At 46.0% G+C, this 144,179-nt stretch overlaps 1 protein-coding gene across 1 annotated transcript; it reads right to left on the reverse strand.

Annotated features, from left to right (window-relative positions):
• Nucleotides 1-59,993: 59,993 nt before the first annotated feature.
• On the reverse strand, nucleotides 59,994-114,008 carry LOC146829633 (prostate stem cell antigen-like). Its single transcript, XM_085606706.1, has 3 exons — nucleotides 113,957-114,008; nucleotides 108,796-108,915; nucleotides 59,994-60,184 (listed from the first exon to the last, which is right to left on the reverse strand). Exons 1-3 carry the CDS (start codon nucleotides 114,006-114,008, stop codon nucleotides 59,994-59,996), a joined length of 363 nt encoding a protein of 120 aa, XP_085462832.1.
• Nucleotides 114,009-144,179: the final 30,171 nt, after the last annotated feature.

The raw sequence follows: 144,179 nt of genomic DNA on the forward strand, positions 1-144,179 counted from the left end.
AGAAAAGTGAACTTTTACTTTTCTTCTTTGCTAGAACCAACCATAGAAATGGGCTTCCAATGAGGATGTGAACTTGAAAACTTGCCACGAAGTACTGGACCACACCACATCCTGCATGTAGTTCCCCAATTCTGTGTATATACGCACACCTCCGTGTGTGAAAATCCTGTTGACAAACGTCAAAACTTTATCAATAACGGCCCAAACAGCGTCAAAATGAACCAGAAGGAGCGTGGTTGGCAAAAATGCGGAAGACCGCCAACCACAAGATGGCGGCACGTTACTTGACGTGCTGCCGGATGGCTCTCAGCACGTCAGTGCATTGTGTTCTTGGAAACAGCAAGGCAGCACGAAGACTAAAAGACGTCACCCGGAATCCATGGAGATGAAGGAAGATACAGAGGAGGTAAGGCTGCGCGCGGACAGGGCACAGCACGCGCAAAGATTTTCAAATCACTGTACAGCGGTTGAACTGACAAAAATTATCGCGCTGCACAGATGATTAAAAACAAATAAAAATAAGGCTCACCACTTGAGGTCACAAAACTCAACATCATATCCTGCCACCTAGCATGTCGGAAAGCACCTCCTTTCATAAGTACTTCCTAGCATCATGGAAGTTGATAGTTTTAATTCCAGGTAACACAATCACTGGGAAAACAGTTTCCACATGCAGCATCTTTGAATTCTATACTGCGGTTGGGTTCTGCAAAATGAAGCCATCAATGTGAGACGAAAGATGTGCCACTCACAGAAAACATCATAAGTCAATGGGCAAAGTTCACTTTCGGACTTGACCTCAGTCTGGAGCGTTATGTTGTGCAGACAAAAATCGCAGTGCCCCAAACTTCTTGTTCCACTTGCCAAACAACCAAATTCACACCTCTGTAGAAAGCATGAAGACTGCTTTAAAGTGCTGTAGTTACTAGTAATCCATTCCTAGATAATCTCATTGTGCGATGTGGCAGGAAAACACACAAGTAGCATTATAAAGACATAGTGGTCTTGGAGGCACTATAGATCGCTGCGAATGTCAATTAAGCACCAAAACTTCACCAAATGTGCAGCCACAACACGCTGTTTGATCAAACATCTTAATTACTATGAATCCAAATTTTTGCCTTTTTTCTTAATAACACTGCATACTCTGTAGAGCGATGTGGCTGGAACACCAACACCTGGTTGTAGAGAAGCTACCCATCCAACTCACCAAACCCATTTGTAGGTAACCGCGTGGCTGGACACCAGATGTGGCTGTAATGCAACTACTCCACCAACTCACTGTAATCCTTTAAATGACAAACGTTGTGGCTGGAACACCAGATGCGGCTGTAGCTTAGCTACTCCTCCAACTCACTATAATCCTTTATGTGGCAAACGTTGTGGCTGGAACACCAGATGCGGCTGTAGCTTAGCTACTCCTCCAACTCACTGTAATCCTTTAGATGGTTGAGATATCCCCAGGCTGTAGTGTCTTTAGTGATGACACTTCTCTGTGGGCTGTCCGTTGATGGACACTGGTGGGGCTGGCGCTGGCTTTCCTGGGAATTCTTTGTTTGTAGAAAGTAGTTACTTGTAAGATCTCTTAGTTTCTCCTTTAAGTTTCTTTGTAGTTGCTTTGTTTCTGTGCTGTACCAAGAGTCTCTAGGGTCCAAGTCCGCTCGTCGCCAAAATAAATGTTGTGATCTCTGTAGAAAGACACCTGGAGCCAGGAGGTATTCTTAAGCCATCTTTATTCAGTCTCCAGTTCAGGTTACATCTGTCTCTACTCCAGCCAGCCTAGTGTGGTACCAGCCCCACCAGGAGCAGCCTCCCTAGCTGCTCAGCCCATCTTCAACTGCCAACACTCATCCACTCAGACACCCAGGCATTCCATGCATCACAGGCACACCAACATTCTATGACCATCTCACGCTCTGGCTGAGCAGCTAGTGGCAGCAGTGCTGGACTACAATGTTAAACATTTAAGTAGGATATAACATTATCCCTTTTTCTTCAACAAAAACAAACATGCAAGTGATAAACATCAAAGAAGAACTATCCACAAGAAAAATGAATAGTGGTACAAGTCCCACGGATGCAAACATAAAATAAAACATCGCAGGAGAAAGAACCATTATACAAAGAACGAATAAGATAAATACATTTGAAAAACAATATCTCCCATCCCTTCGTTAAAGATAAAAACATTATGAAGCAAGAATAACATTACCCGAAATACATTTGAAGCATTTTGCATTAAACACTGTGACATAATGCACTACAACTCAAAGGGTAAAAGACCCCACTCAACCAATGCCCAAAGTACTAACCTAGAGTAGCACTAAAGATAGCATACTCTACTACAACAATCCCAAAAGAAAGGGAACCAAACATGTATATGGGTCGTCACCCATAGAAACTCCCATGAAGGGACATACATAAGTACTGCGCGCAACTAAAACTCAACCCTGTGTGCAACACTAACTCAACCCTGTGTGCAACAATAACTCAACCCTGTGTGAGGGTTAACCATAAAAAATGTACATTAGTACTGCGCGCAACTATCTATGGACAAAGCCATAACCCAACCCAGTGTGAGGGTTAACCTAGGTACTCCAAACCCCTTGAAGAGGTTACAAACGAGCTCTTAACCCCCTTGTGGAGGTTACGTACCCCATATGGGAGTAACACACATAACTGAGCAAAGGGCTGTTACCCACAACCTTCCCTTGTGTATGGGAACAATGTGATGACCACCCACAGGAACCCATCCTCAAACTGTAAACCTGTGGCATCACGACATCAAATGTGCTGCTGAGGAAACACATATTAACTTAAACACTATTGTGAACTAAATTTGATTTGAATACCACACTCTAGGCAAAACATCTAAACATGTCCCAAAAGACATAAGTATGCACACCTGAAACACGCTGGTGAGCGCCCACTCACCCGAGTGGCGCCTGAAAAATCAAACCCACAAACTGGATAAGGTATACATGAAACAAAAGATTCCACACTGAATATATCCAGACGACGGTATAATATCACATCCACACAAACGTTCATTGTAATCCACGGAACCAATAAGTCCACCAATAACAGTTATCTCAAAAAGAAACAGAAAAGTGAACTTTTACTTTTCTTCTTTGCTAGAACCAACCATAGAAATGGGCTTCCAATGAGGATGTGAACTTGAAAACTTGCCACGAAGTACTGGACCACACCACATCCTGCATGTAGTTCCCCAATTCTGTGTATATACGCACACCTCCGTGTGTGAAAATCCTGTTGACAAACGTCAAAACTTTATCAATAACGGCCCAAACAGCGTCAAAATGAACCAGAAGGAGCGTGGTTGGCAAAAATGCGGAAGACCGCCAACCACAAGATGGCGGCACGTTACTTGACGTGCTGCCGGATGGCTCTCAGCACGTCAGTGCATTGTGTTCTTGGAAACAGCAAGGCAGCACGAAGACTAAAAGACGTCACCCGGAATCCATGGAGATGAAGGAAGATACAGAGGAGGTAAGGCTGCGCGCGGACAGGGCACAGCACGCGCAAAGATTTTCAAATCACTGTACAGCGGTTGAACTGACAAAAATTATCGCGCTGCACAGATGATTAAAAACAAATAAAAATAAGGCTCACCACTTGAGGTCACAAAACTCAACATCATATCCTGCCACCTAGCATGTCGGAAAGCACCTCCTTTCATAAGTACTTCCTAGCATCATGGAAGTTGATAGTTTTAATTCCAGGTAACACAATCACTGGGAAAACAGTTTCCACATGCAGCATCTTTGAATTCTATACTGCGGTTGGGTTCTGCAAAATGAAGCCATCAATGTGAGACGAAAGATGTGCCACTCACAGAAAACATCATAAGTCAATGGGCAAAGTTCACTTTCGGACTTGACCTCAGTCTGGAGCGTTATGTTGTGCAGACAAAAATCGCAGTGCCCCAAACTTCTTGTTCCACTTGCCAAACAACCAAATTCACACCTCTGTAGAAAGCATGAAGACTGCTTTAAAGTGCTGTAGTTACTAGTAATCCATTCCTAGATAATCTCATTGTGCGATGTGGCAGGAAAACACACAAGTAGCATTATAAAGACATAGTGGTCTTGGAGGCACTATAGATCGCTGCGAATGTCAATTAAGCACCAAAACTTCACCAAATGTGCAGCCACAACACGCTGTTTGATCAAACATCTTAATTACTATGAATCCAAATTTTTGCCTTTTTTCTTAATAACACTGCATACTCTGTAGAGCGATGTGGCTGGAACACCAACACCTGGTTGTAGAGAAGCTACCCATCCAACTCACCAAACCCATTTGTAGGTAACCGCGTGGCTGGACACCAGATGTGGCTGTAATGCAACTACTCCACCAACTCACTGTAATCCTTTAAATGACAAACGTTGTGGCTGGAACACCAGATGCGGCTGTAGCTTAGCTACTCCTCCAACTCACTATAATCCTTTATGTGGCAAACGTTGTGGCTGGAACACCAGATGCGGCTGTAGCTTAGCTACTCCTCCAACTCACTGTAATCCTTTAGATGGTTGAGATATCCCCAGGCTGTAGTGTCTTTAGTGATGACACTTCTCTGTGGGCTGTCCGTTGATGGACACTGGTGGGGCTGGCGCTGGCTTTCCTGGGAATTCTTTGTTTGTAGAAAGTAGTTACTTGTAAGATCTCTTAGTTTCTCCTTTAAGTTTCTTTGTAGTTGCTTTGTTTCTGTGCTGTACCAAGAGTCTCTAGGGTCCAAGTCCGCTCGTCGCCAAAATAAATGTTGTGATCTCTGTAGAAAGACACCTGGAGCCAGGAGGTATTCTTAAGCCATCTTTATTCAGTCTCCAGTTCAGGTTACATCTGTCTCTACTCCAGCCAGCCTAGTGTGGTACCAGCCCCACCAGGAGCAGCCTCCCTAGCTGCTCAGCCCATCTTCAACTGCCAACACTCATCCACTCAGACACCCAGGCATTCCATGCATCACAGGCACACCAACATTCTATGACCATCTCACGCTCTGGCTGAGCAGCTAGTGGCAGCAGTGCTGGACTACAATGTTAAACATTTAAGTAGGATATAACATTATCCCTTTTTCTTCAACAAAAACAAACATGCAAGTGATAAACATCAAAGAAGAACTATCCACAAGAAAAATGAATAGTGGTACAAGTCCCACGGATGCAAACATAAAATAAAACATCGCAGGAGAAAGAACCATTATACAAAGAACGAATAAGATAAATACATTTGAAAAACAATATCTCCCATCCCTTCGTTAAAGATAAAAACATTATGAAGCAAGAATAACATTACCCGAAATACATTTGAAGCATTTTGCATTAAACACTGTGACATAATGCACTACAACTCAAAGGGTAAAAGACCCCACTCAACCAATGCCCAAAGTACTAACCTAGAGTAGCACTAAAGATAGCATACTCTACTACAACAATCCCAAAAGAAAGGGAACCAAACATGTATATGGGTCGTCACCCATAGAAACTCCCATGAAGGGACATACATAAGTACTGCGCGCAACTAAAACTCAACCCTGTGTGCAACACTAACTCAACCCTGTGTGCAACAATAACTCAACCCTGTGTGAGGGTTAACCATAAAAAATGTACATTAGTACTGCGCGCAACTATCTATGGACAAAGCCATAACCCAACCCAGTGTGAGGGTTAACCTAGGTACTCCAAACCCCTTGAAGAGGTTACAAACGAGCTCTTAACCCCCTTGTGGAGGTTACGTACCCCATATGGGAGTAACACACATAACTGAGCAAAGGGCTGTTACCCACAACCTTCCCTTGTGTATGGGAACAATGTGATGACCACCCACAGGAACCCATCCTCAAACTGTAAACCTGTGGCATCACGACATCAAATGTGCTGCTGAGGAAACACATATTAACTTAAACACTATTGTGAACTAAATTTGATTTGAATACTACACTCTAGGCAAAACATCTAAACATGTCCCAAAAGACATAAGTATGCACACCTGAAACACGCTGGTGAGCGCCCACTCACCCGAGTGGCGCCTGAAAAATCAAACCCACAAACTGGATAAGGTATACATGAAACAAAAGATTCCACACTGAATATATCCAGACGACGGTATAATATCACATCCACACAAACGTTCATTGTAATCCACGGAACCAATAAGTCCACCAATAACAGTTATCTCAAAAAGAAACAGAAAAGTGAACTTTTACTTTTCTTCTTTGCTAGAACCAACCATAGAAATGGGCTTCCAATGAGGATGTGAACTTGAAAACTTGCCACGAAGTACTGGACCACACCACATCCTGCATGTAGTTCCCCAATTCTGTGTATATACGCACACCTCCGTGTGTGAAAATCCTGTTGACAAACGTCAAAACTTTATCAATAACGGCCCAAACAGCGTCAAAATGAACCAGAAGGAGCGTGGTTGGCAAAAATGCGGAAGACCGCCAACCACAAGATGGCGGCACGTTACTTGACGTGCTGCCGGATGGCTCTCAGCACGTCAGTGCATTGTGTTCTTGGAAACAGCAAGGCAGCACGAAGACTAAAAGACGTCACCCGGAATCCATGGAGATGAAGGAAGATACAGAGGAGGTAAGGCTGCGCGCGGACAGGGCACAGCACGCGCAAAGATTTTCAAATCACTGTACAGCGGTTGAACTGACAAAAATTATCGCGCTGCACAGATGATTAAAAACAAATAAAAATAAGGCTCACCACTTGAGGTCACAAAACTCAACATCATATCCTGCCACCTAGCATGTCGGAAAGCACCTCCTTTCATAAGTACTTCCTAGCATCATGGAAGTTGATAGTTTTAATTCCAGGTAACACAATCACTGGGAAAACAGTTTCCACATGCAGCATCTTTGAATTCTATACTGCGGTTGGGTTCTGCAAAATGAAGCCATCAATGTGAGACGAAAGATGTGCCACTCACAGAAAACATCATAAGTCAATGGGCAAAGTTCACTTTCGGACTTGACCTCAGTCTGGAGCGTTATGTTGTGCAGACAAAAATCGCAGTGCCCCAAACTTCTTGTTCCACTTGCCAAACAACCAAATTCACACCTCTGTAGAAAGCATGAAGACTGCTTTAAAGTGCTGTAGTTACTAGTAATCCATTCCTAGATAATCTCATTGTGCGATGTGGCAGGAAAACACACAAGTAGCATTATAAAGACATAGTGGTCTTGGAGGCACTATAGATCGCTGCGAATGTCAATTAAGCACCAAAACTTCACCAAATGTGCAGCCACAACACGCTGTTTGATCAAACATCTTAATTACTATGAATCCAAATTTTTGCCTTTTTTCTTAATAACACTGCATACTCTGTAGAGCGATGTGGCTGGAACACCAACACCTGGTTGTAGAGAAGCTACCCATCCAACTCACCAAACCCATTTGTAGGTAACCGCGTGGCTGGACACCAGATGTGGCTGTAATGCAACTACTCCACCAACTCACTGTAATCCTTTAAATGACAAACGTTGTGGCTGGAACACCAGATGCGGCTGTAGCTTAGCTACTCCTCCAACTCACTATAATCCTTTATGTGGCAAACGTTGTGGCTGGAACACCAGATGCGGCTGTAGCTTAGCTACTCCTCCAACTCACTGTAATCCTTTAGATGGTTGAGATATCCCCAGGCTGTAGTGTCTTTAGTGATGACACTTCTCTGTGGGCTGTCCGTTGATGGACACTGGTGGGGCTGGCGCTGGCTTTCCTGGGAATTCTTTGTTTGTAGAAAGTAGTTACTTGTAAGATCTCTTAGTTTCTCCTTTAAGTTTCTTTGTAGTTGCTTTGTTTCTGTGCTGTACCAAGAGTCTCTAGGGTCCAAGTCCGCTCGTCGCCAAAATAAATGTTGTGATCTCTGTAGAAAGACACCTGGAGCCAGGAGGTATTCTTAAGCCATCTTTATTCAGTCTCCAGTTCAGGTTACATCTGTCTCTACTCCAGCCAGCCTAGTGTGGTACCAGCCCCACCAGGAGCAGCCTCCCTAGCTGCTCAGCCCATCTTCAACTGCCAACACTCATCCACTCAGACACCCAGGCATTCCATGCATCACAGGCACACCAACATTCTATGACCATCTCACGCTCTGGCTGAGCAGCTAGTGGCAGCAGTGCTGGACTACAATGTTAAACAATTAAGTAGGATATAACACACATCTTCTTCCGTGTAGTTCCTCTCTTGTAGGCGCTGCTGTGTACTTTCCGCGTCCGGGGTACATCTGCGCTGAGTCCTTTGGCTCTCTTGAGGGGTCACTCCACTTGATGCGGCGACAGCGCGGTCCTTGCTGGGGTGGACGTGGCTTGACCCTTTCTTCTTTCTTCCTCCTTGTCGCTGTGGGATGGAGCTGCATCCCTGTGGCACACTGTCTCTAATTCCTCGTGCTTCTGTCGCGTTCCTGTGCTTCTGGCGCATTCCTGCGCTTCTGGCGCATTCCTGTGCGCTCACCACCGTGTATCCGTCAGACTTTGCGGTATGTGCCTTGCTGCCTCTTCTCTAGCCTTTCCACTCTTTTCCTGCAGCTGGTGCAATGCTGCCCTCCGGCCACTAGATGGCAGTGCAGGGTATGCTTGTCTCACATTCAGCAGCAGCCTTCTTTTCTGCTAGACTGTCTTTCGTGTTGTTTTCCACTTTCCAGGCTTCACCGGTCCGGGAGCTGGAGCTGCAGCAGAAACAGAACACTGGGAGCCCGGTCGGGGCCAGACAGCAGGTAAGTCTTTAACTTTCCTTGGTGTATTGAGAGGCAGGGGGCACAGGCATTGTCAGGGAGCTGCGCCGAGGTCACAGGTCACAGCGTTCTCTGTGTGTGCGCGCGAGTTGGGTCAGAGGAATGCTCCATTGTTATGCCACCGGGGGTCCTGCGAGGTGGGGGTCATGCTCCAGATGGTCGGCGGCGGCCATTCTTTACTTTTGCAATCGCCCTCCCTGCCCGCGGCAGCTTCTTGCAGTCTTCGCGCGGCAGGGAGGGGTGTCGGTGTGTTCCCTTATGCGGGGTAGGCACCCGCTGGTCTACTTTGTACGGTGCTCCCTCAGATGCGGGGTAGGCTCCCGCGGGCTCCAGCTGACCGGGCTCACAGTCCGTAGTCGACTTCGGCCGCCTCCCTGCATTTTCGTGCCGGTTGAGTCTTCCCGCATCGGGGCACCTCGCGCTTCCCCGCGCTCATTTTAAAATCGCGCTTCGAGGCACCGCCAGCCAACCGCTGCCCGCACGTTGTTCCTCCCGCCCTCGGCAGCTCATTCATTACTCGCTGGCCAGGGCGGGGAAAGAGGTGATGCCGCTATGCTTGGCAGTGTGTTAGGGTCGCTGCTCCGTGCTGCGGGTGGGCTCCGCTTTTACTTTCAGTTCTCCCACCTCCGCGGCAGGTCCCTTAACTTCACGGACCGCGCGGGGGGCGATTTGCCGGTGTCGCTCACTTCGTCTCACCGGGGGCCGAACGGGGTGGGCTCCCGCTTTCGTTCCGCCCCTGCTGGGCTTCGCCCAGCGCGGTTCCTCACCTTTTGGCCGGCGGGCCTTTTCTTCCACGCGGGTGGGCACCTCGTGGATCGCTGCCACTTGTTGGGTCGCGGCCGATGCGGGTGGGCTCCGCACGGCTCGCACTTCTTCTCCTTCACCGGGCAGGTCGCGGCCGATGCGGGTGGGCTCCGCACGGTCCGCTCTATGTTCGGGGCGATCCCCCACCGGGGTCACGGCAGCCACGCGACGGGGTCGGGGTGGGCACCCGACTTCCTCGCTTTTCCTCCCGGGGCTCTGTACACGCCCGGCGGGCGGTCAGGCGCTGTTCTCGCCTGCTGGGGGGCCTCTCCGCAGGTATTTCCTTTCCCCCTTGCAGATCGCTGGGCTGCTGCACGCTAGGGCACAGCCCCCTCGTCGCCAGTGTGATGTTGGGCCCTAGGCCCTCATGCTATTGAGAATGACTGACACTGCACACGTAATTGGGTAGTGGGTTAATGGCCCCGAGCACGTGCGATCGGCCTTTTTATTAACAGCGTCACCTGACCCAGTGACGTCTGTGGTGGGTGGGTGTACAGTGTATTCCACACACATAGGAACACTAGAACGTGTCCCTGCTAGGACACTACAGGGGTCATTTACATATGTTAACACCTCGTCGGGTGGGTGGCTTGGAAACCTTTGTGCTGCTAATCCAGGGCTCTCTTCCCTCCTGTCCTGAGAACGCTGCAGGTTGTCCTTTCTAAACTTTGCAGACAGCTTTTTGCAGGGCCTTTCTTTTTACTGTGCTCAAAATGCAAAGTTTCCGTCTTTGTTTTAATGATGATGAGGGAACAGAAGTAATGTGACTAGCCCTCAATGCATTTTCATTTCATTTTGTTTGTTAGAAGTAAATCCAAAGGCCCATTTGTCCTTGTTTTTAGAGGGGTAACTACGATGGTGTCTTTAATTGTGCAGTATAGATTTAGGAGCAGCGAAAAAAATGTGTATGTATTTATCTTGTATTGTATCCGCCTCTTAAAAATACGACTTTGTTTGATATGCAGAGAGAGGCATGAAGGCTTTGACCTCTCTATAGCATTCCAGCGCCTGATGTGCCCATGACAGACTTCTTTTGCATTAAACTCCCCATACAACCAAATCTGAGGTACGTTAAAAAAGAACAGTTTCATTGCCGAAGAGGGACATGCTAGTATGACTGTCAAAATAATGAAATACCAGTTCACCTTGTGAGTCATAGCAGCATTTTAAAAGCTTTGAAAATGTGTAAGGTATTTTATGAGACCTATGTAAGCGTCTGCATCATGTGACAGCAGTGCATGATTGATGCACTCAATTGAAAGGAACCAAGCATATCGCAATATGTACAGGGGCGCAACACCCATTGGGCTGAAAGGGCTCCAGCCCCCGCCAGCTGCCGTAAGAGGGGCCAAATGGACTGCCGCAGACGGACCAAAGGTCACTCATCTTGTTTGAAGACGGAGAGCCATTTATAACTTTACTGGCCTCCGTCTAGTTAATTTTTTTTTTTTGTTCATTGCTTCACATGCTTTCACTTTCTTAATTATAAACAGCCAAGTGGGCTACATAATGTGTCCTGGCGTCTTGGTTTAAAATAGAAGAGACCACAAATTTAGAACAAAAAGCAGGAATAGCCATCCAGGGTCTGACCTGTGTTTCGTGCCTTGCATGCCCCCAGTAAAACAAAAGCAGAAAAGGGAAGTTACTAACAGTATGACATGGCATGAGATCACATGACATGGTAAAGCGAGCTATGATGATATTCTGGAAAGAGGTTTGCTTTCCAAAGACAAAGAACAGTGCTTGTCACGTTAGAATAAAATCTTAATAGCAGTCTGTATGTGTTTTTTAGTAAAGCAAGGAGAAGGACTATTTTGACCGAACTGTACAACATATATTTTACATTGTGGCATTGGGTTGTATATAATAGTCATAGTATGATGTTACATATTGGTTAGGAGTGCCCACAATCGCATTTCTTTTCAAAATGCAAGTAATGTGTGCATATAGGTGGCCCTTTTGCATATAGATGGCCTGTATCCTGAGTAAAAATTGGACGCGAGGGCATGCCTTGTGTACAAGAGCCCCACGAGAAACCAGTAGGAGGTTGATTTGAAGAAAATTTACCTCTTCTGTGGTTTTGCTCTCCCTGTAAGACATTTTATGCTCAGACTTGTGTCCTGTGGGCACAAATTAAAAACAAATTTGCACTCATGAAATGCCAAGAAATTTGGCAGAATTTGCTAAAACACAACATTTGTGAATTTCAGAAGATTTGGTCTATGTAACACAAAGTTTGGCAAGTTCTAATATGGATAAAGGGTCCACTAGTGACTTTTGCAGATATCTGTGTCTACCCTATACGGCACAATTATTAATATCAGCAGGGGATTCATAGCCTATCATGTTCTTGAATTTATGGAACAAGTATCAATGAACGGATGGCAGAAATCTGCTAAAGCAAGTGCTACATAAAGCACACATCACCATCATCGTGCAATAAAGAAACGTGTCTTTGAACATTGAAATTGTAACAGGAACAAAGTACAAGACATAACAACCACTGGCAAAGCAAATAGGTCTGGCGTTGGTCACCAGCCATTTGACTTTGTAAATGCATGTTTTGTTTTGTCACTTTTTTTGTGAAACATTTTGTTGGGGTAGGTGCTGGAGAATCATCAAATATATATATTAACAAAATTGGTTAACAGCTAATCTTTTTGGGTCTCAAAACCACAAATCGCCATAGCAATTCCTGGCACTGAATGGAACAACTGTGATAGAGCACAATGCCGATGCACACAGTAAAGTTAGCCAACGGCTAAAATGGGCTGACCTTTTGTTCATGCTCTATGCTATGGGTACTCACAAACATATTCCTGTGGGCCACAAAGTTTGGTCTTTGGTGTGACCAAGGGCTGCACTGATGTCAGCAGGGGGTGTAAACTCAGTATATTGGAAGCAAAGCATGTATATGTCGTGGCTAAACTCAACTGCGTAATGTGAAACCAGAACACATGGGGTGAATCCCGGCTTCTTCACATGACCAACTTGTGTGACCCTAGGCAAATGTTTAATTCAATTTACTTCAGTTTCTACATTATCACATATAAGAGGAAGTCCAAATACACAACTTCAGGATGCATACTGTTCAAAACCATTTCCTATGCTTGGATGTAATCACTAATGTCCTATTACTTACCGGTAATCTTCATTACTCCGGGTCCCGTTGTCCTCGTCCCCTTCATACTGACTAGTGAGATAACCTATCTACTTGACAGAAAAAAGAAAAGCAGGAATGCTGGTACATCCCCTCACCCGCCCCACTGGGAGTACATAAGGGTACCTTACCCAGCATTCCTCCTGAACCACCAAGCCCCAGATGAGGGCCGGAAAGCCCGGGAGGGAGGGATGGTATGAAGGGGACGAGGACAAAGGGACCCGGAGTAATGATGATTACCGGTAAGTAATAGGACATTACCCCCAGGTCCCTCCTGTCCTCGTCCCCTTCATCCGGACATGCACAGCCATCAGAGACAAGAGATGGCTCTCCACCCAGCAAAACAACGGGGAAATCACCGCGTTCAGGGACTGAGACCGGATACCCCCCTGATGATTCAAGTAGGCCACGGTCACAGTGTTGTCCGACTGAACCAACACATGGCGGTGTAACAGAAGGCTCCAAAACTCCATGACCGCCCGAGACACAGCAGACAACTCCAGCCAGTTCAAAGACCGCCGACAATCCAGTAGTGACCAACGACCCTGAAGGAACTCCGACCCCAAAGTCGCCCCCCAACCCAACTCACTGGCATCCGTCGTAAGGACCAATGGAGGAGGAGACTGCAGAGGCAAGCCCCTGGCCAGATTGTCCGACATAGTCCACCAGCGCAGAGCAGGAAGGATCGACAGAGACACCGGAACCAACAGAGACAAATCTAGAGACAAAGGATCCCACCGAGCCAACAGGTAAGACCAAAGAGGCCGAAGATGGAAACGCACCCACAGTGAACACTGTAGCCGCCATCAGACCCAGAAGGCGCAGCCAAAGACGGACCGGGAAGGACCGACCCACCAGAAACCGATGAGCCAGGGAACACAAGGTAACCGCACGAGCAACCGGCGGGAAGACCCAATTCAGATCCGTGCGGAAACGAGCCCCTATGAAAGTCAGGTCCTGAGATGGCAGAAGCTGAAACTTGGGGAGATTCAGCAAGAACCCATGGGCCTTCAAGGCCGAACACACCAACCCCTGATCCCTCAACAACTGAACCTCGGAGGGAGCATGAAGGAGCCAATCGTCCAGATATGGGTAAACCATCACCCCCTGAAGATGCAAGTAAGCCACCACTTTGGTAAACACCCTGGGGGCTAACCACAGGCCGAAAGGCAGGACCTGGAACAGATAATGGGCACCCTGAAGACAAAACCTCAGTAATGGACGAGAGAGGGGGTGGACCGGAACGTGATATTAGGCATCCTGAAGGTCCAGAGTGCACATGTAATGACCCCGGAGAACCAGGGGAATCACCCGCTGGAGAGTGTCTATCTTGAACGGAACCCACAGCCCATACTTGTTCAGGGCTTTCAGATCCAGGACAAGACAAAACCCCCCAGTCACCTTGGGGACCAGAAAAATGATGGAGTAAAACCCCTGACCCCTCTCCCCTGGAGGAACCACCTGAACCGCCCCCTTGTCCAGCAGAGACCTGACCCCTAGAGTCAGCTCCACCCTCTTGGACAGACAAGACGGCCAGGGAGTCGGACAGACTCAGAGTCCGGTGGAGGAGCCGAAAACTCCAAGAGGTACCCCAAACGGACAATGTCCAGCACCCACAAGTCTGAACAGGAGGACATCCAGGCAGGAAGAAAAAATCGGAGCCGACCTCCGACCAAGGATCCGGCGCCGGCGGCCCCCAGACAGTCAGGAACGGGGCTTCCCAGGAGGAGACTTCGCCGCCTTGTCACGACTTTTCCCAGACTGAAAACAACCCCTGCCTCTGGTAAACTGCCTGCGAGATGAAGGACGGAAGAACGGTTTAGGCTTAGAGAAAGCTGGCACCACAGAAGCCTGCTTGAAAGAGGAAGAATGCTTCTTTTCCTTAAACAGCCGATGTAACCTGCCCTCCAACTCCCCACCGAACGACATAGAACCCTGAAAGGGCAACTGCAGAGTAGCAGACTTCTGGGCCAAATCAGTCTTCCAGTCTTTGAGAACCAAGTTACGACGAGCAACCACACAAGCACCCCCAGAGAGGGCAGAGGCACGCACAACGTCGAAGGAAATGTCAGACAGAAATTCAACGTGCCGTTCCACACGAGCCAGAAGACCTGAACAGTCAGTGGCATCATCCATAGACCCATACAAAGACTTCAAGTCCGAAAGCAGAGACTGAGCCACATAAGTCCCGTAAATGTCAGCCCTGAGCGCTAGATGAGAACCAGAATAAACCTTCCACATGGAAGCGTCCACCCTCTTGTCCAATGGATCCCGCACAACCGCGTCCTCAACCAAAAGGCAATCTGGGAGCGCAGCGAGTTTATGGCGCGGACAACATTACCGTCTATGGTGTCAGCGTTTGATCTGTAAATATTAATCCCCAGGTATTTAAAAGTAATTGGCTCAACTCAGAAATGCAATTCACCAAATGGTAATGTAGGAGGCGTAACTACATTGTAGAAGGCGAAGGCTACCGACTTAGAAGCGTTAAGATCCAAGCCCGATATTGCCCCGAATCTAGAAAAATCTGCAGCTATTTGTTGTTTATCAGCCTCCAAGTTACGAAAATATAACAGCATATCATCCGCGTACAAAGATACCGAATGTAGCTCCCCGCGCAGCGGAATGCCATATGGGTCCATTATCTGACGCAGGTACTGCGCAAGCGGCTCCAGGGCCAACACAAAAAGCATGGGGGAAAAGGGGCAGCCCTGCCGAGTACCCCGGGATATTACTTAGGCGGAAGAGATTGTCCTACCTGTCTTAGCACGTGCCGTGGGACAAGTATACAGCAATTTAATCCATGCACAATAGGACGGGGGCAGGCCGAATTTAGTTAACACCGCTAGCATATATGGCCAGCTGAGGGTATCAAAAGCTTGGTGCACGTCCAAGGACAAGCAGCCAGCAAGAGGGAAAGTATCGGATACAGCATGCATCAAGGCATGAAGTCGGCGGATATTCAAAGAAGTACTGCGTTGGGGCACGAATCCACATTGGTCCGTATGGATCAAGCGGGGTAGAAGTGGGAGGAGTCGCGACGCCAAGACCTTACTGAGTATCTCATATTCTGTATTTAGAATAGAGAGTGGCCTATAAGACAGAAGATCAGTCGGTGCCTTGTCCGGTTTTAATAAGGACGTGACTATCGCTTCCCTGGTAGTAGGGGGCAGAACCCCAGCCTCCAAGGAAGCAGTATAGAGTTGCAACAACCTCGGGACCAATTTATCTGCAAAAGTGGAGTAGAATTTTACTGGAAGGCCATCGGAGCCTGGCGTCTTATAGCGGGCCAGCGCCTTTACCGCCACCCGGATTTCCACTGCAGTAATCTGAGCAGCCATCTCCTCGGCCACCGTATCGGAAACCATAGGGAGCTGAACCTCTGACAGGAAGGAAAGCGTGGGAGCCATTATGTCAATACTTGGGGCGGCATATAAACTAGCATAATAGTCTCGAAATGCAGCATTAATCTCGCCCTAGGATGAAACCAATACATTGTCCACCGTATTTACTGCCAGGATTGGAGTAGGGCTCAACGTCGGCTGTATCAGACGTGCCAACAGTGTGCCCGCCCTGTCTGCCTCAGAGTGTGTACGCTGTGTATAAGCCTCAAAGTCTAACAGGCGTAGGCGCTCCAATAGCTCTCCATACTTAATCCTGGCAGACTGTAAAGGCTCCGTGCCTCCCGCGCTCCCCTGGGCTGCCACTTCCAGTGCCTGCAATTTCCCCTCCAGGACTGTAAGCTCTCTAATCGTTTCCCTCCGTGACCCTGCCAGTGTCCCCATGGCAACCCACGTACCGTCACTTTGAAGCCCTCCCATTCGATAGCCCTGGACGAGGCAGAGCCCTCATTCTCCACAAAAAAGCTATCTATAGCTGTAAACAATGCCGCCCGATATACCTGATCTTCTAATTGTAAAGGTTGCATCCACCACGTTGGAATTGGGGCTGGGGAAGGGCCCCAAGACAAGCGCACTTCAATGGGATTATGAGCAGATATTGTCTTGCCCAGAAATTCACAGTACATAATAGCAGAGGAGAGCCCCGGGGAGCATAAAAAATTATCCAGGCGTGTGTGTAACTTATGGGGGTAAGAATAAAAGGAATATTCCCTCATGTCCGCATGCAGAGCCCTCCAGATGTCTCTAAAATCCCAGCCCTGAACCCAGCGAGTTAATGTTAACGCCTGCGCCCTCGCTGCCGTGTTAAGCAAGGGAGGATGGGAACGGTCGAGGCCAACATCAAATACTGCATTTAGGTCACCACCCAGTAGCCACGGGATATGTGACCAGTCAGCCAGTGCCCAGGATACCCGCGTGAAGAATGCCTCTTGGTCCATATTTGGCGCATAAAGGGCCCCCAGCACCACCTCTCTACCATCCAACGCTCCCAATAGAAGAACGAACCGGCCCTGATCATCTACTCTGCACTCGGTAAGGGAAAAGGGGATGCCCGCCTTAATCCAAATTGCGGCCCCCCTGGAAAAGGCCGAATAGGCCGTCGCAAAGAATTGCCCCCGCCATCTGCGTTGCAACTTCGCAGTTTCAGTGGGAATTAAATGTGTTTCCTGAAAACAAATTATGTGGGCATTACAGCGATGTAATTGCGCTGCTATTCTATGACGTTTAGCTATGGAACCCATACCTCTCACATTCCACGACACCAAGGTATAAGAATTGACTGCAGACGTCATCAATTAGAAGAAACCCCCCCCCCCACCCCGGATGCCAGCCCAGCCCACCCAATCCCACCCAAACCTCCCGGAACCTCAGACCATGCGGCATAACTACAACCAAATCAACAAAACCCTAATACTGGGTCCAACGTCCAAACATCGTTCGACCAAACCATGCAAACAAAATTAGAATACTTCACGTACTACCAGTACTATCGCCGTTGGGGTAAGGTCGCTAACACCAGTAACAGTCGCGTAAAAGCATTAAGGCACACATGAAAGCACCCAACACGTGGTCCGGGCCAGGGACCTACTTTTCTATTCCCACCTGTCACAACGGCGTCCATAGTCTATGTTTCCTTACCCACCAAGCAAAGGTGTATTCAACGAACTATACCTTCTTAGGCCAAGCAGGAAAGCAACCATAAGCTAAGCATATCCTTATAGGCCTAATAACGTGGATCTAAGAGTCTGCTGAGGCCAGCGGATCCCTGCTGAGCCGGGAGGTCGCCGATGGAAACAATGCAGGGCTACCATCAGACTCAGTGTCCGTGTTCACTCCTTCAGACGGACTCAAGCTAATCTCAGGGCAAGAGGTGCGCAAAGTGGAGGCCGCGTGTAGAGCCCCCTGCCTGCCCTCCAGTATCTGCGAACGACTCAAGGAGTTGGAGATCGAACTTTGCATGAGAAGACCCTTCTTACGCCTCCGAGGGGGGCATCGTGGCTTGGGCAGTGAGGAGTCCATGTGCCTCATGGGTTGCACAACGGGAAACATCTTGTCCAGCCACTCTCACGCAGTGTCAGGGGTATCGAAAGACAGGGAACGTTGCTCATAAAGGATTTTCAGCTTTGCAGGGAACAGTAAGGCAAAGGACAGGCCCGCAGCACGAGCTCGCGCCTTCACCTCCATGAAGGAAAATCTTCTGCGTTGAACGGCCAATGTGTAATCCGGAAATATAGAAACTTTAGCATTGTCGATCTTTAGCGGGCCATTATCCCTCGCCGCCTGGAGTAGATGATCCCAATCCCTGTAATTTAAAATCCTGGCCAGGATGGGACGTGGGTTGGCTCCTGGGATTGGATGACGTGTAGGGACCCGATGCGCCCTCTCCACTGTGAAATATACAGACAGTCCGGTGGGGGCACCAGCAGTCTTTAACCAATTCTCGATATATTCCGTGGGCCTTTATCCTTTCGTCCCTTCCGGCACACCCACGATTCGGAGGTTGTTCCGACGTGCCTGACCTCCTGCATCATCCGCCTGTGCCTGGAGGGACTCCATCTGCTGGCGCATGTGTCGGAGCTGCTCGTCATAGGCCTGCACCTGGGGCACCATGGTGTCTACCTTCTGTTCCGTCATTCGGACCCTCTCTGCCAGTTTTTTATGGTCATCTTTGAGCAAATTGAGATCCACCGAAATTATGCCTAATTGCGCTTCCATCACAGAACAGGAGTCGTGGATCTCCCGCAGAATCATATCCAGCTTGTCCCCAGACACGATGGTCTCCTCAGCTCCCTCCGTTTGTCGGGACATGGTAGAAGCGTGATTTGATGGCGGTGTGAAAGATCCTGCTCCTCCAGACCGCAGCAGCACCCTAGGCCTTCCTTTTCCCATATTCTATGGCGTAGGAGGGCCCTGGAAGGTACACTCAGCAGCGATTGTGTATCCGCAGTCACCACTCAGCCAGCAGTGTGATGCGACAGGCAACTGGCGTCGCCTTCCAAGCAACAGCCCGAGGCAGCAGGAAGGGAGCCACACAATTCACGCCCAGAGGCTACCCAGGCAACCCTTCTGGCCACGGCTGCTGTCCCCTCACAGGTCAGTGCGCCCCCTCGAGCAGCCCAGTCCTGGGTCAGAACTACGGGCATCGGTTAGGGCCGCATGCCGCTCCCGAGGCATCCAGTCTAAGCTGGCCTTGATACAGCAAAGTTCCTGTGATGAAAGGCCCCAACCCCTGGCATCATGGCAGGCCTAGCACACTCCTAATTACTTGACCTCACCAGGACTGCGAGCCACCGCCTCCGTCTGAGGGCCAACCCTGCTTCCAATGCAGTGATATGGACCTGCCAGGTAATGCAGAGCCACCTCCAGCTGGCCCCACAATGCGCACACCTGGGTCCACAAGGCTGTGCTCGGAGAGAAGGGAGGATTCCAGGCAGCAAGAATCTGATGCAGCCGGCTCCAAACAGGGTCTCACCAGCACTAGTAGTAAGCAGCACGGAGTCCCCTGCGGTAGATCGCGCACCCCCAATGGCCAGTCTGATGGAGGGGGGAGACTCACCGCGTGTCAATGACGCCTCCGGAGGTCCAAGTGTCCCCTCACTGCATCCAGGTCCACAAAGCAGAGCCAGTTCCCAGCGTCAGTATTTCCACCGATGGAAAGCAGCCGGCAGCCGTAAAGGAGGCCGCAGGTCCGACTGCGTGGCACCGGTGGACTCTTGGTTTAATCCGCTATCGGCAGCGAGGCACAGCAGACAGCCACAGGATGCCCCTGCCTCCATCAAATCCCCAAAACTGCAGGCTCAAAGCAGGGGCCTCGCGTACTTAAGCAGGCCGTCGTCAGGCTTCACAAGGCCGGGCAGGTCGCAACGCAGCTCGTTGCTCCAGAGGCCACTCCCACTCCGCAGGCCCGCTGCGAGGCCAGAGACCGCACCGGGCCGTACTCAGCGTGTGTGGCAACCTCAGCCCCCAGGATAACGGCAACGTGGCACCGGCATCATCCACCTCAGCACTCGAGGTTAGCAGTCCGTATGCCACTAAGTGGTTCAGGATAATAAACGGAGTTTGGCGCCCCTGGACCAGAGCTCGTCGCTTATGCGACCGCCATCTTGGGCTGCAGACCACGCCCCCGTCAATAAAACACACTTTTTGAATTTTGAAAAGACTATTGTATTTTTACACATTTGCTGTTAAAAATGAAGCTGTTCCTAAAGTTAACAGCATAGTTACTTCATTTCCCTAACTGCCATTATACTTTAAATAAGTGCTTGTTGTATATTTAAAAAAAGTTAGTTAGTGCTGAGTCGAGTAAACAGACGCTCAGTGCTGCTGCTTCCCACGGGGCCACATGTAAAGGTCAGGAGGGCTGCATGCTGCCGCCGGGCCGTACTTTGAGTATCACTGCTCTATGCTATTGTGAGCGGAAGAAATGAGAATGAAACAGACCAATGGATGAAGTGAAATGTCTGAAAGCCCCTATGAGTAAGTATTTTATGTATACATTTTAGTAACATCAAAAGGTGTTGGCTAACGCTGGACCTAAAAAAAAAAAGAAAATGTTTCATAAGAATTGAAATCTATCAGATAAAGCGCATACAAGAAATGTGCATGGTAAAGTCGTTGTTTCTGGTGTACTGCTGAACATTGAAAATTAGGGATTCGAAGAGCATTGCTATAAGGTATATTCAAATGATTAGCTTAGAAAATGGAGGTGATTAAAAGAAAAGAGGTACAGGGCACAGGGGAGAAAGAAAAAACAGGAAGAGAGATAGAGGAGGGTGAAAGAAGAAAGAGTTAAATATACATAGAAATGATATAAAGAGGTAGAGAAAGATGGAAAAGGAAGGAGGAAAGTGATGGGATGTGAAGAAATAAGGTGAGGGAGAGAAAGAAATAAGAGAAGAACGCATACAGAAAAGAGCACACAAGGAGCGATAACAGAATATGTTGGAGAGAGGCGCGAACAAGGGTAAGAACAGAAAGGCAAGAAACAAAATTGTAAGTGAAAGAAAGCGGGGCTACAGGAACAATGAAATAGAAATATGGAGGACATACATAAAGTGTAAAAGTGAAAAAAGGAGAGAGAAAAAGTCAGAAAAGGAAGGGGCACAGAAAAGAAAAAAATATTGAACTACCGGTAAGAATGTTGGGTAGAAAGAGAAGAAAGATGAATACAGCAGCCTAGAGGTTTAGGGGATTTATAAAGAGCATGGCTGCCCAAGGGCTTCCCAGCACTTCAGAGAGGAGGCAAGGAGGTATGGAGGAACCCTCATGGGAAGAGCCAGGTATTGAGTTTTGTCCTGAAACGACATTTGTCCTTTGAAAGTCTTAATTCAGTGGTCATTGAGTTCCGGAGTTTTGGGACCAAGTGAGAAAAAGATCTTCCTTCCAATCTAGATCTCTTTATCCTTAGTGTGTTCATGAGGAAGTCAGATGAGGAAGGACCTGAGGGATCTGTTGGGGACATATGGGGAGACGAGGGACTTTAACAGGGCTGGACCCGTGCCATGTATAACTTGATGGGCTAGGCAAAGGGCTTTAAATCTGACCCTGAATAGATAGCCAGTGGAGCTTTTTCAGCGAGGATCTCTGACTCCTGCTTAGGTATCTTTAGGAGCATCCTGGTTGCAGCGTTTTGGACAACTTGTAGCCTGTTGACTACGTATTTGGGTGCCCCTAGATACAGGGAGTTACTGTATTCCAATCGTGAGACCGCTAATGCCTGAATCATCGTTCTCCGGGCCTGTTCTGGGATGAGGTCTATAATCGTACGGATCATACGTAGAATACTGCAGCAGGTAGCAAAGAGCTTTTCTGCATGGGTTTCCTTAGAAAGATTATGGTCCAACCACATTCCCAAATTCTTAATGGAGGGCTTAGGAGCGGGGGGTGCACCCCAGTTTTCAGGCCAGATGATACAGTTCCAAGGCCCTGTGCAGATGCCCAGGAAAATCGGCTTTGTTTTCTCGTTGTTAAGCAATAGGCTACAGTTGGCCATCCACCTTGCTATCTTTTCCATGCATGGAACTAGCTGCAGATGATTGGATTTCGTCGCATAAGACACTGAGACTATTAATTGTGTGTGATCAGCATTGGACACAATTGACAGTCCGAACTGCTGTACAATTTGTGCTAGTGGGCTCGTATAAATGTTAAACAAAGTGAGGCTGAGCACCGAGCCCAGAGGAACTCCGTATGGAGCAGAGAACGTGTCTGAGAACGTCCAGAAGAGACTCCAGCGGATCCAAAACGCCTCAGCCAGACTCATCCTCGACATCCCACGATCCAGCCACATCTCCGGACATCTGAGAGGCCTTCACTGGCTCCCCGTCAACAAGAGAATCACATTCCGCCTCCTCACCCACGCACACAAAGCCCTACACGACCAAGGCCCGAGCTACCTCAACAGCCGAGTCAACTTCTACGCTCCCAAACGCCACCTCCGATCAGCTAACCACGCCCTCGCCGCTGTCCCCCGCATCCGAAGAGCGACTACAGGAGGAAGATCCTTCTCCTACCTGGCCGCCAAGACCTGGAACTCCCTCCCGTCCGACCTGCGCCTGACCCAAGACCACCTCTCCTTCAGGAAGAAGCTGAAGACCTGGCTGTTCGAGCAGTAGCGGCACCACCCCTCCCCAGCGCCTTGAGACCCTACGGGTATGTAGCGCGCTCTATAAGTGTCACTGATTGATTGATTGATTGAGAGGGTGGCGGATTCCATACACTGGAATGATCTTTTACTTAGAAAGGAGGCAAATCATTGGATGGCTTTGTCCTTAATCCCAATCTTCCTTAATCTGTGTATTAAGATACTCTATGATCAACTGTATCAAACGCCGCACTTAAGTCAAGGAGCAGAATGGCGGCAGATCCACTCTGGTCAGGTATCATTTTAAGTTTCTTGGTGATCAAGAGGAGAGCAGACTCCGTGCTGTGTTCAGGACGGAAACCCATCTGAGTCTGATGCAAGATGTTATTCTCCTCAAGAAATTGTGAAATTATACTGTTGACCTGTTTCTCTACTACTTTACTCAGAATGTGTAGCAGTGAGATGGGGCGGCAATTTCCAAGTACCCTGGCATCAAGATGAGGCTTCTTGAGCAGGGGCTTTACGATAGCGTGTTTCCACTTCTTGGGAACTCTCATGGTGCTCAGGGATAGCAAGACAAGGTCAGCCATCGTGAAGAGGAAGGGATCCCCGCCCTGAAGTAAAATGTTAGGGGGGGGTGGATCTAGGGGTGAACCTGATTGGATGTTCTTCGGGGTGACACCTGTCTGTTCTTTGCTTAGGACCGGAAAGGTGTCTAGTATTGGGGCTGTTGATGGGCCAGGTTGGTTTGGGCTGGAGTGCTGGCCTGTCCTGCCAGAATTGACCTGCTCCACTTCAGAGCCAACCATGGGGCTCATGTGCAATGAGTTATATATGTTTTCCACTTTGTTTTTGAAGAAAGTGGCTAACTCTTTGACAAAAAGGCTGTCCCATCCTCACCAGCTGGACAGACTATATCTCATTGACATTCTCTATTTCTCCTCTTTCTCCAGCACTCTCCCCTCTTAATTCTCTTTACTCTTGTGTCTCTGTTCTGAGTCTCGTTTCTTCTTCGTACCGCCTTTCTCTCAATATTGCTTGCCTTCTCTATCAAGTCTGTCTGCCTAAAACTGTTTATGAATCACTATTTTCCTTAATTTTTGCCCTCCCCTTTCTTTAGCTTCTGTTTTTACTACTGCTTCTCCCTTACTCCACCCCTTCTTTCCTCTTCACTTTCGGTCTCTCTTCCTCACTCACCACGATTGAGCATGGCACCCTCACACATCAATCCTCCAAGGACTTTGTTTTTGAAGAAAGTGGCTAACTCTTTGAGTTAGCCACTTTCTTCAAAAACAAAGTCCTTGGAGGATTGATGTGTGAGGGTGCCATGCTCAATCGTGGTGAGTGAGGAAGAGAGACCGAAAGTGAAGAGGAAAGAAGGGGTGGAGTAAGGGAGAAGCAGTAGTAAAAACAGAAGCTAAAGAAAGGGGAGGGCAAAAATTAAGGAAAATAGTGATTCATAAACAGTTTTAGGCAGACAGACTTGATAGAGAAGGCAAGCAATATTGAGAGAAAGGCGGTACGAAGAAGAAACGAGACTCAGAACAGAGACACAAGAGTAAAGAGAATTAAGAGGGGAGAGTGCTGGAGAAAGAGGAGAAATAGAGAATGTCAATGAGATATAGTCTGTCCAGCTGGTGAGGATGGGACAGCCTTTTTGCCAAGAGGAACTCGCTACATATCTGGATTTATAATGGGTCAATAATTATCGCATGCAAAAAGTAAGCATCTTAAACCTATATCAGTTTTATACTAGAGAAGTATGCCAAAAGTACTGTGACATCAAGCATTTTGTACCAACTATGAAACAGTTTGCTTGAGGTAGATCCTCTACTCGCTTGTGGGTGTTCTTTAAAATCTTACTCTATGATTGTTAGATTAGTATTGTTGGCCATATTTGCTTTAAAGGGACAATCTCGTAATCCAGCTTGGGTAATTTCTTTGGGTGGTAAACATTACCTCACTTGTAAATTGTAGAGTTTATGATTCTTTTTTGAAATCACATATCACTCACACAACATACCAGAGTCACACAGTTGGCTAAGCGTTGCCACCTCAGCACAACATCCACATTGTTACCTGTAAACCTTACCTTACAGCAAATTGACACATTAGACACTTTCCCTGATCTCATCACATAGAACAAGACACCAAAGCCTAAGTGTTGGCAACTCAGCATCACATTCTGTCATCAACACTCATTAGAATCATTCTCAATAAGACTATATATATAATATTATAGAGAGGAGTAGCATAGTGTGGAATAGCATAGAGTGGAGTGGTGCAGACTAGAGTGGTGCAGAGTTGAGTGGTGTAGAAGTGAATAGCATAAAGTGTTCTAAAGTGGAGTGGCATTGAGTGGAGTGGGGTAGACTGGCGTGTCAGAGAGTTAAGTAGAGTAGAATGGAGTGGCGTAGAGTCAAGTGGTGTAGAGTGCAAAAGCGTAGTGTGAAGTGGTGTGGTCTATAATAGAGTGGCGTACAGTAGAGTGCCATACTGTAGAGTAGTGTAGAGTGGAGTCTCCTATAGTGGTGTGGTGTAGAGTGAAGTGGAATACAGTGAAGAGGCGTAAAATAGAGAGGTGTACACTGGAATTGAATGGAGTGAACTGGAGTAGACAGGAGTGGTGTAGACTGGAATAGCATATAATGCAATGGCTTATAGGGGAGTGGCATAGAGTGGAGTGCTGGAGACTGGTATAGTGTAGCATGGAGTGACGAAGAATGGAGTGGCTTGGAGTGGAGTTACATGGAATGGAATAACAGTGTGGAATGGTGCAGGGTCGAGTGGTGTGCAGTTGAGTTACATAGAGTGGAGTATTGTTGAGTGAAACAGAGTAGAGAGGAGTGGCACAGTCGAGTGGCATAGAGTCGGATGGGGTAGAGTAGAGTGGCACAGAGTGAAATGACAGACTGGAGTGGCGTAGAGAGGAGTGACATGGAGGCAAATAGCATAGAGCGGAATGGCATAGAGAGGAGTGGCATAGAGTGTAGTTGAGGCTAGTTTAAACAGACGTAGGATGAAAGTGTCTGAATGGATGCACATTCAATTTGGCAGAATATAGAGTGAGGGGTGGAAAGGGTAATTTTGCAAGTAGCTCTAAATTACTTAAGTGGGTTACAGTTATAAGTAAAAAAACAAAAGGTTATGTGTTGGGCCACATATACTGCTGTAACTTTATGGTATACCCCCACTATATGCTAATCACAATGCCAAATGCCACTGGCAAGTGATATGGCAGTTCAGCACAACAGACCCTGGAAAGCAAAAGGGAGTGGACCGAGCTATGCACATTGACAACAGAGAACAGAGAGGAAAGATGCAACAGCCCACACCCACCCTAAACTCTAAATATTCCATTGCCACCCAAAAACCCATACCCACCCTAAACCCTAAGAAATCTCTTACCATATAAAAACCCAGACCCACTCTAAACCTTAAAAAATCCAATACCACCCAAAAACACATATATACCCTAAACCCTAAAAATCCCTAGCCACCCAAAAACTAACACAAATGCTTAACCGTAACAAATTCCTCACCACCCAAATACCCATATCCACCCTAAATTAAAAAAATTCCATTCCCACCCAAAAAACCCATTCCCACCCACCCAAAATACCATCCCACCCTAAACCCCCAAAAAGCCTTTGCCACCCATAAACACATACAAATGCTAAACCCTAAAAAAAATTACCACCCAAATACCAATACCCACCCCAAACCCGAAAGGTTCTCCTTGCCACCCAAAACACATACCCACCATAAACCTAAAAAATCCCCTTCCACCCATAAACACCCTAAAACCTAAAAAGCCCATATCACCTAAAAACCCAACCCAACCTAAAAGCTAAACAAATCCCTTGCCACCCAAAGACCTATACACGCCGTAAACCCTACAAAATCCCTTGCCACCAAACATCCTACACCCACCCTAAACGCTAAAAATTCCCTTGCCACCCATAAACCCATATACTCCCTAAACCCTAAAACATCCCTTACCACTCAAAAACATACACCCACCCTAACCCCTAAAAATCCACTTACCACCCAAAAACCTATACCCACACTCAACCCTAAAAAAAATCCTTGCCACGCAAAAACCCATGCGCCCATAAACCTTAAAAAATCCCCTGCCACCAAAAACATATACAATCACTAAACCCTAAAAGATTCATCACCACCCCAAAACCCATAGCCACCCTAAACACTAAAGGTTCCCTTGCCACCCCAAACCATTGCCTACCCTAAACCCTAAAAACTACCTTTGCACCCAAATACCCATACCCACTCTAAATCTAAAAAAAACAGCCATCCAAAAACCCATACCCAGCGAAATCCCTAAGAGTTCCTTTGCCACCAAAAACCCCATACCCACCCTGAACCCTAAAAAATCCCTTACCACTCAAAAACCCATACCCACCAAAACCCCAAAAATTCTCTTGGCACCCAAAAACCCACACAAATGCTAAACCCTAAAAAATCCCTTGCCACCCAAAAACCCATACAAATGCTAAACCCTAATAAAATCATTATCGTCCAAAAAGCCATACCCAACCTAAACCCTAAAGGTTCCCTTACCACCCAAAACCCATACCCACTCTAAACCCTAAAAATTCCTTATCACACAAAAACCCATACCCACCCTAAACCATAAAATTTCCCTTGCCCCACAAAAACCTACACCCACCCAAAATCTTAAAAATCCCCTTGCAACCCAAAAATCCATACCCACCGTAAATCCTACAAAATCCCTTGCCACCAAACATACCACACCCAAATTAAATGATAAAAATGCCCTTGCCACCCATAAAACCCATACCCACCCTAAAAAATCCCTAACCACTCAAAAACCTACACCCACCCTAAACACTAAAAATTCACTTGACACCTAAAAATCATACCCACCCAAAACCCTAAAAAAAGCTCTTACCACCCAAGAACCTATACCCACCACCCTAAACACTCAAAATCCCTTTCCACCAAAATACCCATACCCACCTTAAATCTAAAAAATTATGTTGCCAGCCAAAAACCCATACCCACCCAAAAAACCCCAAAATAACTTACCATCCAAAAATCCATACCCATCCTGAACCCTAAGAAATCCCATATAACCTAAAAACCCATACCACCCTAAAACCTAAAAAATCCCCTATCACACAAACTCATACCCACCCTAAACCCTAAAAATTCCGATGCCACCAAAAACCCATACCCACCCTTATCCCTAAAAAAGCCCTTATCACCTAAAAAAACATACCCACCCTAAACCCTAGAAGTTCCCTTGCCACTCAAAAATCCATACCCACCCTAAACCCTAAGAAAAACCTCACAACCCAAGAACCCATAACCATCGTAAACCCTAAAAATCCCTTCTCACTGAAAAACCCATACCCAACCTAAACCATAACATTCTCCTTGCCCCACAAAAACCCACACTCACTTTAAACCATAAAAATTATTTTGCCACCCAAAAACCCATACCCGCCCTAAAGCCTAAAAATCCCCTTGCCAACCAAAAACCTATACCCACCCTAAACCCTAAAAAAGCCCTTATCACCTAAAACCCTACACTCACCCTAAACCCTAAAAAATCCTAACCACCCAAAAATACATACCCACCCTAAGATCTAAGACAAACCTCACAACCAAAAACCCATAACCAACCTAAACCATAAAAATTTCCCTTGCCCCAAAAAACCCACACACACCCTAAAACGTAAAAATTCTCTTGCAGTCCAATAACCCATGCACACTGTAAACCATGCAAAACTTCTTCCCGCCAAAAATCCCACACCCATCCTAAACCACAAAAATACGCTTGCCACCCAAAGAACCCATACCCATCCTAAACCCTAAAAAAACCCTTACCACTCAAGAACCCACAGAAACACTAAACCCTAAAAGATTAATTACCACCCAAAAACCCATACCCACCCTAAGCCCTAAAGGTTCCCTTGCCACCCAAAACCTATGCCCACCTTAAACTTTAAGAAATCCCTTACCACCCAAATAACCTTACACACCCTAAACCCTAAAAAATCCCTTACTACCCTAAAACCTAAAATCACCCTAAACCCTAAAAATTCCCTTGCCACCTAAAAACCCATACCCACCCAAATCCCTGAAAATTCCCTTGCCACCCAAAAACCCATACCCACCCACACTACACACACAAAAATGCCTTATGACTCAAAAACATACCCACCCGAAACCCTATAAAATTCACTTGCCATACACATGCTAAACCCTAATAAAAGCATTATCACCCCAAAACCCATACCCACCTTAAATGCTAAAGGCTCCCTTGCCACCCAAAACCCATTCCCACCCTAAAACCTATAACGTTCCCTACCACCCAAAAACCCATACCCACCCTAAACTCTAAAAATTCACTTGCCACCCAAAAACCCATATCCACCCTAATACATAACTTACCACCCAAAAACCCATACCCACCCTAAACCATGAAATTGCCCTTGCCCTACAAAAACCCACACCCATCCAAAACCTTAAATACTCTTGCCACCCAAAACCCTTACCCACCGTAAATTCTACAAAATCCCTTGCCACCAAAAATCCCATACCCATCTTAAAAGAGAAAAATTCCCTTGCCGCCCATAAACCCCACACCCAACATAAACCCTAAAAAATCTGTTACCCCTCAAAGACCTACACCCATCCTAAACCCTAAAAATTCAACTGCCACCCAAAAACTAATACCCACCTTAAACCCTAAAAGATCCCTAACCATTCAAAAACCCGTACTCACCCTAAACCCTAAAAAATCCCATGCCACTCTAAAACCAATACCCACCCTAGACAATTCCTTGCCACCCAAAAACCCATACAAACTCTAAGCCCTAAAAGATTAATTACCACCCAAAAAAAATACCTACCCTAAACCCTAAAGGTTCCCTTGCCTCCCATAACCCATACCCACCCTAAAACCTAAGGCAAACCTTACAGCCCAAAAGCCCATAACCACCTTAAACCCTAATAATTTCTTATCACCGAAACACCCATACCCACCCTAAACCATAAAATTTCCCTTGTCCCAAAACACCCACACCCACCCTAAAACTTAAAAATTCTCTTGCCACCCAATAACCCATACACACTGTAAACCATACAAAATTCCTTCCCGCCAAAAATCCCACACCCATTCTAAGCAATAAAAATACCCTCGCCACCCAAAAAACCCATACCCATCCTAAACTCTAAAAAAATCCCTTACCACTCAAAAACCCACACAAACACTAAAACCTAAAAGATTAATTACCACCCAAAAACCCATTCCCACCGTAAACCCTAAAGATTCCCTTGCCACCCAAACCCTATGCCCACCCTAAACCCTAAAACATTCCCTTACCACCCAAATACCCATACACACCCTAAACCCTAAAAAAATCCCTTACCACTCAAAAAACCATACCCCAAACCCTAAATATTCTCTTGCCAACCAAAAACCCAAACAAATGCTAAACCCTAAAAAATCCCTTGCCACCCAAAAACCCATACAAATGCTAAACCTTGATAAAATCATTATCGCCCAAAAACCCATACCCAACCTAAACCCTAAAGGTTACATTGCCACCTAAAATCCCATACCCACCCTAAACCATAACATTTCCCTTGCCCCACAAAAGCGCACACCCACCCAAAACCGTAAAAATTCCCTTGTCACCCCAAAACCCACACCCACCATAATTCTTACAAAATCCCTGGCCACCAAAAATCCCACACCCATCTTAAATGATAAAAATTCCCTTGCCACTCAAAAAAAGCCAATACCCACCAGTAACAAAAAAAACCCTTAACACACAAAATCATCCCCATCCTAAATCCTAAAAAAGCTCTTACCACCCAAAAGCCTATACACACCCTAAACCCTAAAAAGAAATCCCTTTCCACCCAAATATCCCTACCCACCCTAAATCTAAAAAGTTCAGTTGTCACCCAAAAACCCATACCCACCCTTAACCCTGAAAAATACCTTGCCACCCAAAAATCCATACTCACCCTGAACCCTAAAAATTCCTTTGCCACCCAAAAACCCATACTCACCCTAAACCCTAAAAATTCCCTTGCCACCCAAAAACCCATACTCACCCTAAAACCTAAAAAATCACTTATCACCTAAAAACATATACTCACCCTAAACCCTCAAATACCTTACCACCCAAAAACCCATACCCACGCTAAACCCTAAAAAGCTCCTATCGCCTAAACCATATATTCAAACTAAACCCTAAAAAACTACCTTACCATTAAAAATCAATCCCCACCCTAAACCCTAGAAATTCCCTTGCCACCCAAAAACCTATAACCGCCCTAAATCCTAAAAATTCCCTTGCCACCTAAAAACCCATACCCACCCTAAACCCTGGAATTTCCCTTGGCAGCCAAAAAACCCATACGCGCCCTAAACCCTAAAAATGCTCTTGCCACCTAAAAAACCCATACCCACCCTAAACCCTAAAAAATCCCTTACAACTCAAAAACCTATACCCACCCTAAACCCTAAAAAATCAATTGCCACCGAAAAACCTATACCCTCCCTAAACCCTAAAAAATCCCTTACCATTCCAAAACCCATACTATGTCTATAATCACACACTTTCTCTGTGGGGACCTTGGCATCTATAAAATCACACACTATCTCTGTGGGGACCTGGGCATGTCTATAATCACACACTATCTCTGTGGGGACCTCACCATCTCTATAATCACACACTATCTCTGTGGGGACCTGGGCATGTCTATAATGACACCAGGGTCCTAGGACCATAACACTTCTACAGACCTCTTTTTTTTTCCAATTTTTAATAACCCAGACAGACCCAAGAATAAAGGGACACCAGGGGTCTGCCTGAGGTTTCTTAATCTTTAAACCCCCGACCTTCATTTATCCAAAGAGCTCCCAACACTGTGGTCGAGCCCACCCCGACTTGTAGGAGTCGGGGTGACCCGATGATTAAGCATGACACCACTAGGGTGTGTGAGGGTAATTAAATAAATGTTAAGGTTCCCCTCCCCACATTTATGGTTGAGTTAGGTACAATCTTCACTATAGAGGCCCCCTATTTCCTCTTCCTTCCACTATTTTTGCCTAGTTATCTTCCTTGTTTCCCGCGTGTAGTTATTTAACTAACACCACTAACCACTAGTTGGTCTAATGGAGTATTTTTTGTGATTAAAACATGTCTATAATCACACACATTCTCTTTGGCGACCGTGGTAATACTATAGTCACACACTATCTCTGTGGGGACCTGGGCATGTCTATAATCACACACATTTTCTTTGGTGAGCGTGGTAATACTATAGTCACACACCATCTCTGTGGGGACTTGAGCATTTCTGTAATTACACACAAGCTCTGTTTTGGCTTGAGCATCATCAGCTCAGAAAAGTAGTAAAGTTAGACTTTTGGTCTAAGTTTACATTTGTGAAACTGAAAAGTAGAAAAGTTAAATTTTGTCTCTAAGTTTACCTTTGTGAATCGGGCCCTATTTTAATGAGGACTTAAACACAATCATGTTCATGCACTATCTTTGTGGGTACTTAAACAATGCTATGATAAAACACTATCTTTGTGGGGGCTTGAAAAAAATTATAATAAAACACTATCTTTGCGGGGACTTGAACATCACTATAAAAACATACCATCTCTGTGGGGACTTGAACATTCCTGTAACTAAACGCATCCTCTGTTTCGACTTGAAGCACCAGGGGATGCCATGAGGCACAGGGTCAAGACTGGTTTGCATATAGCTGTGTCTGAACTAGGGTTGCGAAGTGAGCTAAAGAACGATGATAGATTCAACCCAGATCTGTGACTGGGGGTGAGTGTCTGAAAAGTTTCAGGGCTCCGTCCATTATCTCCTTGTGTTTGCTCTGTTTGCCCTAAGTTGGCAGGGTATGCCCAGACGTGGGTCGCTTGCTCACTTTGCCACTGGATTCAAGCTAGCTTGGCTGATGAGGGGATGTTACCCCGAAACCGGTCCCAGGATGCTTGTTTCCGGTCCAGGGAAGACCTGGCTTGGCAGTTCGGGCTGGACAGTTACCATGCGGCACAGGGTCAAGACTGATTTGCATATAGCTGGTTCTGAACTGGGGTGGTGAAGTGAGCTAAAGAACAACGATAGATTCAACCCAGATCTGTGACTGGGGGTGAGTGACTGAAAAGTTTATGCACTCCATCCATCATCTCCTTGTGTTTGCGTCAACTTGAACATCATCAGCTTTACATTCTCTGTATGGGGCTTTGTGAATGCTGAAAAGTAGTAAAGTTAAACTTTTTGTCTAAGTTTAACTACGTAAATTGGGCCCTATTTTAATGAGGACTTAAAAACAATCACCTTCATGCACTATCTCTGTGGGGACTTAAACATTGCTATAATAACACACTTTCTTTGTGGGGACTTGAACTACACTGTAATAACACACTCTCTTTGTGGGGACTTGAACTACACTGTAATAACACACTATCTTTGTGGGGACTTGTACATCACTATGATAACACACCATCCCTGTGGGAACTTGAACATCTCTATGATAACACACTATCTTTGTGGGGACTTAAACATCGCTATAATAAGATGCCATATCTGTGGGGACTTGAGCATTCCTATAACTACACACAGACTCTGTGTGGACTTGAACATCATGAGCTTCACGGTCTTTATAATGGGATTTAAGCTTTGAATGTACACACTATTTCTATGGAGACTTAAACACAATGATCTTCAGCCACTATCTCTGTGGGGACTTAAACATCTATTTTAGCATAAATGTAAGCAGATAATGAAGCTCCGGGTTCCACTTGACCATATTACTTGGTTCCATATGTTAATTTATTTGTGTTAGCTCACAAATCTCCTAAGATTTTAAGCACTAATAAATAGGTCACATACATCTTCAAGTGTCTTTCATTAAGCATGATAAGATATTTTCTGACACATTAACATAACATATATAAATAGATTATAATGTTGTTTGTGTAGTTTGTTGATAAAATAAACATTTAGCCATGGGCCTTCGACTGTATTCAATCACAAATTGTGTTACGGACTAGGTCCCCACAAGGATGGTAGCACGTGTTCAAGTCCCCACAAGGATGGTGCTGTGCGCATGATTAAATAACAATAAATTTGCACATTTGAAGCAGGATCCCGATTCATGAATTTTTTCTTAACATTTTTCTGTTATTAGTGTGTTTTCAAAACATTGGGAAAGGTTAGTCCCCACAAGGCAGGTATTCACACATAGTCCCCACAAGGATGTGTGTGTGCGGCTGTATGGATGGGAAGTGGAAGTATGACTGGGTGTGTTATGGAGTAAATGATCACTGTATTCTGTATTTCGGCACCATAGGGACCACTCCATGATGTTGGATTGTACAAGGCAGATTGCACTATGGCTGCACCATGATGATGGGAAGTATTCTTGTCAAGATTGACACTTCCTGACCTGGGAAAACAGAAACAAGTTAAATTGGATCAAGAGAGAACATAAGAGAAAGGTATTGCTGACATGCAATTGGAACCATGTGCATAGAAGCCTTTGTGGGGTAAGCACAGCGCTTTAAAGTTTACGGGGCCGATTCACAGAACAAACTTAAGACAAAATCCTAAACTTAGTACCATTTTGGTATTCACAGAATGCACTTACTACTTTTGGTATTCACAGAATTAACTTACTACTTTTGCGATTCACAGAATAAACTTACTACTTTTGCGATTCACAGAATGGATTTACGACTACTAAACTTCCGCACTCGGGCCGGAAATTCCGGCCCGGAGGCGGAGCTTCCGGCCCGGAGGCAGGGTTTTCGGGCCGGAGGCGGAGCTTCCGGACCACAGGTGGATATTTTGGCCATGGCTAAATCTCCGCAACTGGCCGGAATCCCCACCTTCGGGCCGGAAGCTCCGCCTCCGGCCCGGAAGCCCCACCTCCGGGCCGGAAGCTCCGCCTCCGGGACGGAATTTCCGGCCCGAGTGCGGACGTAAGTTTAGTAGTCATAAATCCATTCTGTGAATAGCAAAAGTAGTAAGTTTATTCTGTGAATCGAAAAAGTAGTAAGTTCGTTCTGTGAATACCAGAAGTAGCAAGTGCATTCTGTGAATACCAAAATGGTACTAAGTTTAGGATTTTGTCTTAAGTTTGTTTTGTGAATTGGGCCCTACGACTTGAGCAACCAGAAGCCAATGAAGCTTGTGGTTGTGTTAGGAATCATGGTGCACTTTACAAATATTGAATATTTTTAAACTGCCGGGTTCTGAGGTAGTTGCAGTTTGCTGATGACATTGGGATTACAGACTCAATCAGCAGATGTTCTGTTAATTACCTCTTGATAAGTTTCATACCCAAGACAGGCGCCCCTAGAATGAAACATAAAAACGCTTCCCTATAGTGTCTGCTGTAAACTCAACCTAGCAGTGACAATGTGGCAGACACTGTTCTTTTTTGTGAAGGAGATGGCCCTCGTTTAAATACAGGAAGATATGGTCCATCTGGACCAGTCTGGATTTATGCCGCATAGGGCCCGAGACTTAATTTGAGGAGACTGTATGGGGTGTCACATTTGACCAAAATGGAATAACCAAAAGACACAGTGCTTCTCTTCCTGGATGAGCAAATGGCATTCAATAGTATCGAATGGCAATACACGTTTGAAACGTTAAACAGTCTAGGCTTTGGGCCTAAGTTCTGTTTATCAGTAAAGCTGCTATACCAAGACCCAAGGGCAAGAGTGAAAGTAATGGGGTGGTATCACGCTCGTTACCGTTGAGTAAAGGCACAAGGCAGGGCTGCCCGCTCTCGCCCATCATATTCGCATTGGCAGTGAAGCCACTGGCGACCTGGGTCCGCAACAATCCTTTAATAACTGGCATGGAGACAGGGGGCACATGGGAAGATAGAATATCCCTGTATGCAGATGATGTGCTCCTCTATCTGGCGAAGCCCTTTGGATCAGTACATCAGGTGCTGCACATCTTCCAATTGTTTGGCAGTTACTCAGGATATAAGATAAACTGAAACAAGTCCCTGATTTTTCCATTAAAGGGAGAGATCTCACAGAGACTGATTGAAACAACACCACTAGAAGTCAATTATGAGTTCACATATCTAGGCTTAAAAATATCTGTGAAAGAAGATTTCCTTTTGAGAAATCTATAGCCTCAAATACATCGATTGAAGAAAGATGTTGAACACTGGAGGAAACTGCCGATATCATTGATGGGCAGGGCCATGATATTTAAGATGATGTCATTACCCAGACTGCTGTACATCATGCAAAATACCTCATTGTGGAAATTTAGCGTGCAAACTGAACATTATCTGCGCCATCTTGCCTCTCCCCAGCACCACGCACCACGAATGCACGGCCGCCATTTTAGGCACCCCACTCTCTCCCCGCTCATTTTCGATCACCAGCGCTTTCCCCTAGCGCTGCGAGCATCCCCCGCGCGCCGGCCACCCCCGCTCTCTCATACAGGCCATAAACCCTCTCCTTCTGCGCGACCCTGCTACGGAACCACATCCGACCGACATCCCATACATGGTCATGCCTCTCCTTTGATAACCCCCTTCCTCTGCGCCCCATTGTCCGAACTGGTCCCAGGCCATCACCTAGCCCTGCGGATGCAGTTTATTGCCCCTACTGTAAGGGAAACACCCCGCATCAAAGGGATTACAGTAGATCAAAGCCCCTACCCCCTGAGACCCGGCCGGTTGCACACACCCCCGGGAATTAGCGGAATTCCCTGCTGCGCGATAGCCATCTCCCACTGCCGGTAGGGTGGGAACTTCTACTGTATCTATGTGTGGGATCGTATCTGAACCAGGGCTTCAGGGGATATTCCCCCATACTTCAAGGGAATCTCAAGAATGTACTATGTGTAATAAAGCAATAAACCGGTGTATAAGAGACCAGGTCTCAGAGATGCGGTTAGAGCACCTCGTGACGATACCTTGCTGTCTGATCTGATGTGTTCTGCTCCGACGGAATAAAACTTTGTTTCCTGCCTTCCAGTCTCCGGCGCCTGCCTCTTTCATTGGTAAATTATCGAGTGGTATGAGAGGCGATTACCGCCGGGCAAATACTTGAAAGGTTATCGACTGAAACTGCCGCTACCATTTAACAATTGGCGTCCCAAACGTGGGGCCCATCAGCGACACGTGGATCCAGTGGGAGAGGTCCCGACGACAGAGTGAACGACTGCAACGATCGGGAGAGCTCCTGCCCAATAGACCCTCGTCTGGCAGCCGATCATCCGAACTTCACTGGTTCCGAGCAGACGTCTCTCGAGTGATCTACGGTCCTGACTGGGAACCATCAGGAGTGCCGCGACAAATACGGAGAGTAGAGGACGATCGGGCGCTGGAGGCGGAAGACGAGAAACTGTCCACGCGGTCCGGGTAAGGTCGTGATACACGACAAAATGCGAAATAATTGATTGATTGTTTAAAGCTTTGGAAATACTAGTATTGCTCATTGATTGTGCTCATTGATTGTTCTCTTTGAGATATTCGCTGTCTACAAACGGGGAGGAGTAGAAATACTCTCTCTCTCTCTCCCTTTGCAGATAGTGAAGGGTAGGTAACGCAGACTTTTGTCCCCGTTGAAACCCGTCGTGCCTATCTTTATCTCCCCATTGATTGATTGTCCGAACATTGATTGTTTTGGAGAATAGTGCTTTTTGAGATATTCTCTGTTTGCAAATAACGTAGAATAGGAATATTCTGTCTAGTCTTTGCAAATAGTGAAGGGTAGGTAATGCTGACTTTTGTCCCCGTTGAAACCCGTCATGCCTATCTTTATCTCCCATTGATTGATTGATTGATTGTCCGAACACTAGTTGTTCGATATTGGTTCTTTGGAGGTATTCTCTGCTTACAAATAACGAAGAATAGAGATATTCTGTCTAGTCTTTGCAAGTAGTGAAAAGATAGGTAGTGCTGACTTTTGTCCCCGTTGAAACCCGTCATGCCTATCTTCTCCCCACTGATTGGTAGTTGGTTCTGCCCGGACCGCTTATTAGAGGTGAACCATCCGGCTCCACTGGAGGGCACCCCTAATAAGGACATGTTCACAAAATATGGACTAGTCGCCGTAGCTTATACCAAGCTATGGCATAAATATACAAAGAAGGACCCCGAGAGTCAGTGGCCACTGATGGGATCCTTCGACGACCATAAGATAGAAGCGCTAGAAATAGCTCTGCGTAGCAATAAGACGACGCCTACTATGCTTGACAGTATCGGCATGTGGCACAAAGAAGCAACGCAACAGAAAAAGAGGGAAGAAGTAAAAGCAGAAAAGGAATTACGAAAGGCAGCTCACCTTGCCGCTAGAAAGTTAGAAGAAAACATAAGGGAGAGAAGGGAAACTAAACTAAGACAGGAGCCCGAAACCTCAGGCCAGTACGCTGTTAGGACCCCTTCTTTGCTCTACCCTGAGTTGTCCTCCAAGCAGCGAACGAATGATGAATTACTGTTAGGTCCCCCGATCATTTACATGCCCCCTCCATATGCACCCTCCCAGTCAGTAGTGCAACATCTACAACCCCCGAACACGAGCGAAAGCAGTACAGGGGCCTCGGTCCTCACGGCCTCCGCGCCGGCCGAGCCTCCTGTGCTGGACACAACGTCGGCTATAACGTTAGACGACCCAGAGATGAGAAAGAAAGAGTCCACCAGAATGAATCGGCTAGCGAAGGATGTACGAACAGGAATCGACAAGATAGTAAAGGCACTGGTAGGATCCTTTTTGACCTTACAAAAACTAAAATAACGCTGGGAGTTAGCCCTTTGTGGGACATATGAAACCAAGGGAAGGAGTCAAGCTCACGGTCGAGACGACCACGAGGTAGCCCGACTCCATTACTCTCGCTACCTAAACATGTCTGCCCTACTGCCCACCCCGCCCAATAAGCATGACAAAATCCAGCACAAACGGAAGCCTGCTGACACCCACCATCGACGTCACCAAACTAGGGCTAGATCGCGCACAATTGGGCTATGTTATTTTTCCGATTGCACAGTAACCTCCTTGTGCTCGTCATCAGATTGCAAATATGTACAAACACTCCAACGAAGTAGTATAGTTATAACATTTTAATAACTTATAGGATATAACAAACACACCAACAGGGTAAACAGGTTAAAACACGTTTTAAAACAACTATTTACATGACAGTCTGCTGCAACCTCCATCCCAAAGCCTTAACGTCCACGTGACACCGTCCTCGCCTCTCCTTCCTCGAAATTGCAACATTGGCCTGTTTTGGGCGGTTCTTTTAGTCGGCTTTGGGCTATAAAAGCCATGCAAAAATCCATTGACCTCAGTGGCGGACGACTGTGCGAATAGGCCGGAGGCTATACGAAGCGCCGAAGTTCTGGCAACCCCAAGGCGGAGCCCGCCACGCTGTGCTGGCCTTTCCGCTTTCTCTTCTTTCTTTAATGAGGGCTGATGCCCTGGCGGGGGGAGGCGACGCAGACGGGCCTCCCCCACCTCCCCAGGTGGAGGCTCGCCAGGCACCCCAACCATCTTTTTCATCGGCCTGCTGAATTTCACCCTGGCACGCTGTGCGGATCTTCCCATTCTCTTCTTCCTCCAATAACGGAGGGGTGCCCTGGCGGGGGGAAGCGACGCGGACGGACCTCCCCCACCTCCCCAGGTGGAGGCTCGCCAGCAGATGAGGGCACCCCAACCGTCTTTGACTCACCGGCCAGCTAAGCTGCACCCCAACCGTCTTTGACTCACCGGCCAGCTAAGCTGCACCCAACCGTCTTTGACTCGCCGGCCAGCTAAGCTGCACCCAACCATCTTTTTCATCGGTCTGCTGGATCGCACCCTGCCACGTCGAGTGGATCCTCCCATTCTTTTCTTCTTCCTTCAATAACGGAGGGGTGCTCTGGCTGGGGGAAGGGACGCGGACGGGCTTCCCCCGCCTCCCCAGGTGGAGGCTCGCCAGCAGACGAGGGCACCCCAACCGCATCTTTCACACGTCAGCCAGCTGAGTTGCGCCCTGCCACTTCATTCGCCGTTCGGCTGAGCCGGCGCCCCTGCACGCGGCCGCCAGGCAACCACCCAAGCACCGGGTTCACCAGGACTGCCGCTAGCACCCGACGTGAGGAGTGGGCCCCCGCAGCAAGGTAATCGGGGACCCACCCCGGTGGTGATACCATCCAAACTGCTGTCGTCGCTGCTACTGGAATCACCCCGGTAGCAGTACCATCCGAACTGCCGCTGTTACTGCTGCTGGCTCCTCTCCGGTGACTGTACCGAAGAGCTGCTGCTACTGCTGCCCTTGAACTCCGGCGGTCGACTCCTCCGGATCCAGGCCTAAAGCCCACCGTGAGACAATTCTGGACTCGAAAGCTTGTCTGCTTGGGCATGGGCCCCACCCTTGACAAGATGCTCCCCTCAGCCTTGCAGAATCGGCTGGAGTCATTTGACACTCGACTCCCGCGGACTTCCGGTAAGGACAAACCGCCGCCATTGCTCTTTGCCCCGGACGGCAGCCACCTTGCCTCCGCTTAGTGCAGTGAGAAAGACTGGTTCGAAGCGTTGGCGGAAGAACCCGCCTCCTGCCCCGCCCCAAGAACGAACCATGGCATTTCTACGGGGTCGCAGTGACGCCATGCTGACGCAAAATTGACGCTAACGAAAGTTCTCGAACTACTGAAAGGGATTCTGGTCCAACAGCAAATTCATGGAAAGACACAGGGGCCGATTCACAGAACTAACTTAAGACAAAATCCTAAACTTAGAACTTTTGGTATTCACAGAAGTTAGGATTTTGTCTTAAGTTTGACTTAAGACAAACTTAAGACAGACTTAAGACAGACTTAAGACAGACTTAAGACAAACTTAAGACAAACTTAAGACAAACTTAAGACAGACTTAAGACAGACTTAAGACAAACTTTAGACAAAATCCTAACTTAAGTCTGTCTTAAGTCTGTCTTAAGTCTGTCTTAAGTTTGTCTTAAGTCAGTCTTAAAACAGTCTTAAGTCTGTCTTAAGTCTGTCTTAAGTTTGTCTTAAGTTTCTCTTAAGTTTGTATTAAGACAAACTTAAGACAAAATCCTAACTTCTGTGAATACCAAAAGTAGTAAGTTTAGAATTTTGTCTTAAGTTAGTTCTGTGAATCGGGCCCTTAGACTGTACTCTGGCCCGACTTCGCCCCAAGATGGCGCCGATGTAGGAGAGGCCTACACACCCTTGTGGCGTCCCAGTCACGTGACATTTGTGTTAAACAGATATATATATATATATATATGCGATGCTTCCACACATGATGGTCGGGGAGGGGCGGCAAGGGAACCGATTTTATGCCGTAGTAGCGTTGCTCATGACACTCGACGCCTCCCCACCACGTGGCCGGCCTGAACGGTTGTAGGTCTGTATCTTGTATGCTGACATTGTTTTAAATAAAGGGTCTCTTGAAAGAATTACGGAATCAGTGCCATGACTAATCACATAGGTTGATAGAGATCTCTTCATTTGAATAAATGATTGTTACCCCCAAGCAATAGAAAACAGATAATGCAGTCCCCATTTGCCTGAATCTTTTTGATTAACGGAATTTGTACCCATCACACCTATCTTTTCCAAGAGTTGTTAAACCATGGTCAACCATAGCTCAGGGTATATGCCGAACGCAAGGTATGGTATCTTGCACCCTAATACACGACCGATTGAGAAATGCATATATGACAAGGGAACCCGAATTTAGGAAATGAAATAAATTAGAGCATCTTTGTCTCGGACAAAGAGAATAATAGGTCTGTGGTATCACCCATTCCTGCGACTAGCCTGGTACGTGGTAAGTAGAACTTTTTTGTGTCTGCGCGCGCTGGGGTACTTTGAATACTGCACATCCCCTCCCCTCTTTTTTCCCCTCTATAGGTCACAACGAAGTTCCGACTGAAGAGTGGAATGGACATGGACCGCACCGAGTTCAATATCAGGGAAAAACATAGACAAACGTTGTGAGATAGTGCGTAAAATTACAGACCACCATTAGGAACATGAAAAAGTGTATGATATGATTGTGCGTGTGTACTACGATTATACGGCATGAATGTGTATGCGTTTTATATTTGGGTCACTTGAAGAGAGCGTCACTGTATGATTGAAGCACTCGTCCACCGATCAAAGGGAGGAGAATAAAGGGTCCGACACCCCCTAGGATAAACTACAAAATACTGAAAGTACGCAGCATAGAAAAAGAGGACAGGAAAGGAGAGGTCCCGATGCTCAACGTAGCCCTGAGTCTCCATCTTAAGTTTCTGCACTTGATGCATGTACTGTCACACCCTATCCGGCATTTGTGTGTACGTGATCACCGAATTTATGTCTTTTCCCCGCTTGTGTTTTCTTACATGGAACAGACCCATGCTACTCCATGTTGTGTGTGCACCAAGTGGCCTATTTTCTTAACCATGTCTCTCTCGTTTTGTGTCGTATGTATGCCAAATAGCCTACTTGATGCACATCTCTCTCTCTCTCTCTCCCTCTCTCTCTCTCTCTCTCTCTCTCTCTCTCTCTCTCCCTCTCTCCCTCTCTCTCTCTCTCTCTCTCTCTCTCTCTCCCACTCCCTCCCTCACTAAAAAGCCTTCTTACCCTCTTTTCTGTTTGAATAAATTAACAACACATACCTTTTCGGTAAGTGTATAATTGGCCTGAACACGGTGGTGTTCGAACAAATTGACAGAAACAAAACGACCATACTTTACCACGTTACTACCTCTCCTTTTTGCAAATGTTGAGCCTAATCGGCTGAGAAAGAAAGGACAGGTAAGACGACTGATGTCCCCCAATCTGACCCTCAACACGGGGACTATATGTCAGTGGTTTTTGTTTTTTAAGGGACACCATCTCCACCGCCCAGAATTACCCCCGCCCAATTACCCCGAAATAGAACGTCTAAAGCACCCCGCCCTCCCAAGATAACCCCAGCCCTATATTAGCCGCCTCACTAATAATACATCGCCTAAACTGTTAAAGGGTTGCCTATTGTCGCCAGCAAAAATAATGCTTAGCCTATGTCCCTCCCCGAAATGGATACTCGTGAACCCGTGACAGTAGCACCTCGCACTTTCTTTTCATAAACTTAGCAGTCCTCGGAAGGATATATATATTAACAAAACTTGTGTTGAGACGAACGAGCCTCTGCCGGAGAAGCTGGTTCGAATTTTTAATAGACTAGAAGGTTGACAGATGTCAGGCTTCCTGCAACCAGTATCGGGCGCAGGAATCGGCACCTAGGGGGCCAGACGATGGACAGAGACACCCACAGAAACTTGCACCACAGCAATGATTAATAGATTAGTAACGCACACACTAACATCAGAGTTAAAAGACACCAATCATGCAGCAACCGATAAAAACATGTCCGCAACTACTCAGTGGTTGGGAGAGAGGATGAAGTATGTAAATGTCTTCCCTGCCAACTCTCTAAGACTTTTGTTTCTTGTACCCATTTAAAGATAACGTGCTGCCATCGGAAGGGAGGGGTCGGACGTGACGCACAGCCTGGCTGCAGACCTTGGAACATCTATGACATCGACCAAGGGGGAGGCTACGAAGCAAAAAGGGCGTGGGACGAGACACCATTTTCAGGATGATAAGCGCGAGGGGCTACATCGAGACCCCCTGTTCACCGACCAGCGTGCCTGAAGTCTCAACCCGTCGGGCCCGATTGGTGGGCCCAGTGCTGGAAGATTCTGCTCCCCTTGGTCCACATTTTTGATCTGATCCCACTCCACCCCCTCTTCCCTCGGCGTCCCGAAGCACGTCACACCCTTCTCTCTCTCACCATCTTTTATATGGATTATGAATCTGACCTACCCACAGAAGAACAAAAGGCAGGTACCCTGTCTCAAAGTACCTATGGTGAACTGTGTTAATGAACAGGGCTGTGATCGGAGAACAATGAATGATCACACCCTGCAACGTGAGAAATTGGATTTGAGCTGGACCTTAGCTCCACCGCCGGTGCTCAACAGTGCCAACGAAAGAAGAACAACAATGAGAGCTTACCAGTGATAGCTCTTCATAAAAAGGACACTGGAAAGAAGAACCCATGTCAAAGTCGAAAATCCTCTCCCAACCACCTTTTTATACTAACTATCTTCTTATCAAGTTTTTATGGTGTTGCATCAATCACTTCCGACTGTACACTGAGAAGTTAAGGAAATGTAACTTTGTATAGTAACATCCATACAACACCAGCCATGTACACGACTACACTGTAACTCTGTATGTATTACCTCCCCGCCTACTTTATCACCTGTAAATAACTATAAGCAAATATGTCAGATTACTCCTGCATGCCCTAAAAAGTCTGTATATTTAAGGAATGTACGAAAGACATTAACGATATTATAGCTGAAGGTTAACGAAGAATAAATGACGGCCAGGCAAGCTGGCGAGACATGTTAAAAGGGAGGACTGTGGAAATTTAGCGTGCAAACTGAACATTATCTGCGCCATCTTGCCTCTCCCCGGCACCACGCACCGCGAATGCATGGCCGCCATTTTAGGCACCCCACTCTCTCCCCGCTCATTTTCGATCACCAGCGCTTTCCCCTAGCGCTGCGAGCATCCCCCGCGCGCCGGCCACCCCCGCTCTCTCATACAGGCCATAAACCCTCTCCTTCTGCGCGACCCTGCTACGGAACCACATCCGACCGACATCCCATACATGGTCATGCCTCTCCTTTGATAACCCCCTTCCTCTGCGCCCCATTGTCCGAACTGGTCCCAGGCCATCACCTAGCCCTGCGGATGCAGTTTATTGCCCCTACTGTAAGGGAAACACCCCGCATCAAAGGGATTACAGTAGATTAAAGCCCCTACCTCCTGAGACCCGGCCGGTTGCACACACCCCCGGGAATTAGCGGAATTCCCTGCTGCGCGATAGCCATCTCCCACTGCGGGTAGGGTGGGAACTTCTACTGTATCTATGTGTGGGATCGGATCTGAACCAGGGCTTCAGGGGATATTCCCCCATACTTCAAGGGAATCTCAAGAATGTACTATGTGTAATAAAGCAATAAACCGGTGTATAAGAGACCAGGTCTCAGAGATGCGGTTAGAGCACCTCGTGACGATACCTTGCTGTCTGATCTGATGTGTTCTGCTCCGACGGAATAAAACTTTGTTTCCTGCCTTCCAGTCTCCGGCGCCTGCCTCTTTCATTGGTAAATTATCGAGTGGTATGAGAGGCGATTACCGCCGGGCAAATACTTGAAAGGTTATCGACTGAAACTGCCGCTACCATTTAACATCATGCAAAATACTCCAAACAAAATACCCAAAAAACGGGTTCCAAGAAATCACAGTGAAGTGCGGAGACTCCTATCCTACAAAGAAGGGTGTATGAAGGGGGACTAGCAGTTCCAGATGTCCAAAAGTACTACTGGGCCTCGAAGCTAATTGTGGTAAATGGCTGGGCCTATTCGGATCGGAGCGATCTGGTGTTCAAGAGTGACCATTGGGCTAGGGGGATAAGGGGCTATCCGGCATCACTGTATGGCAGAAGTAAGGAAAGACTGCCCCCACCGCATACACAGACATTGGTGCGAGCCTGGAGAGAGGTGACCAAATATTTAGGATGGGAGGAGGCGTTGACTGAGAAGACTCCCTTATGGGACAGTAATCAGTTGAGAGAGTTAGATGTGGGACTCCTGGAAGACGAGGACTGGGAGGAGGCAGTGCATAGTCCTCGTGAAGTGTTGGTAAGGGCCAGGTTCCATCTAATTCAGTTGCGTATCCTCCACAGGTCATATGCCTCCAGGACACAGCTTCACCGGTGGGGTTGGGGTACATCTTAATACTGTGCAAGGGGATGTGGTGAGGTGGGCTCCTTCTTTCACATTTTGTGGGATTGCAGGTACATTCACCACTACTGAAAGAAAGAAACGAGAATAATGGCGGAAGTCTCGGAGGAGGAGATCCCATCAGAACCACGTAGGTTAATACTATGTGTAACTATGTGTAATGGGTGCAATAAAGTGGCCCAAGTATGTAATTATCTGGCTGAAAATTGCAGCTATAGTGGCAAAACAGAATATTGCCAAGAGGTGGGGGGCATCAAGACCACTGGATCTTAGGGACTGGGAAGAAGATTTAGGCTGGTGCTCAGGGGCCGAAAAGTGAACTTATGCAGCTATAGGGTGCCAATAAAAATGGTACAAAATATGGGGGCGGTTGAATACACACAGAGGAATTTAAAATAATATGTACATTTCAAGAGACTGATAAGGCGGGCAGAGAATGTATATGAAGATAAGGAGTGCTGTCTCCCAGGGGTGCGGCAACAACAGCTGATGTTGGGTTATGCTGCATCTCTGAGGTGAAAAGAAATTGTTCACATTTACTGTATTAATTGTGTGAGAAATTGTACTGACCGTAATTAATTAAAAAAGATGAAAAAAAATTCAGGAGGATAGTTCTTCATTCATTGTTTGCGTGTGTGGTTGTTTCTCCATGTTGCGCCTCCATGAATGTTGTGAGGGAGCACCCACAGCAACACCCATGAAATGCCCCTTTCACACAGAGTAATGCCATATTTACAGGGCCATGAAAAGCCACACAGGGTTGCGTTATGTGGCCTTGTAAATATGGGCAGGTACACTGTGCCTCGGATGCATCAGATAAAGTGATGCAGCAACGGGTCAATGGGCTTGTAAAAACGCCCCCTAGAGAGGGGGTTTTGTCTGGTTACTAAAAAGGAACCAAATGTGTATTATTAATAAGTACTTCTTAGGCAGATTGATGTGGTTTCTTTTGAAGATTTCACCAACAGCAGTTTTCACATCTAACATGTCAAAAGAGGCTCTTATGAGCTTCCTTTGACATGTTTGGTAGACAATATATATGTTTTATTTATATAATAATTTTTCTAAGAGGTAATTAAAGTCTAGTTTATATTTTTATCAATATGTTTTGTGATTGACCTGAATTTGTACCTTCTTCACTGCTGTTGCTCCTGTTGCTCCTGTTCTATCCCAGTGCTACAGCACAGTTATTTGTTCAGGTGTAGTAGGGTGAACCTACAATGCAAATGCATCAACATCGTTGCTCGTGTGGCGAGTAGACTGTTATATGATGAGTGTGATCCAGCACTTACATCAGTCCTAAATCAAAGTTCAATTCACACCTATCTGAGAATACCTCAATTCTATTGTTTCTGTATGGTTTTCATAATGTAGGGATCCTTCATCATAGCTATTCCATCGCTCCCCTCAGTACTGCATGTTTTTCTGGATGGTAGGGGAAGTATAGCTGGATGATTTAAGGAGTGAATGATCATTGATTTTGGGATTTGAGTGCCTTAAGGACCACTCCATGATGTTGGAGCCCAAGAGGCTGCCTAGCGCAAATGCAGACACCCTTGCGCCATGGTGCATGGGTCCCTGCCTGACAGGCTAGATTGTTTTTGTGCAGGAAGCGGCACCTTTCAGCACAAAAATAATCCTGTGAGGCATTTTCCTTTTTCTATGTGTGTTGCTGGATACAGCACAAATAACAAGACAAAATAACGAGTAGAAATAAAGATATGTTTCCCTGTTACACCTCTGTTAGGGAGGCGTAGCATTTTGACACATTCCCAGGTTCACAATTCTTTGTAAATCTGGGAATGCACGAAATTCCATGGGTGGATGCATGGGAATGGCATGCTCCACCTTCCTGATGCAAGGTAACTCAAGGAACCAATTTGCCCTACCTTGCCTTACTCTGGATCTACTAAGCCAGACAAGGTGACTTTGCGTGACTTATAAAATCTTACTTAAGCTTGTGCCTTGTGTCACCTTGCATGACACAAGAGCAGTGCAAGGGCTTAGTATATATATCCCTAAGTTTCAAGGGCAATTCTTTTTTTTAAAAGTCTCAACGGGCACCTCAAAAGCAAGCTAGTTAAACAGGTGGACTGTGTCTATACCATGGATAGATAATGGTTTTGGTGACTCTGATATCAGTCAGTGCAGCAGTGTGGTTATAATTATGCAGGTGAGTGTTTGGTGTACCTTCCTCTCACACTAGCACTTCTGGGAGCAGTGGGTGGGGCTCCTGGGTTCATTTGAGAAGTGCCAATGTAGTGGGTATTTTTGCTCTTCACTTGCAGGCCCAGAGGAGTCTCCTGCAAACACTTCCTGAGACCTAATAGTTTCTAATACAAACTGATGTGAAGACCACAATAAGAGGCACTCTTGCCTACACCCCCTGGGATCCCAAGCAACATCCTGCAACGCCATCCCCAACCTCATCTCCCTTCTATCAATAAACACTCACCACTACGCGTCCTACTCAGTGACCTCAACTTCCACATCGACGACCCCAATGACTCCAACTCCATTGCACATCTGGAAAACCTGAACAACATCGGCCTCACCCAACTGGCACTGAACCCACGCATAAACCTACCTTATTTTATTTTCACCTCCAGCGACACAATTAAATTCAGCCATACTGCAGAACTCATTGTGACTGACCACACCATCATACCATCATAACCTTCACCACCAATGATGTCCAGCACACCATCATCAGGCATCAGATCTCCTCCCACTGCAACAGGAGCATGGTCACTGAAATTCAGTGGGCACATGCCCTCACTGCCTCCCAACTTGAGCCCTCAACAGACCTCAACCAGGCTTTCCAGAACTTCGCCGCCTAGATCACCGACAGCGCCAACAGAGTTGCCCCACTGAAACCTGCAAAATCCAACAAGAGCCACAAACATACCAGCTGGTACAACCCAGAACTCAGGACAACCAAGCTCAAATGCCACCAACTGGAGAACTACGGCATGCCAGCAAGAACCTCACCAACAGAGTAGCTCACAAAACAGCCCTCAGCAATTATCACCGGCACATCAAAGAAGCCAAGAAAGCAGCCATGACCACCCACATCAACTCCGTGGCCAGCCACAAAAAGAAACTCTCCAAAATAGTAAAATAATTCCACAACCCAACAGCCATAGGGAACATCATCCACCCCTCCCACAGAGCTCTGCAATACCCTTGCAGACTACTACCACAGCAAGATCACCAACATCTACGACAATTTCAACTTCCATCCCACCACCCTCATCCCTGATTACCTCAATCAACCAAGGAACACCAGCCAAACTCTTACACCTGGTCACCGCTCACTGCCCTCACCACCTCAGCTATCTTGTCTTCCATCCACTCCGGGGCACCCACTGACCCCTGCCCCACCACCCCTACAACCTCACAGCAAACCCTATCAGCACACAATTCACTAACATCCTCAACACCTCCCTCTCCACATCAACCTTCTTGGGAAGATGGAAACACGCTGACGTCAGACTCCTCCTAAAGAAACCTTACGGTTGAAAATTATAATTGAAATGAAGACAAAATGAGGTACGTGCAGAATCTTCTTTATTCAGCAATCCACTCTCCGATTCAACTGCCAGTAACATTCTATGGCAGGTTTCCAATGGAATCTACAACTGGGCTATGCTACAGGGGAAACCGGGACAAACAAATAGAAACAAATATGAGAAAATAATGAAAAGCAAGGATAAGTTACAACACTTTCACTGACCCCAACAATATCAAAACAATATCAAAACTTATAGTCCAATCTTGAAAACTGAATTATATGACAATCTTACTGGTGTACAGGGAGAGTGAAAGAAAAGGCTATAGGATATCATTTTCAACCAGAATGTGTTTTTCAAGTGTTGTAAATGAACTGTACAGATGTTAAAAAATATATCAGCATTTAGGAAAGCACAAATGAAGCACATTTTTTCTAATTCTGTAGATTAAAATAGAATCAATACACATCAAGACAATTTACTTGGTGATACAAAAATTATAAATATTCCCTGAAACCTGATTTCCACAAACATTGTTGTTAGACCAGTCAGCCTTCGGGTGGTGTTCCACCAAACTGTGCGGTCACCCCTCCTATTTTGGCTGAACTTACTTTTTATTGCCTTAAAACTCAGTACACTCTACCACTGCTAAAAAGTAGTAAAGTGATTGTATTCTCTATTTTAAACATGGTAAAAGCATCTTTACATTCAACTGGCACATTTAATGTACTGTAAGTCCTTAATATCCTTAGTAAAGTGGTACTACATTTACCCACCGCCTGGAAATTAAAAATGCTATTAGTTGGCCTGAAGCACATATGGTGCCACCTAGATAAATACCTCTTAAAACATGTCAAAAGGCCTTCCATTTACACTGTGGGTACAGTTTTAAACTTACATTTTGGCCTGGCAAAGTAATCCTTTTGCCAGGCCCAAACCTTCCTTTGTAATGCATGTAAGTCACCCCTTAACAGACCAAAGGGCAGGGTGCAATGTATTTAAAAAGATGGACATATACTTTCAAGTTTTCCATGGTTTGGTAGTGAAAAACTCTTAAATTAGTTTTTCACTAATGCAAGGGCTGCCTCTACCATGGGATAAAATTGGGTTCCCTCAATTGGGAGCAGGAAGGAAGGTCAAGGTTGGTTGCTAAAGATTTGCAATTTAAGACCCTCTTTAACGGTTAATGCCGATTTCAAGTCACAATTCTGAAAATGCCACTTCTAGAAAGTGGACTTTTTTGTGTCCTAAAATTTAGGGCCACATGCATCATTCAAAATACTGCCCGCAATGGGACAGATTAGCAGAATCTGCCCCTCTGTGACCGGTAGTTTTGCATTTGGGATGCATCATCCCAAATGCAAAGATAGCAATTTAAGTAATCGCTAAATTTGTGATCATTTAAATTGAGATTGCATTTAGGGAATCGCAAATTCCAATTCCCTAAATGCAATGCATTAACCCCAAAACTGTTGCAATTTTGCAATTAAGAAATGCTAATTACAATCAATTCAAATTTGATGGTAATTTGCGAGAACATTGAAAAATGCACAAAAGTACCCTTGGTGCATGTGTGTGTGCAACATGTGGTAGCATGGCAATTTCAGGGGTGCATCAGGGTGTCCTTTTGGCAGCATTGTACCTATTTGGTACTCACAAATTGCGCATTGAATTCCCATTCATTCCAATGGGCCTCTTAGAAAAGCTTATGTTGGAAATAGAGTGAGATATAGCAGGACTCTACTGTAGAAGATTTATCTGTGTATGTAAGAAACTTCTGTTAGATAATTTTTATCAAATTTCGGAGGTATAGTTTCAGAGTGACCAACATTTTAGAAGGGTAATGGTTTGCAGTTTGGACGGGCTGAAACAGGATCATGCGAATGATGGAACAGGTCAATAATAGGAAGACGCTTGGCTCAGAAGGATGGAGGGACTGTCAGATGGTATGACCTCAGGAGTGAAGTGAGGTTAGACATGCGTATGGTCAATAATCCCAATGGAGGGGCTCAGTTAAAATTAGAAGGAGGGATTTATTGGCTGAGTTTACTTTATGTGAAGTGATTTAGCCATATTAAGCAACATTTTCATGCTTTTACTGCTAACTTCAATGCATCTTTTCTATATATAACCGGGGCTATGATTTTTCGTGCCGCATCAACCAAAAATATTTACATTTGATGAGTGTTTTGAAACAAATGCATAACCTCCTCATAGAATATGGCCATCTGTAAGGAAATGGCTTTGTGCAGGTCCAACCCTGCTTCTTGTTCCAACATTTTGACTACAAGGTGGTCATTTATCGAATCTGAAATGCATTAACAACTGCTGTCCAGGCCTCAGAGCTAGTGCTCTGACCCTTAAGCGGAATGTGGTTTATTGACTTTACCCACTCGGTATAATTTAATTTACTTATAAGTCCCCAGTAAATGGTACCAGGTGTAACTAGGGCCTTATGCTAAGTGTCCCTTGTGGACTGAAGTACTGATAGTGCCACCACAAGTGAGACAATGCAAAGTATGTCTTTCAGCCGCCATTACAGACTACTGGAGTGTATGTTAAACTGCTAACTCAACTTTGCCATTTCACCGAATGGAAAAGTCCAGACCTTCCTTTTTAGGTCTCGCCTGACCCAGCGCATGCGCTGGTCTAGCGAGACTTTTTGAGAGGGCTCCAAAAAGTGCTACCAGGCCAGCCTAGGGCTACAGTGCATGTGCGCGGGCGCGCGCGCCCCGCTTTACCGCAATTACTTTCACTTTCGCGCCGCTTTGATGTTTGCGATCGCGATCACTTTTGAGGCCGCTTTATTCATTCTTTCTTCACCAACTGCACATGGTCTGTGTAGTAGGATTTCAGTTAGGAAAAGCATTAGTTGTCTCTAAATACTCAGAAACCTAGCGGAGGAAGAAACACCATTAAACGTGTATGGCTAAAATTTGTTCAGAAAATGTTTATCTTACTACTCACACAAGCTGTAGTAAAATTAACTATATACTCTGTCTGAGTTCATGGGTTTGCGGTTATTTTGTTGCTGCATTGCCTCTCCACAGAATGCGTCATCTTGCTCGACTGGGCAAATGGTGACATGTTCTGCACAAAAACTGATTGTAACCCTTCAGAAACGGGTTTTCGTCAGAAAACATTACCCAGTGTCATTCCACAGGCCATACGTTTTTTGTGTGGGTTTATTATTAAATCATCAAGCTAAGAGGTGAAGCCGCGCCCGCCTCTCACAATTTCCTGGTGATAAAATTAACCAGTCGAGCATTTTAGTAGCAACAAGTGTGGCCAGTGGTTTGAGTGATATCATATCCTGGAGTGTACCAATCGACCTCAAACGGTGAGGTGCAAGAGCAGTATGAGGTGGTGAGTCACAGCAGCATTTAATCAAAGAATAAAGGCTAACGAAGTTCATTTCGTTTCTCTGTTTCATTTGTTCATGGCCTCTGCAAAAGTAGTAATATAAATAATATAAAAGCAGTTTCCATAAAAGCAATGAAAAAACATTATTAAAAAATGCACATTAATATTCTCAATGAATACTACCAAAAATGTTAAAATATAATAACAAATTCATGGTAACTGCGACTTCAGAAACAGAAAAGTAATTGCTTCCCAGTTCGTTGTAACACTATAATTTAAAAACACTGGGCGTAAAAAAAAAAAAGTCATTTGAAAGCTTCACAGGCGACCAAAGTGTGCTTCCAGTTCTGGATGCCATTATTATGTATATTTATTCTCTCTAGCTGTATGCAAGAAGACACACCCTTATCATACCCCTTTAGCTCTATACTTCATGTATGTGTATGTTGAAAAGTCCTGATGGACGTCTATAGAACCCCTTCGTACACCACAAGGTAGTCTGACTTGTCCAGTCAAAAGCAGTGGTAAAATCCCCAAAAGCTGTGTAAACCAGCTGCTCCACCAAAATCTAGAGCACTTATCAAGCTCTGAGTGTACTATTGCAACATTATCGAAGACTGAGTTGGCAACACATATATGTATAGCACGTACGTTAGGCTGCTAGTTCTTTTAAACTGAGAGGTTATAATGGTAAATATTTGTTTATTGATGGTATCCACTAATTGAGTTCAGATAATTTTCAGTATTAACATTTTAGCGTATATAGTTAAACTCATCTCAAATTAATCTGTGATGTCTTAAGTCCTGGATCGCCTTGTCACTTTTATTAATACTGAAGAAAGATTCCAATTGCCTGAATTTGAAGAATGATAGTTGACATCCTCAACCGTTCCATATCCTAGCTCAAAGATCGTGGCATCCAGATATTTAGGTCTCGCTGAGTCAGCGAGCATGCGTTGCTCGGAGAGACATTTTGTATGTGAGTTTTCAAAGTGCTGCTGGCTGGCCTAGTGCTTGCGTTCACGCGAGCGTGCACGCGCGCATCCGCCAGCTTTCAGCCCGCACTGCATCGCACACCACTCGCCAGCCTACTTTGGCCATCGCGCGCGCACCACTCGCGTGTCGCGCGCACCACTCGCGCCCTTGTTTTAAACATCTTTTTACTTTGAACACAGCCATACAAACATGGTGCAGTGGATACCGCACAATGACACATTGGCAATCAAGAGCTGGTGACCTTACTCAAGCGGTGAAGCAAGTCCAGAGCCCAGACGATCACATGTGCTGGAGTTCCTGGTTCTGGGCTGAGACAGGAAAAACAGGAAATCTCTTTCACTGGGAGCAGCTCTTGTAGCACCTATCACGGACATGGCAGTCGCATTAGTAAAGGATTTCGTCTGAAGCAAGGTTCCTATATCTGCACTAGGATCCACCTCATTAATTAGAACTGTGAGGGGGAGAGCGACGAGGAGTTAATGGGTGGTTTAATAGCTCACTTTTTTCTCTGAACATCATTTTCCTCTCTCAGAAACACCTGACGAAGTCAAGGCAGGGCTAATGCGATGAGTAAAGACCGGGGAATGAAACCCAGTGCTTAACAGTGGTCCCCACTCCTAATCTCGTGACGACTTGTTGAATAAGTCCTTCAGGGGCTCTAATTAACTCATCTCCTTTCTCTCTATACTCCCCTCCTCGATTGACTTCGCCTCCAACACCTTTTCCTCAGGCGCTGGGAGCAGCTCACACAATGAATGACTGACATGTTAATGAGCTCTCCCACCTCCGCCATAACCTCACGGGCGGCGCTGATTTGCAGCCGCTGCTGTCTAATGAAAAGAGAAATATTCTCCGCGTTTGTTGGCCCGCAGGGCTTCTGATTCCTCGCTGAATAAGATTCCCACCGCAGGAACGTGTTCCATGGGTTCACTCTGCGCGGGAGCCGCCTGCGAACCCACCAAAGATGGACACAGTTAGAATTCAGCAGCCGCATACACGTATTGATCGGTAGATTACTGCAGCGCAACGCGACTGAGGTCAGCACCTTGATGGAAGATTGCAAGAAAGAACGTTGCGGCAAGCATGAAAAGTGAATACAAGGACCCCAAAGATGACTTCTGCAGTTATAATATTTATTAAGTTATTGACGCAACCAACAGTACTCTAAGATCTTCTTATATGCTCGTTTTGAGGCGGAAAATGCCACAACAGGCTGTGTTAAGCTGCAAACACTAATTGCAATTGACTAAAAGAAATGTAACCCAGAAGTTACAGTCTCTCCCGAGATTACTGCACAATACAGCGTTACTGTGCCCTGCAGGTTTCCCCGATGCCAGAGGTGCGTCTCAAGAGCTGCTAATCAATAACCCAGTGACCTAGGCGCACTTCAGTGAAGTGTGTACCACCAATGTCCACATTCTGAAGTAGTTCCAACAGAGAAAGAGGCCTCCAAGAATCCAGCGGAGCAGCATCACAAAGATATGTGGAAGAACAAGCCAAACCAGATACTAGGCATGTGCATGCAAACAATTTTATTGCCTACCCTATCCCATAAGGACTTTGTAAAATTAACTAGGGCCCACAATTAATTGATGCATTGCCAGGCCTCCAATGGTCATGTAAATGCTGGGTGCGTTCTCTGTTCCTTTTTTAGGTCCATACATATAGGTCTCGCCTATCTGGGATCTATGGACATTGTCAATGTTATTTTCTTTAACCATGTTGTATAGAAGCACGCCTGTTCCGCAGCATGGCTGAAAGTGGAATTAAACAAGCATTGGCATAGCCAATAGGTCTCGCATTTGGGACCTTATAAGTGTTTAGCCATGCAACAGTTGCTGTTGTTGCACCAAGGATATTCTGCTGCATAACTAAATACTTCTAAGGTCTCAAAAGCGAGACCTATTGGCTATGCCAATGCTTGTTAATATTTTTGTCACCTCTAAGTCAAGCCGATCGAGCCCTACAGGCAGGGTACATTATATTAAAAAGAAAGGTGCATTTTATTAACTTTACATGTGCTCTCAGTAAAATCCATGCATTGAAGTGTTTACTGTGGTGGGCTAGCAGTTCCATTGGTGAGTACGGATTTACATTCTGGCAGCTCAGCCCTGCTGCGGCGCAGCAATGTGTATTTCCAAATGTTTCTGCTAAAAGGATAATCCAAAGTATTAAAAGAATCATTGTCTTAAACCTGACATGTTGCTCAAGTCTAATTTAAGTTAACTATTTTACAAAAGCAACTTTAAATGTTGCCACCTTGTTTCTCTTATTTTTTAGTACTATTCATGGGTGCACACAGTTGCTGTCCTAGGCAGGCTTCTTGTGAATGAAACTCAGGAAGGGGAACAAAGGACCTGCTGAGGTGGGATGTGTGACCTCCTCCTGGCAGGATGGATAGAGTGGGTGGGAGCTCAAAAGGTGAGCTTCAAAGGAGAAGCCGCCTTTCAAAGGCAAATGGTATTCACACTAAGGAAGGACTGCTCTTTTGTGTATTCAGACAGGCTGGCATTCTGGACAGAGAGAGAAACGTCATTGTCAAACCGGTTTCTCATGAGGAGTCTAGCCCCCAGGTCGCCACACCTGTGGTTGGGCTAGGGAGCTCCACACACTGAGAGAAGAGTTCTGCCATGTTGAGAGGGGGCAGAATAGTGCAAGATACAAATATTAAAGGCTGAAGTAGCACAACCACACCATATCCTCAAACTACCTCACTGCAGTGATAAGGATTAGTTGTAGTTTCTAGCACAGACATGAAAAAAACATGAAGAATGCATAAAGGACTGTGCACCCAAAGCAAACATGAATGGCAATCCCAGATATGGAGTTCAAGTTGAGATAAAGGAGCTCCTTCTCCGCATGGAGAGGTAAACGTTAGGACTAAAGGCAAGGTTTGAGAAAAATGTAGATTGGAACCAAACAATATGAAAAGGAGGGCATTGGATTAGTGACACTTTAAGAGATTTGTAGGAGTGGAGGGCATTAGCAGAACCTAAATGTTAGAAATGAGGGGACTCTGGTTGGCGCAGGCAAGTACCAGCGACAAGCAGGGACCCTTTACTTCTAGTCAGGGCGAAGGATGACTCCTTAGAATAACCCCTGCTCACCCTCTAGGTGCGTGGTGCGAGCAGTCAAGGCTAAACCTCAGGGCGTACACGGTTAAGCATTTGCAATTATACCCACAGTAAACCCCTTGCATGCACCACAAACGGACACCAATCAGGTTGTATACAAAAATAAGGCTTTTATATATTTTCAGCAGAATTAGTACAAGGCCCAGTAACGGTGAAAACGGTGGGGCCACAATCTCTATGAATACGGAAGTTCTCTTTATACGGAAAGTTCTTATGCGGGCAACAAGGTGAACTGCGGGCCTCCACGCACTTCGCGCTGAAGCGGCAACCGGGAGGCACGCGTCAGACGACAGGGAAAACAGAACGTTGTGGACCCTGGATCCGATGCGAGCTCGCGGTCGAGTTCGTAAGTACAGTACCTTGTCTCTTTTCGTGAAGGCGGGTGCGGGACTTCAGCGGCTCTATTTGGAAGGGCGAGGCGGCGTCCGGGGCTCCCACACTTCACGAGGGGGGTCTGGTCCTTCAGGCTCACGGCAAGAGCGGGGTGTTACAGGTGGCAAGTGAACAAAGCAGGGCAGCCGGGCACGCTGTCTACGTCCGGGCCGTCCGAGGCTTGAAGATGCTCACAACGCCGATTCCGGCGGGAGGGGTGAAGGTGCGCAGCGAGCCTCCGGCGAGCGAGGTGACGGGGGCAGCCCAGCACGGCGTCGAGAGAGCGGCTCAGATCGAGCGAGGCTCTTCCCAAGGCAGGGGTGGCTAAGCAGTCCGGTCACGGCTCAAGGAGGGGCTGGGGGGCACGAGAGTCACGGCTCCGGTGAGGGAAGGAACACCACAGTCCAGCGGTGGGCGAGTGAAGGTCAGGTTGAGCCCAATGGTCCTGGGGCTCAGGTCAGGGGGCAAGCTCGCTTCCAAGCCCTTGGACATCGTTTTGAAAAGCACAAGTTTCTTGATAATAAAAATAAAGCAAAGTCTCTAGCAAAAGGTTCCTCTTCTGTCCTTTGGCAGCAAGGTCACCACTGCAGGCCAGTCCCCCAGGATAGGGACAGTCTTTCTCCTTACAGCTTTCCCGGCGCCTCCTCCTCAGGCAGAGATTCTTCTTGGGTCAAAAGCGGATCTAGTTTCTTAGGAGCAGGGCTCCTACATTTATACCACAAATCTTTTATTCTCCCAGGCCAGGGGGGCCCTTGCCTAGTTCAGTCCAGTTCTGGAGCACTTTGTTGACGCGATGCAGTCTTCTTCTTTCAGAGTGCAGGGCAGAGTCATCAGACGCTCCACAGAGGGCGGAGCCGGCATTGTGGTGGCAGAGCACAGTCCTATACAGAGTCCAGGTGTACTCCTGCCACCCATCTACCTGTCAATCTTTCTATTCACCACCAGGCTACCTAGCCCTGCCCATCTGGGTTTCCCCAGCCCTGTCACTCACACCAGCCAGACAGCAGATACACATCACGCAGAGGCGGGCTGAAATGGTTAGACAAGCAAAGGCCAACTTTCTAAAAGTGGCATTTGCAAACGCAGAATATTAAAATAAACCTTACTACAAGATGTACGTTATTATTCTGAGTTCAGGCATACTAAACTCGAGTTTCTACCATGTTCCCAGGGCATGTTAGGATCATAGGATGGAACAATCTTACCAGCCCATTCTGGCCTATGAGAACAGGGTAGCCTTACAATAGTGAAAAACGAAAATGGCTGTAATTCACTATTAGGACATGCCACACACATCAGGGCTTGTCCTACCTTATGCTTACAACGCACCTTGCCCTTGGGCCTACCATAGGGGTGACTAACATGAAGTTAAGGGAAGGTTTAGGGACTGGCAAGTGTGTGCACTTGCCCAGTCAGCATGTCAGTACCAGACTGCACGCAGGTTCTGCAATGGCAGACCTAGACATATTTTACCAGGCCGCGTCTGTGGGTGGCACAAGCAGTGCTGCAAGCCCACCATCGATATTTGTGTTTTCACGCCCTGGCACTCCTGAGGCACTTTACTGGGGTCTGATAGTAAACCAAATAAGCCAATTATGGAATCCAACCAAAATATACATTTTACAATGGGGAGAGCATAGGCACTTTAGCACTGATCAGCAGTGGTAAAGTGCCCAGAGTCACAAAACAGCCAACAACAGGTCAGACAAAATGCAGGAGGCAGGCAAAAAGTTTAGGGATGACCCTGCAAAAAGGGCCAAGTCCAACACTAAACAACTGAGAAATGTTGTCTCTTTACAAGGTTTCAATAAGAAAGAAGCTAACCTGAGCTCAGAGATGGACGGTTAGTGTCTTTTTAAGAGGGTTGTAGGTGAAAGAGAGCTGAGCAGAGTTAAGAGTTAAAGGATTAGTGTCACCTTAAGAATTTCATCAAAGGAGGACAGCTGAACAGAGTGCTTAGTTTGAAGGTTATTGTCCCAGTGACTGATGCTTAGGAGCCAGTGTTCAGAGTAGAACTGAGAGATAGAGGGTTAGTGCCACTTTAAGAGAGGTGGAGGAGGAGGAGACCTCAGCAAAACTCAGACATAGGGTAATGCAGAACAGAGCTTTGAAATTGCTTACTGTGTCCTCCACAGGTTTGCAAGAGCATTAGACCAGAGTCGAGAGATACTTGATAAGTATCACCTTAAGATATTTCAAAGTGCAGGAGAGCTAAGCTGAGCTCTCAGATAAAAAATTCCCTCCCTGGATTTAGTTTAGGTTTTTTCCTATATATTTGTGTATGCCAAAGCCGAGATTGGCGGGACCCGAATAGGTTATCTGAGGGGCAGGACTTTTGGAGTACGTTTGACTATAAGGCTACCCCTTTCCCGCTATCCATGAGATACGTTTTTTTCGTACATCTCAGATGCAGAGATAAGCATACCCTCCATTTTTTCACGAGGGAACAGCAAATATATAGGAATAATCCTTAACTAAAATCCAGGGAGGGAATTTTTTGTTTTGACCTGAAGAAAGCCCAGGGCCTAGCTGGCTGCTAACAAGGGCTGAAACACGTTGGCACATTCTTAGGGTCATAGGATCATTACCTCCAAAAAGACCCGCATTTTTATATATTTTTAATATCCGCTATGTCCCAAGGAATAAAGGGATACCTGGGGAACACAGTAGGATTTTTATCTTTAGACCCTCTGGCCTACATCTCCTAAGCGTTCCCTGAAACAAGGTCAAGCCCAACCTGACCTCTAGGAGGCCGGGTGAACCCGATGATGAAGCATGACACCAATAGGGTGTGTGAGGGTTAATTAACAAAAAGGAGTTGCCTCCTTTTTGCATTCAGCGGAGTACACCGCGTAATTATTATTTTGAGCCAGATGGTTTTGATACCTTACAGTAGTTGTAAAAAGGTTCAGCCACCTACTACTGGAGGGCTCCGCATAGCTGAAAGCTCCTAGGGGTTCTGCAGTTACCCCATGGTTTAGGTGCCCCACCTGGAGCCCATGTGAGGCTGGGAAAGGTAAACAGTTCCAAGATCCTCACCTCAAAGCACAGATCGGACCATGAGGGCGCTGATTCCAGCTGCCAGGGAAAGCAGCGTGTAACTGATCTTCGCACTGTTTGCTCTATTGCACAGTTCACTGGAGCAGCAGGTAGTAGTCGTTGTCACACCTAGAAGACTTTCCGAGTTTGGCGTACAGGATGACTCACAAGTCTTGGTGATGGATGCCATTCCTGTGAAGAAGTACAAGGATTATTGAAAAGGTACTCAAAGACCCCACATTGTCTCAGGCTGACAGAGTGGATGAATAGAGAAACATAGAAAGACTCTGACAACCCATAGAAGACAGTCAATGCCATATCTTAACCCCTGGTTATCAGACTGACTCTGCTTGGTCCCCAGTGTCACCTTTATTTCTACATTATCTGGTGGCTGTTTCCATTTTCCAAATGAGCCCTGTTTTAAAACTATTGTCCCTTTTCTCTTACACAAATTCATACATACACTGCACTCTGTACAATCACAAAAATATGATTTCACACCTGATCCCTCAGCTGGCTGATATCACAGGCTGTAACTATGAGCATGAACCATGATCTAATTGTGCACTCTCTAATCCTGATTGTGTTCTATTACCTGGGCTATCACGTCTGAGTCCGCCATCACTGTGTTCTAATCTGGAGAGTTTCCCATGACCCGGGCCATTCGCCCAGGCTCTGGCCTCTAACCTAGGGAGTGTTTCGTGACCTGTGTCATTTAACCTGGGGGCATTCTACCACCAGACCTATGCAGCCTGCTAAAAGGGTGGCTTCAACACAGGGTGCATTCTATAGGCTGAGCACCCAATTTACAAGCAGCTGCAATGGTTTCCTGTGGGACTAGAGGTCTTCAATCACCTGAGCCACCAGCCAGCTGATACTGTGACCCCCAACTCTTTTCTCAGCTGACTCCCACAATTGCTTATACAGAGGCCTCTAACACAGGAAGTGTTCTGTCACTAGAAAGCCAAGCTGGCTGTCACCGTGACTTCTAACTTATACAGTTTGGGAATTTACCTGTGTCTACATGTTCCAAGGTATACATAATTGTTTATTTGACCCTTTCCTACACAGGAAGTGACTCGAACCAATCACAATTTTGAAACCTTGTCTCTTCTACACCCCAAAGTTCTCTATATCTTTCTGTAGATGAAATAGTCAGAATTTGGCAAACATTTCAAATAAGGCCTTCACTATTGGACACATTACCCTAGATGAGACATCAAGAACACAATATTTGAAAAGAGTTACCACAAACTGAACACAGTATCTGAGATGCCATCTTTTAGAGCTTTACACTCTTCATCATGCCCTGGACTAACATACTAGAAATGGGCAAATTGTTTGAGCTGTGGTCTCCAGATTTGTCTCACGATGAGACCTCAAGAGCCAGTCTCATATCAACAGATCAATCTCCGTCTCATGCTCATCTCTTCTATTGATATCAAACCTTCTAAGAATCTCCCCCTGATCACAAGGCCTGGACACAACCTCCTCGGACTCTGCCCAGGAGCATATTTAAAACCTGGAGCACTTGTAAGACTTAAAAAGAGGTCTGCAACATTCAAGTGAATACATATATAGTATGCACCACCATATAGTAGAATTACATTTAAACACTTAAATGCACTTTGAAAAAGTATATTTCAGAGGCAGATATAGATATTCATAATTGCACATCAAAGTGAACCAAAGCCAAACTTCAATAATACAAACATTTAGGAATCTGCCACAGGTTAAAGAGAAATGATTGGGTTCAAAAAGCGAAAGCAAAAGGAGAAACATTCAAATATGATTTTTAATATTTTCAGTTACTGTAGCCAATGTTAGCTTGTCACATACACTCCTAATCAATTAAAGTTAGTTAGGGCCAACTTTAGAAACAAATGATGGGTCCTTTTTTGTTGGGGGAGGTGGGCAATGGGAGTTTTCAGGGGGCTATGGTGAAACATAATGGGACCCACTTTAATCTGTGTGCTATTTCATGCCCTTGTATTCAATGGTCATTATATTCTATAATTGTGTTTCCGATGAGGCAACACATTTTGACTCATTATGGTTTGGAGGTCTCCTCCAGGCTGTGATATGGTTTGTTTCTTTTAATAAATACTCTGCTTGTAGGAGATTTTTTCTATAGGAATGTAAAAGAGCATGTTTTTATGAGTTCCAAGTCTAAAGAAGTAAGTAGCAAGGCTGAGCTACCTGAATTCTGCACTATGCCATGCAGTTGAAAAGAACACTTGTCTAAGAGCACACCATCATAATCTTCAGCTACCACTTGACACACATACACACAGCTCAGACCCTTCTTAGACTGAACATTCAACCATTAAAGCTTTGTGAACACACTACTATGGTGCACCACCTCCTCTCAACAAATACTAACTCAGACCCTTCTTCAACTGAGCATTTCCTCACTCATTGTAAGAGGTCATATTACTGTGGGTCTCAAATGTCTTTCAATAAACCTCAATATCGCTTAGATTCTTCTTATACTGAGTGCTCTTCCACTCAAATTCAGTGAGTAAACACTCACTCACCTCGAAACATAGACAGAGCTCACACCCTTCTTAGACTGAGCAACCCTGAGCACCCCCTCACTCTAAGTCCAAGCTCAATTCACTGTGATCCTCAGTTACTTCTCATCACATGTAGAAATAGCTCAGACCCTTCTCAAACTGAACACTTGTCATTCACAGAATCAAAGGTATTGCCTATATTTCGCATCTAAAGGGAAACACCTTTCACCCTATAATACATAACCTTTCCACTGACGCTGCACATCCTGTGAGTCCTGTAAAAATTATTTCTCAAGGAGTGGCCCAAATTAAATAACCTCATTGACTGCAGATAAAAAGAGGTGTAGGATATGAGCTATTATTCTCTGGCTGAAACACATTTGTAGTGAGTACTGACACTGGAAAAATATTAGTCAGGAATGTGGAATTCCTATATCCCGATGCACAGAACATGTTTGAGGTCAGGTGCAACAATTCTTCATATTTACCTTGTCCAAAAGACAAGCAGTCTCAAGTCCCTGCTGCACAAACTGTTTGTCTGCCAATTACAATACAGATCTATGAAAGAGGACTTTGGAAACTTCTCAGAGCCCTTCTATAGTAACTACATCTGCATCTAATCCAAATCCCAGATATTGCAACAGGTGAGGTTTAGTCACTTTGCTTTTCTTACCTAATTTGAAAATCAATATTGATACATTGGCAGAAATGAACAATATTATTTTGATTTCTGATATTGAGAAATCATTTTTATAGATGCAGTAGTGGATTTTCAAACAATTCTGCATGTAGTCCGCAAACCCAAGATGATATCATCAAATGTTTTGACAATGTAGTCTTGGTCAAGTATGAATTTACATTGAAAAGAATGAAAATATAAGAGGCGATTGGCACCCACACATCCTGATAAAACATTTTGGCCCTCAGGTACACCCAAACTGATGTCTATTGTTGATGTCTACTTAGATTTTGGTTGGATTGCAATCTGGTAATGGATCTTTTTTAGATCTCTCCACCAAGTCTACTTTTGGCTCTTCCTAAATTCACAAACAATTCACCACAGCAATCAAACAAATATCCCTTATTGATTCCTAGAGTATTTGCGACCCCTGTTTACAAGAATATACTTTTTTTTACCTGTACATTTTTCTCAGTCTAGGATTGATCACCTTTTTGTCTCCTAACCCTTATCTCAGCACATCTTACGAGCTAAGATAGGTAATATTTTAATTTCTGATCATGTACCGGTAATTCTAGATCTAGACCTCCTTCCCCTTCCCCCCAAAGTTAGACATTGGTGCTTAAATGTTTCTCTTTTATTGGATACCTCTTTCACACCATGCTTTGATGCTTTTATAACAGACTTTTTTGCTCTGAATGAATCACCTTATCATTTCCAATTATTTGGGATACGTTCAAAACTGCTTCTAGAGAGGTTATCACTACCTATGTTTCCACTAAAACACTAGGTTTAATTAAACATAGTAAATCTTTAGAACAATCCTACTTTGTATCCAAACATAAGACTTTTTTAGATAATTTAATTTAGGCTAAATTTGATTTCAATAAACTTCCTATGGAAGAGGCTAACTCTTATCTCTTTGAATCCTGTTCCAGATACTATAGTGGCCAATATAAAGCAGGGAAACTCTTAGCAAATGATCTTAAAATTAAAAAGGCAAACTAAAATAGAAACTATTTTAAGAGATGATTCCATGCCTCTTTTTAGAGACAACAATATCCTTAATGAATTTACTAAATTCTATCAAAATCTATATACGTCAGAGTTAGATCCTCTGTAATCTGATAGCAATTCATATCTTTCTTCTATCCATAAGGAATTTGATTTAAACACTGATTTTACTTCCCATGATTATGATATCATTACTTATGATATTCGTACTGCCATTAACTCTATTAAAAAAGGTAAAGCTCCTGGGCCTAATGGTATTCCTATTGAATTCTACCTCCATTTCTCTAAACAATGAATCCCTAAGTTGCATTGGTTATTTACTTTCGATACTTCCTCCAATTCTGAAACCAGGACATTTCAAGAAGTCTTAATATGCCTTATACCAAAAGATAATAAAGATCATATGTTATGCAAAAATTATGGACTTATTGCCTTACTTAATTCTGATGATAAGATTTTTGCCAAGATTCTGGCATTACGCCTTGATCCTCTCCTCCCTAATAAACAAGCTGGTGTTGTTAGAGGTAGACAGCTCTCTGATAATACCAAGCTTTTCTTAAATGTTCTGAGTAAATCTAAAGCTTATAAACATTTTTTGGCAGCCATTTTCTTTTTGATCGAATACACTGGACATTTTTGTTCTCTACACTTTCATGGTTTGGTTTTGGGGAAAAGTTCATTACCTTAATCTCTCTTTTATATTCTTCCCTTTCCGCATCTATATTTGTCAATGGCCTAATCTCCTCTCCTTTTATTTCACACAGAGGTGTACGACAATGTTGTCTCCTATTGCCTCTACTTTTTATTTTAGCAATCAAATTTTTTCTATCTACAATATGACAAAATAGTGCCATACACGGATTCAAATATGGAGATAAACAAATTAAATGTTCAGTCTACGCTGATGATATTCTTTTAGATATGGCCTCTTCAGATTCTTCTTTACAACACCTTTTAAATGCATACTTTTACTTCACTTTCAGGTTATAAACTTAATTCTGACAAATTTGAAATCCTTCCACTTAACAAATGGTATATCAAACACAATTTCCTCTCTTCCGGTTTCTTTGGAGCCCAACACAAATTAAATATTTGGGCCTCTGGTTCACTACTTCTATAAAAGACACCATGTCACTCAACATTACTATGTTACTGTCTTCTTTATCTAACCTTACTTCACAATGGAATCCAATATTTCTCTCCTAGTGGGGTAGGTTAGATTCGATTAAGATGATGTTAGTCCCCATCATTCTTTTCTATCTTTTGACAATTCCAGCAAACTTTCCCAAATCTACTTTAAAAAATGTATTCTATTCTCACTGCATGCTTAGGGAATAATAAAAAGCATTGTATATCTTTGTCCAAATTGCAAATGCAAAAGAACCAAGGGGAAGTTAATTTTCCTCATTTTCAGTCTTGTCAAAATATAACGTCCATTTTATATTCCTTCTCTTTCACCTCTGGATCAATTCTTTGATCCTCGATATGGTGTAATACATTAATTAAAATTAATTAAAAAACTATCTTTTGGAAAGCCTGGAGAGATAAAGGTATATTATGGACTCATCAATTGATACATAACCACTCACCTATTTCTTTTTCGCAAGCTCAATCCATCTTTCACTTCCCTTTTTCATATCATGACAAATTTCAGTCACTGATAGCTTCTATTTCTACCACAAACCTTTCACTTTATCCGTTACCAATTTCCCCTCTTTCTATTTCACCTATATAAACATTACTGCTAACTGCCTTTACTGCTTCTCATATATATACTCACCTTACCTCACCCAAATCAACTTTAGAATTACAATGGGAAGCACCTCCTTACTAATTCCTTTGTGAAACAAATAATGGCTTAAAATTTGCAAGACATCACATGCTGCCAACACAACTCAAACGCTCCTCTTTATTTATATCCGCCTTCTAATCACACCTGTTTCTCTATACAAATTTGATAACGCCACTTCATTGTCTTGTTGGTCCTGTTCTGCATCAATTTCTGATATTAAAAATATTTTATCTGCATGTCCCATAACCTACCAATTTTTGTTACATGTATGGAAACAAATAACTCTATTTTTCATACACATACACCATTCTCCTTTACTAATTTATTTTTAGGTAATCTTTCTGATGATTGGTATTGTTGTACTTTTAATATAAAAATTGTAGACTTAATAATTGCTGGTGCACTTCAAGAGATTACTAAAAATTGGAAGACTGATCAGCAGATCTCCTTTCAAGTATGGTGGTATTGTGTTTGTAATAATCATAGACTAGATAGAGCTTATACTGTCGTTATGTATCTTACTATTAAACAAAGATCTCTCTGGTCTCCAGTAACCATTAACCATTTTCCTAGATTCCTCAGTTTCAAGGATTTCATACATCCACCCTTAACTGATGATAATACGTAATATGTTTTGCTTTTTTGTTTCACTGATAATTTGTACTCTATGATTTTTGTAATTCCACTACTGTTTATTATTACGCTAATTTCATTACATGAGAAGTGCTTTTATTTTTTACTCTTTCTATTTACTTTTCCATCCTCTTCTTATCCTGTTTTCCACATATAATTGAAAAAATGTTTCTGTTCAATCTTATTATTGGTTAAATGTCTTAAATACATTGTTATTGTATTTAATTGTGAACTGCTATCTGTTATTTTCCTTTTTCCTACTTAATGAAATGTACTTTTAAAACTTAGAAAAAGAACAGGACCATATTGCCTTTGATCCCCAGACCATTTAATATCTCCCCGAGCTTTGACCTCACCACACTGTCGGAGGCGCAGGACAGGTCCGTGAAGGTCATGCACATGGAGCCCTGCTTAGCAATGGTATACTTACTTATCAGCAAGTGCAGGCTTAAGCATTGCTCCATTGTGCACAGTCCTTCACAAAATCTATACTGTGCCTCCGACAGAATGCCAGTTGCCCCTACCCAGTCCAAAAGGCAACCCTGAACCACTGATTGTCACTAGTGGTTTTTACTATTAACCACAATAGTAAAATTTCACTGTATTAGAATTGCACTGATTTTAGATTACTTCTAAAATCCATTACTCTGGTTATGTGTATCTGATCAAGTTTGTTTCGATTTGGTGTCTAAATTAAGAAATACATTTATTTTATTTTTATAAATTGGTGTCAGATTTCTTTTGAGTTGCATCAGTTATGTCCATGTTGGTACTCTGAAATACTTAGCACTTGTTCCGCTAGTAAATCCTGACTGCTGTTTGCCATGCTACCAGGACTGAGCTAAGAGTTTATTATTGTGAACTAAAGGACCCTTTTGGGGGTTTGTGATAGTATTACACTCTGAAGCCGAACCAGTATCATCACATAACCACCTCCCTAAAATATTTGATCATGTAACTCAATGCCCTGCTTCCATTCAATATGGGTGGGTAACAGTGGCTGCTCCCCCTAGTGGGCATAAGAGCGCCGCCCGTCTTTATTTTGCTGTCTCGCTGCCTTAAATTAAATACTGGAAAACGTAATGGTGATAAAAGACACGCACACTTGCATATGCACTTGGGGCCACAGTAACTCTTAGCACATACACGCACGCACACACAAATTAACTAACTCTCCCACACACGCAACACTTACTATATGTCACACTCACCAACTCGAGGCATGGCACGCATGCGCACTTTGCACAGCCTTTCTTCTCAGGCTGCCATCGACAAACTGCCGGGCTGACAATCTCACATCCCTAAAATCTGTGAGGTCATCAGGCCGGCATGGCAATAGGCTTCTGGGTTGGGCTCCACCTCTTGAGGCCGTTTTCATTAAGTTAGCCTCGGGCACTTCAGGCTAAAGCCCTGTAACGCCAAAGGCCTCCCGTCAGTCAAAGTTTGGAAACATGCCACTCCTCCTTTCCTTAACTCGTCACAGGGTGGGGTGTGTTCAGGGAGCCTCACTAACTCACCCCACTCTGTGACGAGTAGGGGAAAGGTAGAGTTAGAGGATGCAGGACGGACGCAGGGCACTGTATTCTGCGCAGTGTAACAGCTTTCCACACTGCTGTTCAAAGTGCGCAGCCAAGGAATCCAGCTGGTCAAACTCTGCAAGAGAGTTCACGCTGCAGGGCCTAAGAAAGATGTTAGTTTACACCAGTGGCGGTCCGTCCATTGGGGGCGTTGGGGCGTTGCCCTCCCCGCCCGCGCCTCGCGCCCGCAGCTTCCTCGGTGACGACGGTGAGGGAGAACTGTCAGTCAGTATGACGTTGGACCGCCCACCCCCTTCAGAGTCTGAAGGGGGTGGGCAGTCTGGTGTCATGTTGACTGACAGGCAGCCAGCAGCACACAAGTGCGCATGAGTGGGGACAGAGGGCGATTTTTGCACCGTGCCCAGTCATGTGCACTAGTGTTTCCCGAGTCTGGCGCATGCCCATTAGGAGAGCGAGGTTGAGCCAAGGCTCAAACCTCGGTCTCGTAATGGGTAGGCGGGCGGAGCGTAAGCCTGCTCTAAGCCAATCCTGGTGCTGCTCCAGCACCAGGATTGGCTGAGAGGGGTCAGATGGGCTGCGCCTGTTCCAGTGAGTGTGAGTGAGTGTGTAGGCGGCGGCACCAGAAGAGACGGAGCTGAGGCGAGGCAGCGCGGACCCGGACCTGCTCAGGACAGGTAGGATTTTATTTTTTTTTAAAACACCCCCACGCGACACCCCCCCCCCACACGACACGAGCCGCGACTGTGTGCCTTACTATATTACGGCCGGTGAATGTAGCCACTTCGCTTTGGTATATACATCTCCGTTTTTTTACTTCCGTGTGTGGCGTCGTCGGATGCAATTTTGCACAGTATGGGTTTGGATGAAATGCATTGTGACGTGATAAAATAGCGTTCGGCCGCTAATCTGCTGCGATGCAGCAGTTCCTTCTTCGCATGATTATTCGGCTGATGGCTCTTGCCATCAGGAGACCGGTGGTTTGGTTGTTGAGAAATGTTGACCTTTTAATTCAATCCTGCAAGGACTGACCCATAACCGCATGCTAGATGGGGTGTTTTTCATCTCATTTAAACTCAGAGTTGCCTTTTACATTTATCCAGGGCAAGATACTTTGACGTGTGAACGAGGCGTGCGTTCTTGATATAAGCTCTAAATTGCACCGAGTGTATCCAATTTGAGGTATTGGTATAGAACTAGGGGGATAGAGTGAAGAGCGGTTGGCTGATGAAAGGCTTGATTTAGAATTTCTACGAACCTGCCGGTTAAATGTCAGTGGGCTGATTGATTGAAATCTAATTTATTCAAAAATCGCTGCAGTCGTAAAATCTCATAATTCCAGTGGCCCTAGCTGGCTGGCAGGGTATGAATGTAGACTGCGTGTCACAAAGCTCTTACATCAACACCGCCAAACTCTCCCTCTCAACTCTACTTCAGGAGCAGAAAACTTGATAGCCATCTGGCAATTCGAAAAGCTCTGGAAATCTGTCTATACCTGAACTGCTAGCTGTGACAATTTAGTAAGGCGAGTGTGTCGGGTGGCATCCTAGCTCTCACACTGAAGCACTGTATATTATGGCTCTCATTTGTGGTCCTGTGTCCTGTGCTCATACTACAGCAGCATGGTATGTCCTAGCTCTCAAACTGCAGCACTGTATATCGTGGCTCTTATATTGTAGTCCTGTGCCATATCCTCAATCTCTGGTGGCATGTGCTAGCTGAGCTCTCATACTGCAGCTCTGTATATTATGGCTCTAATATTGTGTTTCTATGTCTTGCACTCATACTATGGTGGCACGATTTGTCCGACCTGTCATACTGCAGCACTGTATATTATGGCTCTCATATTGTAGCCCTGTGTCATGTACACATATTACAGCGGCATGGTATGTCCGAGCTCTCACACTGAAGCACTGTATATCGTGGCTCTTATATCATAGTTCTGTGCCTTATGCTCAATCTCTTGTGGCACAGTATGTCCTAGCTGAGCTCTCATAATGCTGCTCTGTATATTACGGCTCTTATATGTTAGTCCTGTGTCTTGTGGCCATACTGCGGTGGCATGGTATGTCCGAGCTCTCATACTGCAGAACTGTATATTATGGCTTTCATATTGTGGTCCTGTGTCTTGTACTGATACTATTGTGGCACGATATGTCCTGGCTCTCATGCTGCAGGACTTAATGTTATGGTTCCCATATTGTGGTCCTGTGTCTTGTGCTCATACTACAGCGGTATGGTATGCCCTAGCTCTCATACTGCAGCACTGTATATCATGGCTCTTAGAGGGGGCAACATTGCCAAATATAGTCACATAAAGTGAAGAATTAAAAAATGGGACATTTCTGCTCATTTTGAAACAGGTGGTACTGGAATTCCCATTTCAAATACATATACATCTATGTGTTTGTGATTTTGGTTTTTTTAATTTGAAAATAGTTTGGAACTGGGCGTCTTTCTTGTTTCCAGCGAACGGCTTTCTCCCCTGGAACTTGTGTGTAAATCTTTGTCATTGAAATTGCATTTTAATATAGTTGTTACTACCACCGACAAAGCGGTTTCCTTCACAAAGGCAAGCCTTTCTTTTTATCGCAGATTAGGCGTCTCTTGTTTCAAAAATATACAAACGCGTTTTTATGGGAACATCATCGGAGTAAACAACTTTTAGTCTCTTTCATTTTAAGAGTTGTTTTTTATTCCGTTAAAGGCCAGATTTCATATTTTGTGAATTTCGGTTAAAATAAATCATTAATGGTTTATTTTATGCAGACAAGAAGGAAAGTGATCTGAAACGGGAATTACGTTACACAAGGGGGAAGTTGGGAGGAGTTTGTACCATTCGGCGACTCTAGAGACTCTAGATGGAATCATGATTCAGATTTAGGGACACAGACGCTCGTTGATCAAGAGCACGTTAGCAGTCACGCCAGCGATTTTGCTTTCAATATTCACATGAGGCAAGGTTGGATCAGGGTGTCAGCATATTTCCTCGCAGTCGCAGCATAAAGAGTTGATTTTTTGTGTGTTTTATGCTGAATATTTGTAGAAGTCGTGGAGTAAGTAGAATATTTGTAGAAGACGTGGGCTACTTCAGGACACCATTTGGTTGCGACTTGCGATGCATTACTGTGTTTGTTCAATATGTGTTGGGTTATGCAACACCATCAGGGTACAGTGTTAGTGCGGGGGAAGGAGGTTATGTTTGTCTGTAAGCTGTGAGACAGTTGGCGGAATTCTCAAAACATGGTGGATGTATGCACAAAAAACATTGGCAGATTCAGGATATTTTGAGACCCTAAAATGTCTTAAAAAAGAGTATGTTCAAATAACTTAACAAGGCTCAGGATTGTAATACTAAGTGACTGACTGTTCGTGATGTGAGCCTACTCCTGGCAGTAGTAACTACCTCCAGCGCGCCCTTGCGCCTGCAGCGTGCTCTTGCACAGGAATGTTGTGTGTTGGCAAACTCCCTCAGTGCTGTTATTACGTAGCACATTAATAGTCAGTCAGTCAAAAAGCTTTATTTCGATAAAAATTATCATAAAAGCGTATACAAGAAAAGCATGACAAAAATAAGAGTTCATTTATGGAACAAATTTTACAGCAAATTCCTGATGATGGCTTAATGACCATTTTAAATAACATGTTAAAAATACTAATTTAAAACTGTGGTTTAAAACTGTGATTTAAAAAGACATATAAAAAGGACAATTCATTATATCAACTAGTGCAGTTATTAAATTTGTTTCTGATAATCCAGGACCAGCCCAGAAATTTTGCCACAGCACAGACTAGGACCAAGCTTGTGTCAGAGCGCAAAATACGTAAGGCAACTCCATAGTTCGAAATGCCTAGAAGACGACAGGCAGGGGCTAGCCATCGTTTTCTTGGATTACTATACACTGGGCATTCGAACATAATGTGCGCTATACTTTCGACCTTTTCAGGGCATATCGGGCAAGTGGCAGGGGTCTGGTAGGGAGGCTTCCATTTGCTAGTAAATTCGCGAGTAGGGAGGGTCTCAAGTCTGAATTGGAAGTACAATGCTCTGTCCCTAGGTTTTGTTATAAACTCAAGGAAGGGCTCAAAGTTAACTGTCTGCTTAAAGGTATAATAAGTTTCAGTTAGTCTTCCAAGATTTGGGCTGCTAAGATCTCGATTGTCGATCCAAGCCCAATAGGCTTTTTTGATGTCAACCTTGCTCACAGGGGCTCCATGTTCCCAAAGGTCGTTGAAGCCAAGCTGGGTAAGAGATTTTTTGATATTACGTAGCCAGCTTATTTTTTGGGAGCCAGATATGTTCATTATTTCTCTCAAGCCCTCAGTATATTTTTTCAACTCCGGGGTACGCCATAAGCGAGCCCAAAATAGGAGGGGGCGTAACCTAGCAATGTCCTTAAATGAACGCCTACCCAGATCACTGAAAAAAGGTTTCAAAGGGGTACCCCTAGGCATTGATACTAGTTCTCTTAGGAATTTGTTCTCGGACAATGTAAGTTCATCTGTGTTTTCGAACCCCCACAGTTCGGCTCCATACATTGCCGAACCTAATGCTTTGGCCTGATAGATCATTAATGCAGGAGTTATTGGCTTACTCCTCGAGGAGCGGTGTTCTTTGGCAATTACCCCCGCAGCCCGCTTATGATTGAGCAGCATTTTGTGGATGTGGGGCTTCCAGCTCATATTGTCAGAGATCCTAATACCTAGGTAGTCGAATAATTTGACGTATTCTAGGGGGACTCCATCAGAAAAAATAGATACACTAGATGATTTACGAGATTTAAAAGAGAGGAGCTTAGTTTTGGAAATGTTAATGACCAAACCTCTCATTGAACAAAACAAGTAAAATCTGTCTAAAAGCTTCTGTAACCCTGCTGGTGTCTTAGACAATAGCAGGGTATCGTCAGCAAATAAAAGAGTGGGGACTTTTTCCCCCGCCAAAACAGGAGCGTCCGCCGGGACTTCTAGCAAAAATTTCACCACTCCGTTCACGAAAAGGGAGAAAAGAGTGGGCGCTAGTACACAGCCCTGGCGGACTCCTCTACTGACTGGGATCTTACCGGTGCGCTGTGCTTGACTGCCCCATCTCACCCTGGCAAAATTCCCCTCATGGAGGCGTACCAGGAGGTCGAGGATATAGGGCGGAAGACCCAAATCATAAAGGACAGACCATAGACGGTCACGGGGGACCAGGTCGAAGGCCGACTTCAGATCGATAAAGGCTAGGTGGAGATTGCCCTTACCAATCTGCACAGTTTTCCAGTATAGCAATAGGAGCCTGAAGACCTGGTCAATCGTGCCCGTGAATGGCCTGAACCCAGCCTGGTAGTGTGATAAGATGTCATTGTCAGTGACCCATAATAGAATTCGCTCCAGCAGGACCCTGCCAACCACCTTCTGACTAACGTCAATGAGGCTTATTGGCCGGTAGTTAGCAGGGTCCTCCCTGGAACCCTTCTTAAATATGGGTATGACCTCTGCCCCCCTCCAAGACTCGGGGATGGGTAATCCCTTAAGAAGGGCATTCAATAAGATTGTAAAATAGACAGCCCAAGACTTGGGGTCAGAGCGGAACAAGTCTCCAGGTAGGCCATCTGGGCCTGCAGCTTTAGCTGGGACTAATCTGTTAATAGCAGACACGACTTTTGTTTCAGTAAAGGGATCGATGTCGGACGGGGTTAGGTCTGTGGGAATAATAACAGAAGAAGCGCCTGTACTTTGTGCACTGTCATCCGAATAGAGTGTCGAAAAATGGGTAAACCACTCATCATTGGTACATTAATATAAAAGAGCATCACTGCTGCAGGTTTCTTAGTGGGAAAACACAGACTGTATCGGGCAAACTGTACGTAAATATATATTTTTAGATGAGAATCTAAGCCAAAAATACCATGTACGTTGAAGCTGGCAGATTACTGGATCACAGACCCGGTACGATGGACCAAAAGCATGGACCCGGGGTATTGGAGCTTTTGGCGGTAAAAACGGTGTACTATATTTGAATTTATTTAGTTTAGACTGCAACAACTTGTACTGAAACTCTTCCGACCTCCCTCTTCCTAATGTTAGCACCAGAAGCACATTCTTATTATCCTGCCATGTATGCGCTAGTCTACACAGCCCTGCGAGAGACTCTATTTCAAAAGTGCAGTTTTCATAAGGCATATATGGAATGAAGGGATCTCTGATACAAACAGAGCACTTGCCCCTTTTCTGCTGTTAGCAAAATGATTGTAAGGATGTTTACAATGATTGACCCGCTGTCAAATCCAAGGTCACAGCTTTTGACCTGTAGGTTGGGCACAGATTCCTGGCATGATGTGAGTACATTAACTCTCCATCAGCACAAAACATTTTTGCTCCCTCTGTCTCTTTGTCATGTTCTTTATTATGTTGCGTCTCAAGATGTGCCTGTGTATGTCTGTATGTGTGTGTTATGGTATGTATGTCTGTATGTGCGACTGTGTGTGTGTATTTGTGCTTTATTGTACGTGATTCTTTTTTTTGTTTTTACAATGTGCTTAATGCATGTGTGGCTGGTCTATGAATGTTCCTAATTTTGTCTGAAAATGTAATGAAGAAACAGGATGGGGAACTCATTTTCTGGGGATGACTCTCTTTGTTAAGTGGGGAAACTGAGATTATAATGTTAATGCATTTCAGTTTCAGCAGGACTTCACCTAAGAACATACCCTCTGCAGTGGGCTCTATGTGTGTTTGCAGCTCTAGTCTCTGTGCTTCTCAAATTTGCTTGAAAATGCACCCTTTACCCACTTTTTTTTCAAAATTTTCTCGGGGGGAAAAACCCCCCTGAATCCCCTCTAAGGTGGTCGAGCTCGCTCGCTGCGCACGCTCGCCACGGTGCACTCCGACAGAAAGTTTACGCCCACCACTTTCAAATGTCACCATCCGCCACTGGTTTACACACTCCGTCTCGTGGCTCTGGATTGCAGGCTGCTTGAGGTGAGTGAATAATCAAATTATCATCACTGCCATTTTCTGTCACCTTATGTGAAAGCAGGAAGATCAGCAGCAGTACACTGGCCCAATTTGAAATGGTTCGTTCAGGAATCTGGCATTGTGAGCATCTGTGCCATAACTCCCTTCATCATCATCGCAAGGTTCTTTCCTGCACTGTAAGCCCATTCTTGACCTCCATCCCAATAAATGCCTTAAGCATTCCCTCCTTTTGGCCTCTAGGATCCTGCCCAATTCGTTCCTTTCTTGCCAGCTCTGGACACATCCTCTCATCACTTCTCTCTGCAGCACACCCTTCTGTCATTCTAAATCCCTCAAGTCTCCGTCCTGGGTGATGTAGCACCTCATTTCACCTGCCATTTAAAGCACTTTGTTCTGTGGTGTATGTAATGTTTTGCAGTGCCTCCCTCGTTCCAGACTTCTGCTGCTTTTCTGTATTCTATGCTCCTGCGTTGCTCCAGTCCTTCCAGTTACCTGCAGTTGTCCCTCCCTTCAGGCTTTCATTTCTCTTTCTTTTTCTGGGTTCAAACAGTCCTTTCTTTCTTCGAGTCTCTTGCAGCACGTCTCCCCAGGCTCCTGTAGCACTTACCTTCCTCTAGAACTCCTTTCCTCCAGGTTGCTGCAGTACTCCCGATCCAGGTTGCTGCACCTTTTTTCTTACCCCAGGCTCCTGCACTACTCTCGCACTTGGCTCCTGAGCTGCTTCCTTCTTGCCTGAGTCCTCCAGCATGGCTCTCTAACAAACTTCCTGCAGCACTTCGCTCCTTCAGGTTCTTGCAGCACTTGCCTCTTGCCTGGTTATCGCAACCCTTCCCTTCTTCCAGAATCCTGTGATGCTGCTCTTCCTGCAATAATCCCCCACTTCTAGGTTTCTGCATCTATTCCCTCCTTCCAGGCTCCTATGCTACTTCCTTCGTTCCAGGTTCTTGCAAGGTGCTACTTCATCCAACCTGCTAAAGCGTCCATTATCACTAAGTTCCTACAATGCTTCCATCTCTTTCATTCCTGCAGCACTTTGGATATTGTGTAACAGATTTCTTTCAAGCTCTTAAGTCAGTGTCCTACCAGATTTCTCTTTTGGCACATCCTCCTTACGGCCTTATTTAGGCACCTGTTTCAAGTACAGATGTCTTCCATGCACAGACAGTGTTGAGTGCGCCCTCCTTATCCTTCAGAAGCATAGATACAATAGTGTAGTGGCACTGGGGTCCAACGACGCACTGAATTACTGTTATCTCTGCATTTATCTATTCGTTCAGCTTAGTGTGGACCCGTTTTGCTTGCCTCAGTTAGCACCCTTCCTTGAATCCCCCCCCCCCCCATAATGCCCCACCCTCCCAAAACCACTCAGGACAATTGAGCTAGCTCATGGCAAAGCCATGTTTCCATTTTAAGCCCTACCAATTTCAAACTTCACCAGCTGCCACTGGAGGGTAAAGCGTTTATCAAACCTTCAGGTTTCCCATGTTCCTGCTCCTGATAGTACAGCAACCCACTGAGATGTTTCATCAACCCACAACATGGCTAGATCAATATTACTAGGTAAAAGCAGTTTCTTTCATATTGTGTTAACTTGTAAAGATTCCCATACTTTCTAAATAATGTTAGACAAGAATCCATGAGAAATTGCATGCATTTATTTTAGCATTCCTGTGATAAGCAAAGTAATTTGAATTTGAATGCCCATGTTAACCACTGCTGTGCAGTCCTTGCCACGTCTCACATATATAGCCTTATTTTCAACACAACGTCAGGTAGTTTACACTTCTTGTATGTTTTCTCAAGGTCAATGGCCTTTTTCTCACAAGAACAATGTTCACCTGCAACAAGATCCTTGTCCCCGTTTCTGTCATGTGTGTTCCATTGTTGACAAGGTGGAAAAGACTATACAATTCCATGTGGTGAGAGGGAATTACCATTAGATTCTCAGTGTGGCAAGGGAAACTTTTACCACACAAAATATCACACATTATGAATTATGGCTTTTGTCAGTTGTGTCTCAATGTCAGGAATCCCCAGGTTGTACCCTGTGTGATGTCACCACCTGCAGGGATCATGTATTAATCACATTACAGTTGTCCCCTATCAGTGTAATGACACCTTTTTTGCCAAAGCTTGTTGAACAACTGTGCACTATGCGGCTGCCCGAGGCCACCGCAGGGGGCCACTCAGGAGGGTGGCCCTCTAGTGGCATCGGGCTTTCCCCCACCTTTCCCCCCCTCCTCGGGGGGGGTTGGCTTCGGGAGGAGTCCCCACCAGGGTTGCGGGTGTGCCGCGTCATGTTCGGTGCACCGGGCACGGTGAGGGGTACATAAGTCCTCCTCGCCATGTTTTCTGCCTCTTGTGGACCGGATGCGCAGCAAACACCACAATACTGGACACGCAGTCGGAGGGGTTGTCTGGTTGTCACTGCTGGTCGTGCCCACGGCAGCGCTTGATAAAAGTTGCACGGTGAGTGCATTCTATGGCCCCCCCAGCCCGATCTTCCCATGCGGGGTTGGATCCAGGGCAGGGCGGCCCAGCCAAGGCAGCAGGCCATCTGGCAAGGGGGGGGAGTTGTTGAGGCGGCTCTGGGCAAGGGCGTGGGGGTCTCCGCATGGCATGCCGTCTGTTGCCCGTGCGGCGGGTCTCTGCTGCCGTTGTGCCCTTGGGCGGTGCCTCGGTGTGTGTGATGCGGGGTCAGTGCCATCAGCTGCCACCTCCCCCTAGGGTCCCAGCACGCTGGCTATGGCCTGCGTGGGACCCAATTCGGCCAGTTCTACCCCGGGCGTGCCCGTGAGCATGAGAGTCGCGGGGGCAGGGTAGGGGGTGGGTTTATGCAGCACGGCCTCGCGTTGTGCGGCCTCTGCGGACCAGGGAGTTTGTTTAGCGCTTGCCCCACAGCAATGTTGCCCGGCTGGGCACGGCTCCTCCCGGCACCTGCAAGGCCTCAGTGGCCATCCACCACAGGGCAGCAGACAGGCAGTGGGCCCGACGGGGATGTCGCACAGCCCCGCTTCCTTTTCTGCCCCCGCTGGGTGCGCTACCATGTCCCGGGGCGGGTGTCTACACTGCTGGATAGGGGTGGCAGAACAGGCAAAGCGACAGACTGGGGGATTTGCGTACCGGGCAGAGTCTATCTGCGGCCGTATACTTCGTGCCGGCTGTGTCCCGGATATGCAGGCAATTGGCGGTCCACCCCCTCCCCCCCACTCCTGAGACCCGGGTCTTTCGCGCAGAGCGTTCGTTTGGAAGGCGTTAGCTTTGCTGGTGGTAGGTGTCCGTGTGCAGGGACGGTGCCACTCGGGCATACCAACCTAGGGGTAAGTGAAGTGTGTCCCTGTTGGCGTGCGTGGACAAGAAGCGGTGCATGTGTGGTCACGGTACAGCATGTTATGTTATGTTAAATTAAATTTATTAAGCGCACGTACGCCCGTAGGCTTCATGGCGCTGTGGAAGACTAGCAAAACATAACATGTGACAGAAAGAAAGAAAATTTAACTAAGGATAAGCTTGCTTAAAGAGCCAAGTCTTAAAAGCCTGTCTAAAGGCTAACAGATCTTCGTGGAGTCTTAGTGGCAGTGGCAAGGAGTTCCACAGGGAGGAAGCCAGGAAGTGGAAAGATCCTCCTCCCTGGCGTTGTTTCCTGATCCGGGGCACGACTAACAAATTCTTTTGGCCAGAACGGAGAGCACGGGAGGGAGTGTAACTGACCAGCAGGCAGCTAATGAATCCAGGGCCCTTACCTTGTAGAGCCCTGAAGATAATGCATCCCGCTTTAAATGCTGCTCTCTGCGCTACAGGCAGCCAGTGGAGACTGGCCAGTCCAGGTCTAATAGACTGCCACTTAGGAATTTTACAGATCAACCTGGCCGCTTGGTTCTGAACCAGTTGGAGTCTCTTGAGCTGCCCCGCCGGTAGGCCCAGATATAAACTATTGGAATAATCCAAACGGGACAGCACAAGAGCAATGATGACCTGAATCAGAGCAGGGTGGGTTAAAAGGTGGGCGATCTTCTTAATCTTGCAAAGTTGAAAAAAACTTGCAGATACCACAGTCCCTACCTGGCTTTTGAGCGAAAGATCTTCATTAAAAGTGATACCTAAGCTCTTAACTGTTTGGGATTTAGCTGGAGGATCTCCCATTTCTGGAGGCCAGAAGTGTGGTCCCCAATGCAGTTCACTCTTCCCGGGCAAAATCAGTTCAGTTTTGCCTGGGTTGAGTTTCAGATGATTTAGACCCATCCATCTCTGAATGTGAACCATGACCTCCCGAAATTCGGTGGCAGCGCCAGGGGAGTCCAGACAGAAGATCAGTTGCAGATCATCTGCATAGTTAAAAATTAAGGCGCTAAACTTTTTTAATGAAAATAACAAGGGTCGTAAGTACAAATTAAACAAAAGTGGGGACAGGGACGAGCCTTGGGGGACTCCACATTCATTTTTGATTTTGGGCGCTGTAAAAGTTCCCAATCTCACTGCCTGGGTACGCTCCGAGATAAATGACTTCAGCCATCTAAGTGCCGAGCCTCTCAGGCCAGCCTGTTCGACACGGTCGACCAAGATGGTGTGGTCGACCGTGTCGAATGCGGCCGATAGGTCGAGAAGTACCAATGCTTGGTGAATGTCCCTATCTGCATTGCTTCTTAGTACATTCTGGACCGCCAGTGTCACCATCTCGGTTGAATGCCCTGGTCGAAACCCAGCTTGGTTATGCTCCAGATATCCAGTGATTTCAACGAAGCTAGAAAGACAGCTAGCAACGTGTGCCTCCAGGATTTTTGATAGGAATGGCAGCAGGGATATCGGGCGGTAATTAGATGGATCATGAGGATCAAGACTGGGTTTTTTGATCAGGGGAATCAATAGAGCATGCTTAAATCCTGCCGGTACCTTTCCCTGGTTAAGTGAGTCGTTAAGCAGAGAGAGGATCCCGTGAGGGATAGAGTGCCCAATCTCTGTAAAAATGTGGGGTGGGCAGATGTCATCGGGTGATCCAGACTTAACCCGTGCCAGGAGAGTTGAAAAAGTTTTAGCATCTATAGCAGGAAGGGTGTCTAATGTAGTGGGGTTATTAAAAATATCATCTAAAGGAGACGATTTAGGAGAGCTAGCAATGTTGCGTTTTATATTTACAATTTTCTCTCTGAAAAAATCATTCAGAGAGTCACACAACTTCTGGGTAGGGGCTATTGATGGGGCTGTCCTATCATCGTCACAGAGCTCGTTGACTATGTTAAAAATATCTTTAGTTTTATTTGAAGAATTTAAAATTTTTTGAGAAAAATAGTCAGATTTATGTTGGAGCAAGATTTTTTGGAACTCCTTTCTTGCGGTACAGTACACTGTCCTGGCTTGAGGGGAGTAGCTTTGTCTCCATTTCCGTTCCTTCTGTCGAACTCCCAGTTTAAGATCTTTCAGTTCTTGGGAGAACCATTTGTGTGCTTCATTTCCTCTAACATTAGGGACCCGTACTAAGGGGGCTGAGAGGTCAGCTGCGTTAAGTAACCAGTTAGACAGCGCTCTCTCGCTAGTATCCAGATCATCGTACGGTGGTGGTACGGTTTTGTTTAAAATGTCAATAAATCCCGGAAGGTCCATAGATTTCCATTTGCGGAATTCTTTGCTCTTGCATGGCTTGGGTTTGACATTTCCGCCTACTTCTAGTGTGAAATAGATGATGAAATGATCCGACCAGATACATGGGCTGATGACTGAATTGGATAAAGATAGATTATGCGTCCATATCTGGTCCAAGCTGTGACCTTTCTGGTGAGTGGGTACATGGATGTGCTGATTTAGATTCAGGTCTGTTAGCAAATCTATCAATTCAGCAGCTTGAGTATCTGTGCCTATGCTATCAAGCCAGTAATTTAGGTCCCCAATAAGGATGATTTTAGAGTAGCTGACTACATATGAAGCCAGCTGCTCTGCCAGAATGGATGGATATTTGGCCATGCATGGGTGGCTACTGTCCGCGGTGGTCTGGAAGTCGGCGGCAGTCGCTTTCATGTCCCGCATCCCGCACCCGCAGGGCCTCATTGGCCATCCAGCCCAGGCCAGCGGGCGGGCAGTGGGCCCGAATGAGAGGTAGCATAGTCCCGCATCTTCGGTGGGTTACGTGTTCAATCTTCGGTGTTTCTGTTGCTACAATTATTGGACTAAGCAACGGTAACTTACTCGACTAAGGCTGGATTTGTTTCGCTTTGATTCACCGGACCCTGGCGTAGCCTGGAGGAATCCACCCCTCTGATTGCTCATAGGTTCAGGGTTCGGACCTCGAGCAACAATCCCCAGTGTTTCTGTTTCTACAAGTATTAGAGTAAACAACGGTAACTTACTCGAATAAGGCTGGATTTGTTTCTGCTTCGATTGGGGTTTTTAGTATGATGCCTTCTCCCTGGGGGCACCCCCGGCCGCGGCTGCGCTGGGCCCTGGTGAGATCCCGCGAGCGGGGTTCAGGGAGGGGCGGGGGTGCAGGGCACAGGTTCTCCAGCCTGGCTTGGGGCCAGGGGTGAGGTCGGCCCAGAGGGGGGGTGTAGAGTCCCGCGGCTGTTGTGTTTGTGGCCGGCCGGTTGGGTGGGCCTTGCGGACATCCACCGTCGGGGGTGTTTGGTCACTCTGAGTGCAGGGTTTTGTCGAGGGTTTGCTGTCCGGGGAACACCACCTGTCGCAGTGTGCTGGGTCCCGGTGGGAGCCCGCAAGTGTTTCCTGAGGGGCGGTGCTTCATCCATGACACTGTTCTCGCTAAGGCCTGGAGCTAGGTGTGGGGTTGCTCCCCCGGCAGGAGCGCGACGATCAGGCAGGGTCTCCGTACATTGTAAGGTAACAGTGGCTTGGTGGCAGAGAGGTGGCATTGACTCTAACTGCACATATAATGTAAGGTGAGTAATGCATTATAGGAAAGGGGCAAACCTGTCAACTAAGTAGTTCCCCCTGGGGGTTTCTGCCCATTTTCTCCTACCTCCCAGTGATAGGCATGGCAAAGGCACCAATTAAGTTCATACACCAATGCGTGTGAGTATTTGGGACATGCTGAGAGCTTGTAAAGTGGGAATTACATGGGCCCTTGCAGATGATGTTGCCTTAATGACTCGAATGCGACAGCACAGATGGGGTGCCGAGGTATATAATGTTGATTTGTTTGTCTATGCAGGCAAGGGACAGGTGGCAATTCCCCCCCTTCCTGAAAGATTCGCTAGGACACGCACCATCAAGGAAAGGGTAAAAGCCGCGATGGGCAAGGCAACGCGAAGGGCGTTTAGACGCCACTCAGTGCTGCACACGCTGTGTGTGTCTCCTCAACAGGTCAAGTGTTTAGCCCGAGCCGATGTGGGGTCTTACTGGCGCCTCCAGGCAGTAGAGGTGACATTTTAGGTGGGGTAGTGACACTGGTTCGGTGAGAAGGTGGATAGGGTTTGGTATGACAACACCTGGCCAGTTGTCATCAAATCGGTCACACTTGGAGGACACACGTCAGAATGTGGAATATGTTTAACTTTCTGTCTCACGCCCTGCTGTTCTGTTTTTCAGCCACGACTCGCGCTCTCGAATGCTCGTCGATGTGTAAGGTGCAGCACAGGCCCATTCGCAAGAGAGCATTCTGAGGTAACACACGTGGGTGAGCACGTCCGAGGGTGCAAGGGGGGGTGGGATGCAAGAGTCTCACCAGTGACGGGGGGAGGGTGACAGGACGGGCTGGCAGGGAATGTATGCCGTGCCAGCGCCCGGTAGTTGGTGGGTGTCGAATGGATAATAATTTTCTTCCTCCTCCGCACACAGGGTTCATCAAGATCCTCCCCACCCCCCCCAACAACCCCAGTTTTGTCAGGATAAGAGCGTAGCAACTAACAGTGGAAGTAAGTACGGGGACCGAGCGCTCGGGGGCCGGGACAGGAATGTTGAATCGACACCACCAGCTAGGTCTATGGCTTACAGTTCTATTTCTTTTCCAGGTGAGCTGTTTCCGAACTGACCAGCATGAATAGCCAGGGATCCGCCCCGCTTTTCTCGCAGATGTCCCAGGTGGAGGATTCCCAGCCAGGAACCTCCCAAGATGCGCAGTTGACAGCCGTTATGGAGATGGTCAGGGCTAAAGGAGTAGCTTGGGCCACCGAGCTGTTGATGGCGCCATGTCTGTCCCACACACGGGGCAGGAGCCCGCCAAGGAGACCGGCCCACCAGATCGAAAAGGGTTCGCAGGCCCACAGTAAAGGACTTCCCAGCAGACCCGCTGCCAGCTAAGAGCCGGACCACTGGCAATGTGCGGACTGCGGCCATGCCGGTGGCTGATGCCCCACTGCCCCCCCCAGTCGGACTGGTTGTACCCCTGGTCATCGCAATGCCGTCGCCGAGCTTAGCCACATGTGACGACCTGGGTAAGCTCACAGACACATTATCGAACTTCATGACGGAGGTCAGAGCTGGCCTCCTGGCTGCTAGCAACCACAGTGTGGTCACCAACATGAACAGTGGTGTGGGGGTAGCTAGTACAGCACCACCCGCGTAGGTACAGGGTGGCCCATCGATCACACACATTTGGGGGGAGGCGGGGTGCAGTTAACGAGCAGAGTTGCCACGGGCCAGCCTGCAGCAAGGGGTTACAGGGCCTGAGTCAGAGCCCGGGGCAGTTGAGTACACACAGCACCCCTACGGGGGCCGAAGCAGTAGGGGGGCCACACTCGATTTAGGCAGCCAGCAACGGGCAGAGCCTGCCCCTCCGTCCACAGCAATATGCCCCCCCTGTGGTAACTGCCTCCGCCGCGACCCCGCCACCCGCATCCTCAGCAGCAGGTACTCCCACCACCCCCGCTGCGATCTCCACCGCGCTTCCTGCGCCAGTGCCACTAGTCACATTGGCCCCCCTGATGTCAGGCCGGTGCTCCTTAGTGTGGGAGGTGCCACTTGAGGCTAAAGAAGGAATATGGAGGAGGGAGTTCATCAATATTTTTACCCTGCTGATGCATGGGGCCGAGGGAGTGGACACCAGGAGCATGGGTGGCAAGGAAGAGGACAAGAAGGTTCGCTTCCAGGCATGGCCGGAGAAAATAATTAAGAGATGGGGGCAGGCCTTTGCAATCCTGGCAGCGGTAGTGATGGAGCGATACCCCGAACAAGGGCCTGGTTTGTTTCAATATGCCGGCATCATCACTGACGAGGTGGAAACTAACGGCGGGATGGGCTAGTACAAGTACGACTGTGAGTTTAGGAAAAAGATGGCCATATGCCCGGAACTGGGGTGGGACCAGTTGGAGGTGCGTCTTTGGGTACAGCACATGGGCAAGGGCAGGGTTGAGGCCGGCGAGAAGTCAAGCACTAACGTGAAGAAGGGGGAGACGAGCAAGGGTCAGAGGCAGGACAGGAAGGGTCAGTTTAGGCAGCTCTTTTGGGGAGGCCGTGGTGGGGGGTAGAAGCAGGGAACCAGAAGACTCTTTAGTGGGACGTTCAGGCTGTTTAACGCGGGGGCATGCTCCTGGGGCAAGGCCTGTAGATTCTCCCACACCTGCAGCAAGTGTGGCTCCACACACTCAGCCACCTCTTGCAACAAGCGTAAGCACGCTTCAGTGCCGGCCCGACATGACAAGTAGGCCTCCAGCCCGGCCTTCCTTGGCCAGGTCCTTGCCCCCCCTCCTCCCTGGACAGCCCTGCATGTCCTCCCTTGGGTGCCCATACTGGGGAGCGCCGGGACATAGGTCCATCCCCCATGGTCATTTCAAACTTGCTACCTCTATTAAGGGATTATCCTAATGCTAAGGATAGAATGTTACTAGCCCACGGGTTTTTGAAAGGCTTCAGAATTCCTTATCAGGGGCCCCTGGTTTGCTGGGATTCTGAGAACCTTAGGTACTCCAGGGATCATCCCGAAGTCGTAGGGGCAAAGATTAAGAAGGAAGCGCCCCTGGGAGGGTGGCGGGCTCATTTAAGCAACCTCCTCTCCCGAACTTTGTGGTCTCTCCCTTGAGAGTTTGTTCCTAAGAAGGAGCCAGGGGCATTCAGATTGATCCAACTCCTGTCGTACCCGGATGGGGAGTCAGTGAACCACTGGCTGGAGGAGGGTTCTTGCTCGGTCCTTTACAGTTCTCTCGACATGGTGGTGGACATGGTCAGGAGGGTGGGCAGGGGAGCATGGTTGGCCAAGGCTGACATCGAGCCAGCATTCCACCTACTACCAGTCCACCCAGAGAGTCAGCAACTTCTTGGGTTCAAGTGGCAAGGGGAATTCTTCTATGACAAGTGCATGCCCATGGAGTGTGCTGTGTCTTGTGCCTACTTTGAGGCCTTCAGCTCATTCCTGCAGTGGGCACTCTCAGGGAGATTTAACGTGGAAGGGGTGACCCACTATCTTGACGATTTTTTTTTCATCGGGGCGTTGGTATGCAGGAGTGCAGCAGGGGGCTACAATGCTTTCAGGACATGGCCCGACACCTTGTGGTGCCGTTAGCACCTGGTAAGAAGGAAGGCCCTGCGCAGGTTCTCACTTTTTTGGGCATCGAGATGGACACGGTGATGAGCGTGTCTAGACTCCCTGATGAGAAGGTGCAGGCTTTGCGACAGGACATCCAGTCGCTGCTGGGGAAAGACAAGGCTCCTTTGGGTATCATCCAAAGCCTCTAGGGCAAGCTCAACTTTGCAGCCAGAGTCATCCCGGTGGGGAGAGTGTTCGCTGGAAGATTAGCCAGGGCCACAGCAAAAGTGTGTAAGAAACACCACCTGGTTAAGTTGGCAGTAGGCTTGAAGAAGGGCCTGGCCATGTGGGGGGAGTTCCTGTCTCACTTCAATGGGACTGTTATCTGGAGGGCTCCCTGGGCGGACAGTCCCAAGCTCAGCCTTTTCATGGATGCATCAGGGAGGGAGGGCTTTGGGGCAATCCTGGGCGAGGAGTGGTGTGCACAGGAATGGCCCAACGCCTGGCGCAAGTGTCGCATCACTGCCAAGATCACAGTTTTGGAGCTGTTCCCCATCATCATTGCACTCCACCTGTGGCCAGAGATCCTGTCAGACAGAAAGGTCCTATTCTGGTCGGACAACATGACTGTGGTGCAAGCCATCAATGGGCAGACAGCCAAGTGCCCGCTGGTGCTCTGCTTGCACAGGGAACTAGCCAGAGGGAGCCTGCGCTGCAACTTGGAGTGTAGGGCTAGACATATCGAGGGGGTCAAGAACGTGGCAGCTGACGCTCTCTCTCGTTTTCAGTGGCTCCGTTTCCGGGAGTCCTGGCCGCAGGCGAGAGCGGAGATGACCACCTTCTCGGCAACCCTCAGGAGGATTTTGGAGTGGAACAACAGTTGAGAACACTGGGGGAACGGTCTTTGGCCCCAGGTACTAGGAAACGATACCTGGCCCATCTGACCTCCTTCAACAAAGTGGCGGATGGCTTTGGACTGTCCGGGCAACCCATGGAGGGCAAGGTACAGGCGTATGTGGTATGGGCCAGAAAACAGGGGAAGAGCAACTCATGGGTTTGTGGTCATTTGGCGGCTGTCAGCCATGATGTTAAATTGAGGGGAGGCCAGGACCCAACTAAGAGAGGAGCCCAGGGTTCCAGACAGCAGGTCCCCTATCAACTTTCCCATCCTGCAGGCCATGTTAGACGTCCTAGGAGGAGTTACCCACACACCCTATGAGGCTTCCCTCTTTGCCGCTGCTTTCTGCTTGGCGTTTTTTGGAGCGTTCCGCATTAGTGAGTTAGTGGCTTGGTCCAAAACAGGCAGGTCAGGGGACGCATTGGGCATATTGGACATTGGGTTGGAGGGTAAGTTGACCATCCACCTCAGGAGGTCGAAAACAGACCAGAAAGGGAAGGCGGTGGAGGTGGAGTTAATGCCGTTGGGAGACCCCAGATACTGCCTGGTTTCCAAGGTCAGGGATTATGTATCACTTTGCCCAGTGGCACCTGGTTATTTATTGATACATGCCGACCTAGTGCCTCTAACCAAATACCAGGTGTAGCGGGTAATGGGGGCTTGCTTGTCCAGGGCCTCCTCCAGGCAGATAGAAAATATTCCAGACGCTCTTTCAGGATTGGGGCAGCCACCACTGCATTTACATCAGGCATGGAACCTGAATGTGTGAAAAAAGTGGGACGCTGGGAGTCCCAGTGTTACAAACGCTATCTCCGCCCTTGAAGGCGCCTGTGTAGTGGAAAATAGTGTTGTAGTGTTGCAGTGTTGTGTGCCACATGGTTTGAAGTGTTTTGTAGTGTATACGTGCAATGGCACAATGTCTGTGAATAATAAAAATACTGAGTTGAAATGTGTCCTTTGTTTTATCAGGGTCACGAGTATGGGTCATTGGGCACTCTGCCATCTCCCGGTTGGCCCGTTGGGCATCGATCAGGAACTGGATGCGTGGATTCTCGCAGACAAAGTTTGAGTGGTTGGGTTTTCCTGGAATGAGATGGAGCAGCCTCATGAACAGACTGGAGCACTCGCTAGCGGCGCTGGGTGCCCCGCCCAATTTTTTGGTGATCCATCTGGGGGGCAATGACCTTACTACCTCGGGGAGGACTTTGCTCCTGCATGCCATGAAAACTGACTTGGGGAACTTAGCAAGCGCTTGGGTCAGTGAGAGCTCTGCTGGTTAGAGATTGTGCCACGGAGAGTATGGAAGGGGGCAAAGTCTTGCGAGGCGGTGGAGCGGTCCAGGAGACGGGTGAACAGCTCCATGCGCAAGTTCACTCAGCAGAGGGGCCTGGGATTCATTAGACACAAAATGATCCCAGAGAGGGTCAAGGGATACTTTGAGGTAGACGGGGTTCACCTCACACCAGTAGGGATGGACTTGTTCTTGTTAGACTTGCAGGAGGCGTTAGCACAAAAGGGTTGCAGGTAAAGAAAAGAGCGGTTGGTGTGGGGCCCTAGCGGCGACAGTTGGCCTCCTCCAGGGCTGTGGAGGAGTTACAGGTCGATCTGGAAGCAAATGGGTACAGAAGGGTACCTCTGCGCGGCACATAGGGGTGCCAGAGACGAACCCCAGGAGCCTCATGGGAGGTTCATGGAATCTATGTCGGCGCCCCGTTAGTCCTTCGGGCGGTTGTGGGCCTGAGCAACCGGGGGCTTGCCTAGCTAAGCTCTGCCCTGAAATGGGCGTGAGTATAAGGGACCTAGGGTCAGGGGATACGGGAAGGGGATCGCCAGTAGGTGCAGTACAAAGGTGGTTTGCTACGGTGCCTCTAGGCTCATCAGGCGGGCAGGTGGCGAGAAGGCTGCCTGCCCTTGGATCGCCCGTAAGCTAACCCACCAGATTACATAATGTGGTATGTAATAAACTTGCAGCAGTTTTTCCCAAGTATAAACTTGTGTGGTGTGTATTTATTTGCGGGCATTCATGCTAAGTGGGAGGGGACCTTTTGCCATGATGGTGCTATTGCCAGTGTCTATTGGTTTATAGTCCATTGTTTTTGCCAATGCTTAGTGTCATATGTCTCCTCGCGCTATGTGCTGTCAGCGCGTCGGACTAGCTATTTGTTGTCATGGTGATGCTCTCCCATGTTGCCTCAGGAACTGTGCGCCCCCACGCGCTTTCAGAGGTCCCATGAGTATGCAACGGTCATCTGTGATTGGCTATATAAAGCCACGCCCCAGCCAACACCTTGCTTGGCTTTGTAATTTCCGGGTCCGGAAAGGAGACTTCGCTTCATCTCCTGATTGGCCAATGCTCTTGCTGCTGATTGGCTCTTCTTGGCGCGCCTGAGGTATACATTGCAAGGAAGCAGGAAGAGTTTTGCTGGTGATGCCAATGCACCCTCACGCCTCAATGCATGTCGGACATCACAGGGTTGACGGAGCTGAGCCTCTTCCACTAAGTGCATGTGCTTGTGACAGTCCTTGCGTGGCTTGTGGGGCATCGCATTACGCACCAGAGCAGCAGTCATTTTCAGAGACTTACACTGATTGTGTTTTCTGTGGCAATTGATGTTTGACTCTGGAGTATCACTGTTTTACTCTGTTATGAACGCTGAGACAAACATTGGGCGCATCATGACCTAGCGTAGATGCATATATCATAGTGATTTGTGCTGCTCTGTATTCTCTCCGGACACAAAGAACTGTTACAAGTGCAACACAACTTTTTGAGCACCCTCACAATCGCTTGCATGTAGAGGATTTCTCATTTTCTACACATTTGCTGAAGTTTGATTACATGAGAACAATGATCTCAGTCTATCTACAGAAGAGAGTTGCTTTTCGCAGATTGATCGACAGTAAAATGTGATTAATGTGTGTATGTCATCCAATAATGTTGCACCCAGCCCTCGAGACTGCGCACAAACTAATTGTGTGTTTTGTGTTAACTTCCATAAAATCCAGACTGACAGACCACTGACCCACTGCATCCCAGAGAATTGGGAGCCCGGCTGCACCAGGCGGCAAGGAGTAGCAAGGTGTAGCAGTTTCTTTCAGGACTCCTCCCAAGACTCCTGTACCACCCAGTAGTGACAAGAGGTGTTGCTGGAAGTCGGGGAGCATTCATCACCCCAGCAGACATCTTGCTTTCAGGTGAGTGGCCGCAACACTCAACATGTTTTGGTTTGCTAGACCCTATTTTATTACTGGATTTTAAACTCTGCACACTGTGGCAGTGCTGTCCAATGCCCAGTGTATGTGCTTTTTTACTCCAGTATTGGAACTTTCATAGATTCCCATAGCTTGTATCATTCCCCATCGTCAGAATGGGAGTCTCAGTATCCAAAATAACATAGCAGTAGGTACAAAAGAGAAAGAAAAAAGGCCTAGGCCTCATTCCCTTTTGTAGCATATCTACCTCTTTTGTAAAAGAGACCAAAATAAACCAATCAGATTAGCCTCACCCCACAGAACCTTCCTGAGAGAACCTCAGAGCCTCAGATTTTCTACCGCACGTTGTGCTTAGGGAGTCTCCTTTGAGCTCTGCTCACTTCAACTTTGTTGACTGCTTTTTTCAAAAATATTTTGCTTCCAACTTGTTGCTGTTTTCCTCTGGGATGTCTGACTAGGAGAAGAAAGCCCTTTTCAAGCCTTGTTCCACATGTGGCAAAAAACGGCTTTACGTGGAGGACAGGCATAAGGATTGTATTTATTGCCTGTACCCGGAACATAAGGCTGCGGAATGCAAGATCTGCCGCACCTCTTCTACAAGGACCCTCCGAGACCGTGAGGGTCGCCTTCTTACGTGGCTCCAGAAGCTTAAGTCACGGAAGGGTGCTGCATCCAGTGACAGTGAGGACTCTTCATCTGGCACCTCCTCTCGCAGGTCAGTGAAAAGGGGTAGGGGTTCCCCTTCGCCATCCTCTGACCGCCCTGCTAAGGCCTCAAAAAAGACCCCCTGTGAGTCTGAGAGCCGGAGTCTGAGTAAATCTCCTCACCATGGTGCAAAGGAGAGGGAAGGACTTTCTACTGCCCCAGCAGTGGTGGTATCCACTGTGGCGTTCAAGAAACCCTCTTCGCTGTCTTCAGAGAGGTCAGAGAAGGAATCTAGATCATCGACGACGCAGTTGAAGACTCCGTTGACGAAGACTTCTAAATCTCAGCTTAAAAGAGTCCAGCCGTCGACGGGCTCGTCGACTATGCTTTCTATTCCAGCATCGACGATGCCAGTGTCTACAAGAGTGTCGACAACGGTGGTGGCGATGACGGTGTCGTCCACGAGGGCTATGACGACGTCGACGATGACAACGACGACGGCGGGATTGTCGACGGTCTCGTCGACGGCAGTGTCGACGACGCCCATATCTTCGTCGGCGATCCAGTCGTCGACGGTGCAGTTTCCAACGACGACCTCGTCGACGATGGAATCATTATCTCCGACGGTACCGACGACGGCCTCGTCAACGGAGAAAATTACAATTTCCTTGAGGCGATTGACACCAGATATGACATCTCCAAGGAGGGTGACCCCCTTGCCTCCCGCATTGTTATTGGAAGAAAAAGATTCTGATGGGGATGATCAGGATTCTAGTGGTTATGCCCACAGTCCTTCTCAACTGCTGGTGAAATGTCAGGACACTGATTCGGAGGGCGACTACATGCCTGGGTACTCCTATCCACCATCCTATGGGCGTCAGGACAGCGCCGGCCAGGGTATGGTTGAGGTTCCTTCCTCACTCCTGGTGGATCTCCAGGGCATGTTACATGATTATCGGAGAAGATTTTCTCACGCTCCTCCTCCTCCATCTTCGACTTCGTCTGCAGTGCATGCGGTGCCTACTCCATCGGCTCCTACAGACTTTTCTCCGGGACAACCGCCTCAGGTGGTTTCTCACCTGCAAGTTTCCAGCCCAGGGTTGCCTCCAGTGATTCAGGTTTTTCCGGATGATTCCTCTGATGAGGATCCAGGTGTTGGCAACACGACTAATCAGTGTGTTGAGTGGGAGGACTATGTCATTCCGGATCCGGCTTCACCGGCTCCTGATCCGGTGGATTCTCCCCCGGCAGATATTGGGGGTTTCCACAAGCTGATGGAAATAGCCTCCAGTCGCTTCCAGCTTCCTATGCCGTCGGCCCCAGCGGAATGCTTCCTGTATGATTTTAAGGAGCCCTACAGGAAAGTTGTTCGTTCGATTCCCATTGTTGGCCATCTTTGGGACGAGGGTTTGAAGGCTATGAGGAACCCGGCTACGGTGATTCCGGTTTTGCCGTGCCTGGAGAAGAAATACAAGGCGCCTGAGGACAGTCCAGCGTCCTTGATTGGTCAGCCGAAGCCGGATTCAGTAATATCCCAGGCGGCGCAGCGCAAGTCGCGTAACCCTTCGGTGCCACTCACCACCCCTCCGGATAAAGAAGGCAGGCGCCTTGATAATGCGGGGAAACGTTTCTCCTCTATGGCCACTCTTTTGGTAAGGGCAGCTAATGCATTGGCGATCCTTGGCTGGTACGATCGCCAAATGTGGTACGACCTTTCACCTTACTTGGACCAACTGCCATCGGAGGCCAAGACGGAGGCCAGGAAGATTCTTCAGGAGGGGGAGGCTACGTCGGCGGAAGTGATTGACTGCCCCATGGACATCACCACTACCGCTTTCCGTGCACTGGCAGGTGCGGCGGCTCTTTGTCGGCAGGGCTGACTCCGGGCGACTTGGTTCCGACCGGAGGTTCAGAACAAGATCTTGGACCTCCCGTTTGATGAGGAGGCATTGTTTGGGAAACATGTCGATGATGTCCTCCAGGACATTAAAAAAGATACAGAAACGGCGAGGTCTCTCTGCACTCTCCAATATCGTAAAGTGCCTTTCCGTGGGGCCAGAGGGAAGAGTACCACGTCCTACAGAGGCTCGTACCAACAACAGAGGTACTCTTCTTAAGGTTCGACACCTCAGTCGTATCGCCCGCAGTACCAACAACGACAAGGCCAGTCCTCGTCTTTCTCTCGCTCCACCACTAGAGGGAAACAGGCTCGCCAGTGTCGTGACTCCTCCAAGAGACAATAGCGGCGTTCTGGCTCTGCCTACTGTACCCTCCTCTCCGTTGACACCTGTGGGAGGCAGGGTATCCCATCACCTCCACAACTGGGCCCAGATAACATCGAACCGTTGGGTCCTCAACATCATTCGAGATGGTCATACGCTGGAGTTTCTTCATATGCCACCTTCCATGCCCCCTGTCGCCATGCCTTCAAAACATCTGCGTCTCTTAAGGCTCGAAGTACATCAGATGCTCCTCAAGACAGCAGTGGAACCGGTTCCCCTGTCTCAGAGGGGGGACGGTTTCTACTCCAGGTTCTTCCTGGTCAAGAAGACGCCGGAGAAATGGCGACCCATTTTAGATCTCAGGGATCTCAACACCTATCTCATCTTTCAATCCTTTCGGATGGTGTTTCTCCAGGATATCTTACGTCTCCTCAACCCGGGAGATTTCATGGCCACTCTCGATCTCGAGGATGCGTATTTTCACATCCCTATTCATCCGGCTCACAGGAGGTTTCTACGCTTCACAGTAGCCAAGAGCCACTTCCAATTCAGGGTTTTACCCTTTGGAATTCGTTCTGCCCCGAGGATCTTTACCAAGGTGCTGGCACCGGTAGCAGCTTTCGTCAGGAAGCAGCATTATCAAATCTTCCCCTACCTGGACGACTGGTTGCTGAAGGCTCCGTCCAGGCTCATAGCGGAGGACACTGTCGGGGCATGTACAGCTCTGTTCACAAATCTGGGTCTGACTCTCAACAGAGAGAAGTCGTCGCTCTGCCCATCCAAGAGAGCAAGGTTCCTAGGGGCTATCTTGGACACGTCTCTCAACAAGGCTTCCCCAACTGTCGAGAGGCAAGACAAGCTGAAATCTTTGGCACATCTATTGAGAAGAAGAAGGTGTCTTTCAGTACGCCGTTACAAATCCCTGCTAGGCGTGATCTCTTCATGCATCCCTCTGATACCCCATTGCAGATTACGGATGCGATCTCTTCAAGAACAACTAGACATGCAGTGGCAACAAGTTCACGGCTCTTTCGACGACAAGGTGGAGATTACGGCGGCAATGAGGGACGCCGCCTTGTGGTGGACACAGGAGGAGAATTTGTCCCGCGGTCTATCCTTCGCAAGCAATCCGGCTCCTCATGTTGTCACAACAGATGCCTCCCTGGAAGGATGGGGTGCGGTGCTTCAGGACTTGCAGGTCAGCGGGCATTGGTTACCCAAGCACCGCCTCCTTCATAACAACCTCCTGGAACTCAGAGCGATCTGCCTGGCTCTTCAAGCATTTCTGCCGCGGTTGCAGGGTTCCGCGGTTCTCGTCCGCACGGACAACACCACGGCCATGCATTACATCAACAAAGAAGGGGGCACCAGGTCTCTTCCGTTGTCACAGGAGGCCCAGAGGATTTGGGAATAGGCGATCCTTCACGGCATATCTCTCACAGCGGAACACCTTCCAGGGGTCCTCAACGAAAAGGCGGACAGGCTCAGCAGGCTTTCTTCCATCAGCCACGAGTGGGAACTGAACCAGATGGTCTTGAAGGACGTTTTTCGCCACCCCGGAAAACCGGAAATGCCGGTCTTACGCAAGCAAAGTTCACCATCGCGGATCACTGGGGAATGCGCTTTCGATAGCTTGGTCAAGCGCATTTGTGTACGCTTTTCCCCCCATTCCGCTAATACCGAGGATACTCACGAAGATCAAGGCGGAACCTTGCAGAATGATCTTAATAGCCCCGGCATGGCCGAGGCAGTTTTGGTTCACGGAGCTTCACCTTCTTTCTCTGGTTCCTTCTCGTCCCATGCGAACGATTCTGGATCTTCTCACAATGTCCCAGGGCCAGATCTGGCATCCGGATCCTCGTTCCTTGCACCTCTCGGCATGGCTCCTGAGCAGCGAGAGTTCCTAGATCTTCCTCTCTCGCATGAAATAAGGGATGTTCTCTCTCAGGCTAGAGCCCCTTCCACTAACAAGACTTACCATCTCAAATGGAAGCGCTTTTGCATCTGGTGCCATCCGCAAGGTGTGGATCCCTTTTTGTCTCAGCCTCATCAGGTTCTTCCTTATTACCTGTCCTTGGCTAAGGCAGGTTTGGCTCATTCCTCAATCAAGGTGCACCTGGCTGCAGTTTCTCGCTTCAGACGTGCTGCCTCTGGACCGTCTCTTTGGTCCTCTAGAATTGTCAAGCAATTTCTCAAGGGACTGTTTAAAGTTTATCCTCCCGTGAGGCCTCCACCTCCCACATGGCATTTGAACTTGGTTCTCACCCAGCTGATGAAGCCTCCTTTTGAACCGGTTCATCGAGCGGATCTGAAGTTCCTCTCATGGAAACTGGCACTCCTACTTAATCTCACGTCGGCACGGCGTATTGGGGAATTGCAAGCTCTGACAATTCAGTCACATTTCCTCCAATTCAAAAGGAATACTGTCATTCTACGGACTAATCCAAAGTTCATCCCAAAGGTGCCTTCGGACTTTCATTTAAATGAGCCGGTGATTCTCAAGGCTTTCTTTTCTCAACCGTCTACACCGGTGGAAAGGGCACTTCATTCGCTGGATGTGCAGCGGTGCTTGAAGTTTTATCTGGACCGTACTAAGACCTTTAGAAAATCTTCGCAACTGTTGGTTGCATTCAGTGCTCCCCGCAAAGGGTTACCCCTGTCCAAGCAGGGTATTGCTAGATGGATCTCCAGTGCTATTCAGTGCTGTCATGCTGCAGCGGACAAGCCTCTAGGTGGCAGAATTAGAGCACACTCGACGAGGTCCATGGCTTCTTCTACGGCTCTCTTTGCGGGGGTCCAGATTAAAGACATCTGCAGAGCTGCGACTTGGAGCAGCGTGCACACCTTTACAAGACATTACTGTCTGGAGACCTTGGCGCAGGAAGACTCGGCTGTGGGCCAGGCAGTCCTGAGGAACCTCTTCCATTGAGTGGTGAGCTTTCCTTTCTTCCCTCCTTCCTTTGTATGGTTCTTGCACATTTTGCTATGTACTGTTCTTCTGTGATTGCATAGTACTTTAATGTTGCAAAAAAAAAAAAAACACAAGGTAAAGTACGGTGATGTATAATAATACACAATGAGATGTCTCCGAGAGGCAAAATGTGTTTCTTACTGCTAGCTACTCTGATACAAGCTATGGGAATCTATGAAAGTTCCAATACTGGAGTAAGAAACAAGTTACTTACCAGTAACTTTGGTTCTCCAGTATTGGTAACTTTCATAGATTCCCATGCGCCCACCCTCCTCCCCTGGGAAAGCTCAGCCCTCGCAAGGTTTGGTTGTACTGTTACACAACGGCTACGAAAATCTGAGGCTATGAGGTTCTCTCAGGAAGGTTCTGTGGGGTGAGGCTAATCTGATTGGTTGTTGCTTTATTTTGGTCTCTTTTACAAAAAGATGTAGATATGCTACAAAAGGGAATGAGGCCTCGGCCTTTTTTCTTTCTCTTTTGTACCTACTGCTATGTTATTTTGGATACCGAGACTCCCATTCCGACGACGGGGAATGATACAAGCTATGGGAATCTATGAAAGTTACCAATACTGGAGAACCAAAGTTACAGGTAAGTAACTTGTTTCTTCCCTTAAAATATGGAGAGGTTGCCTAATCCTTGAATAGTTTATTTAACTTTTCTGTGTGCCTTCAGACACAAGGTAGGGTGCAAAGTATTTAAAAGTGAGATATGTAGAAAATTAATGGTACATGTCACTACAGAAATAAGGCCCCAAAAGCTATTTTCGCTCTGGCAGGTCTAGCTGTTCTATGTAGATTTATGTATATATTAAAATACTAATTCTGTATCTCAGGAATGGGACCAGCTAGAAAATATTTACAGAACTATTTTTAATAGTTATTGAAAATCCTATTCAATGGTGAAGTTGGATTTCTAATAAAGATTAAAAAAGTTACTTTTAAAAAGTCACTTCTTCCTCCTTAATGAACGAGTGGCTAGTTAGTTCTTCGGCCTCTCCTGACCCTGTGTTCTACTTTGAATAAGAGAGAATTTTTTTAAATGCCTCTCAGGAGCAAACAATAGTCTGACATGAATGGGCAGATACTGATCTGACTGCCACAGAATATTCAGGGTGGGGTCAGTGTGCATCTTGTGACACCACATTGTCAGACCCTGCTCCGCAGGTATGTTGAGGTACATGTAACACAGCAGGGAACATGAAAGGTAGAGTATAGAATGCCAAGATAATTGTTTTGTTAACCTTCTTTGTTTATTTAAGGGTCCTCATGTTTACCTACCAGACTTCTGTCTTGGACTTTGTTGTGGGATTATCATGGTACAATCTCCCACACCCCCAGCCATCAAACTCAAATAGAGTGTGGCCGAAGATTTTTTCCATCATGAAAATGCTCTGGAACATGGCATTTTGGGCCTGATGGCAATAAGGGAAACGGGAACTATGAAAAGTTGGGCAGTTTTGTCCCTTAGAACTTTCACCCATTGGTTAGGGAGTGCCCATGAGTCATCTTCCTCCAACTAGCTGGTGACAAACATAAATGTGGCACTCCAAGGCACCTGGACAGAACACTTACTGGACCTGTCGAAGATCAGAAGAAGACTGCACATGTTGTCTGTGACCTGAGAGGAGCCTTTGATCCGGACCTGCTCCCTTTTGTACCCTGGACAAAGCAGTTTACTACTAGCACCAGTTGACTGACCACCTGTGTGGCTACAGGGAGACCGTTTTGTTTCATGAAAGTAACTAGATGGCAAGTGGCAACTGACCCTGGACTGGGTCCTGCTGTTGACCTCTGCCTAACGCTCTGTGTGTCTCTATTTGCCTCCCATGTGGTCCTGTAGGCTTTAGAAGTGTACACTGTGGTTGTTTAGACAGCAGAATAAAGTTGGGAAACTTGTTAAAACATTTTCTTCAGACCAGTGGGACTTTGAAACTTTTTCAAACTTTCTTGCTTCCAGATTTTCACTGGGACCAATCAACTCGGTATATCCAACACAGTCTCCATTGTGGTTGGCCTGAAATTGCACCTTGTTCTTGGGCTCCCATGATTAGAGAGTATCATTGGCGCTTTACTTTGTCTCGCTGAAACTGCCACTTACAATTCTCATCTACTGTTGCCTCTATAGAATTTTTGTGATTTTGGTGTCATTCTCTTTATTAAATATTACCTAATATTTCTAATTCAGTTTGAGGTTTTTTTTTGTTATGCATTTTGAAATTATTACTGTTTGGGTATTGCCTAAATACACCTTGCCCTACGTGATCTCTGTCGGCTCCATGCCATAGTTACTAGGGTGTTGAGCTCAGATTAATTTATTGATTTGAGGGTTCACCCTGACCAAGGTTGTGACTATTTCTCAATAGTTGCCCACCCCAAATACTAATTCAATTTCTTATACACATGTCTATATTTTTGACGAATAAGTAAGCTCAGACTTCATGTGAGTGGGTTCTTCTTTGACACCCACTTGCTAACAGTTATTGTTGAGGGTTTATGTAGGGCTTCAACATGCAGCAATGACCCCGCACGGAGTGTTAATTCATTATTTATTTTTTAAAAGCCAAGTTTGCTCCATTTCTATTTTTGGATGTTTCATCATTGAGCAATGTTTAATCCCACCAGTAAGCATTCTTTGGCACTTCCTCAGCTCCTGCCACATTTGGTAAATGCTTAAATTTATCAGCAGGTGACCCTTTATGAAATGAATGGCACAGTTTTATATTTCCATGTTATGCCTCCAAGATCTTCTCAGATGGGTCATGTGTCCTAGGCTGGGATGCTGATGGGCCCGGGTTTTTCACTCACTGCCCAGCTGTGTTCATTGTGACCTCCACTTGTGGAAGTAGTCGCACACGTCAAACACACATACTCACAAGTAATGTGGTCCTATTTGACGTTTAGCACCCCACAGCCTGTCCATTCAGGTGGGTACGAAATGTTGCTTGTTTGAAATTCTCTGACTTACACCCCCACTCACATTATTAAAAAAGGTACGCCCTTGCATACAATATTACTTTTTGCATCAACACCATATTGAGTATTTCCGAATTCACTGGAATCTGTATACAGATGCAAGGCTTGGTTTTGTGGGAAATTGAAGTACCGGGTTTTTAGAACCCAGCGGTGCAGGGGAACACACCCGAAGACTTCGAGTTCTTCCTGTTTCAGACCCACAGAAACACAGAGTCTTCTATGTGAAGTCAAAGATCGTATTTATTGGCTGCAGACCAATCACAGGTATCGGAGAAGTACAACACGATGTATGTTCTCAGGAGACTGCTCCCGAACCAAAAAACAGTCTTTTCTTATATACAGAATATTACGCTTCTGGGCAACACCGCCCCTATTTTACAAGTGGTCATTCACATATTTTCGCTTCAAAGAAAAAGCAGAGCCATAATGACAATCCCACATTTCAGTTCGTTAAGCACACAATCATTTTAACCAGCAAGGCTCAGAACCCTCATCAGATAACAGCGGACCCCAATAAAACGGGCACCTCCCGCTCGTAAAACAAGCCATAAAGTAGGAAACAGAGTCAGGTGTGAAATAGCTTAGTCAGAGATCGTGTGGGAACAAGGACTTTATGATGGGTCGAGCCCTGATGCTAATCACATTAGGCCGCGAGAAAAGGAACTGGCCGGCCAGGATTGACCTCGGGCAGCGGAGTCAGTTTACACAGGTCACAGAGAAGTCACAGAAGGTGTACGTGTCCTTTAGGCCTAGGCATGGCCTTAGTGTGCAGCCTATGTGAGGGCAACCACAAAATGGCTACTGTTCTAAAATGGAACCCAAGGGTTCAATATGTAGTATCGTATACACGGTGAATTCATCAGTGAAACATGACGAAAACACTCATACATACCACATTAGTCATTTGCGGTTCGCTGATACTAAAATCGGCATGGTAGGGCCATGCTTCCAACATGGTTCCGAAATTTACAGTACCACAGACCCTCCTTTTGCCCTTACATAGGCAACAACTATACTCATACTAATCGGAGTCCAGGTCTATATTTATAAAGTCATGGAGATGTTGCTGCAGCATCATCCTATTGCTTAGCTCGTCCCTTGATACAGGTTTCCTTACACATGATGTAACACAGAGGCTACACATTACAGGAGCACACTGTATACATAGACAGAACAGGAAAAGAATGGCTAAGATCCTCCCAGTGACTATTAGAATCTTCCATCCCCAAGCTGATATCAGTTCCCAGAACCACCCCATCATCGACCAATCTCCTTTATCCACGTGAATGGATTCGGAAATCTTATGCAGTTTGGAGATGGCTTGATAGACTGTCGGAGCGTTATCTGGTATGAAAATACAGCAGCTTGATTGGATAACTTTACATACCCCACCACGGTCTGCTAGTATGACATCTAGAACCATACGGTTCTGCAACGTCATGAGGCGATCCGCTTCGAGCTCAGCTGTCAAGTTACCAAGGGCACCGGCCGTTACATTAACAGTGGATTCAACTACACGAGTCAGTTGTCTCAGGTTCCTACTATTGACCATTGGTCCCCAAAACGGCAGGAAACCCAGAAAGAAGTCTCCCGCTTCCTGACCGGCAGTATCCTCCTGACTAACAACGCCTCTCACAACTCTGGTCTTGTGATAATCAGAGGCAGCAGTAAATGTCGGCGGTAGCAAATTCGCAACATAACACGTGCCCGAGAAATCAGGGGGCAACCATGTATATGCTCGGTCATTACAAACAAAGTATGTACCCTTGGCAGCCAAAAACGCAGGGGAAAACTGTGATGGAAAAAATGTACGTTTCAGTACAGTCACTCTTCCCTAGTTGAGCTCTTGGATTTTGTCCATTGCCTTGTAAACAAAAACGACCTATGTGAGGTACGACCCAAATTGGAGATGAACTTTTACGCTGTTTCTCGCCCAGACTAATGCTATACCCAGTCGCGCTCCAACCCACATAAGCTCGCAACTCATCCTTGGGAATAGATGAATATGCATTGATATCTCTACTCATATCTGCAACTGCTCTCATCAAGGCTTTATTGTTTGAGCTAGGTCTACTGGAACGCGGTGGTCGTGGGGAATAGGTCTCAGGAGCAAAAAGAAACATAGTTTGGAATGCCCATGATGACCCATTATAGCTAAACGGCAGCACTAGATACGGGATACCCTTATCAATGGTATGCGGCATCAAACCGCACACCCAGCAATTTGTTGTATTCATAACTAGCTGGTGCTGGTGCAGGAGTTGAACAAATGAACTGTTTACAAACTCAGAACGTCTAGCTTGTTCGTGTTCAGGCAGAGGGTGAAAAGAGTGCGGGAAAACAGTAGGAGGAGGTGTGGGCTGTACAGTGGGTGCAAATGACACTTGGAAAGACAATAATACACAACCTACAGAAAACATCATTATGCTAAATAGTGCAAACAGACATAATATTACAAAACGTTTGCTATTCATTATTTTACATATTCTGCTCTTGAAATTTATTTCCTCGGCGGGCCTCTCCATCTTGAAAAACTCCATCCTCTAATCGTGCTGCTCGCGGCGGATGAGTATCTTCTGCTAAGGAGTACACCTGTCAGTCCAGGGAACGCCCTAGACCAACCAGAACCGTTGACCTAACGTCTTCGGCCTGTACCCCAAAGTCTTGGCACCGCGACCCTACAGCTAAACCCGGATGGTGGTTCGAAAAACAAAAATCAAAAAGTTCTTCAGATGAGAGAGCTGTAATATCAAAAAAAGTAAGGGAAGGGAATTTTTTATTTGTCCATAGGCCTTGACCTCAAATTATAGCGGTTTCTCCCAGGTACTGTCTGGTCTTGAAACAAAAGTTCAGGCTCTGTGGTGTCCAATCGAATTGACGGTGGCACAGCTTCCTGCAAAATATCGTCGTTTTCTCGTTCTGAAGTTGTGCCTTTTACGTGTGCATCGCTAAATGGCACAAAACGAGGCACAGTGTCAGTTTCAGAATCAGCGATACCCTCCTGGACCCACCGGTCATACGGTAGGGGCAAAGAAATCCTCTTGCAGTGTATGCTGTGGATCCAATTCTTTTTCCCTTTCACTCGAACAGCTGATCTTGTCGAGAGAAGGACGAGATGTGGGCCGGTCCAACGGGGCACATCATTTTTCGTGCGTTGAAAATTCTTTACCAGCACCCATGATCCAGGATTGAGTATCCTGGAGCTTCAGAGACCTGAGGCAGAGTATCGTGAACCTGTTGGTGTAAGACACGCAATTTAGCCGTCAATTCATACAGATAGTCAAGCAGTACTGGATGTTCGATTTCGCAGAATTTTGTCGGTCTTGGCACACCCCATACATTGGCCGGGCGGCCAAATACAATCTCGTAGGGACTAAGTCCCACTCGTGAATGCGCAGTAATTCTAGTTGATAGGAGTGCTAAGGGCAGAGCGTCAGGCCATTTAAGACCAGAACTCGCCTGAATCTTAGCCAACTTAAGTTTCAAAGTGCCATTGTAGCATTCTACTAGTCCGGCTGATTGGGGGTGATTTGCAGCGTGGATTTTCTGCTTAATCCCTAGTCCTTCACATACATTCTTCATCACTCGACCTACAAATTCACTCCCATTATCCCTCCACACCATTCTTGGCATTCCAAACCTAGGAAAAGATTCTTTGACAAGGGCTTTAGCTGTGGATAAGGCAGTATTGTCTTTTAGGGGATACGCTTCTATCTACCTTGAAAAAGCGCAAACAACAACAAGTACATATTTCAAATTGTTGCACCTTTCCATGTGGATGAAATCCAGCTGCAAAACCTCAAACGGATACGTTGGAGGCGCAAAATGACCAGCTGGAGCTGGGGTTCCTATACCAGGATTGTATTTCAGACATACCATGCAATTTTTGACCACATTCTCCGCACACTTGGGAATTCCAGCATTCTGCCATACTGGAGCCAACAACTTACAAATTCCTTTCACACTGATATGCGCCATCGTAACCACTGGAAGCACATATGCATCAGGTAACAACCATCGCCTGTGTTCTGACGAATCAACCCAACAACCATTTTCATCCAATTTACCCTTACTTTCTCTCCACATACTCAATTCTTTCTCTGTGGCTTCAGCTTGAAGGGACTTCACACTCTCTATCGTGTCTTCACACATTCCAACATCACCAACCCATCTTGCAGGGCCTGCAACATACATTCGAGTTGTAACATCTTTTGCTGTTTCTTTCGCGATTTCGTCAGCAAATGTATTACCACGACCAACATCATCGGTGACCTTCTTGTGTGCACTGCATTTCATAATCGCAACTTGTAACGGCAAGGTCAGTGACTCAAGGAGATCATTCACCAACTGACCATTCTGAATTTTAGCTCCATGCGTAGTCAGGAACCCACGTTCTTTCCACAAGCGCCCAAAACTATGGGCCACGCCAAAGGCATACTGACTGTCGGTATATATGTTCACTTTCATTCCTTTAGACAACACGCATGCTCTTGTAAGGGCAATTAATTCTGCTGCTTGAGCCGAATTATGTAGTATCCGCGCAGTTTCAACAATTGTGTGCAAAGTCGTGATAGCATATGCAGCAGTCGTATCACCATTCGGAAGCTTGAAGCACGAACCATCCACCCATAAGGTACCATCACACTCAGTCAGGGGAGTATCTTTAAGATCCACTCTCCCTTTTGTCTCTTCTTCTGTTCTGAACAGACAATCATGCTGCTCAATCTCATCTGGGTATGCTGGAGTCGGCAATAATGTAGCTGGATTCAAGGTGTTGCACCTCTTTATGTGTACATGGTTTGCTAACAGTGTCAATTCATACCCTGACAATCGAGCACTAGTTAAGTGCTGTGTCTTGGTCCTGTTTAACAATGTGTCCACAGCATGTAGAACCATTACAATCAATGCGTTATTCATCACTAATCCAGCAGACTGTCGAATAGACACATCTGCTGCGGATGTAGCTCTCAAACAACTTGGCAATGCCCTCGCTACCGGATCCAAAGTTGACGAAAAATACGCTCATGGACGCGGTCTGTCTCCAAAAGACTGTGTTAACACTGATAATGCGCAACCTTCCTTTTCATGGACATACAATGTAAAAGGCTTGCTGTAGTCGGGGGTACCCAACACAGGAGCTGAACATAATGCCTTGCGCAATTCCAAAAAACTTTTCTGACACTCTTCCGACCATGGGACAGGATTCGGTGTATCTTTACATGTTAATGCTATCAAAGGTTTTGCCAGCAAAGAAAAACTCGGGATCCAGTGCCTACAGTATGAAGTAATGCCCAAGAAAGCACGCACTTCTCTCTGTGTTCTTGGCACGCTCAATTGCGCAATGGCCTGAATTCTTTCTGGGGTCAGTTTCCTTCCCTCCTTCGATAAGAGATGACCTAAGTAGGTCACTTCTTGTCGACAATATTGCAATTTTGAGAGAGACACTTTGTGATGAAAGGCGGACAAATGACGCAACAATGACAATGTAGCTTCTTTACAAATCTCCTCAGTATCCGCGGCGATTAGTAAATCGTCAACATACTGAATAAGGGTAGCACCACTAGGTAAAACAATTGCGTCAAGCTGCGCTTTCAAAGCCTGACTGTATATTGATGGACTTTCACAGTAGCCCTGTGAAGCACGTTTAAAACGGAAGCTTCGGCCTCCTAAAGTAAAACCAAAAATATCCCTGCTCTCCTCGGCAATCGGGATGCTAAAGAAGGCATTCTTTAAATCGATCACTGAGAACCAAGCAGCGGAAGCTGGAATCATAGTTAACAAGGCAGTTATATCAGGGACAACTGGAAACTGTGGCACAACTATCTTATTGACTTCTCTAAGATCAATCACAAACCTGTAAACAGGTAGCTGAGAAGGGTCAGTACGTTTTAAAACAGGCAAAACAGGACTATTGCAAACGTTCCCTCTTGTCTCTTCAATTACATCCTTTTCAATCAAGTCATAGATGATCGCTAACAACGCTTTCTCACCTTCCTTAGAGATCTTGTACTGGGGAATGCGTGGCAATTTGACATTGGCTTTCAAAGTGACCACATACGGCGGTATTTCCAAGAGACCCACATCATTGGGACCAGTGGCCCAAAGGACATCCGGAAGGGATGATAATTCAGCTGGCAATTTATTCTTCGACAAATACATTGGGGAAATCACTTCCCTACCCAATGTAAGTTGTACTCCTGAGGGAGAACAATATAATGTCACATGTAATCTCTTTAACAAATCCAATCCTAACAGGTTATCACCACAACCTGTCGTTAGGATGAGGGGTGCTTTTAGCTCACAAGGTCCAACGGAAAGGGGCATAGGACTAGAGATAGGATTCCTAACCGGGGCGCCAGAAAAACCTACTGAAACATTAACTTCGCCAGACAAAGGCGTGCCAGGGAGTTTTGAATGCATAATTGAACTCTTTGCAGCACCAGTATCCAGCAGAAAAGGCTCTGACACACCCGCTGTAGTCACCTTAACATACGGTCCACTCTGATCCACTGGCACTGAAACAACTCCCTCTCTCTGTCTATGGCTGTCCTAGTAAGCATTACCTTCCACATTTTCATCTTCTGCATAATAGTCATTATTATAGTACTGAGCTGTATTACCAGTTGCATTGGCTTGCTGATCAAAGCTATTCATCATATTTTGAGGCGGAAGAGGACGCGCGTTCTGGGGAACATTTCCACGCCCTCTACCTCTAGGAGCTTGCTGACCACCTCTACCTCTTGCGCCATAAGCATTATTAGTACGTTGCAACAATCTAGGACAACTATACTTAAAATGACCTTCTTCTTTACAATACGAACATTGATTGGGACCTACAGGAACACGTGGTTGGGAATACTCGAACCTTTGCATGTTTCTCTGGAACTGTTGAGGTTGCTGATAGTTACTCTGACTACCGCGTGGTTGGTAGGCCTGCTGTAACAGAACCTTCGTCTTTAATTCTTTTGTTTTCTTGTCTGCTCTATCCTTCTCATCTTTATCCCTATTTTCGTAATACTGTGCAGTAGCCAGTATTTGCGCTGAAGAGGAAACAGCCCAAGAACTCTCGGATTCTTTCAATTTCTTACACAACTCGGGAATCAAATTATGCACAAATTTATCAACAAATAACCGTTGGCCACATTCAGTACTCATGTCTTGACCACTGTGGTCAATAAATGTTTCTTCAAACCTGGTGAAGAAATCGGACACTGTTTCATCTTTCTTCTGTTTGAATGCGGGTAATTTATCCCAATTCACACGCATCACGGGCATTAAAGTTTTCATGTAGGCAATAATTCTACCAGGGAGTTCTGCTACTAAGGGCTCAGGTTTCGCACCACCCACTTGTCTAGTGTCTGTAGCAATGATATTAGCCCATGTGCCACCTAGTTCTGCAGCGTGATCTATATTACGAATCGATCCTCATAAAGGCTGTGGAACAACATTCCCGAACAACATATCTATGTCAGCTAGATTCATAACACACGATTCTGCAGTCTGTGACAACTCCTTATAATATCCTGCAGGGTTTTTACGGGGGTCAGGCAATGTCTGCTTAAGCGCTAAAACTTCAGATCGCTTCCATGGAACATGTACCCAAACACGCTGAAAATGTGGCAGAACAGGTGGATTAGCAGCAGCATCACCAGGTCTCCAAACTGAAGGAACCTCACGCATCGGATATTGGCGCGCTTTTACCTTTTTACCCACAGGGAACTCTTGGTCGAACAACGACTGATGACAATCATCATTCCTGAAGGACAATAAAGTCGCAACTGCTTTATCTACATCGGGGCCCACAATTGTGCCTTTTTCAAAATCGAACCGCACATGACACAACTCCTGCGGACTTGAATCTAAACCATGATCTTCCAATTCCTCACAGAGAAATTCACACATTTTCTCAAAAACGTATCTCTGCTTTGGTGCTTCCCATTGATGACAAACATTTACAACAGACCCTACATCATATCTTGAAGGATAAACAATCCATTTATGTGCCATGCGGTCCAATACTTCTTTCTCTCCAGAACCAGGCAGCTGACTACGCAACTGCTTACGTTGTGAACCAGGGGTCGTGCTAGATGACCCGAAGAGAGGTGATATTAGACTAGTGACTGCACTAGCTATTCGTTGTCGTGTAGAAGGAGAAGTTGAGGCAAGAACAGGGGGAAAGTCAGAGGGAAGAAAAACGGGTGCTGATACAGGTACCGGGGTCGTATCAGGAAGAGCGCCAAGAGAGGCAGCTGATGTACTAGGTAAAGTCGCAGGAAGCGCAGAAAGGACGGGTAACGAAATCGGCGGCCCTTGAGAGGGCTGCACCATAGGGATAGGAGCCGGCTGAAGAGGAGCTGGCGGCTGTGGGAAAGCTTGCGGCAAATCAACTGGAGGCTGTACATTTAAAGGTTGCGGAGGTGCTGTAGCATTTTGCGCATACGGGGGTGGCGAACTTAGCAAATGTGACATTAGGGGATCTTTCTAGTTTTGTTTTGATACATCTTGCTAAAGGGGTGGCAAAACTGGGTAACATTTATCAAGGACTAGTTTGCGTTGCCTGTGCAACTGCTCATTCATTTGGTCCTCTTCATTATCTTTAAACTGCAAAGCTGCTTGCATTATCGACATACCTTTCTCTTTTTTATTTTACTTTGCTAATTCAATTTCCTTCTGTTTGGCTTCCTTTCGCCATAGGCGGAAAGAATCAAACATCGCCGGCCGGGCTTTCTTCTTAAATAATTTAACTTCTAAGTTATCTAGGATTTCTGTGTCGAAACTACCATTTTGGGGCCATTTTAAGACACCATCCTTCCTGGTGTATCGGTTCCATACTTCATTATACGTAATGGGGCCCACGCCATGTTTCACATAAAGCTCATAAGTTGGAGTTCCAATTGGAGGAACCGGACACGAATCCTCCAATCGGGAGTCCCTATTACAACCGAAACAAAACAAATTTCCAAATATACTAGAACCAGGCATCTTCGCTCACTAGTCTAGTTTCAAACTTCAAAGGATTATTGAATACGATAGTCTCATGAAAACACGAGTCCTTCGGCTTTGGCACTTGCAAGTTCCAAATCAAAGCGATCCCGAAGGATAGCAAAATCCCGAAGGATACCAAACAAACTGGGAGACGCTCCACTTATACTTAACTGAGGTATCGATGATGTCACCAGAAGACTCTCTCAATTGTTTCGCTCTACCAAATCGTCAAGGGTCCAAAACAGGGCGATAGTCATAGCAGCACTCCTTTGTAGCCGTCGGGACGCGGAGAACCTCGCAGTAAAGACTTTAGGACCACGTCGACATGCAGGGGTCGATGAAGTGGCGGCCTTCCTCCAGAATTTCCACACGAAGCTCCTCACGAACCTCTGGCTTGGACTGGTACCGCTGAAATCGTCCCACGTTGGGCGCCAACTGAAGTACCAGGTTTTTAGAACCCAGCGGTGCAGGGGAACACACCCGAAGACTTCGAGTTCTTCCTGTTTCAGACCCACAGAAACACAGAGTCTTCTAGGTGAAGTCAAAGATCGTATTTATTGGCTGCAGACCAATCACAGGTATCCGAGAAGTACAACACGATGTATGTTCTCAGGAGACTGCTCCCGAACCAAAAACCAGTCTTTTCTTATATACAGAATATTACGCTTCTGGGCAACACCGCCCCTATTTTACAAGTGGTCATTCACATATTTTCGCTTCAAAGAAAAAGCAGAGCCATAATGACAATCCCACATTTCAGTTTGTTAAGCACACAATCATTTTAACCAGCAAGGCTCAGAACCCTCATCAGATAACAGCGGACCCCAATAAAACGGGCACCTCCCGCTCGTAAAACAAGCCATAAAGTAGGAAACAGAGTCAGGTGTGAAATAGCTTAGTCAGAGATCGTGTGGGAACAAGGACTTTATGATGGGTCGAGCCCTGATGCTAATCACATTAGGCCGCGAGAAAAGGAACTGGCCGGCCAGGATTGACCTCGGGCAGCGGAGTCAGTTTGCACAGGTCACAGAGAAGTCACAGAAGGTGTACGTGTCCTTTAGGCCTAGGCATGGCCTTAGTGTGCAGCCTATGTGAGGGCAACCACAAAATGGCTACTGTTCTAAAATGGAACCCAAGGGTTCAATATGTAGTATCGTACACACGGTGAATTCATCAGTGAAACATGACGAAAACACTCATACATACCACATTAGTCATTTGCGGTTCGCTGATACTAAAATCGGCATGGTAGGGCCATGCTTCCAACATGGTTCCGAAATTTACAGTACCACAAAATACCTGAGTGAAGTTGAATGCTTTGTCTAAGATCAGCGTTTGCAACCCAGTGGTCAGCCTTCCCTACCTGAGCCAGATGCATAGATGCTCTTGCAGTACTTATTTGATCCAGTGGGGCACGTGTAGGATTTCATGCAGTATGCGTTAGTCATTTTATCCGTGCATTCGTAACATTCCAAGGCATGACCTGAGGAAGGACAAACAACTGGTAAGCGTTAGATACCATTCATTCATCAGTTCCTCTCACTCTAAGGCCAAGAAAGTATCTGTATGTTTCCTCTGAGCCTTTCACAGGCTGTTATTTCTGCTGTGGGTCCTACCTCAGCCTGTATGAACTGTCCATGATATTAACGTATAAGAGACACATGGTGCTCTCTGGTGCTTCTGCTGTGGGTCCTTCCTTAGCCTGAACGAATTGTACATGATATTAACATAACGGAGATGCATGGTGGTCGCTGTGGTGTTTCTGCTGTGGGCCCTCCCTCAGCCTGTATTAATTGTCCATGATATTAACATATTAGCGATGCATGATGCTCTCTGTGGTCTTTTTGCTGTTGGTCTTTCCTCAGCCTGTATGAATTGAATGTGATATTAACATATAGGAGACTTGTGATGCTCTCTGTGGTACTTCTGCAGTGGCGTCCCTCTCAGCGTGTATGAATTGTACATTATATTAACATAAGAGACGCACAATGCTCTCTGTGGCACTTCTGCTGAGGCCTCCCTCTCAGCTTGTATGAATTGTACATGATAATAACATATAAGAGATGCATGGTGCCCCCTTTGATGCTTCTGCTGGGGCCTCGCTCTCAGCCTGTATGAATTGTACATTGTATGACCATATAAGTGGTGCATGGTGCTCTCTGTGGTGCTTCTGCTGTGGCCTCCCTCTCAGCTTATATGAATTGTTCATGATATTAACATATAGGACACACGTGGTGCTTCTGCTGTTGGCCCTCCCTCAGCCTGTACGATTTGTACATTATATTAACATATACGAGACGTGTGGTGCACTCTGTGGCGTTTCTGCTGTGTATCCTCCCTCAGCCTGTATGAGTTTTATATGATGGTAACATATGGGAGATGCTTGGTGCTCTCTGTGGTGCTTTTGCTGTGGGTCCACCCCATCCTGTATGAATTGTATGTTATATTAACATATAAGAGACACATGGTGCTCTCTGTGGTGCTTCTGCTGTGGGTCTCCTTCAGCCTTTATGAATTGTACATTATATTAACATATCAAAAATGTATGGTGCACTCTGTTGTGTTTCTGCTGTGGGCTCTTCCTTAGCCTGTATGAATTGTATGTGATATTAACATGTAAGAGATGCATGATGCTCTCTGTGGTGCTTCTGCTGTGGTCCTCTTTGAGCCTGTATGAATTGTATGGGCTATTAACATATGGGAGATGTATGGTGCTCTCTGTGGTGCTTCTGCTGTGGGCCCTTCCTCAGCCTGTATGCATTGTATGGGCTATTAACATACAGGAGATGTATGGTGCTCTCTGTGGTGCTTCTGCTGTGCGCCCTTCCTCAGCCTGTATCAATTGTATGGGCTATTAACATACAGGAGAAGTATGGTGCTCTTTGTGGTGCTTCTGCTGTGTGTCCTCCTTCGGCCTGTATGAACTGTATGTGATATTAACATACAGGAGATGTATGGTGCTCTCTCTGGTGCTTCTGCTGTGTGTCCTCCTTCAGCCTGTATGAACTGTATGTGATATTAACATACAGGAGATGTATGGTGCTCTCTGTGGTGCTTCTGCTGTGTGTCCTCCTTCAGCCTGTATGAATTGTATGGGCTATTAACATATGGGAGATGTATGGTGCTCTCTGTGGTGCTTCTGCTGTGTGTCCTCCTTCAGCCTGTATAAATTGTATGGGCTATTAACATATGGGAGATGTATGGTGCACTCTGTGGTGTTTCTGCTGTGTGTCCTCCTTCAGCCTGTATGAATTGTATGGGCTATTAACATGTAAGAGATGCATGATCCTCTCTGTGGTGCTTCTGCTGTGGTCCTCTTTGAGCCTGTATGAATTGTATGGGCTATTAACATATGGGAGACGTATGGTGCTCTCTGTGGTGCTTCTGCTGTGGGTCATCCGAACTTGTATGAATGTTATTTGATATCAATATAAGAGCCTGGTGCAGCTTGTCTCGCCACCCCTGCTCCCTGACAAGCTGTGATGCTTCTCCTGGGGGCCTTCCCTGAGACTGCGTTCATTAAAGTTTCACATAGTTAGAAATGTTTGTTCTGAAAAGAATATTATTCGCAAGTCCATGATGGGTTTGTGCCTGGTTACTGAATCGCAGTTTTGAAGGGACATATTGCCACCGTTCCTTCCAAGTCTCCTTTCGGTATGAACTGCAGCTGTAGCTTTCAGCCGGAATCACCGATGCAAGCCACTGAAAAGTTGCCACCTCCCAAGTTAGGGTGGAAACCTATGTTAAGTAAATTAGGCTTCTTTTACAAACATAGTGTTTTTTATTAAATAACAGTCATAAGCAGGTTGGTCTGCTGACTCTTACAGACCCCTTTCCCTGTGCTTTGATTTGCAATTTGCAAGCTATCTAATGAATATCAATTGGGTAGGACTGACTATCTCTCAAACGGAATGGAATTTTGAAAGCCAATCAATAGTATGAAACCTGTTCACACAGATAAAGTTTAAAATGTTAGATTTGAAAAACAGAAGTCTGAAAATTTTCATTTCGATAAATGCTAGTATTTTGGCAAAGGTATGCAATGTGGTTCGAATAGTGTTGTGTGTCATTTAAAATGTAGTCCATCTTCTGAAATAGAAGGTTTCCGCAGTAGTAGCTGGACGTCTTGTATTGATGTAGGAGGTTGGAGGACCCAAGAACAATGGAAGGAATAGAGCTAGAAGATAATTATTATTTTGGGCTACTGTACATCACAGATGCAAGCAGTTGTCATTCATAGTAATTTCTTTCTTTATCTTTTATTTGTTCTACTTTATTTTATAACATTTTGCATAGAAAGAACATGGCCCAGATGCACCATAGATGCTTAAAACATAAAAAGAAATGCAATGAAAAGACAAATAAAATAAAAAAAATATTACAATATATAACTAATTTAAGTTCAGACATGGGGGAACGAGTTCCAACTGCATCAAACAAAAGTTTCCACTGGCCCAAATGGATCGGACCTCAAAACCTTCCCTTATTGGCCCATCTAACATAATTCACAGGGCCGGAATCTCCGCTTCTGAGCCGGAATACCTACAATGCATCAGATATAGTCAATTAACACCATATTGTGGTGGCGGGTGGTGGCCCGTAAGCGGAGATTCTGGCCCAATGGTGGAAATTCCGCTCTGGGTGTGGAGCTTCCACTCCGGGTGCAGAGCTTACACTCCGGGTGCGGAAATTCCAGCCTGAGACATAAACTTAAGACTGTCGTAAGTGCATTTGGTGAATACCATGAGTAGTAAGTTTAGAATTTTGTCATGAGTTAGTTGTGTGAATCGGGCCCAATATCTAAATGTGACCAGTCACGCACAATCCACACAGGTGCATCTAGTGGTGACCATTCATTCACAGTCTCACTTAGGTGGAGCCAAAGAAGATCAGGCCTGTGCAACCCCACTCATGTGCATGTAAAGGTGACCAGTCATGCACAGCACCCCACAGTTAGATCTGCAAGTGACCATGTATGTATAGCCCCACAGGTAGATCTAAAGATGACCAGTAATACACAGCCCCACACAGGTACTTCTAAAGAGGACTGGGGATTTACAGCCCCACACAGGTAGATCTAAAGACGACCAGTCATACACATCCTCATACAGGTAGGTCTAAACATGACCAGTCATACATAGCCCCACAAAAGTACATCTAAAGATGATTGGGCATTTACAGCCCCACACAGGCAGATAAAAAGATTACCCGTCATACCCGGCCCCCCTCATAGTTACATCTACAAGTGACCATGTATGCATCTTTAGATGACTAGTCATACACAGCCCCTCACAGGTACATCTAAAGATGACCGGTCATGCACACAGCTCCACACGGGTAGATCTAAAGATGACTAGACATACACAGCCCCACACAGGTACATCCAAAGAAGACGAGGCTTGTATAGCTCCACACAGGTGGATCAAAACATGCCTAGACATAAACAGCCCCACACAGGTACATGCAAAGGAGACAAGGCTTGTAAAGACCTACACAGACAGATCTAAAGAAGACTAGACATACACAGCCCCACACAGGTAAATCCAAAGAAAACGCGGCCTGTATAGCTCCACACAGGTTGATCTAAATGTGATCAGGCATTCTCAGCCCCACAAAAGTACACCTTGAGAGGATCAGGCTTGTATGGCCCCACACAGGTACATCCAAAGCCGACCAGGCATGCACAGCACCATACATGTACATCCAAAGGTGACCAGGCATGTACAGCCCCACACTGGTAGATCAAAAGATAGCCTGCGATGAACTGCCTCATACAGGTAGATTTAAAAATGACTCAGTATGCACAGCTTGCCCTACCCAGGTATATTTGGATGTGACCAGTCATACACAGCCCCACACAGGTAGATTTAAGATTAGCAGTCATGCACAGCCCCACACTGGTAGATCTAAAGATGACTAGGCATACACAGCGCCACATAGGTACATCAAAAGAACACAAGGCTTGTATAGCCTCACACAGGTAGATCTAAAGATGACCAGTCCTACACAGCCCCAGGTAGATTTAAAAATGACAAGTTATGTACTGCTCGCCCTATACAGGTACATTCATTCGTGACCAGTCATACACAGACCCACACAGCTAGAATTAAGAGGAGCAGTCATGCACAGCCATACACAAGTACATCTAAAGACGAGGCTTGTTTAGCCACACACAGGCAGCTGTAAAGATGACCAGTCATACACAGCCCAACAGAGGTGGATCCAAAGGTGACCAGGCATGTAAAGCCCCACACAGGTAGAGTGAAAGAAAAACAAGCATGCACAGTCTCGCACTGGTAGATTCGGAAATTACTAGATGTACACAGCGCCCCATACACATTTAGATGTAACCAGACATAAACAGCCTCACACAGGTAGATATGGAAATGACTAGGTGTACACAGCTTACCCTACACAGGTACATTCAGATGTGACTAGACATGCACAATCTCACACAGGTAGCTCTACAGGTGACCAGGCATGTACAGCCTCACACATCCATGTGTATCCTTTATTGGTCTTACCTGTGCCAACAAGGAGGGCAGCAGCCAGAAGAGACCCCAAGACAGCCTTCATCTTTCAAAGTGATGGAGCAGTGATTGGGAAGAAGGGATGCTGGTGGTGTCTGTGTGTGTTACCTGTGCTTGATATTTCTGTGTGAGGTCTGTGTGCAATGTCAGTGCGTGGTATCTGGATATGAGGTCTGGGTTTGAGATAGGTCTGAGCTGTGTGTGTGATGTCTGTGCGCATGTATGTGATGTCTATGTGTCATATGGTGCCTGATATTATCCGTGCTGCCTTTATATAGCATTTATTTATTTATTTATTTATTTTACGAATTTGTAGAGCGCGAACTGTCGCCATGGCAGGCATCCTGGCGCTGACAGAGTCTGAAGAGGGAGGGGGGAGTAGACAGGGGGGGCAAGGGCTATCCCGGGAAGAGCCAAGTTTGAATCTTTTTTCTAAAAAGTAGAAGGTCATTGGTATGTCTAATGTCTGTGGGGAGAGAGTTCCAGAGTCTAGCTGCAGTCACCTCAAAGGATCTGCCTCCTGAACGTACCTTCTTGAATCTGGGGATGACCACCAGTTTGGCATCCGAGGAGCGGAGTTTTCTGGTAGGAACGTACAACACAAACTTGGATTGAAGAGGGGCAGGACCGAGACCGTGGAGAGCCCTAAAAACAATACAGAGGGCCTTAAATTGCACTCTCTGTCTAAGGGGAAGCCAGTGTAGTTTTGCCAAGGCGAAAGGTCCATGAGATGGACAATGTTGTGTAAATGCAGCTCTTGACAACATGTGTACACAAAACACACGCATTCCTTGTTTTGACTCTATTGTTCACATTTTCAATTGAATGCATCCCAAGAACAATATCTTAACTTACTAAGTTCAAAAGATATTAATCACAAAAGTAACATTTTTTCGTAACTGTCACTACCCCTATAAATAAATTACATTCCGGCACGCGAAGCAGGTGTGCTGACACAATCAACAATAGGAACATGACAGGGAAACGTCGTTCCGCTCATAGTTTCACTTTTTTTTAAAGAAATAAGGAGAGATCCAGGCCTGTAATTAATTAAAGCTTATTCTTTGCAGTCCCTCGGTTGCTATGGTTACTGGCGCGAGTCCTTAGGAGCATCACTTTGTGCACATGTCTCGGGCTCAAGCCTCGGGTGGGATGATGAGTGTCGGTCACTGCCCCCGCTAGGGAGGAGGGGCTCAGGGTGGGGCATGTTACCTGAGGTGAGTGATTGTGTGTGAGGATAGGGACCCCCAGGAGCCTGGACCTGGCTGAGCCCTTGTAGTAAAGCTCCTGTGTGATGTCTGGGGCACAGAGCATCATGGACATTAATACACTGGGTGGTGTCACCATCTGCCCATAAACATATACAGCATATATTTGCGTTATGTCATGTGTACATGTATGATACAGAAACAGTGTAGTACCAGAAACACGTGTGATCCAGTGTGGTAAAAGATAAACACCTTCGCTACCAGTGACGGTGCAAGTACAAACAGTGCTTCTTTTAAACCCAGTAGAGACGGAACACAACTGCTGTGAGATATAGACAGTTTTCAAACAGGTTGTGGCTTCTTTCAAAGGCCTTTTGTGAAAACGAAAGCGTATCCTTACAATAAACAATTCACCTTAGAATTTGTGTGCTCATACTAACATTAAGGAGTTCCAGGTAGTGTTCGTAACACTTTGTATATAAACCGGAGATTTATAAAGTACAGTGTAGAAAGCTGGCTCTTTATATAATATACCACTAAGTGGTTATATCGTGCAAAGGGTCCAGAGACTCCCCCAGAAGTGCACAGGGCTCAATGTAAACCCAAAGTGCTTGATTTGTGGTGTTGTGGTCGAGCAGCCTTAGGACTAACACATAGGAGTGCAAAAGATTTGATACACACAGAGATTAATAAATGACACACAGCTCAAAAAGGAGATCCACGCCATCTTTAGAAAAATAAGCTTCTTATCTGCCACCGGAGGTTGTATGTTGGATGCGGGGGACAGCGGCGAGAGCGAGGTTGGCGGAGCGGAGCTGGCGGGTGGGGGTGTAGAAGCTGAGTCTAGTGTTCAGGTAGGCTGGTCCGGTATTGTGGAGTGCTTTGTGTGCGTGGGTGAGGAGCTTGAAGGTGATCCTCTTGTTGACGGGGAGCCAGTGTAGGTCTCTCACGTGGGGCATGATGTGGCTGCGGCGGGGGACATTGACGATTAGTCGGGCTGAGGCGTTTTGGATGCGTTGTAGCCGTCGTAGGTGTTTGGCTGGGATTCCTGCGTAGAGTGCGTTGCCGTAGTCCAGTCTGCTGCTGATGAGGGCCTGTGTCACCGTTCTTCTTGTTTCGGTCGAGATCCACTTGTAGATCCTGCGGAGCATGTGGAGGGTGTTGTAGCAGGAGGAGGAGATGGCGTTGATCTGCTTAGACATGGAGAGGGAGGAGTCGAGGATGAATCCTAGGTTGCGTGCATGGTCGGTGGGTCTCGGTCCTGTTCCCATTGTGGTCGGCCACCAAGAGTCGTCCCAGGCTGAGGGGGTGGATCGGAGGTTGAGGACCTCCATCTTGTCCGAGTTCAGCTTAAGGCGGCTGCTCCTAATCCAGTCGGCGATGACTTTCAATCCCTCGTGGAGGTTGGTTTTGGAGGTGTGTGGGTCGTTGATGTGGGAGAGGATGAGCAGGGTGTCTTCGGCGTAGGATATGATGTTGAGGTCGTGAAGGCGGACCACTTGTGCGAGGGGGGCCATGTAGACGTTGAACAGCGTCAGGCTGAGATATGAGCCCTGGGGGACGCCGCAGATGATGTCGGTGGCTTCGGATCGGAAGGGTGGGAGGCGGATGCTCTGGTTTCTGCCAGAGAGGAAGGATGTGGTCCAGTCAAGGGCCTTCACTTGAATTCCGGCTTCTAGGAGGCGTGTCTTTAGAGTGCAATGGCAGACCATGTCGAAGGCGGCTGACAGGTATAGGAGGATGAAGGCTGATGTTTCGCCGTTGTCTAGTTGGCGCCTGATGTCGTCTGTGGCGGCGATGAGGGCTGTCTCGGTGCTGTGGTTTCGTCTGAATCCGGATTGGGATGGGTCCAAGATGTTGTTGTCTTCCAGGTGGCAGGGCCGGTTGCATGTTGACGATTTTCTCGATGACCTTCGCCGGGAACGGGAGCAGGGAGATGGGCCGGAAGTTCTTGAGGTCCTTGGAGTCTGCTTTGGGCTTCTTGAGGAGGGCGTGGATTTCGGCGTGCTTCCAGCTTTCCGGGAATGTCGCTGTTTCGAAGGAGATGATGATGACCTTTCGTAGTTGGTGTGCGATGGCTGCGTCTGCTTTGTTGAAAATGTGGTGTGGGTGCTGGAGCGGGTAATGCGAAATTTTGTATACCCTCCCCAATTTGCATGTCTATACTAATTAGATTAATCAATTCATTATAACCGTATTAAGTGTTTGAAGTGATTTATTAATCAATCATACTAATATATGAATTATACTTGGGATTTGCCTTTGCATAGCCTAATTAATACGTAAACTAAATTATGTACGCATACTAATATTAGAAAATTAGAATATTGCATGTTATATGTTGCTTTTGTGATGTAATTGTAAGTTGTAAACTAAATTATGTACGCATACTAATATTCGAAAATTAAAATATTGCATGTTATATGTTGCTTTTGTGACGTAATTGTAAGTTGCATTAAATAGTGAGTATAAACGCTTTGAATGTTGCTATCATGCTAGAAAATTACCTACACATAGGGGAATTAGTGAGGGGTTAACAATTTATTAGCCATTTCCATGTATTAATTATGTTTTGTGTTTGTTTTACTTAAGTTGGCCATTCGGGCCTGCACAAGATGGCTGCCCCCTTTACATGACGCATGGGACGATACTCTACGAGGTTCTGGGTGAAGTGCGCCTGCACAAGAAAAGACAGCAGTGGCCTTCTCCTGACCCCAGGCAAACTGTACCCACCAAGGTTGTACTGGGAAAAATGCCAGAACGGCAGACAAAGGACTTTCCTTAAAACCAGAACCAGCAAGTGTGATGACTTAATGGACTGAACTATGTGAGAACTTTACCGATTGACCCCCAAATCCACCAATGAGGTTCATCCAAAAGTGATATTTGTTACATTTATATGTTGGTTTTCTTATAAAATACCATAGAATAGTGAGTTGGGGTTATTGCTCTTTGTTTCCCTGACGTTATGCTGACGGAGAGGACGGTGACGCTGCAGGACAGCTGTTTCCCTGAATCTTTGACGGACTGAATTGCTGCCCAATTTCCTGATGAATTGAAGAACTTTTACTTAATGGGCATAAATTGATTTGTACATGCTTATGGTCTCGATCCAATCTAGGGGACTGTAGCGTGCTGCAGGACAACCTGATCGACTTAGGGGACGACAGTTAGCCAGAATAGGTAAATATGATGATCTGCGGTTTGAATAACGGTTCATTTAATCTGCACTAAATGAGATAAAGCTAATTACTGATCATTTTAAAACGAGTTGGGTTGTTTATTCATAGGGATTGTCTTAATGGAAAATGTAAATTAGGGAATTAGAAGATCATCTTACCAGCAACTAACAGATCCGTCGAGTCACATGGAAGGGATCATTAGAATATTAAGTATAGGATACGTTGGATTATGAATATTTAAGCAAAGTTATGTAAATATATGGTTCTTTAGGTTATAAGGTATTCCTTTCATGTCAGCGTTTGGAACAATCATCTCCTGAGAAAGACAGATCAATGATGTGTGAGTGTTGGTGTTATGGGCCCCACCAATGAATGTATTGATTGAATGTGTTAGTGAGGCATTTGGTCCGTGACACAGGGAGGAGTTTGGATTCCACGCTGCAACAGTTTTTCTGGTAGCAGAGTTATGGTTTGTTATTGTTTTGGTTTGATGATTATTGCTTGTACATTGCTTATTGAGTATTGATTTTTTACTTATTTCTGTACTAACACTCTATGTTGAGTTGTTGCGAGTTCTATGTCGTTTGCACGGCTTCTGGGATGTAGGAAGTCGGAAGTTTGTAACAGTTCCGTAGTAGAGCAGAGGTAAGCGCTGCTCTCGGGAAAGGCGGAATTGTTGTTGCCCTGTAGGTACACAGGGAAACGTGTAACGATTGGAGTTGCACGACACATTGTCCGGGTTCGATTCGGTAGCATCGTTGTGTGTTGCCATTAGAGACATTTTCTGTATGAGAGAAGTGTGTATGATAGCAAAGGATACCTGTGAAATTTTGGTCTTAGGTACCAGGAGGCCAGAAGGCACTCTGATAACGCTTATCACTGAAAAGGTAGCAGGTGTTCTCTGAGCTTGCTAGAAGGACAGAGTAGAGGGAAGTGCTACTTTGTTAACGAGTGATATAATTCTGTAGCAGGACAGATTGTTCGCTGTTCTCGGGAAAGACAGAATTCTGTGTGAATGTACTACAATTTTATCGTATGAAAGTGCGCAAATGGAAAGGCATTCCGGTTAATTGTGAAACTCTGGTTTTATTTCTCAAGAGCATTGGGTCTCCAACTAAGTGTCTTAATTCTAGAGAAGCAATTAACTAATGCTTGATAGAAGGGTAAGGTAGAGGGATGTGCTACTTTATCAACAGAAGTAACGATTCCGTAGTAGGGCAGAGGTAAGCGCTGCTCTCGGGAAAGACGGAATTCTTGGGAAAAAGGTCTTTTTACTATTCTTTGGTTAGCGAAGCGGACAATGGTGGCGTTTTTATGGAGTTACTAACAGATTTGTAAATTTGAAAAGGTTTTGAAGGCTTACCGAATAATTTTGTAAAGGAGGGGTCAGTAGAAACAAGAGCAGGAGCAGCGGCTGTTGACGTCAGAAAGACCGCGCTGAGATTGGCCAGTTGGCTAGAGACGTAGATGCTCCTGATTGGTGCGTTAGTGTACGCCGCGCTAAGAGTGGAGAATTACAGGGTGACGTAGACACTCCCGATTGGTGCGATAGTGTGAGTCGCGCTGGGATTGGTGAACTACAGAGGTGATGCAGATGCTCCGGATTGGTGCGTTAGTGTGAGTCGCGCTACGATTGGAAAGAACAACAGTACAGTTGTAAGGAGAGACTAGCGATACACGGAAGTCAGGAAAATGTATTACGATCCACCGGAAAAGGAGAAAAAGTCTTGATTTGGGAGAATCCAGAAGTGGTTTAAAAAGGACAAACCAATTGTGACAAGGGAAGGACAGTTCCTTCCTCCACCGAAAACCCCTGCATCCTTTATGGTTGCAAAATATGGTTATCATACTTGTATTTGGTTAGACAATTGGGTAATATATACAAAGGACAACGGAGTCCTGGCTTTCCCAGAACATGGTTCATTTAATTTGGCGGTTCTGAGAAACTTGAGAGAGAAAATGATGAATTTAGAACCAAGACCTAGACCGACCCAGTTTGAGGCATTGACAGAATGGGAAGATGAGATGCATGAGCGAGAAAGACAGAGGAGTGGTGGAAGATATAGGTACATGTTTGGGAGACAGTATGGACATGAAAGTCAAGATGATCGGATGAGAAGGTGGCGGAATGCTAGTATGACTGAAGGTTTGTTTCCTGTAAGAACTGCAGAGGAAAATGGAGGACAAAAATGCACAGAGAAAAGACATAATGTAGAATTAAGAGGTTATGGAGTGAATGAATTGGAGGATGATGTTCTTGATGACATGTTTTATAAAACTCCACCACCCTATCGAACAGAACCAGAAATATTAACACCTAGTGCCCCAATGAAAGAAACATTACGAATTATTAAGACAGAACCAATGTCGCAAGATTTAGAGAAGAGTAACTCCATTAGAGAGGTAGAAAAGAAATCAGAGAATAGAAAAAATGGTGAAAATTCAGTGGAATTGGCAAAAACCACTTTAGAATTAACAGAGAAAATAAGAGAATTGACAAAAAATGTGGAAGCTGTAACTGTTCCAGTAACGATAGGTCCAGTAATTCCCATATTCGATAAACAAAAATATAGCGAGCATTGTTTAACAGTTCCTTATAAGAGCCTTAAACAGGTTGAACAGCCAAAACCGAGCCAAAATGAGAATCCATGGAGACAGACGATAAGTATGATCGAACCAAATGTTTCAAACAATCCATTCATAAGTCTGAATTTTCCGGGAAAAAATATAACAACAGTAGAGTCAATATTAGAAGCACAAAAGAATCCGGAACAAGGTAGCATAGTGAAACCAGTAGGACCATCTACAGAAGAACTAAGTGAATGGTTAAGAAGTTTACAGAGAAAAGATAAAGAATCCCAATCAATAGATGTGGCCAAACTACGAATGGTATTAAAAGAGTTAATAGTAGGAACTATCCCCACAGAAAAATTAAAAACTTACCAAGATGAGGAATTACAATTTTTGTGTAAAAGTGTGACATGGAGAGCGAAGAACCTACATGAGAGGTTAGAAGAAGTGGCAAATGAAATGGGAATAGACATTGAAAAGGTAAAAGATTTGCAAAAACCATATCAAATTGATTTCAATGAAAAAGACATTGAACATTTGAATACCACAGGACAGATAAGTCAGATTAAGGAAATAATTGTCTTGTTGAGAAAATGGGGAGATGTGGATAAATGAAGAAGCAGGTGGTATCAAAAACGAGATGATGCCTCAGATAAGACCTTTGCAGCATTCCCTGTAAGAGAAAAGGAAAAGGTAGTAACAGAGTGTCCTATGAGAGAGATTCCAGGAGGTGGATATGTACATGTCCCATGGACAAGACAGGATATTTTGTCCTTTACAAATGATTTCCCTCAACTGCGCGAAAAGCCTGTCGAATGGTACAGGCAGGGGGATAGATTTGTAAAATTGTCTAAAGTATTATGGATTGATCTGAATAGTCTGTTTGACATAATAGTACCAGCAGATTTGAGGACAGAGTGCAAGCTCATGATAAATTGGCCAACTCAAGAATACCCTAGGGATCCAAAAACAGGAGCTCCAGACCCTGAGGTAATGAAGAAATATGAACAGGTTATCGCATTTCTGAAAAATAAGGTACCTCCTAAAGAGGCAGACTGGGTAAAAATTGACCGGACACATCAAGAAAGTAAGGAGTCAGTGCATGCATATTATGAAAGGCTAATACTAGCTTTTAAACAGTTTAGTGGAGATGAGAGTCTGAGTGAAAAGGATTTGAGTCATTTTGTATACAGATTTGTATATGGTCTACGTCCAGAAATTAGTGAAATGATAAAACAACATACAGTTGATTGGCAAAATAAGAAAACAGATGGAGTACTAATACATGCTAAATACTTTGTTGATGAGATTGAGGCAAAGCAGCAAAATTGAAAGAAAAGGCTATGTGGGCACAGGTAAAGGTAGCAGAAAGCTCAATTAGCAGAACAAGCGAATAATACAGGAACAAGACAAAAATTTGGTCCTGGGAAAGGAAAAGGAAATATAGAAGAAGCTAAAAAGAAGTTCCCATGCCATAATTGCGGTAGGGTAGGGCATTGGAAATCCGAGTGTAAATTTCCCCCAAGTACTAACAATGGAAATCCATCATTGAATCCACAGGTGCAGAATGAGGTGAGTGGTCAACTGCAGCAACAGCAGCAGGTTGTTACCCCACAGAATCAGGTGCCAAAACCGCCTTTTCCACAGAGCAGAAACTCTCAGAAGTATAGTAGTGAAACAGGATTCTACGATGAAGAACAGGTAAATAAGCTGCCACGCGCTAGCACTGTCTCACAGTATTGGCTACAACGCGATTAGGGTGACTCAGAAGAAAGCTATTGACGGTGCCGAAGGGAGGAAGAAGAGTGCGTACTTGGCGCAACTCTAGAAGTAGACCAGACAGGTCCATTTGTAGAAGGTTAATGATGAAAATATTACTTTCTTAGTGGATACTGGTGCTACTCGATCAACTGTTAGATCAGCTGATGTTAAGAATCTTCCTCTCTTGGATGAAACGATCCAAGTAGTTGGTGTATCCAACAGACAGATTAAAACTTACCTAACAGAACCAGTGAAAGTTAGCATAGGGAAATTTTCGGAAATGCACCGCTTTGTCGTGTGCGATACCAGTCCTGTGAATTTATTAGGTAGGGATTTATTGTGCAAAATGAACTGCACAATATTTTGTACTCCGGATGGAATAGCATTTGAAACACCAGATGATGATGTATTGTATAAGATGACAACAGCTAACGGAGAAAATGAGGTTGTTGAAACCTATGCTGTATTCAACCCTGATGAATTACCTAAATAATTGAAACAGTCTGTAAAAGCAGAAGTTTGGGATTTCACTGGAGAAGATGTAGGGCTAATGAGAAATGTAGATCCAGTAAAAATAACGGTAAAAGAAGGAGTAAGCTATCCAAATGTCCCTCAACATAAATTGACACCAGAAATAATTGAAGGAGTAACTCCTGTGATAGAGGAAATGATCAGACAAGGAATTGTAAGAGAAATAATGAGTAGTCCATGTAATTCAGCAATAATGGGACTGAAAAAGCCGAAAGGGAAATTCAGAATAGCACAAGATTTGAGAAAGATAAATAAAATGGTTGTGTCATGTTGTCCCATTGTACCAAATCCATCAGTGATTTTATATCAGATTCCCCATGATGCAGAATGGTATACAGTGATTGATCTATGCCATGCTTTCTTTTCTATCCCATTGCACCATGACAGTCAGCAAATATTTGCGTTTCGTTTCGGCGAGCGTATTTTGGCCTGGTGCCGAATTCCACAGGGGTATACAGAAAGCCCCTCAATATTTAATCAGCTATTGAAAAAGTCTTTGGAAAGTCTACAAATGCCTGAAAATTCAGTATTGGTTCAATACATCGACGATCTCCTTGTGGCGTCAAACTCGAGAAGTGTGCGAAGTAGACACTATAGCATTGTTAAATCATTTGGCAGATGGAGGACTGAAGGTGTCACCATCAAAATTGAAATTCTGTAAGAAGGAAGTACAGTACTTAGGACATAACATTGAGAAAGGACTGAGAAAAATAACGATAGACAGAATCAGGATCATAAAAGGAATGAGAGCACCCATGACCCAAAGAGAGGTGAGAATGTTTCTGGGAATGGTTGGATATTGTCGTCAGTGGATCAGTAACTTTTCTTTGATTGCAAAACCTTTGGTGCGACTGACGAGAAGTGATGTGAAAGATCCCATTGAGTTGAACAAGGAAGAATTGGCAGCATTTAAGCGATTGAGAGATGGATTGTGTGAAGCACCTGCATTAGGTATGCCTGATTATGAGAAGGAGTTTGAGTTGTATTGCAGTGACAGGAATGGATGTGCACTTTCTGTGTTGATACAGAAGCATGGGAAAATAAGGAGACCAATTTTATATTTTTCATCAATGCTTGATCCAGTAGCTATAGCCTTACCTGGGTGTTTGAAAGCAGTAGCTGCTACATGCCGAAGTTTGGAGCAGAGTGAAGGGATTGTGATGGGATATCCATCGAAAGTGTTTGTACCTCATGATGTGGCGATCCTTTTAACGAGGAGTCGTACTCAATATATGACAAAGTATGAAAAGTTCATATTAGGTGCAACCAATGTGAGTCTTGTGAGATGTTTGAATGTGAATCCTGCAACATTATTGCCTGATGCTGAAAATGTGGAAGTCGGAGATGAAGCAGATCATGATTGTCTGGATGTACTTGATTTTTGCACAAAACCACAACCAGATATAAAAGATGTACCTTTACCAGAGAGTGATTTTGTGATGTTTGTTGATGGATCTTGTTTGAGAACAAATGAAGGAGTGCTGAATGCAGCATATGCAGTATGCACAGTCGCAGCAGTGATGGAAGCATCTTATCTGAAAGGAGTAAAATCGGCCCAAGTAGCAGAGCTTATTGCTCTAACTAGAGCATGTAAGATTGGGAAGAGTGTGAGAGTGACTGTGATAACTGACAGTCAGTACGGCTTTGGAGTTGTCCATGATTTTGGCCAACTATGGCAACAGAGAGGTTTCCTAACCTCGAGTGGAACTCCTATTAAGAATGCTGAAGTGGTTGGGAAGTTGCTTGAGGCGATACAGCTGCCTAGGCAATTGGCTGTTGTGAAATGTGCTGCTCATAGTCACAGTGGTGATTATATCACTACAGGAAACAGGTATGCAAATGACATGGCTCAATATTGTGCACACAATCAGAATTCTATCAATCGGGCTAAGGAAATGGAAATGACTTCTTGCTCCTTGATGTTTACTAACATTGTGGGAACATGGGAAGAAGTAAGACAGTTGCAGGAAGAAGCAGGAGATGAGGAAATAAAACAGTGGATAAAAGCAGGATGTGCACCAAGAGAGAAAGATCATGTGTGGGTTTATCGAGATGGAAGACCAGTTATGCTTGATAGCATGATGTCTACCATGGCACGGATGTATCATGGCCAGGGACACATAGGGAGAGATGCTATGATCAGGTCATTTAAACAAACCTGGTACAATGCAAAGTTCAGACTTGTAGCAGAAAGTTTGTGCCAAAGATGCCTAATATGTCAGCAATACAATCCTGGGAGGAAGACAGTAGTGAGCCTAGGAACAATAGGCCGAGAAGGAGGGCCTTTTACCAGAATGCAAGTAGATTTCATTGAGATGCCTCCCTGTAACAGATTGAGGTATGTTTTGGTTATGGTTTGCCTATTCTCTAGGTGGGTGGAAGCATTTCCAGCAAGAAGAAATGTTGGGATGACAGTGGCAAAGCTACTTTTGAGAGAATTCATCCCTAGGTTCGGGTTCCCAGTGACAATTGAATCCGACAGTGGAGGACATTTTCATAATGAGATCATAAAATTGATTTGTGAGGCATTGAATGTACAACAGAAACTACATTGTGCCTACTGACCAGAGGCTTCTGGTGTGGTTGAACAAATGAATAGTACCTTCAAAAACAGAATAGGTAAAATGTGTTTAGCCACAGGTATGAAATGGCCTGATGTCTTGCCTCTGGTACTCATGACTATTAGATCAATTCCAGACAGAACTACAGGGTTAAGCCCCCGTGAAATAATCATGGGACGCACCATGCGACACGTGTTTATACCCGTCAACAAGCTGATGACTATAACTGATGACATGGTGTTGGAATACTGTAAAAGCCTGGCTGACGCAGTTCATTCTGTCTTTCATCAGGTTGGAGCGGATGCCACCACCCTTGAAAAGAAGCCAGCCCATGATCTGAGCCCAGGGGATTGGGTAAGGATAAAGGTCCACCGAAGAAGAAACTGTTTGGTTCCAAGGTGGGGAAAACCAAGACAAGTCATTCTGACCACGACAACAGCTGTGAAGTGCGCTGGACTGAAACATTGGATCCATGCAAGCCATACATTGAGAATTCCAAATCCAGTGGACAGCACAGAAAAATAATATTTTGATGAATCAGAGTCAAGTACTGAGTCAGATGACGGAGAGTCAAAAACAAGAGAAAACTCTGAAAGGGGGGAAACAGAACCAAGTCTAACATTAGTCCCCAGAAGTAGGTCTCTGAGAAGAAGATTGCAGATTTCTGATACCAGTTCAGATTCTGAAAACGATCAAGGAACGCAATGTTCCAGAAAAGAACATGGAAAGATCAGAGAAAAGGACAGTGAAGAGGCAATAAAAGAAATTACTGAAAGGGAGGTACAAGATGAAAGATTGAGAGAAATTCCACCTGAAATAACCAATTTAAGTGAACAAGGGACAGGTACAGAGAGAGAGGGACAGATTTCTGCGGAAGACCCCCGAGGAGGTGTAGGGAACAGCAACATCCAGTTAGGTGAAGGGTTAAATAGTCAGCAGGAAGATGAGTGCCGGAGACTCGAGGAGGGACAGAAGTAGGGAAAACAAAACAAGTGGTGGAAATAAAAGTGGTGAGAGTAAAAAGACGGTTGGAACAGAATCTGAAGAAAGCGAAGATGAAAAACATGAAGGTCGAGTTCTAAGAAAGAGAGCTGGAGAAATGAAAAGAACGACAAAGGAAGCAAGTTAAAAAGAGCTGCAAAAGATGACGTTTGGCCAAATAAAATAAAGAAATTGAGATATCGGCTGACACGGGTCAATTCACCAAGGGCTGAACAGGTGAACGAAGTGACAAGTCAGGAGAAATCAAAAGAAGAAGAGACAAGTGTGATTAAAGAAAGTAAAAGAACAAGGAGACCTAACCAGAAGTATAAGTCACCGGAATGGACGTACGTGGCTCTGCCTGAAAGAGGAGAAGAGGCAGATAGTCAAGGAAATCCAGAGGAGACTGTACTGAAAGTGGTTGAAGAAGAGGAAGAATCAGAAATCCTGAGAGTTCTCTTGTCCGACATTGGAGAAGAAGAAACGGAAGTTCAGGAAGTTCTGTATTTGGATCACGAAAAGAAAGTGAAAGACGATGAGATGCCAAACTGAATAGACCAAGAGAGTTGCTGGTGAAGAAACAATAAAATAAGACAAAAAGATAAAAACTGGTAGAACCAAGTAGGTGCTTAGAGCCTTGGGTTAGAAAACTAGTTGTGAAGTAGAAGAGGCTAAGACAAAAGACACGGTCCATTTTAGCAAAATGGCAAACATAGATAGTAGCAAAGGTAGATGTACATTCATGAAGAGGTGGTGTAAAATGTGTTGTTGTTGTACAGGATTATTAATTCCTCTGTGGAGCATACTTGCTCTTCTGATTTCTTTTAAGGTTACTTTAGATACATTAGAAGGACATAGTGAAGATCAAACTAATGTAGGAAAAATTCCAAAAGTAGTACCAACTGTGATAGATAAAAATTATTTACATAAAGATAGGTCTATAACTGATTTTTCCAACAATGTGTTTTCAAAATTATTGTATGAATATGTAAAGACAATGGACGTGAGGGATTGCTACGTTTGCATGCAGTTACCTGCCTCTGTTTCAGAAGGAGTGACTTATCATCACCTTCCAGCAACATATGGAATAACATGTAGTGTAATAGCTAGTTTATTTTATCAAACCGGAAAATTAGAATATTCATTTTCAGATGTAGATAACTTTTTTGCGCAAGTACCTGCAATTAATAAACTAAACAAGGTAAAACCTGCTAAGGTATTAGGTGAATTTTTCTTAGAAACTAAAGAACTAACATTAGAATATATATTTAAAAACAATTTGACTTGCAGTTTAAAGAAAGAGGAAAAGACGTTTCTAGATATGGTTGAAGAAAGGAGGCTGAAGATGCAAAGAAAGTCATCTGAAGGAAAAGTGGAGAAGACAGTCTGGGATGTAGAAATGGAAAAACAATTGGAGGGTGAAGCTAGTCCAACCATGGCTATAGATTGGCCTCAGAAAGGGAAATTGTGTATTAGAAGGAATCAAACTGCATATGATAATTATTTTGTCGGTAATAGTGAGTGCCATGATACATACCGAATCATGGGTGGATGGGTATTTAAAGGTGGAAGAGATCCAGTTTTCCCTGGATTATATTTTATCTGTGGGAGCAAGGCATATTATCGTTTGCCAGACCATTGGTATGGCACATGTTACATAGCTCTGGTTTGTCCGAAGATCTTTCATATGGATAGAGGAGAAGATGGTATACATAGTTTAGGTAATCATTTATTACGAAGTAAGAGAGAATCTTGGACGGAAATTGTCGGTGATATTTTTGGAGCATTGATACCAGCAGTGGGATTATCTCTGAATGCAAACAAAATTAGAAAATTATTAACAGTAGTGGATAGCTTGTCAACAAGCACCGCTGGAGGTTTCTTATTGGTAAACACTGAGATGGTTGCCATGCGTGCTATGGTAATGCAAAATCGACTTGCCCTTGATATATTATTGGCAAAAGAGGATGGAGTCTGTGGAATGTTGAAAGTTCAACATTGTTGTACTTACATTCCTGATAAAAGTAAAGATCTGAAAATTTACATTAGAAACATTACAGAATTGCATGACGAAATTGCACCACTGGAGGTTGAAGGTGTTTGGGAAAAGATCGGAAAGAAGATATCAGCCTTTAAAGATTTCTTAGTAAAAAGAGGTAGTACATTTATAGGTAAAACATTATTCCCACTAACATGTGTAATTTTCATAATATTAGTGATAAGATTAGGTTATATTTGTTGTAAAAACAATAAAAATCAGAAAAGATTAAAAAGAGAAAACTTAAGGAGGAAAGACAAGAAACAAGAAAGGGAATTTGATGAGATAGAATTAGAGGAGTTCAAGGAGAGTATGTACAAATCGGCAAAAGGAGAAGAAATAGGGGAAACTGAATTATAAATAAGAGCAAGAAGCATTTTAAATTTCCATAAAAGAAAAATACTAAATTTTGATGGTGTGGTGATAAAATCACCAAAGGGGGGATTGCTGGAGCGGGTAATGCAAAATTTTGTATACCCTCCCCAATTTGCATGTCTATACTAATTTGAATAATCAATTAATTATAACTGTATTAAGTGTTTGAAGTGATTTATTAATCAATCATACTAATATATGAATTATACATGGGATTTGCATTTGCATGGCCTAATTAATACGTAAACTAAATTATGTAGGCATACTAATATTAGAAAATTAGAATATTGCATGTTATATGTTGCTTTTGTGACGTAATTGTAAGTTGTAAACTAAATTATGTACGCATGCTAATATTAGAAAATTCGAATATAGCATGTTATATGTTGCTTTTGTGACGTAATTGTAAGTTGCATTAAATAGTGAGTATAAACGCTTTGAATGTTGCTATCTTGCTAGATAATTACCTACACATAGGGAAATTAGTGAGGGGTTAACAATTTATTAGCCATTTCCATGTAATAATTATGTTTTGTCTTTGTTTTACTTAAGTTGGCCATTCGGGCCTGCACAAGATGGCTGCCCCCTTTACATGACGCATGGGACGATACTCCACGAGGTTCTGGGTGAAGTGCGCCTGCGCAAGAAAAGACAGCAGTGGCCCTCTCCTGACCCCAGGCAAACTGTACCCACCAAGGTCGTACTGGGAAAAATGCCAGAACGGCAGACAAAGGACTTTCTTTAAAACCGGAACCAGCAAGTGTGATGACTTAATGGACTGAACTATGTGAGAACTTTACCGACTGACCCCAAATCCACCAATGAGGATCATCCAAAAGTGATATATGTTACATTTATATGTTGGTTTTCTTATAAAATACCATAGAATAGTGAGTTTGGGTTATTGCTCTTTGTTTCCCTGACGTTATGCTGACGGAGAGGACGATGACGCTGCAGGACAGCTGTTTCCCTGAATCTGTGACGGATTGAATTGCTGCCCAATTTCCTGATGAATTGAAGAACTTTTACTTAATGGGCATAAATTGATTTGTACACGCTTATGGTCTCGATCCAATCTAGGGGACTGTAGCGTGCTGCAGGACAACCTGATCGACTTAGGGGACGACAATTAGCCAGAATAGGTAAATATAATAATCTGCGGTTTGAATAACGGTTAATTTAATCTGCACTAAATGAGATAAAGCTAATTACTGATCATTTTAAAACGAGTTGGGTTGTTTATTCATAGGGATTGTCTTAATGGAAAATGTAAACTAGGGAATTAGAAGATCATCTTACCAGCAACTAACAGATCCGTCGAGTCACATGGAAGGGATAATTAGAATATTAGGTATAGGATACGTTGGATTATGAATATTTAAGCAAAGTTATGAAAATATATGGTTCTTTAGGTTATAAGGTATTCCTTTCATGTCAGCGTTTGGAACAATCATCTCCTGAGAAAGACAGATCAATGATGTGTGAGTGTTGGTGTTATGGGCCCCACCAATGAATGTATTGATTGAATGTGTTAGTGAGACATTTGGTCTGTGACAAAGGGAGGATTTTGGATTCCACGCTGCAACATGGGCACGGGTCTGACGGAGATCCTGAGTGGATGGATTTCATGATCTTGCGTGTCTCGTCGTCATTGACGTTGGACCAGGAGGTCAGGTGGTTGGCGCTGGTGGTGTTCGCAAGGGATGTGGAGTCTGGTGTAGTCGGGGCGGTCGTGGTGCTGAAGCTGTCGTGGATGTCAGCGATCTTGCGGTGGAAGAAGATGGCGAGTGAGTCGCACAGTTCTTGTGAGGTCGGGATGTCGTCGGCGCTGAGGTTGCAGAGTACCTTTACGATGCTGAAGAGCTCTTTGCTGTCGTGTGCGTTGTTGTCCAGGCGGTCTTTGGAGGAGGATCTCTTGGCTAATCTGATGAGGTGGTGATGTCTGCGGGTGGCGTCCTTGTGGGCTGCGTGGTTGTCCGGTGTGCGTTCGTGGAGCCATATCTTCTCCAGTCTCTGACATGCGCGTTTGGAGGTCTGGAGCTCATCGGTGAACCAGGTGGCTCTCTTGCTGGCGTGGCTGTTGGAGGATTTCTTGAGTGGGGCGAGGGTGTTGGCGCAGTTATCGATCCACTGTCTGAGGTTGCAGGTTGCGGTGTCTGGGTTGGTGGGGTCGGTGGGTGGGTTCTGGGTGAGGGTGGCGATCAGCTGGTCTTCGGTGACTTTGCTCCAGCAGTGGCGAGGCAGCTGTTGGGTGCGGTGGTGCGTGGTTGGTTTCTTGTAGGTGAAATGGATGCAGCGGTGGTCGGTCCAGTGGAGTTCGGTGGTGTGGTCAAAGGCAACATGGGTGCCTGTGGAGAAGACGGGGTCCAGCGTGTGGCTGGGGGCATGGGTGGGTGCAGTGACGAGTTGTCTGAGGCCGAGAATGGCGAGGTTGTCGATCAGGGTGGCGGAGTTGGCGTCGTTGTTGTTCTCGAGGTCGAAATTCAGGTCCCCAAGAAGGATGTAGTCCATGGAGGCGAGTGCGTGGGAGCTGGCGAGGTCGGCAATGGAGTCACTGAACTGAGCCCAGGGTCCGGGGGGTCTGTAGATGAGAGTTCCTCTGAGGGTGGTGTTGGGGTCGGTGTGGATCCGGAAGTGCAGGTGTTCGGCGGCGTTGAGTGTGTCGCCTGCGTGGGTGGCGACCTTGAGGGTGGACTTGTGGACGATGCCTATTCCTCCTCCAATTCCGTTGGCGCGATCCCTGCGGGTGATCTTGTAGCCATCCGGAATGGCTATGGCGATGTCGGGCGCCGAGGAGTCGTTCCACCAGGTCTCGGTCAGGAAGGCCATGTCTGGGGCGGAGGTGTTGAGCAGATCCCAGAGCTCGACGGCGTGTTTGTGTGCAGAGCGGGTGTTGAGAAGTATGCAGCGGAGGTCTTTGGGTCCAGTCCTTGGAGGTTTGGTGGCTCTGTCGCAGGTGAAGCGGCAGGAGAAGGGTCCGTGGGTCCGTTTCGGGGCGGCCTGGAAGCAGGTGTGGTTTCGGCCGGCATTGAGTGCGTGGAGGGTGCTGGCGCCGTAGCGGAGTATGGTGTTGTGGCGTTCGCGGGGTCCAGGGGTTCTGGCGCATGGCGCGCTCCAGGCGCTGACGGGCGCAGACGGGCTTGCCTTAGGTGTGCCGTTGGCATATATGGGGAGGCGGAGGGAGGAGCAGCTGGGAGGCGGGAGTGGACACTTAAGTGCAATTTTCAGTTCAGCAATCTTAACCTATTGGAGAAAAACAAGAACGCGGTTTTACAGGTGAGTACTCAACATACAGTGCCAACCTTAAGGGTTTCAGGTCAACAGCAGGCAAGGTTCAGGTTGATTTCAAAACTGCACCACCAACGGCACAGGGGCGTCCGGGTGCAGAGGTCAAATTTGTAGTCAGCGTCCAATGTTAACCAAATGAGACTAAAGGTGTTCGAAGATGCACTGCTTACAGGTAAGTAAAGCGGTGTCGATGGTCAATCTCCTTGGCATTGGGAAAGTCTTACCGAAGCAGGTCGCTTTCTGGGCCGTCTTTGCGTTGAGGCTGCACGTGTTGCTGCAGAGTGCGGCAGGGGTCAGCCCACGGTAGACTCTTGCTCAGAAGCCCTGGGGAGTCATCACAGGACTGGTGGGCCACTTGGACTCGGGCCATGGATGTCAGGTGCAGAGATGGGTTTGTTGATGGTTTCACAATTCCTCAGTGCAGAGTTCTTTAGCTTTGAAGATGGTTTCTTCTTGGAGATGATCCGCTGTCCACTGGAGTCCTTTATCTTTATAGAAGGCAGGCAGTCCTCCCAGGGTTTTTGAAGGTCTCTGGGCCAGCAGAACGAGTCAGCTTTTGTAGCCGGGTCGAAAGGCAGCAGGCAGGCTAGCCGGATAGGCACCAAGTCAGTTGCTGGTCCTTCTTCGTACTTGCTGTTGTAGCTCTTTGTGTCTGGGTTTTGTAGGTCATCAGGAACCTGACTTCAGGGTCTGAGGGTGCCACCTAAATATTTAAATTTATGGGCGCTACAGGGGAGTAGCAGGTAGGGAACAATGGGTTCCTTATTTTGGGTGTCTACACCCTCTATTATGCCACCCTCCTCTGAGTGGGGACATAATCCGAGCCCTTATTGTATAAATCCCACCATCTTCAAGATGGTGGGCACTGGAAAATGTGCTTAACTTTGCCTCCAGCACCTGAGGGGTGGAGTTGGCAAGGGAGGGCACACTTCCTATTCTACCTTAGTTTTCCCTCCAGTTCTCATGCCAAAAGTGGGGCTTTGAACTTGGGGTGGCACTCTGCTGCTAGCAGCAGAGGCTGGGGACACGTTACAAAAGGTGGCAAGGACTTTCAAGCTTTCCTTTTGTTTACTGGGCATTCCTGGGGGGTGGAGGTGTGACACCTCCACCCAGGGTGGGCTTTGTATCCAGCCTCTCCCCCATGGGTCTAGAAACATGTCTGGTCATGGCAGGCTGGCTAAAACTAGTCAGGGTCCACATTAGGGTTGGTAGATTTTCAGGGGGCACCTCTGAGGTGCCCTCATGGTATATATTTCAATAAATCCAGTACTGACATTACCGTGGGTTTATTAGGAGGAGTTGTTTGGTACCAAACACTCCTGGGTTCAGTGAGCCGTGATGGTGCTGGGGAATTCGGGTTGTCGAGTGTCCAGCTCACGTACTCTTTATAGCTTCCCTGGCACTTATTATGCTCATGCAGATATGCCCGCACCTGAGGTGTAGTGCACCCTACCTTAGGGCCTCTAATGCCTGCTAGAGTGGCTTAGGCAGTGCTGGTGGCATGGCACAAAGGCAGTGTGCCATGTTGACTTTTGTCATTTTTCACCACACCAAAGCATTCAAGCGGCAGTGGCAGTGGCCTGGCCAGGTGAGGCTCCCCTAGGGACCCCTCACCAGGCCCCAGGCCTGGGATGCCAGGGGTACCATTTACTAGGAACTTAACAGGAGGGTCTGAAGTTGTGCCAATCGTGGTACAGTTTTAGGGAAGGACCTGTGGCATAGGAGACATGGTTGGCAGTGCACTTATGATCGAAATCACATTATTTTCCAGGCAAAATGTAGGAGGCTAACCTTGTCAAAAGCGACACTTTCTCATATTTATGTGCATAAGTACAGTGAAAATTCTGATACATTATACACTGTCGTAGAGTGTAAAATCTATGGGTGTCCCACAGACTATTCATAGTATAATTATAATCCTTGTTAAAATAGTGTATATCATTCTGCACATCTCAGGAATATGTGAAAGGTACATTTTCATTTTATGGAGGGTTGTGCATAGGGCATGGTTGTGCACGCCTTGTTATTCTCTACTTTATAGATGTAAATCTGTTTACCAGAGCCTTACCACCCGCTGCTGAGGCATATACCGGTTATAAAGGGTGCGAGCCACAGGCAAGGGCCTATAGTGAGTGAGAATGCCTTTAACAACCGGGAAACAGAAAGATGAACATTGGAATGTTGGAGCTTATACCAGTCCTTATAAGCTCTGGGCCCTGTCATTGCCTTCAATGGAGCACACAACATTCCAATGTTCTAATGTAGCCTTATAGCCTACTGTAGAGGGCTATACTGGCTATTAATGGACCGCTCCAGCTTTAAAGGGAGAGGGCCTTTAATGGGCGGTATGGCCCACTATGGCGGACAATTAGGCTATTACAACATACTGTCCCTTTTGGCAGAATGTCCTTATTAAAAAAGATAAGAGCTCTAGGGGGTCGAAATCCCAGCGCGCCGAAGGCTTTCAATCACACCGATTGCTGTGATCGTTCAACAAAGAACATACATTTGTAGGGCAGTCAGCCCCTGGTTCTCCCAGGGATCGGCTAAACAGCTTTTTCTTGTACTGCCAGCCAGAGAGACCTAGGAGCGGAGCACCGTTTCCCTCCTTCCTTCTGAGCCTCAAGTGATTATGTGAGCTACGGGAGGAGGAAGGCTCCAGTGTGCCCTGCAGCACAGCCTCTGCCTTTCACTTTCCCCTGCTCACTCTGTATATTTAGGAGAAGCAGGGAAAAGAGAAAAGGCAAAGGCTGTGTATTTGAACATTGAATTGTTGAGAGCAGTGAGCCTATATCAGTTTAAATAGGCCACTGAAGCACCATTGTCTTCAATGGAGCTTTCAACATTCCAATGTTTTAATTAAAATTCTGTGTCAGCTGAGGTATATAATAGGCACATTTCATTAAGGTCAATAACAGCAAAATACTTGTTTTGGACTCTTTTCGAGGTATAATAAGTTGCTGATCGCATTAATTTACACAAAGCTATTAAGTTTCTTATGCACCTCAAACCCATTAACCCCTTCCCCGCTCATGACGGAGCCGCTCCGTCATGAGCCACGGTTGAGCTGTGCTCATGACGGAACGGTTCCGTCATGTCACGGCCGTTGGCGGCCGCTCCGCCTATGCGGCGCTGTTTCCCCGCCTGTGCGGGGGGACAACGCATTGGGCGGAGTCATGACGGAACCGTTCCGTCATGAGCACAGCTCAACCGTGGCTCATGACGGAGCGGCTCCGTCATGAGCACAGCGCCACCGCGCTGCCCCTCTGCACCCCCCAGCGCTGCGGCGGAATTCCCGCCGCAGCGAAAGGGTTAAATAAGAGCGTTGAATAAACAGAACGCGAGTCATTTCACGGACATGCTTCATATTGTGCTTGCTCTGCTTCTTGCAAAAAGTGACACCCATGAGTCCGTCATAGGGTGTGGAAAATTGGGTCTACATGTACGTTATTAAATACCTTCCAGTATGAAAAGTTTAAAGCAAACCATCATATCCGCTAGATGGTGTCATCAGTTATGTCATATGTGATGCCATCAATGACGTAATTTCACATGTCATGAGTGAGGTTATATGCGAAATCACAATCAGAGCATGCTGGGAAACAAGTTAAAGTAATCCCTGCAAAAACTATAACTGGTAACTTTCAATTTCTTTGTATTCAGAGGAATTTGTTTATGTATTATTTCAACACCAAACTATAACATCACTTAAACCTTTGTTTTTTTAGTGAAATTCTGCGTTTTGTTTTTAACATAGGGTAACATCTTACTACCATACCTAGCTATAACATCAATTTAACCTTTGGGGTTTTCAGTGAATTTGACTGATATGTTAACGAGAGGTACAATCTTATTTCCATACCTAGCTATAACATCAGCTTAACCTTTGTTTTCTGTTTTTTTTAACATATTCCCCCAACTCCAGCCTCTGAGTACAGATTTTGTCCTTGCGCAGTGTTGGGTTAGCCACAAGCCCTGATTTCTGGCCAAGCCCTATACCCAAACTGCTGCGGGCTCCAATACCCCGCTATGCATGGCCTTTGGCAGTGTACAGTGTTTGAGTTGACTGCAGGGGTGGGCCAGCAGCATGGCCCCGCGCCCGACCTCCTACTACACACTGCCTTCGAAGACTGAAGTTTCCATACAAAGAACATTTTTTGTTTCGCCAACACTTCGCAAAACAAAAAAATGTCATTTACCTCTGCTCTTTTCCTAGAATGTTTTGCGCTGATCTGTCAGGCATGTCTAGAAACAGGAAGGGGGTCCAAAACCATTGTTTTGCTATCATACTTCACTTAGCTAATTCTGGGAAGCAAAACAGAAAAAATAGCTGAATGTAAGTACTACAAATTTGACCAAAAGTTATAATCTCAATCAGAAAGCATGCTTTTTGTGATTTTGTCTTTGTCAGTTCAGCTGTTTTTAAGATCATTGCTGTTGGGACGGAAAAGTTCTCTACATGGAAATAGATGGCCCCCCTGCCCTGAGTGCTGTCTCGATCTCTATCGCTGATTTTTGTTGTCATAGGCAAACACGGATCATGCGTATGCGCCATGACACATGCCTTTCTCACAGATTGTGGTCGTGTTGGACATGGAAGGGACCCAAAGCGATACCGTCATAGTGGAGGAAGGCTACTGCCTTCACCAGGAGCTAAGCAGCACGATCGCGGTTGTGACAAAAAACCATGTTGTGATCAGTAGAAATTAACAGGTCCTTTTTAACCTGTATCACTGGAGTGAGGCCTACAGGCTCACTCACTTTTAGATGTTCAGCTGCTGTGTGCTTAACTCACCCTTGGCCTACATCAGTCTCGTGTGAAGAGCTGAGCAGTGCAGACGTGGTGTACCTGTGCTGGATGTATGTGTGGCTAGGAAGGGTGCAGTACAGCGATCATACAGTGCTGAGCAGTGCATACAAGGGGTATGCATGTGCTAGAGGTGCATGTGCCTATGAAGTGTACGGTACCTGAAGAATGTAATGTTGTGTAGGATAAATGCATGTGCCATGTGTATGTATACCTGTGAGTGGTAGTGTTGTGTGTAGATTTAGATTCTGTATATAGGTTTCCCGATATATGCCCTTATATAGGTACAATTCATATTGCCCTTAATTAGGCATAGAAAATCCAGCCCTTATGTAGACATTGTCCATGCTAACCAAATACAGGCATGGTCTCCTACATCCATCAATCCACGTCACAACGAGTTCTTGGAAAACCAGACTCTTAAGCCTTTAGGAATTTCCCTTGCTTGGATATTGATTTCTCCAAGAACTCATTATTATGCATGAACATCTATTCCTTAGGGGTTCATTCATGACGTTCCGATGCCCGACTTTTCCGTCAATCAGGCATTCCTAAACACCTTCAAGGCGTAAATATACCTGCACTTGCCCTGGCAAACCACGGTTCCGGTACGGTCCAGTTCGACTGCCTACTTGCGGTTCGCCACGGCAAGTTCGGAAGGAGATCGAGTTCCCGCCTGATGCACTGACCAGACGCTGTCATCCTCCTCGCAGAGAATCCAGCTCCAGTGTTTCTGACTCCCCTTGCGGGGTGTTAGATATCGAGTCCCGGAAAGAGATTCCAACCTCACACATTCTAAGGTGTGGAGCAGACTAGAACTTTGAGAAACTTTTGACAACTCTTGGCAAATCTAAAACTATAGCTAGCTATACTTTAGGAAACAGCACCTACGTCTTACCTAGTTCTACACATAAGTTAGGTACCCTGGGGTAGAACTATTTAGAAGCATCAGATGAGTATTTACATTTTAGCCTGTGTTATTTATGTATGTATTTTATGAATATATGTCATAGATACAAACCATGCTATTGCAATTTTTATAGTTAACCCTGTACGTATTGCACTTCGCATCCTGTCTTACGATTGTAGCAGTTCATATCTCTTGCATGAGAAATAAGACTGTTCAGTAAGCCCTTTTTATTGAAACACCCATCTCTCTATTTCTGTGCAACTCTGTAGAAACCAAGCATGCACTATTGACTGAGTGAAACTGTTATCTATTGTTTCCACGGTTCTGAGATTATTCCGACTCTAAGGGAAACAAAGTTGACATGTTTATGCGGTTTTCAGAAACTAATCCCTTCTTGTTTATTCGAGAAGTTTCTAGTGACCTCTGAGTTAGCTGGCACACACAAGTAAGTAAGTTTAATGTACTCGATAGAGACATACTGACCTCAGTCCCATGTCATATCTATTGTGTATATTATTCGAATGCGCAAAGCCTATCAGGGATATAGCTCCAAATTTAAGGAGAGCCATCACTCTAAAACTTATAAAACATGGCCTAACACCAAGAGGTGGTAGAGCAGTTTTTGTGATAGAGGCACAGGTGTTATCCTGATGCTGTGATTAACTTGGGGGACTCCCAGCAACTTACCTGCTTTTCCCCGCTGGCGATTTGGGTGCCGCTGGCTCCTGGCTCCTCTTCCTCCCACCGCCGCTCTGCTGGTTCGACGCGGTCGGCGCGAGGAGGAAACTACACTCCCCAGACTCCCCTGTTTTGGGGGCGGACACAGGCGACGCTACCCACGCGCCCGGAGGCGCTTCAAAATCGAGCACACCTCCGGTGGAGCGGGTGTTATCCTGACGCTGTGATTAACTTGGGGGACTCCCAGCAACTTACCTGCTTTTCCCCGCTGGTGATTTGGGTGCCGCTGGCTCCTGGCTCCTCTTCCTCCCGCCGCCGCTCTGCTGGTTCGACGCGGTCGGCGCGAGGAGGAAACTATACTCCCCAGACTCCCCTGCTTTGGGGGCGGACACAGGCGACGCTACCCACGCGCCCGGAGGCGCTTCAAAATCAAGCACACCTCCGGTGGAGCCGGTGTTATCCTGACGCTGTGATTAACTTGGGGGACTCCCAGCAACTTACCTGCTTTTCCCCGCTGGCGATTTGGGTGCCGCTGGCTCCTGGCTCCTCTTCCTCACGCCGCCGCTCTGCTGGTTCGACGCGGTCGGTGCGAGGAGGAAACTACACTCCCCAGACTCCCCTGCTTTGGGGGCGGACACAGGCGACACTACCCACGTGCCCGGAGGCGCTTCAAAATCGAGCACACCTCCGGTGGAGCCGGTATTATCCTGACGCTGTGATTAACTTGGGGGACTCCCAGCAACTTACCTGCTTTTCCCCGCTGGCGATTGGGTGCCGCTGGCTCCTGGCTCCTCTTCCTCCCGCAGCCGCTCTGCTGGTTCGACGCGGTCGGTGCGAGGAGGAAACTACACTCCCCAGACTCCCCTGCTTTGGGGGCGGACACAGGCGACGCTACCCATGCGCCTGGAGGCGCTTCAAAATCGAGCACACCTCCCGCGTCGCGGGACCGCGCGCGGGCAGCGCCGGGCAAAGGGCGGGCCCTCTGTGGCCTTCAGAGGCCTGAAGAGCCTGGCCTGGCCCAGAGATCTTGGCTGTGCACGGATCGTCCATCAGCGGCTGCCTGTGAACTCATGTACTTACAACTACAGGGGTAAATGGTGCCGATTACCTGGGGTCAGTACCCGTGTTATCACTTTGTACACATACTCCTTGTTGTCTGTTGGCAGTAACAAGTTTATTTGATGGCTAAAGGTAAAAGTGAGAATATTCTGCATGGGATGGGCACAATGGATAACTACCTGATTAAGAAGGTAAACCAGATCAACAATGTCAGAAGGGCTTCCCTGGGCAAGGAGACCCCTATAATGATACTTGAAGAGGCGCCTCTCTCACTGGTGGACATACATGCGCCTAGTAAACCTATTACTAGTGTAAGGAAAGTTGTATTGGCTACAGCCCAGGTGCATGATGAGAGGCACGTAGGTCAGCAAGTTAACTCTAGGGCTGAATCAGAGCATGCCTTGTCACCCGTAAGATTGGTAAGAAAATATAAAAAAGCACAACGGAGGCATAGGGGGAAGCACTACCAAAAAAGAGTAGTAACATCCAATCACAAAAGGGGCTCCTTTATGCAGTCACTATTGGGAAAAAGCTCTGCTCTGGGGGAACCAGGGACTGTGCCATCATCAATGTCTAATCTAACAAACATCTTAGCAGAACATACTGGCTTATCAAATATTGGAGATACGGAGGATACAGGGGAAGTCCCGATTAGCCCCCGCACTGACGATTCCCCCTTAAGCACGCCTGATAACACTTGTGAGTCTTTGTTGAGTTTCTGTATTAGCAATGATGATGAAGGGTCATCATATCTTTCTAGATTTCCCCCTGCATCTCCCTCAATCTCAAAAGATGAGTTATCACCTAAGGTCGAACGTAAGAAAAGAGGGGGAGGCTCGTCATTAAAGTGGCAAACTGAAAACCCACAGAGGAACTCAACCTCAATTTTGAGGGATGCGATGGACCCACCGACCACTCTCATGACGCCCTTAGAGGCTACTCACTGCTCTATCAGTGAGGGTGGTCTCTTGGAAAAAATTGAGTACTTAGTAGAATCTTTAATGCAGGCCCTTCTGGAAAACATTATGATGATTAACACGCACCTGGATCTGATTGAGAAAAAGGTAGAAGATAATACACTCTCACTTTCTGGTTTGGCGAAAGGATTAAGTAATACAAACCCTAGCAAAATACCTGCAAAAGTGACGATAGCAACAATACCAGCTCCATCCTGTCCCACCACCACCCCAAAACCTAACCAGATTAGACAAACGCCACCTTGTCCTTCCCTAATTAAAGTGTCAACACCGTCCTCGCTGAAGAAAAAGCCTGCCCATAGGACGCAACCACAAAGTAAAGTAGGTGACCAAATGGCGGATAATCTGATCTTAGAAGAAAAACTAGTACCATCACAAAATAAGGCCAATAAGGCCAATAAGGATAATGAGGCTAGGAACATTACTAACAAAAACAGGCAATATCACAACATAGTAGATTTACCTCCAGAAGCTGCCCCCTACGCGATCGTTATGGCGGGCGTTCCCGAGCTCCCCTCTGAGAATAGGGAAGATTATCAAGCCCTAAGGAATAAAGTCATTCATTGGCTGTGTAATAACAGACCTTTGCCTGCCTACATAAATGGGGAAATCCTACATGTTAGGCGCTGCAACTGGGTGGGGTCTCGTCCTAAAGACAAAAAAGGGGATGTGATTATTGTAAATTTCAAAGATCATAGAGCCGTTAGGCATATTGGGGATTGGTATGATCTAAGCAGTAGTGATACCATCTCTACACACTACCTCAACTATTTCTACCCATACTCTCCAACTCAACATCGTATGAATCAGGAGGAAAGAAGGCAGACTGTAAATAGGTCTGCTTTCAATCATCATGGTTTTAGCCGGATCCCTTTTTCGCAACCATATAGTTCGTTTAATCCCCACCCTAGGCAGTTCTATCCCTCCTCCCGAGGCCTGAATTATGGAAATAACTATTTGTGGGATGATAGAGGCATGGCTCCACCTGCTTATAACATATCAACCCACAATCGGTTTGATGTTTTCTCAGGCTTTCAATGTGTGGATTGACACAAGAAGGACACCTGCTATAGCCAACTATTAGGTTTAGGTGGGCACACTGACAAAATTAATGAAATGTAAACAAACAGAGGCTATGGGATTGTAATGAGGATAATATACAAGTACAATCCGCTTATAGAGTGACCCATGCTGATATTGGGAAGGACAGCGGTATCGTTTCGAGCTTACTTGATTTAAATGATGGGGGAAATAACGGAGGACCCTGTTATAAGCATTCTGAAAAGGTAATGGATAAAGAATTTTTATGTGACCTTGGAGCTAATGAAATAAGGAAAACCTGTACATTCCTATTTTGGAATGTGGCAGGATTAAGGGAGAGAATTAAAAATCCATCTTGGGAAACTGTTATCGATGGACATGATATTTTGGCTCTCCAAGAAACCTGGTCTACAGATCCAGTGCATATTAACGGTTACAGAAGTTTCTTTACCCCGGCCGTGGGGGGCCAATATGGAAGAGCAAAGGGTGGTTTACTCACCTTTGATTCAAACCAGCTCAAATGGTTTACGCCAAAATCTAGTTTTTATCAACTAATAACCCTAAGAAATAAGAAGGGATTTAAGGTTGTTGTTATAAACTTTTATAATAATATTCCGAGGAAAGAAATCCCTAGCATCTTAATAATGCTAAGGGAGGATATACAACACGAAATAGATAAAATTCACAGGGAATTCATGATTTTATGGGGGGGATTTTAATTGCAAACTCTGTATAAAGGGTAAACAGGGTATTTGTGGTCTAACGATAGAGCAGGAGACAAACTTAACCCATTTTGAACATTCTCTGATTGGGGACATACTAAACGATATATTGTTTATGTATGATTTGGGATATGTAAATGAAATTGCCCAAAAACCTACCACCTTTGTGCCTACATTTATTGGCAGAGGAGCACTGTCTACCATTGACTTTATCATTGCCTCAAATAGCTGCAGCCATAAGATTATCAAGTTAGATATCATTGAGCTGCCATTAAGTGACCATCTGCCCCAAATAATGGAGGCTGAAAACCCCTTTCTTGATTGGCATGAGGACATACCCTCTATGTGTACAGTTCCTGATGTGGCCCTTGGCAGACAGAACGGGTACAACTTAAAGTGGGGTAAGGTTGTCCCGGAAATGTTTCTAGGTAAGTTGTTGAATGCCTGCTCAAACAGTTTTGATATCTGCTTGGATGAAAAGCCTAACAACGAGCTGATAATTGAGCATTTCAATATAATAGCTTCCACAATTAAGAAAAATCTGTGGGTGGAGGTTAAGAATAGGGTAAAGGGTAAGAAAAGCTGGTTTGACAATGCCTGCACCAGGACTTTAATCAACGTGAAACGTGTTATTCATAGGCTACCCCGAAACCCTATTGAAATAAGAGGCTGTAAGAAAAAATATAATGAAGCCCTAAAAAATAGAAAAAATGCCATAAAAAAGGAGGCCCTGGAAGTTTTATGTGAAGCATCACAGCTTAAGGATGCATCTGCATTCTGGAGGGCCGTTAATACCCCGTTCCTCTACGATAAATCCAAAGCGCGTATAGAGATCGCTATCGCTGAGGAGGACTGGGTGGAGCATTTTTCAAATCTTTATAGGTCTCAAGATGAATGACACATCATAGATCCTGCTATAAGGGATAATACAGGTGTTGGGGTTGAAAAACTGGTAATAACCCTGGAGGAAGTTACCATGGGTTTGAAAGCAATGAAGGGTGGCAAGGCCGCAGGGCCTGATGGGATCCCAGTAGACTTGTATAAAGCAAATATTGAGATCTGGGGTCCCATGCTGGTACAACTTTTTAATGCAGCACTGGCAAGGGGCTTAAACACATCTTGGTTCACCTCGGTCATTGTACCTATATATAAGAAGGGAGATAGACAATGTTGTGCATGTTATAGACCTATCTCCCTTCTGGATTCATCTGTAAAAATCCTTGGGAGAATCATCTTGGCAAGATTACAAAGCTGGGCCGAGGAGAATGAGATAATGAGTGACCTACAATATGGATTTCAAAAGGGCATTGGCACTGTCGAACAATGTTTAAATTTAATGACCTAACAATCTAAGTATACGAGGATAAAGTGTGAACGCCTTTATCTCACGTTTGTTGACCTTTCATCGGCGTTCGACTGTGTATTGCATGTCAAATTATGGGCAATTCTGAGAGAGATGGGTGTGGAAGATCCTATTATTTGCTTTCTGAAAGATTTATACTCAGGGGCCACAGCTTCGGTCCGTTA

This window comes from Triturus cristatus, chromosome 5_2 (assembly GCF_964204655.1).
Source record: "Triturus cristatus chromosome 5_2, aTriCri1.1, whole genome shotgun sequence".
NCBI lineage: Eukaryota > Metazoa > Chordata > Amphibia > Caudata > Salamandridae > Triturus > Triturus cristatus.

Bases quoted from the DNA above. Each gene is read 5' to 3' on its own strand.
- LOC146829633 (XM_085606706.1), bottom strand. From the start codon at position 114,008: ATGAAGGCTGTCTTGGGGTCTCTTCTGGCTGCTGCCCTCCTTGTTGGC. The intron at 108,916-113,956 runs GTAAGACCAATA...GTCCTTCCTCAG, and splicing joins TGCCCTCCTTGTTGGCACAG to GTCATGCCTTGGAATGTTAC. The intron at 60,185-108,795 runs GTAGGGAAGGCT...ACTTCTTCACAG, and splicing joins CATCTATGCATCTGGCTCAG to GAATGGCATCCATCACCAAG.